General features: G+C 45.1%; 1 long non-coding RNA gene across 1 annotated transcript; it reads left to right on the top strand.

Moving 5' to 3' along the window:
* The first annotated feature begins 105,583 nt into the window (after positions 1–105,583).
* On the top strand, positions 105,584–107,513 carry LOC141049517 (uncharacterized). The gene is made up of 3 exons (XR_012220376.1): positions 105,584–105,826; positions 106,058–106,203; positions 107,185–107,513. It is a non-coding gene; the product is annotated as an uncharacterized lncRNA (long non-coding RNA).
* Positions 107,514–144,179: the final 36,666 nt, after the last annotated feature.

Here is a 144,179-nt window from a genome sequence, read left to right as displayed (position 1 = left end):
TCATTTGAATGGTACTGTACACCGCAGCTAAAACTGCTGCGGGTCCGCAGCGGCCAAAACCGCTGCGGAAACGCAGCGGAATCCGCAGCGTGTGCACACAGCCTTAGGCTTCCTGACATTCCTGCATTGCTGTTTACCCACTGATCCGCAAACTGCTTTTTTAAAAGCAATCCCAATTTTTTTTTTTTGTCCTGCTGAGAAGAAAAAAAAACTGCTTCTCCTGCTAGCGATTTGGCCTGTACAACACACCAGTCACTGTGTGTGCAGTGCAAGGGGAGGCTATATAGTGGTGTATCAGTGGTGTTGGTTGTTGGGCTGCCTTCTAAGGCTTCCTGACATTCCTGCATTGCTGTTTACCCACTGCTCCGCAAACTGCTTTTTTAAAAGCAATCCCAATTTTTTTTTTTTGTCCTGCTGAGAAGAAAAAAAAACTGCTTCTGCTGCTAGCGATTTGGCCTGTACAACACACCAGTCACTGTATGTGCATTGCAAGGGGAGGCTATATAGTGGTGTATCAGTGGTGTTGGTTGTTGGGCTGCCTTCTAAGGCTTCCTGACATTCCTGCATTGCTGTTTACCCACTGCTCCGCAAACTGCTTTTTTAAAAGCAATCCCATTTTTTTTTTTTTGTCCTGCTGAGAAGAAAAAAAAACTGCTTCTGCTGCTAGCGATTTGGCCTGCACAACACACCAGTCACTGTGTGTGCAGTGCAAGGGGAGGCTATATTGTGGTGTATCAGTGGTGTTGGTTGTTGGGCTGCCTTTTAAGGCTTCCTGACAGGCTGGCATTGCTGTTTACCCACTGCTCTGCAAACTGCTTTTTTAAAAGCAATCCAATCTCCCTTATCCTCTAGTCACTTTTGTCACAGCTGTGCCATCGAGCCTGTGACATAGCGCTCAGATATCAGTGGGCCTCACACAATCCAAAAGTGTCCAGTGTCCACAAGTGTGTGCAGAAATTCAAAATCTCCCTTATCCTCTAGTCACTTTGGTCACAGCTGTGCCATCGAGCCTGTGACATAGCGCTCAGATATTCATTGGGCCTCACACAATCCAAAAGTGTCCAGTGTCCACAAGTGTGTGCAGAAATTCAAAATCTCCCTTATCCTCTCGTCACTTTTGTCACAGCTGTGCCATCGAGCCTGTCACATAGCGCTCAGATATCAGTGGGCCTCACACAATCCAAAAGTGTCCAGTGTCCACAAGTGTGTGCAGAAATTCAAAATCTCCCTTATCCTCTCGTCACTTTTGTCACAGCTGTGCCATCGAGCCTGTGACATAGCGCTCAGATATCAGTGGGCCTCACACAATCCAAAAGTGTCCAGTGTCCACAAGTGTGTGCAGAAATTCAAAATCTCCTTTATCCTCTAGTCACTTTGGTCACAGCTGTGCCATCGAGCCTGTCACATAGCGCTCAGATATTCATTGGGCCTCACACAATCCAAAAGTGTCCAGTGTCCACAAGTGTCTGCAGAAATTCAAAATCTCCCTTATCCTCTAGTCACTTTGGTCACAGCTGTGCCATCGAGCCTGTCACATAGCGCTCAGATATTCATTGGGCCTCACACAATCCAAAAGTGTCCAGTGTCCACAAGTGTGTGCAGAAATTCAAAATCTCCCTTATCCTCTCGTCACTTTTGTCACAGCTGTGCCATCGAGCCTGTGACATAGCGCTCAGATATCAGTGGGCCTCACACAATCCAAAAGTGTCCAGTGTCCACAAGTGTCTGCAGAAATTCAAAATCTCCCTTATCCTCTAGTCACTTTGGTCACAGCTGTGCCATCGAGCCTGTCACATAGCGCTCAGATATTCATTGGGCCTCACACAATCCAAAAGTGTCCAGTGTCCACAAGTGTGTGTAGAAATTCAAAATCTCCCTTATCCTCTAGTCACTTTGGTCACAGCTGTGCCATCGAGCCTGTCACATAGCGCTCAGATATCAGTGGGCCTCACACAATCCAAAAGTGTCCAGTGTCCACAAGTGTCTGCAGAAATTCAAAATCTCCCTTATCCTCTAGTCACTTTGGTCACAGCTGTGCCATCGAGCCTGTCACATAGTGCTCAGATATTCATTGGGCCTCACACAATCCAAAAGTGTCCAGTGTCCACAAGTGTGTGCAGAAATTCAAAATCTCCCTTATCCTCTCGTCACTTTTGTCACAGCTGTGCCATCGAGCCTGTCACATAGCGCTCAGATATTCATTGGGCCTCACACAATCCAAAAGTGTCCAGTGTCCACAAGTGTGTGCAGAAATTCAAAATCTCCCTTATCCTCTAGTCACTTTTGTCACAGCTGTGCCATCGAGCCTGTCACATAGCGCTCAGATATCAGTGGGCCTCACACAATCCAAAAGTGTCCAGTGTCCACAAGTGTGTGCAGAAATTCAAAATCTCCCTTATCCTCTCGTCACTTTTGTCACAGCTGTGCCATCGAGCCTGTCACATAGCGCTCTGATATAAATTGGGCCTCACACAATCCAAAAGTGTCCAGTGTCCACAAGTGTGTGCAGAAATTCAAAATCTCCCTTATCCTCTCGTCACTTTTGTCACAGCTGTGCCATCGTGCCTGTGACATAGCGCTCAGATATCAGTGGGCCTCACACAATCCAAAAGTGTCCAGTGTCCACAAGTGTCTGCAGAAATTCAAAATCTCCCTTATCCTCTCATCACTTTTGTCACAGCTGTGCCATCGAGCCTGTCACATAGCGCTCAGATATCAGTGGGCCTCACACAACCCAAAAGTGTCCAGTGTCCACAAGTGTCTGCAGAAATTCAAAATCTCCCTTATCCTCTCGTCACTTTTGTCACAGCTGTGCCATCGAGCCTGTGACATAGCGCTCAGATATCAGTGGGCCTCACACAATCCAAAAGTGTCCAGTGTCCACACAAGTGTCTGCAGAAATTCAAAATCTCCCTTATCCTCTCATCACTTTTGTCACAGATGTGCCATCGAGCCTGTGACATAGTGCTCAGATATCAGTGGGCCTCACACAATCCAAAAGTGTCCAGTGTCCACAAGTGTCTGCAGAAATTCAAAATCTCCCCTGTCCTATAGACACCTTGTACCTTGTTTTACATTACTATTTAGTTTGTTGGATTTTGTCTACATTTCTACCAAAAATGAGGAAGGCTGGTGGAAGAGGCCGTGGAATTGGGCGGGGGTTGGCAGCTGGTAATGATGGTGTTGGTGGTGGATCTGATGGTAGTGGCAAGAGCAAAATAGGACCGAATGCAGGAGGTGTTGAGCCTGCGTCATCGTCTGGCTACATAAGGCCTCGAACGCTTAGTTTTCTAGGAGTTGGCAAACCGCTTTTAAAGCCAGAGCATCAGCAAAAAGTTTTGTCTTACATTGCTGACTCAGCCTCCAGCTCTATCGCCTCCTCTTCTTCAGTTGTAAAAAGTAAAAGCACTGAGTCGTCATTGGAGGCTCATGTTCATGAACCACACCTTTCCTTGTGTCCTTCACCCCAACCAAGATTGAAGGATGACGCAGGCCATACTACTGATTACTCCATGGAGCTGTTTTCACATACCATGCATGGAATATCAAGTCAAATGGTGAATTACCCAGGCCAAGATGAATCTGACATGGAGTGCACTGATGCACAGCCGCTGATGGATGATTCTGCTGGTACATTCACTCAGAGCACTACATTGTCCTCGCAGTGTACAGAGCCAGATTTTGACCCTGATGAGACTCAGGTGCCCCTTCCCGCACACTATACCACCATACACGGTGACACAGAGGAAGGTGCACATGACATAGAAGAGGAGGTGATGGATGACCCAGTTGTTGACCCAGATTGGCATCCATTGGGGGAAGAGGGTGCTGCTTCCAATAGCTCAGATGAGGAGCATCCACAGCAGACATCGACATCGCAACAGCTGTTATCTGGCAGGCCCGGAGCACTCCAAAGACAGGTTCCAAACATCAAAAGAGTTGCTGGACAGCTTGTCCAGAGGGTCAAAAGATCACAGCGTGCTCGGCCGCAAAATGTCTGCCAAAGTAGGAAGAGTGCAGTGTGGCACTTTTTTGACCAAAATCCTCATGATCAGGCCAAGGTTATCTGTAGGAAGTGCGCAAAGACCTTTAGCCGAGGGAAAAATCTGAAAAATTTGAATACCAGTTGCATGCTTAGACATTTAACCAGCATGCACTTGCAAGCGTGGACACAACACCAAACCTCAAGTGCCACATGTGCAACTGATCACAACGAAGGTAGTCAGCAACGCTACATTGTTTCCCCCACTGTAAGCCCACCGGTTAGCACAGCAGCAAATGTTGAGGTGTCGTTGCAAGGCCACAGCAGTCAGGGAATCCCACTGTTATATCAACAAAATACTGAATCTAGGCCATCAGAAAGAACACCAACTCCATCACCATCATCAACCCTCTCTCAGTCCGCCCTGTCCACCGCTACTTCCACCATATGCAGCTCTCAAGTCCAGCTCACCCTCCCAGACACTATGAGTAGGTCAAGAAAGTACTCAGTCTCTCATCCGCGTACACTGGGTTTGAACGCCCACATTGCCAAACTAATCTCGTTTGAGATGATGCCCTATCGGTTGGTGGAAAGCGCAGCTTTCCGCGAACTCATGGCCTATGCAGTACCACGCTATGACCTACCCAGTCGCCACTTCTTCTCTCGCAAAGCCATCCCAGCCCTCCACCATCATGTGAAAGACCGCACTGTCCATGCACTCAAGCAGTCAGTGAGCGGAAAGGTGCACCTCACAACTGATGCATGGTCCAGTCGGCATGGCCAGGGCCGTTACGTGTCCATCACTGCGCACTGGGTTAATGTGGTGGATGCAGGGTCCACAGGGGACAGCGGTGGTGGGACAGTGCTGCCTAGCCCACGGTATAGGAAACAGTTGGCTGTAGGCGTTCGACCCTCCTCCTCCTCCAGAAACGAAAGCTCGTCCACAGAGCGCAGTCGTACGAGCACTCCATCTGCAGCTGCCACTGTTGCACACGATGTGTCCCCCTATCGAGCAGCTAGTGGAAAGCGTCAGCAGGCTGTGTTGCAGATGATGTGTTTGGGCAACAGACACACCGCCGAGGTGCTGGCCGAGTACTTGAAGCGACAAACTGAGTCATGGCTGGGCAGTGTACATCTTGAGGCAGGCAAGGTAGTTAGTGATAACGGCCGTAATTTTGTGGCAGCCATAGCCCTTTCAAAACTCAGCCATATACCTTGCTTGGCTCACACCTTGAACCTGGTGGTGCAGTGCTTCCTCAAAAATTATCCGGAGTTAATAGCCCTGCTCCAGAAGGTGCGAAGACTGTGCGCGCACATCCGCCGGTCGCCTGTACACTCCGTTCGTATGCAGAAGCTGCAGCGATTGCTCCACCTTCCCAACCACCGCCTCATTATCGACATTGCAACAAGGTGGAACTGCACCCTGCACATGGTGGAGTGACTGTGCGAGCAGAGGAAGGCCATAATGCATTTGTGGGAGGATACACGGCCAGGCACTTTGAGAGCAGACATGGAGTTGACAGGTGTGCAGTGGTCGAAGCTGAAAGACCTCTGTAAAGTCCTTCAGTGTTTTGAGGAATGCACACGGCTGGTAAGCGCAGACGACGCCATCCTAAGCATGAGCATCCCACTTATGCGTCTGCTCATGCAAACTTTGACGCACCTTAAGGAGCAGGCGTCTGCAGCCAATGTTGATGAGGAGGAAGAGGAGGAGGGAATCCTTGATGACATTCAGCCATTGTCTGCTCAGGGACCTCTCCTGGACGAGGTGGAGGAAGAAGAGGAGGAGGATGATGGGGATGATTACTTAGGGGAGGAGGATGCATCTCGTGGGGCAAGTGAAAATGTTGGCGTGGCAAGGTCTGGTAAAGGGTTTGTGCGTGACTGGAGGGATGTGGATTTGCCAGAAAGTGCTCCTCCAACCAGCACTCGCAGTGCATCATTGACACCGGGAACATTGGCCCACATGTCAGATTATGCCTTGCAGATCCTAAAAAGGGACCCACGCATTGCCAAAATGATGAACGATGACGACTACTGGTTGGCCAGCATCCTGGATCCACGCTATAAAGGCAAATTACAAAACATCATGCCACAGGAGAACCTTGACCTAATATTGGCTAATAAACAAGCAACTCTGGTAAATTGGTTGCTTGAGGCATTCCCAGCACACAGCAGCGGTGATGGTTCTCACACGAGCCGTACGGGCCGGGGGCAGCTTGGCAGAGGTGTTCGTGGTGCACACAGCAGAAGTGGCGTTGGAGACAGGGGTTTCATGACAATGTTGTGGACTGATTTTTCAAATACCGCTCACACAACTGGTAATACTGCATCGATGGAAAGTGACAGGAGACAGCAGTTGTCAACTATGGTTACAAACTACTTTTCCTCCCATATCGATGTTCTCCCACACAGGTCATTCCCCTTTGACTATTGGGCCGCTAAACTGGACACCTGGCCTGAATTGGCCCAATATGCCTTACAGGAGCTCGCTTGCCCAGCTGCAAGTGTGCTATCGGAAAGAGTCTTCAGTGCAGCTGGATCAATCCTGACAGAAAAAAGGACCCGTCTGTCAACCCAAAATGTGGATGATCTAACCTTCATTAAAATGAACCATGCATGGGTTTCCAAGGATTTTGTCCCACCTTCCCCTGATGACACATAGGGTGACAGAAAAATGGCTTGCTTTGGTCCACCTCTTCCTGGGACTTCACCTATTTCGCCTTTTGCATCAGCTGAATGTCCAACATCAACATATGCCACTTTCTAAAACTCCCTAACTGTGCTGCCTCCCCCCCCATGGCCGGAGTCACCACCTAGCGCACGACACCGTGCGAGTGCCGTTGCCCTGGACAGGTGGGTAGGCCGACTCTTGGGTGCGGGCACTGGCACAGGGTCCCTCATAGTGCAATCAAGTGTCTCTGACGGTGGTGGTGCACACCCGCCGTCAGACACACCGCCGTACTATGAGGGGCCCAGTGCCAGTACTGACGCCCACGAGTCGGCCCCCCTTGCTTGGGCAGGGCCCCAGCATTTGCAATCTTTACCTCTCCCTGCTCCTCCGCTGTGTAATCTGGGCCGTCAAATCCATACTGTGCCTGACACTGTCTGAGCCTGCCTCCTGATGTACAGACAAATATTTTGAATGTGTACGCTATCCATACATGTTATCCGGGGATACGGTACCCTTTCTAACCTTTGTGCAATCACGTGCAATCCATACTGGGCCTAACACCGTCTGAGCCTGCTTCCTGATGTACAGACATATATTTTGAATGTGTACGCTATCCATACATGTTATCCGGGGATACGGTACCCTTTCTAACCTTTGTGCAATCACGTGCAATCCATACTGGGCCTAACACCGTCTGAGCCTGCCTCCTGATGTACAGACATATATTTTGAATGTGTACGCTATCCATACATGTTATCCGGGGATACGGTACCCTTTCTAACCTTTGTGCAATCACGTGCAATCCATACTGGGCCTAACACCATCTGAGCCTGCCTCCTGATGTACAGACATATATTTTGAATGTGTACGCTATCCATACATGTTATCCGGGGATACGGTACCCTTTCTAACCTTTGTGCAATCACGTGCAATCCATACTGGGCGTGAGAACGGCTGACAAGCTGTTAAGCAAGCTACAGCACCTGTGGCTTGCACACGTAAGTTTTTCATTTTTTCAGGAATGACGGTTAGGCCTAATTCCGGAACTGCGGTTGACCTGCACTTACTGGGAAATCATTGTTCGCGGGTAATAATTGTCATCAGTGATCCCCATCACTAACGTTGTTCAGCGGGTTATCTGCACCTGTAAGCGACAAACGCTGGCCTTTTCAGTGTAGCGCACATGCAGCCACGGACATGTAATGGCATGACACACCAGTTATTGGCCAATCTCATGTGCCAGAGCCTCACGTGTCCCTCTAGTAAGCCGGACTCGGACCGCGGGGCATGACGGAGTCTCGTTCGTTAACGGAATTAAGCTTGCAATGTGTGCATCTGTTCTGTAGCTGGCATGGTTGAGGTTTCCCAGGTGGAGTCGAATTTAACCGTAGGCTCCACTCCTGGTGGTGCCCTTCTGGACATTCCTTTAAGGTTCAGCTTTGCAACCATACTGCCCACGTAAAACAAACACTTTGCCTTCATGAACGCTGTTTGGAGGGTCATGACTCGTGGGAATAACGCCGCCCAATCAGTTAACCTGCTAGAGAGATCATTCGTTGCTCCCAAGCATGACATCACACTCCCTAGGAAGAAGGTTATGCCACTGTGGCGACCGTACTCCTGGGGGCGACACAAGTGCACTGATGCCCAGCCACTGCTCGATGAATCTGCTGGTACATTGACCCAGACCACTACATTCCCCTCGCACGCTACTCGGCCTGAATCTGACCCTGATGAAACTCAGTTTACCCTTCCCATCTACAGTTCCATCTTACACGGTGACAAAGAGGAAGCTGCAGATGAAAGTGCAGGTTCGGCCCACCCGCCATCAGACACACCACCGTACTATCAGGGGCCCTGTGCCAGTGCCGTCGCCAACGAGTGGGCCCCCCCGCTTGCTCAGGATCACAGCACTTGCAAAGTTGAAATACTGTGCAGTGAGATGGAAGATGGGGACGACGAGGAGTCCAGACAAGTACAGGGATTCCCTAGCGAGGAGACTTATTTGATTGTTTTCAATGTTGGGACAGCAATTTTTGGGGAGCACTATACTCTGGAGAATGATAGATGGGGCCCACCATACACTGGAACATTCCAAAGGTGGACATCAGACACTGGAGCAGCATTTACAGGGCCCATTATACACTAGAGCATTAGAAATGGGGCCCATTATGTTTGGAGCATTATTTGGGCCCATAAGACAGTGGAGCTTCATCCATGGGGACCAACATATACTGTAGCATTATGTGGAGCTCATCATATACTGTTTCAAACATTATATGGGACCAATGATTCTGTATGGAGAAATAGATGGGCCTCGTCATGAGATGTAAAAAGTGAAGTATTTTTCATTGTACTATACAGCTATTTCTCTGCCGTATCGGAGCATGATGAGTTGTGGTATGTGTTAAAGTGGCGCTCTTTCGCCCAGGGCACATGAAAACCTGGAGCCAGCCCTACCCCCCCACAACTTTAGCCAAATAACCCCCATTTTTCAGTGCGTAACTTGTATTATGAAGTTAATTAAAGTTGACAAGCTTAAGTAAGAAGAATTGATGCTTTTGGCATTCAAATGGGCACTGTAGGTGTGTTTCCTGTCCTCCTCTCACTGCCGACTTTTATTCCCCATTGACTTACATTGGGTTTCGTGTTTCGGGACGACCCCGACTTTTCCCTATAATCGGACGATCTTGCTCGACCCGACTTTTGGAAAAGTCGGGTTTCACGAAACGAAACGCGACCTTAAAAAACCAAAAGTCGCTCAACTCTAATAATTAGTTTACCAATTTTGAAATGGCCAACTTTTTGCTTCAAAAACAACTTACACTTGTTGGTACTATGAGGCCAAACCGCCGCGAAATTCCTCCAATCATGAAGCACAATGCACAGCGAACAATCTACAAGAGTGTATTCGGTTTCTGGTGCTTATAAAGCCAAGAAAGAAAAATCTGTGATATTACTGAGTACAATGCATCACGATGGAAGTATTGACACCAATGACAGGAAAAAAAACCCTGAAATCATACTGCATTATAATAAGGCAAAAGGAGGTGTCGACAAGATGGACGAAATGATTGGAGAGTATTCGTGCAAAAGGCAGACTAAACGTTGGCCTGTTGCCCTTTTTTCCAATATCCTTGATGTGTCAGCCCTCAATAGCCAGAATTCCATGCCAACAGGAAAGACAAGAGACGTCTATTTTTGACAGAACTTTGTTATGAACTTTTGATGCCTACTATGATGGAGAGAAGCAGCATGATATGCTTATCAAGGCAAACTACAGAGGCAATGATCCGATGTGGAATACGCTTTCTGGAACATCCAGAGCAAAGAGAAAAAAAAAGAAAGCGCTGCTATATTTGTCCAGCAAAGAAGGAAAGAAAATCGGAGCGTTTCTGTTCTACTTGCGGACAAAATGTATGCAAGAAATATTCAGCCGAAAAAATAATATGCGAGAATTGTCGGGGGAATATGTAAAGTTACAAATAAATATTCCTGCACCAAGTTTGCTGCAACCAAAAAATGTTTTCATAAAAAAATTGTATATAGAATGCCTATATTTGGCATGCCCGTTTACTTACTTTTTTGTTGTTTTATGCACATAATTCTGTTTTGAAATATACACATCTTAGGCTGTGTTCCCAGTAGCGCTGGGGTTCGCCAGAAGGGGATCCATAATGGATCTGACCTCCTGGTAACTCCAGCTAAGGCTGCCAGAATGGCGGGATTCCGCCAGCCTTAGCTGGGGTCACCAGGAGGTCAGATCCATTACGGATCACCTCCTGGCAGACCCCAGCGCTAGTGGGAATGCATCCTTACTTTGCAATTGTAAAATAAATTTTGAAAAGTATTTTTATGTTATTTGCACACAGGCTTAAAAGGCCCCAGGTGCGTGAATATGGGGTAGTCCCAAAAAAGGTTGTTATACCGAAATGCCTATAACATAAAAATATACGAACAACTGGAAATTACTAACAACTATATACCTGAGGAATACCTAGAGTTTCAAAATTCTAACTAAAGTAATTTTACAGAAAATAGAAAACAAGTAACCTTGCAGGCCTGCGAGGCCCCAGATATGCGTCCGCAAGCCTTAGCTGGTGTCACCAGGAGGTCAGATCCATTACGGAATCCCATCCTCGCGGACCCCAGTGCTAGTGGGAATGCATCCTTACTTTGCAATAAACTTTGAAAATTATTTTTATTTGAGTTATTCCATGATAATTGTAAACAGGCCTAAAAGGCCCCAGGTGCGTGAATATGTAGATTTCTATGGGTATGCGTTCTAGGGTTAAAGAATCTTGAAAACCATAACATAGCGATAAAACCTTCCATCAAGGGGGGCAACGTAGTCATTATGAGAACACCAGAATACAAATCCTTTTGTCTCTCACTGTTGGAAGACCCGACAGGATATGAGATATTACCCCAAAATCCCACAAAAGAGTTAAGGGGGTTTTACACATAGCGATATTGCTAAAGCGTCACCGATTTTGTGACGCAACAGCGATATTGCTAGCGATATCGCTATGTGTGATACTTACCTCCAACCGGCTCCCCTGCTGTCTGTCACTGATCGCACGAGATCGTGCAGCTCCATTTTTCATCGGGCGCTTCCTGTGGCGCCGACGAGCGACGCGTGGACGCGGGCTGGAGGACGTCATCATCGCTGCGTGTGAAAGATAAGTAACGGCCGCTGCTGCATCACTACGTCGCTGTGAGATCTGCCTGTTTGGCAGCTCACTAGCGACCATTTAGCGATGCACAAGTGATCCTGACCGGGTCGTATCGTGGTCGGATCGCTGGTGCATCGCTAAATGTAAGGGGGCCTTTACTTAGGGATCTACAGAATATTGTCAATGAAGGGTATGATTCTCGGGTGCTTCATAGCAGTGAAAAAGATTTCCTCACCCCCACGTTCCAAGTTATGGCTACGTTTTATTGCCTGCCGAAAATCAATAAGGGCCTAAACCCCCAGAAAGGGAGACCTATTGTGGCAGGAATAAACAGTCTAACACAGAATCTCGGTATATACATTGACCAGGTCCTGAGACCATTTGTTGTGGCCCTAAACTTGTTCGTGTGTGATACAACTGATCTCCTCAGGAGGCTGGACGGTATTTGTCTAGAAACAGACAACAGACATGATTTTAGGGAGTATAGACATTGAGGCATTATACTCTTCTATTCCCCATAAAGTAGGCCTAATGGCTGTGGACTATTGCCTACAAACAAGAGGCTGCCAATATAATAGTCATAACAACTTTTTTTTGAGGTCCCTTCAATACTGTCTTGTTAATAACATGTTCCTGTTCGACACCAAGTACTTCCACAAGCTCAGGGGCACAGCAGTGGGGAGCCCCTGTGCCTCCACTTTTGCTAATTTGCTCCTGGGCTAGTGGGAAGTAAAAATTGTGTTCAGTGTAACACATCACATGCCCCAGGAGATAGGGTGGCACTATGGCTACGCTACATAGATGACATATGTGTCATATGGAGGGGCACCGAGGCCGAGTTTGGGAATTTTGTGAAAGGACTCAATATCAGTGATGTGGGACTTCACTTCACGAATGAAGTTTACAGGTCAAATCTAGCGTTCCTTGACGTCCTTGGCCAAAGAAATGACGATGGCAAAGTGATCCCAAGCAATTATCATAAGCCAACAGCCACCGACTCCCTTCTGAGCTGGGAAAGTGGCCATCTAAGACCCTTTAAAAGGGGCATTCCAAAAGGGCAATACTTCAGAGTTCAGTGAAATTGTTCAGATCTAGCCAAATTTAAAGAGCAAGCAGATGACCCACAAAGGCATTTCGTAGAGAGAGGTTACTCCAAGAATATTCTGAGTGAAACTTATAAGGTATCCCTCTCAAGGGATCGTAAAGAGTTATTCCCCCTTGTGCCTTCAAAAGCAGAGAGCAATTTATCATGGTTTATTACAAAATACTCTAATGGAGCAGGGGAGATCAGAAACATACTCAAGCGTCATTGGTCGATCCTTCTTATAGACATGGACAATAAGGACATAGTGGGTCCTTCACCACAAATTACATTTCGGAAAGGCAAGTCACTCAAGGTCAGAGTAGACTAGTCCACATCCATTTCCAGAACATCAAGAATCCATCCTGGTTGGGCACCCAACTCGTGGGGTGTTGTAGGCGAGGCAGATGCAAGGCATATAGATCAATTTCACACAGGAAAATGTTCAAAAGTAATAACACAGGCAAGGTGTACTCCATTAGACAGTTTATTAACTGTCACACCACCGGTATTATCTATAAAGCAATGTGTGAGTATGGTATGGAGTATATCGGTAAAATGAGAATGGAGTTTTTGAAGGAGAGTAGGGAAACACATTTGAGATATTATTAATGAGAAGAACACAGCAGTGGCTAATCATATTAACAACTACCATCAGGGAGATGCAACGAATATCACATTTATGGGAATAGATAAATGCCCCGATGAGAGGTGGCTACTGGGACCAGATGATCTTTCAGAAACAATCCAAATGGATATTCTGGTTGCAAACCACACATCCTAAGGGTTTAAAATGATCAGCTCTCTTTCTCTTCCTTCCTATAAATTAGGTCGAGTAAAGGAGAGATAGTGAGGGCCAAGCGCTGACGAGTGGGGGCGCCACGGTGCAGGTCCTTAGGGTGCCTACCTCCGCGTTAGGTAGGGTTTGTTAGATCAGGTAATTCTAGGGATGGCCAGGACCCTCATTTATTCCTCCTAATACCCATCTCTCCTTCCTTCCTCCTTTTGGTATTCTGGAGACATTGGTTGTGGAAGCGCATGTATGAGTTATTTCTGGTCATTGGGTCTCTTTTGAGTCCCTTCCTCTTTGTTAAATAAATAGAAAGACTGGGCTAGGGGGTGTACCTTGCCTGCATGTTGATCCATTCAAATACTTCATATGGATTTTCTAACAGTCATGCTGTGAACCTGTATATATTTGGATGGCTCCCATGAATGTGACCAAAATTATGGTTGCAAAAATTTAGAATTGCCCGCCACGGAAATATATGATTTAATGTTCGAATGTAGGGCTAATCGCATGATGTCTGTTTTCATAGCCGGCGACGGAATTATTTTTCCGTGGCATAACTTGCATACAGATTACAGCATCTTACCTGTGCACATGTGTCGTTGGGAGCACTTGTGTTTCATTCAGGACCCTACAGCTCATATACCTGATATTCAATGGATTTTTGAGTTCCAAAAACTGGAAGTATTGTGGCTCATATACCGGATATCCGGTGGATGTTTGCGGTACAAAAACCGAAACTACTAATAAATGTGAATCGGAAGTACTATTCTGTTTGAAGGTAAGGCCCGATTATAAAGACGAACAGCATCAAATTGCCCACACATGATGGCAACTTATCTGGGGACATGGTTGCATTGGCCCCAAATTACTCCCCTGATAAGCACTGACGAAACGCGTCAGGAGAATGGGGGAAAGTGTCCACTACTGAACTTGGAAAGAGGTACACGGTAACACAGTAATTATGATTTAAAAATAGAAAATGCAATAGTTTGACAATAAATGGCTTCACCCATCCACTAACCATGAGTGGAGAAAAAGGTTTTGGTGTTATCATTCATATTCTCTGAAAAAAGGCCAAGAAAGCAAAAATTCTGCCGGGGTATGTAAACTTTTGAGCACAACTGTATGTATTTTTATTATTATACTTATTAAAAGTTATATTTTACTCCAAAATGATGATTTCAATTGAGACTAGTTGGACATAACCATCAGCTATATTTCATTACCTTAAGGTTGTGCATAATAACTTGCTTTTTGTACACGGCACATGTCCTGAACTTAATAGTTCAACGTTCCTTTTAGAAATATGCCTGCTTCAGGAAGTTGGTGGCTTTTGCCTGGAAATTGTCAACTGTTGTTAAGGGGCAAAGCACACTCTCCTGGGTTTGCAAATAAAACACTTTCCATTGTGTCGCCTGATCAAATCTGTTGTGAATCAAAAAAAAAAGGATAATTTTTTTCACTTCTAGTTGAGACGCTATTATTTCTTTACTGTTAATACAGCTCACCTTTCTTAAAAAAAAGGTTTATTCCCTGATGGCCTGTGAAAAGTTATCTTCATTCATCTCCAGTCAAAAACTATTGACGCTTCCCAAACAGAAATTTTTCTTCTACCATCGCAAGTAAAAAAAACCAGTAAACACCAGTAAGGCAGGTATCTGTCTTGGACCATTTTTACAATATATGTAGCTTAAAAAGTTTAATATTGAAGTGTTGTTAAATAGGTTGTCACAATTCATTTTTTGATTTGTGACAGCTCTGGCTCTGCTTTAATTTAACCCCTTAAGGACCAGGGGTATTTCCGTTTTTGCGCTTCCATTTTTTGCTCCCCTTTTTCCCACGGCCATAATTTTTTTATTTTTCCATCAATATAGCCATGTGAGAGCTTGTTTTTTGGGTGATGAGTAGTACTTTTGAACAGCTCCATTGATTTTACTGTATCATGTACTGGAAAACGGGAAAAAAATTCCAAATGCGGTGAAATTGCAAAAAAGTGCAATTGCACAATTGTTTTTTGGATTTTTTTTTACCACATTCACTAAATGCTAAACCTGCCTTTATGATGCTCCAGGTTATTACGAGTTCATAAACACCAAACAAGTCTAGGTTCTTTTTATTTAAGTGGTGAAAAAAAATTCCAAATTTTGTAAAAAAAAAAGAGGCACCATTTTCTGTGACGTGTAGCGTCTCCATTTTTCGAGATCTGGGTGAGGGCTTATTTTTTTAGTTCCAATCTGACATTTTTATTGATACCATTTTGGTGTGTATACAATCTTTTGATCACCCATTATTGCATTTTATTTCAATGTTGCAGCAACCATAAAAGCGTAATTCTGGAATTACAATTTTTTTTTCTCACTATGCCGTTTACCGACTGGATAAAAATTTTTCATATATTGATAGATCGGGAGATTCTGAATGAGGCGATACCAAATATGTATTTATTTCATTTTTCTTTATTGCTTTATTTTGAATTGGGCAAAAGGGGGGGTAATTTGAACTTTTATATTTTTATATTTTTTTAATATTTTTAAAAACATTTTCTTTTTACTTGCTTCAATAGTCCCCATGGGAGACTAGAAGCTACGATCATCCAATTGATTGTGCTACATAGAGCAGGGCTGCAAACAGGGGAAGGCGTCCAATGACGAACTCTGTCCATCATTAGGCATTAAGGGGTTAAACGTTGCTTTTTGCTTTCGTGCCAGCAAGGGTTAATGTCAGCTTCCTTGCTGGCAGCTTGCTGGCAGCTGCTGTGTTGTTGGTCAGCTGATTTGGGTCGTGACCACTCTCACCATCCTTTAAATAGCCACATGATGTATCAGCTGACTGTTGGTAATGGAATTTTCGATGGAGATCAGTTGTGGAGTTGCAGCTCTCTGGTGTCAACGCTGAATTGGCTATGTAAAGCTTGGCAGCGGTGTCTGGAGCTAAGTTACTTGTGTATTTTTTCTGTCTGTCTCATGCTTGTCACTATCCCCTGTGTTTGTACCATCTGCAGTGGTGATGCTAGAGTCCTTGCCGGCCAGTGCACTAGCCAGGGTTTAGTGAGGTTACAGCTGGGGACCTGGTTTGCGACGTTGGAGGAGGGAAAGACCCGCATAGGGCATTAGGGGAGCTTAGGGATAGGCACAGTCTGAGTTAGGAGGTGCCCCTTCCTTCGTTCCGTACAATTAGGGCCTTTCTTCCCCTTTTCCCATCCCATTGTTGGTGTTTGTGATGCCATCTGCTGGACCAACCCTTGTGGTCATGACATAATCTTTTAGTTATTCTCTGCTTTTCCCCTAGTCAAATTGGTTGAGGTTACTTGGATATTCATACGGTTGTGTTTTCATTTTGGGGCTCAAAAGGTCTTACAGCCCTAGGACACAACCGAGAGTTATACATCCTTTGAATTGTAAATTATCCAAAAATAAAAAGAGGAAAAAGATAAAAACAAAAAGCCTCCTCCATCCCTTTAGAGCCAGGCCATCTCTCACCATATTTTCCCAATCCCTATGACTTGAGTCGATGACATAGTAGAGGGGAAATGAAACTACACCCAAGGGTAGGCACAGGTAAATGCATTTTTAACACTTTCCTACCTTAACTGGGCATGTGGTGTTTGTGACATAGTTAGACACATACTGTTTATTTTATGAGGGAGGGAATCTAAAACTCACAAAGCCTATGTGGACAATGCATGAACTGTCAAAAATTGGAATAAAGAGGAACTCTGATATAGCCTGTATAAGACATAAATGAGGGCCTCATACACGTACTGTTAAAATTGTTGAGTAGTGGGACTCCTAAACTAAAAGAATTTATGCACTAAGTGCAAGAGCTACCAAAAATTAGAAGGAGGGACTTCAAAACACCCTGAAAGAGACATAGAGGAGGGCCTCAGAAAATATTTTTTCCCATTTTTAAGGAGAGGGACTTCTAGACCGGCAAAGCCTACGCACTAAGCACAAGGGCTGAAAAACATTTACCCCTGGGGAATATACATATATATATATATATAGATGTAGGAGAAATATAGAGGTAGACCTCATACACATTCTGTAAAAATTCTGAAGGAGTGCATCAGATACAACCTGGAAAAATGAAGAGCGATGGTCACATATTATAATTATAAGCGGGGGCCATCTGATGACCCTCTAAAAATTATAAGTGAGGAGTGCCTGTTTACCCTTTAAAATTATTAGCGAGGGCTGCATGATTACCCTCTCTAAAAATGAATGAGAAATGACTGTAAAAATTAAGAGCGCGGGCGCCATGATGACCCCTTAAAAATTATGAATGAAAGAATCACCTCTTTATCCTCTAAAAATGATGTGTGGGCTGCATGAAGACCTTCTAAAAATTTATGTGTAAGGGCAGCCTGATGACCCTCTAAAAACTATTTGTGAGGGCAGCATGATGGCCATCTTAAAAATATGAGTGAGAGCCGCATAATGACCATCTAAATATTTGGAGCAAGAGCACATGATGACCTTGTTGATAAGGTGGAGAAAGACAAGAAAAAGCAGAAACCATGAACCATAAACTGTTCTGTGGGTGAGAAGGTGTGCATGGGAATTCACCAGAAAAAAAATAAACATTTGAATTGGCTTAATGTTCCATTGCTGTCTTCTGGTGACGTTGAGAAGCCTGGGCTAAACCAGTCCTCATTCATTTTGATAAGAGTCAGCCTGTCAGCATTTTCAGTTGAGAGGCTGATGTGCCTATCAGTTATTATGTCCCTGGCGGCACTAAAAACCCACTCTAACAAAATGCCAGTGGCCGTCCAGATCCTCTAAGGCAAAGAGGGACAATTCATGCCACATGTCCAGCTTGTATATCCAACAGATGGCACAGAAGAATCATGGAGGTCGCTGGTACTGTTGGCTAGGTACTTCACCATCTTCCAAAACTTTTCCCTCTTTGTCAGACAACCTATCAGGGACTGGGCACTGGGAGGGTCTAATGAAACTGTTCAAAACCTTTGATAGTGTATCCCTGCCAATGTTGGACCTGGTGTGTGACTCCTTTGTCTCTCCTCTTTGGTTGCCCAAAGAACTATAACCGCTGCAGCCAGCATTGTCTGGTGAGAATTTTTGTACTAATTATTCTATTAGGGCTTTCTGGTATTGCACAAATTTACTAGCCCTCTCTGCTGCAGGAAGGATAGATAGAAAGTTCTCCTTGTAGCATGGGTCAACCAATAATCAGTGTTGGCCAAAATGCGTATAACACAAGGGTCTCAAGACTTCCCTGTACAAACCAGAAGGAAGACTCCATCTCCTCCTCCTCCTTCTTCTCCCTCACCTCTTCTTCAGTCCATCCATGCTGGAAAGATGGGATGAAGCTGGTGTGTGTAGTACCATCTGTAGTGCAGGCATAATCTCCTGTTCCACCTCCTCAGCCTCCTCCTCCTCTTTATCACCCAATCCACTCTGAGAAGATGGGATGAGGCAGGGCTTGGTAGTATCACCCTGCGTACTTTCTCCATCTCCACCTGGTCCACATGCAAACCTTCCTCTTTAATTGTGATCAGCAAGCATTTGAGTAGACACAGAAGTGGGATGGTTATGCTAAATTAAGGCGTCATCGGTGCTCACCATCTTATCTTATGTGCGGAGGCTGACCAGAATACCGACTAGCATGTTGTAGCTGGTATTCAACTACTGCCCTCTGCTTCTCACAAAGCCTTGTGAACATGTGTAATGTGTAAGTTCCAGCGCATGATCATGTTGCACACCAGTCCGTGAGCTGGCACTTGCAAGCGCAGCTGTAGCACTACTAGATCAGCGGCAGCTGTATCTGACTTGCAGAAACGAGTGAACACGCAAGGCACCTCGACAAGTAGCTCATGTAAATCTGGGTAAAACTGCTGACCAATTAGTTGAGTACATGGGTCATGCATGGTATATGAACGAGCTTGCCAAGCTTCAGAGTCACCACCAAGTTAGGTGCCTTATGATACACGATCATGCCTGGCTGTAGGTTCAGCGACGAGAGCTACAGATCTTTCTTGTCTATTACACCTTTCCACATGTTTGCAGCGGTGTGCTGTCTGTCACTAAACAAAATAGTTTTACAAGAGCTGTCGCCGCTTCACCGAGGCAGTGTTGCAGTCTTGCGACTGATACAGACGATGTGTTTTGAGATGACAAATTGGAGATAGAGGATGAGGAAGAGGAAGGGGTGCAGGATTTGGTGTAGGAGGTGGAGGAAACCCTAATGGAAGTAGGACCTGCAATCCTCTGAAGTACATCTGCTGTCCCAGGGTCCATCTTGGTGTTGGCCTCCACAAGGTTCACCCAGTGTGTCATCCGAATAATGTAGCGCCCCTTGTCACAAGTATCTGACAAGATATAGAATAAACGGGCACCAACCACAATATCAATTTAGGTGGGATCACCTAGTGCATATAAATGGATTGACATGAGAACACATGAAAAGAAGAAAGTATATGCACACAAATAGGGATCACCACAAAGATATGAAAAAAGTATCAATTTTATTAATGGACACAACAAACAGACACTTTGTGGTTAAAAACAATTAAAAAGTCTGAACAACCAGACATTAATAACAAAACAAAGACAATGGGTCATTCTGATAAATAGTTAAATGCTATGGGTCCTAAGACCAACCATACAGTATAATGCCAGGTATCTGCTAGTTACCATAACCTAGGGTCTATCAAATCAATTGTTATGACAATCATTACCTTAAATCAAAAAATACCATATTATCAATAACTACTATGGTTACATAGAAATTCTACATATACCATGGACAGAAAATTGAATGCTTATCATGTTGCCAACACAAATAAACATACATTAATAAGTCCCTTTCCCTAGCATGATATCACCTGGTTTCTGAGGATGAACAAGCTACCGGGTAGGTTACATGGGACCCCCAAACCCACGCATATCGACACAGTGATGTGTCTTTCTCAAGGTCCAAGAGAAAGACACATCACTGTGTCGATATGCGTGGGTTTGGGGGTCCCATGTAACCTACCCGGTAGCTTGTTCATCCTCAGAAACCAGGTGATATCATGCTAGGGAAAGGGACTTATTAATGTATGTTTATTTGTGTTGGAAACATGATAAGCATTCAATTTTCTGTCCATGGTATATGTAGAATTTCTATGTAACCATAGTAGTTATTGATAATATGGTATTTTTTGATTTAAGGTCATGATTGTCATAACAATTGATTTGATAGACCCTAGGTTATGGTAACTAGCAGATACCTGGCATTATACTGTATGGTTGGTCTTGGGACCCATAGCATTTAACTATTTATCAGAATGACCCATTGTCTTTGTTTTGTTATTAATGTCTGGTTGTTCAGACTTTTTAATTGTTTTTAACCACAAAGTGTCTGTTTGTTGTGTCCATTAATAAAATTGATACTTTTTTCATATCTTTGTGGTGATCCCTATTTGTGTGCATATACTTTCTTCTTTTCATGTGTTCCCTTGTCACAAGTAGAGATGAGCGACTTTGCCTTTTTAAGGGTCGAGTTGGGTTTCATGAAACCCAACTTTCGCAAAAGTCGGGTCGAACGAAATCGGCCGACTATAGGGAAAAGTCGGAGGCCGACTGAAACACGAAACCCAATGCAAGTCAATGGGGAAGCAAAGTCGGCAGGGAGTGGAGGATAGTAAACACACCTACAGTGCCCATTTCAATGCCAAAAACATCAATTCTTATTACTGAAGCTTGTCAACCTTAATTTACTTCATAATAATAGTTACGCATTGAAAACTGGGGGTTATTTGGCTAAAGTTGTGGGGGGGTTAGGGCTGGCTCCAGGTTTTCGTGTGCCCTGGTTCAAAGAGTGTCAGTGCGCCCCTTTAACACATACCACAACTAATGATGATCCGATACGGCACAGAAATATAGGTATAGTACAATGACAAATACTTCACCGTTTACATGACATGACTGATCTATTTTAAATTGTACAATAGCTCAAAAAAGGACAGTATATTACTCCATACAGTATTATGGCCACCACCTTGTGCGCCATACAAAATAATGAGCCCCATATTTTTCTCAATACAGAATAATTGGTCACATATAATGTTCCATACAGTATATGATGAGCTCCACATAATGCTACAGTATATGATGGTCCCTATGGATGATGCTCCAGTGTGTTATGGGCCCAAATAATGCTCCATATGTAATGGGCCCCATTTCTAATGCTCCAGTGTATAATGTGCCCCATAGATGCTGCTCCAGTGTCTGATCTGCCCCATTTAGAATGCTCCAGTATATGATGGGCCCAATAGATGATGCTCCAGTGTCTTATGGGCCCAAATAATGCTCCATATATAATGGGCTCCATTTCTAATGCTCCAGTGTATATTGTGCCCCGTAAATGCTGCTCCAGTGTCTGATGTCCCCCCTTTGGAATGCTCCAGTATATGATGGGCCTCATGGATGATGCTCCAGTGTATGTATGATGGGCCCTAATAATTCTCCATATATAATGTGATCCATTTCTAATGCTCCAGTGTATAATGGGCCCCGTAAATGCTGCTCCAGTGTCTGATGTCCCCCATTTGGAATGCTCCAGTATATGATGGGCCCCATTTTTAATGAAACCAGGCATGGTATGTGAAAAGAGCTCCATGGAGTAATCTGAAGTGTGTGCTGCCGCATCCTTCACTTTTGGTTTGGGTGAAGGACACAAGTAAAGGGGTTGCTCCTGACCAGAAGCCTGCACTGACAACTCAGTGCTTTCATTTTTTGAAACTTCAGAAGAGGAGGCTATAGAGCTGGAGGCTGCTTCAGCAATGTAAGCAAAAAACAGTTCCTGATGCTCCGGCTTTAAAAGCAGTCTACCTACTACTAGAAAAGGGAGCCTTACAGGCCTTCTGGAGCTACACCATGATGCAGGCTCAACAACTCCTGCCTTAGCTGCTATTGTGTTTTTGGCACTACCAGCAGATGCACCACCACTACCATCAGTACCAGGTGGCCCCCTACGCCCACGTCCGTGTCCTCTTCCACCATACTTCCTCATGTTTTGGAAACTGGACCCAAAATACCAACAGATATATGGTACTGTATCAGAAGCGTACAGCTCTATACAGTCGAGGGATAACAGTAAATCTCCGTATATATTTCATGAGTCATACACAGATGCTCACAGGCTCAGTATGGATTACACAATAAAATAAAAAGTTGAAAAAGGGTACAGTATTACCATATACAACATTCTGAATCTCCGTATATATTTCAGGAGACAGACACAAATGCTCTCAGGCCCAGTATGGATTACACAAGAATATGAAAACCTGTAAATGAGCAATGTAACACAAGCGTACAGCTGTATACAGTGTTGGGGTAATCTTAAATCTCCAAATATATTTCTGGAGTAACAGATAGACGTTCACAGGCTCATTATGGATTACACCTGAATCTAAATAGCAAAAAAAGTTACTGTATCAGAAGCGTACAGCTGTATACAGTGTTGGCCAAATTTGAAATCTCGGTATATATTTCCGGAGTCACGCTCAGACGCTCACTCAGTCTGGGTTTGACCATAATAAAAAATGTTGTAAAAAAGGTACTGGATAACAAGATAGCAAGTATATATATTATAGGGTACAACTGAAATCTCTGTATACTAGTCCCGTAGTCACTCTCAGACGCTTACTCACTATGGATTTGACCGTAATACTAAATGTCAAACAAAGGTACTGTATAACAAGATACAAGCTGTATCGAGTATAGGGTAAAAATTGGTATCTCCGATTCACCGTATATATAGAAGGTGTAAACCACACACGCTCACTCACTATGGATGATATCGTAATAAAAAATTTTGAACAAAGGTACTGTCAGGAACACCGCACTGAACTTGCTCACTGAGCCAGTGCGCGTGTCCTGAGTAAAGCGAACTGTGCTCAAAGATACCTGTGGAGTGGGCAGCAGCCGAGTAGGTGCGTACTTCAGAACAGCAGGACCTGAAGCACGTGACTGCAGGGGGCGTGGCCTAAACCTCAGAGAGCTAGGAGCTGCAAGAGAACTCCTAGCAGAGTAACTGCGAGACAAAGTTACCAAGGGGCATAGACAGGGAGGATAGTCAGGACGTGGCCAATGAGTCATACACAGAGATAGCTGCAATGTACAAGAGGGGCAAACAGAGAGTAGTGAGATCACAGGCAATGAGTCATACACAGAGAGGGAAGCGCAGTACAGAATCAACAGACAAACTCACAACGGGGAACAGAACCGGGTCAGAACCATATAAACAAGCTATAACAACGCACAGGCACACAGAGGTCACCACACTCGGCCAAAGGCAAAAGTATAACTGACAGGGATTGGAGCTTCCCAGGGGTTAAAGAAGCTGTCCTAGAAACAGAGAGACCACAATCATTAACCCCAGGTGTGCAGGTCAAAACCTGCACTGAGCTCCAGACATTAACCCCTGACGTGCAGCTCCAAAACCTGCACTGGGATCATGATAGGTTCTGTATCACCACATACCAGGTGTATCCAGTCTAGGGTAATTGTAAATTTCCGTCTATACTTCCGGAGTCAGACACAGACACTCACAGGCTCAATATGTATTACACCAGAATTTAAAAAGTAGAAAAAAGGAAAGGTATTCGAAGCTTACACCAGTATACAGTGTTGTGGTACTTATAAATCTTCGCATATATTTCAATCTCAGTAAGTCAGTCCAGACTCTCCGCTACTGGAGACTACATGGATACAAGTAAAGATGGAAAGTCGAGTGTGATGCAGACCCTCAATTACTGTGTCTGTGGAGACAGTGAAAATGGTTCTTTGTGAAGAAAGGTTTGCTTTATCACAGTAGCATGATCACATCACCGTTAGTCGTCTCCATCAAATTGTGATCAAAGGGAGAGATGTAGACATGGCCCTCACTGCCTATCATGATGTGTCTTGTCATTTTGGAGTGCAAAAGACAGAAACCACAGGCCGTAGGCGATTCTATTGGATTGGCATGAGAGGAGACATTGAAAAATGGAGGCAGGAATGTCACACGTCTGTGACTATCACAACTGTGAAAGGTGATCATAAAGCACCACTGCATCCGCTTGTAAGTTGACGTCCATTACAAATGGTAGTCATTGATCATCTGAAGGTAGAGAACAGCAGGACAGGCCATAGCTACATCTTAACCATCATCGATCAATACACCAAATTTCTAGTGGCCGTCCCTGTGAAGGATTTAACTGCCCAGACTACACAGCGGTGGAGCAGGGAGAGGTAAGTATTGCAACTTGCAAGTGCTGTGGCCATGATGAAGCAAGGGGGGCACACTCATGGGCGATGGTACTGGCAATGGGCCCCTCATAGTACGCTGGTGTGTCTGGCGGCGAGTGGGCCCCCCCACCATCAGAGAAACTGTATTGTACTATGAGGGGCCCTGTGCCAGTGCCGGCGGCCATCAGTGGGCCCATCCACCTGTTCAGAGCAACGGCACTTGCCCGGGTGCGCCAGGTGTTGACCCCAGCCCTTGGGGGGGGGGTGGGCAGCCCAGTTAGGGAGGTTTAAAAAAAGGCATATGTTGATGTGTAGGCTGGACATTCAGCAGCTGCAAATGGCAGAATTGGACAAGTCCGAGGAAGAGGAGGACAAAAGCGAGGCAGTTTTCTGGCAACCTATTGTCACGGGGGCTTAGTTCAACTAAGGCTGAAATACCCGGGGCCCCTGTGGTGTCCCTTTACTAGGGGAAACCCTGTCTGACCCTCAACCCAGGGTTTTTGCTGAAGGTGCAAATGCCTGAGCCTCCGACCTTTCCTTATCTCCTGCTCAGCCCTGCACTTAACCCTCCACCCTCCACCCAGTGAGAAGTCACCACCAAAGCTCCCACACAAATAATGACAGACAGGGAGAACTTAAACTGCACTGCGCCGCACACACACAGGAATAAACAGTAATGTGAACAGGGCACAACTAAACACAAATATGGGAAGGAGAAAGGATAACGACGGATCATACGACACCAGATATGAATCTCTCTCTCTTGAACACCTCCACTCCAGACCGGAACCACTTGGTATGAAACACAAGCTATAATCGGCGACGCCCATAGGCCAGCATGACTATTTAAAGACCGTGGGCGTGACTAACCATCCAACCTGGTCTCCAGCAGGATTAACCCCCGAGAGCCTGAAGATCAGGCCGGCGCCACTGAGGCTATAGTGGCTGGAGGTGGAACTACCTCTGCCTGCCGGATGCTGTGGTGTGAACAGCGTCCGACATGACAGTACCCCGTCTTCTACGAGGGACCCCAGGGCCCTCAAGACTCATAGGACCCGGCTTGTCCGGATGACGACGGTGAAAAGAACTGACCAGCCGATCCGCATGTATGTCTGAGGCTGGAACCCAAGACCTCTCCTCTGGACCATACCCCCGCCAGTGCACCAAATACTGAAGAGTACGGCGTACTACTCGAGAGTCCACTACCTTGGCGACCTCGAACTCTAACTCGCCATCCACCATGACTGGAGGTGGCATCGGCGTCGTGTCCACCAAGCCTACCACCTTTTTCAATAAAGCCCTGTGAAACACGTTGTGTATCTTGTACACTGCGGGAAGTTCCAACCGATAAGCTACTGGGTTAATGATGGCAGAAATCCTAAAAGGCCCAATAAACCTTGGACCCAGTTTTAAAGAAGGGATTTTGAGTTTTATGTTCTTCGTAGCTAACCACACCCATTCACCCACACACAGGTCCGGACCTGGCACGCGTTTACTGTCAGCCACCCGTTTGTACCTGGCACTCATGCTCAACAAACGCTGTTTCACCCGCCTCCAGACTGATGACAATTGGGCTCCTAGCTGATCCTCCTCCGGGACACCCCCGGAGTCACCCTGACGTAAGGTACAAAACTGAGGATGTTGACCGTACACACAAAAGAATGGAGACTCTCCTGATGACTCTTGGCGGTGATTATTTAATGCGAATTCGGCCAGAGGAAGGAAAGTAGACCACTCCTCCTGGTTGTCGGACACAAAGCATCGTAAATACTGTTCAAGATTTTGGTTCATGCGCTCAGTTTGTCCATTAGACTGTGGATGAAACGCCGATGAATGTGACAACTTGATCCCCAACCTTGAGCAAAAAGCTTTCCAAAACCTCGCCACAAATTGCGTACCCCTATCAGATACTATGTCAGACGGTACTCCGTGGAGTCTGACCACCTCCTTCACAAATACCTGAGCCAACGTCTTAGCATTGGGCAAAGAGGACAACGCCACAAAATGCGCCATCTTTGAAAAACGGTCAACCACCACCAGGATGACCGTGTTCCCTGCCGAGGCTGGCAAGTCAGTGATAAAATCCATGGAGATTTCTGTCCATGGCCTATTGGGTACCCCCAGAGGCTGTAGCGTGCCAGCAGGACGGGTTCGGGGTGACTTAGCCCTAGCGCACGTGATGCAAGCTGCCACGTACGAGACCACGTCCTGCCGGATTTTGGGCCACCAGAAACGACGCGATACCAGCTCTAAGGTGCCCTTCACCCCTGGGTGACCAGCCAGTACCGAATCGTGGTGTTCCTTCAACACCTTAGGCCGAAGATGCAGGGGTACAAATGATTTGTTGGCGGGAAGTCCTGGTGGTACCTCCTCTTGGGCCTCGGCAATCTCCGCCTCTACCTCAGTCGTGAGAGCCGAGACCACTACCCCTTTCTGGAGGATGGGTACCGGCTCTTCCCGAGGTTCTCCCCCCGGAAAACACCTAGACAAAGCATCCGCCTTGGTGTTTTTAGCCCCGGGACGGTACGTCACAAGAAAATTGAAACGAGTAAAAAACAATGCCCAGCGAGCCTGCCTAGGAGACAGACGCTTGGCCGACTCCAGGTAGAGCAGATTCTTATGGTCGGTGATAACTGTGACCTGGTGAGCCGCCCCCTCCAAGAAGTGTCGCCATTCCTCAAAAGCCAGTTTGATGGCCAACAACTCCCTGTTGCCGATATCATAATTCCGTTCGGCCGGCGACAACTTCTTGGAGAAGTAGGCGCATGGATGCATCTCGCTCAAGGACGAGCCTTGAGACAGTACTGCCCCCACTCCCACCTCCGACGCATCAACCTCTACCACAAAAGGTTTAGACACGTCTGGTTGCACCAGAATGGGGGCTGAAGCAAAACTATTCTTCAGACGCTCAAATGCACGTATAGCCACCTCAGGCCAGTTCGCCAGATCGGCACCCTTCTTTGTCATGTCCGTGAGCGGTTTGGCGACAGTCGAAAAGTGTTTTATAAATTTCCTATAATAATTCGCAAACCCAAGGAACCGCTGGAGTGCTTTCAGACTCTCCGGCCTCTCCCATTGCAACACCGCTTGCACCTTAGCGGTGTCCATTTTAAAACCAGCTGCGGACACAATATATCCCAAAAAGGGCAACTCCTGGACAAAAAATAAACATTTTTCCAGCTTAGCATAGAGCTGGTTCTCCCGGAGCAACTGTAACACCTGCCTAACATGCTCCAAATGAGTGTCCCGATCGCTAGAATAAATGAGGATATCATCCAGGTATACAATCACAAATCTCCCCAGGACATGAGCGAAGACATCATTAATAAAATGTTGGAAAACGGCAGGCGCGGTGGTCAACCCAAACGGCATAACCAGACTCTCAAAATGACCCTCAGGAGTGTTAAACGCCGTCTTCCACTCATCCCCCTGACGGACCCTTATGAGGTTATACGCCCCCCTGAGGTCCAGCTTGGAAAACCATTTTGCCCCCGCTACCTGGTTGAACAAATCCGGGATCAACGGCATTGGGTAGGGATCACGGATAGTAATCTGGTTTAACTCTCGGAAATCCAGACACGGGCGTAACCCCCCATCTTTCTTCTTAATGAAGAAAAACCCCGCGGCTACAGGCGAGGACGAAGGCCGGATGTGACCTTTGCTCAGACTCTCCGCGATGTAGTCTTTCAGAGCTTGTCTCTCAGGACCAGAAATATTAAACATCCTGGCCTTAGGTAATTTGGCCCCGGGTTTTAACCTAATAGCACAGTCATAGGCTCTATGTGGAGGCAGTTCTGAGCAACCCTTCTCAGAGAAAACATCCGCGAAATCCTGCAAAGCCTCCGGCAGGCTGGGCGTCACGGCGGACACACATGTGGCCAAGCAATTGTCTTGGCAGAAACCACTCCATTGTACTATGTCCTGAGTTTTCCAATCAATTACCGGGTTGTGCCTGGACAGCCATGGAAAACCCAGGACCATTTGAGCTGGGAGATTACGGAGGACCCTACATGTAACCGACTCAGAATGTAGGACCCCAATGTGGAGTTTCACCTCTGCCACAAACTCCGTAATCTCCCCTTGAGGGAGGGGAACAGCATTAATGGTCACCACCTGTATGGGGTGAGGAAGTTTTTCAATCTTAAACCCGGCGGTGTGTGCAAACTCCTCATCTATGAGATTGGTGGCAGAACCGCTATCCACAAACACTGATATAGGTAGCTCTCTGCCGGCGATAATAACCTTGGCAGGGAGCATACATTGAGATACCATCATGGAGGATATGCATACGCTCAGTTGGGTCTCCTCCATACCCTCTGAGCTTAACAGTTTTCCGCCGGTGTGACCCTCTTAGGTAGTACCGGGCAAACGTTAACATAATGACCTCCTTTACCACAGTAGAAACATGCTCCGGACTTCCAGACTCCCGGAGCGCGAGGCTGAACCTGTGCCACGCCAGCAATCTGCATAGGTTCAGGGGTCTCATCTACTTCAACCACACCTGCACCTCTGTTTTCCCCCAGAGGTAGCGTCTCCTGTGCCCCCTGACGAAAACGGCGATCAATACGTATCACCAAACTCATGGCAGACTCCAATGATGCCGGAGTCTCATACATCAGGAGGGCTTGTTTCACCCTCCCTGATACCCCATGAATAAACTGGCTCCGCAGTGCTGGGTCATTCCACTGTGTGTCTACAGCCCAGCGGCGAAATTCCGAACAATAGTCTTCTGCCAAGCGCTCCCCCTGGCGGAGGGCGCGGATTTTAGATTCCGCTAGAGCCAGTCGGTCAGGGTCATCGTAAATGAGCCCGAGGGCAGAAAAAACATTATCGACCGAATGAAATGTAGCAGAGTCAGGTGGTAAGGAAAATGCCCATGCTTGGGGGTCACCACTCAGTAATGACAACACCAGCCCTACTCGCTGGGCCTCATTACCTGAGGATATTGGCCGCATGCGGAAGTATAATTTGCAGGCCTCCCGAAATACGACAAATTTGCTGCGATCGCCTGAAAATCGTTCTGGCAGCGGAAACTTCGGCTCTGCACCGATACCTGCAGATGCCGTTTGCACCTTTGCTACTACCAGGCCCTGCTGCTGAACTGCCCCATTCAACTCGGAGACCTGTATGGACAGCGCCGCCAACTGGCGGGTTATGGAATCTAATGGATCCATGGACTCCTGAAAAAATGTGGGCCGATTATAATGTCACGGGGGCTTAGTTCAACTAAGGCTGAAATACCCGGGGCCCCTGTGGTGTCCCTTTACTAGGGGAAACCCTGTCTGACCCTCAACCCAGGGTTTTTGCTGAAGGTGCAAATGCCTGAGCCTCCGACCTTTCCTTATCTCCTGCTCAGCCCTGCACTTAACCCTCCACCCTCCACCCAGTGAGAAGTCACCACCAAAGCTCCCACACAAATAATGACAGACAGGGAGAACTTAAACTGCACTGCGCCGCACACACACAGGAATAAACAGTAATGTGAACAGGGCACAACTAAACACAAATATGGGAAGGAGAAAGGATAACGACGGATCATACGACACCAGATATGAATCTCTCTCTCTTGAACACCTCCACTCCAGACCGGAACCACTTGGTATGAAACACAAGCTATAATCGGCGACGCCCATAGGCCAGCATGACTATTTAAAGACCGTGGGCGTGACTAACCATCCAACCTGGTCTCCAGCAGGATTAACCCCCGAGAGCCTGAAGATCAGGCCGGCGCCACTGAGGCTATAGTGGCTGGAGGTGGAACTACCTCTGCCTGCCGGATGCTGTGGTGTGAACAGCGTCCGACATGACACCTATGTGTCATCAGGGGAAGGTGGGCCAAAATCCTTTGAAACCCATGTATGGTTCATTTTAACCCCTTCCTGACATGAGACGTACTATCCCGTCCACGGTACCCGGGCCCGTATGACCGGGGACGGGATAGTACGTCTACCGCGATCAGCGGCGCCCACGTGGTGAGCGCCGCTGATCGCGGCCGGGTGTCAGCTGATTATCACAGCTGACACCCGGCACAATGTGTCAGGGGCGGTCACGGACCGCCCCCGACACATTAACCCCTTGCACACCGCGATCAAACGCGATCGCGGTGTACCGGGAGTTAAAGGGAAGCATCGGCAGGGAGGGGGCTCCCTCCGTGCTTCCCTGAGCCCCCCACGGCAGCGCAATGTGCAGCGCTGCTGCGGGGGACTCCTATCCCCCAGGCCCCCGAATCCAAGATGGCGACGGGGGCCTTCGGGGGCCTGGGGAAGCTGGCTTCCTCAGTGCCTGCAAAGCGCAGGCATGAGGAAGCCTTGTGCACTGCCTGTGACAGATTGCTGATCTGTCACAGTGATCTGTGATGTGACAGATCAGCGATCTGTCACAGGACAGTGATGTCCCACCTGGGACTATGTAATAAAGTAAAAAAAAATTAAAAAAAAAGTGTAAAAATAAATTAAAAAAAATCGCCAAATAAATTAGTAAAAAAAAAAAAAAATATTCCCCAATAAATTCATTTTTTTAAAATAATAAAAAAAAAAAACAATAAATGTACACATATTAGGTATCGCCGCGTCCGTAACGACCTGCCCTATAAAACTGTCCCATTAGTTAACCCCTTTAGCGAACCCCTTAAAAAATAAAAATAAAAAACGAAGCAAAAAATAATGATTTATTATCATACCGCCAAACAAAAAGTGCAATAACGCGCGATCAAAAAGACGCATATAAATATCCATGGTACCGCTGAAAACGTCATCTTGTCCCGCAAAAAACAAGCCGCCACACAGCATCATCAGCAAAAAAATAAAAAAGTTATAACTCGCAGAATAAAGCGATGCAAAAATAATTATTTTTTATATAAAATAGTTTTCATTGCATAAAACCGACAAAAACATAAAAAAAGACCTAAATGAGGTATCGCTGTAACCGTACTGACCCGAAGAATAAAAGCGCTTTATCAATTTTACCGCACGCGGAACGGTGTAAACGCACCCCCCCCAAAAGAAATTCATGAAACGCTGGTTTTTGTTCATTCTGCGTCCCAAAAATCGGAATAAAAAGCGATCAAAAAATTTCACGTGCCCGAAAATGGTACCAATAAAAACGTCAACTCGTCCCGCAAAAAATAAGACCTCACATGACTCGGTGGGTCAAAATACGGAAAAATTATAGCTCTCAATATGTGGTGATGCAAAAACTATTTTTACAATAAAAAGCGTCTTTTAGCGTGCGACAGCCGCCAAACATAAAAACCGCCATAAATAGTAAATCAAACCCCCCGTTATCACCCCTTTAGTTAGGGAAAAATAATAAAATAAAAAAAATGTATTTATTTCCATTTTTCCATTAGGGTTAGGGCTAGGGTTAGGGCTAGGGGTGTGTTGGGGTAGGGTTAGGGTTAGGGCTAGGGTTAGGGTTAGGGCTAGGGTTAGGGTTAGGGCTAGGGTTAGGGTTAGGGCTAGGGTTAGGGCTAGGGTTAGGGCTAGGGTTAGGGCTAGGGTTAGGGGCGTGTTGGGGTTCGGGTTGGAGTTAGAATTGGGGGTTTCCACTGTTTGGGCACATCAGGGGCTCTCCAAATGCAACATGGCGTCTGATCTCAATTCCAGCCAATTCTGAGTTGAAAAAGTCAAATGGTGCTCCTTCCCTTCCAAGCTCTGCTATGCGCCCAAACAGTGTTTTACCCCCTCATGTAGGGTATCAGCCTACTCAGGACAAATTGCAAAACAATTTTTGGGGTCCAATTTCTCCTGTTACCCTTAGGAAAATAAAAAATTGGGGGCAAAAATATCATTTTTGTGGAAAAAAAATGATTTTTTTATTTTCACGTCCGAGTGTTATAAACTTCTGTGAAGCACTTGGGGGTTCAAAGTGCTCACCACACATCTAGATAAGTTCCGTGGGGGGTCTACTGTCCAAAATGGGGTCACTTGTGGGGAGTTTCAATAGTTTAGGTACATCAGGGGCTCTCCAAACGCACATGACAACCGCAGACCATTCCATCAAAGTCTGCGTTCCAAAACGTCACTGCTTCCCTTCCGAGCCCCGACGTGTGTCCATACAGTAGTTTTCTCCCACATATGGGGTGTCAGCGTACTCAGGACAAATTGGACAACAACTTTTGGGGTCCAATTTCTCCTGGTACCCTTGGGAAAATAAAAAAAATGGTGACTAAAAGATCATGTTTGTGGAAAAAATACGAATTTTTTATTTTCACGCCCGGGCGTTGTAAACTTCTGTGAAGCACTGGGGGGGTCAAAGTGCTCACCACACATCTAGATAAGTTCCTTGGGGGGTCTAGTTTACAAAATGGTGTCATTTGTGGGGGGTTTCCACTGTTTAGGTACATTAGGGGCTCTCCAAAGGCAACATGACACCCGCAGACCATTCCATCAAAGTCTGCATTCCAAAACGTCACTACTTCCCTTCCGAGCCCTGACGTGTGCCCATACAGTAGTTTTCTCCCACATATGGGGTAGCAGCGTACTCAGGACAAATTGGAAAACAACTTTTGGGGTCCAATTTCTCCTGGTACCCTTGGGAAAATAAAAAAAATGGTGACTAAAAGATCATGTTTGTGGAAAAAATACGAATTTTTTATTTTCACGCCCGGGCGTTGTAAACTTCTGTGAAGCACTGGGGGGGTCAAAGTGCTCACCACACATCTAGATAAGTTCCTTGGGGGGTCTAGTTTACAAAATGGTGTCATTTGTGGGGGGTTTCCACTGTTTAGGTACATTAGGGGCTCTCCAAAGGCAACATGACACCCGCAGACCATTCCATCAAAGTCTGCATTCCAAAACGTCACTACTTCCCTTCCGAGCCCTGACGTGTGCCCATACAGTAGTTTTCTCCCACATATGGGGTAGCAGCGTACTCAGGACAAATTGGAAAACAACTTTTGGGGTCCAATTTCTCCTGGTACCCTTGGGAAAATAAAAAAATGGTGACTAAAAGATCATGTTTGTGGAAAAAATACGAATTTTTTATTTTCACGCCCGGGCGTTGTAAACTTCTGTGAAGCACTGGGGGGGTCAAAGTGCTCACCACACATCTAGATAAGTTCCTTGGGGGGTCTAGTTTACAAAATGGTGTCATTTGTGGGGGGTTTCCACTGTTTAGGTACATTAGGGGCTCTCCAAAGGCAATATCACACCCGCAGACCATTCCATCAAAGTCTGCATTCCAAAACGTCACTACTTCCCTTCCGAGCCCCGACGTGTGCCCATACAGTAGTTTTCTCCCACATATGGGGTATCAGCATACTCAGGACAAATTGGACAACAACTTTTGGGGTCCAATTTCTCCTGGTACCCTTGGGAAAATAAAAAAATGGTGACTAAAAGATCATGTTTGTGGAAAAAATACGAATTTTTTATTTTCACGCCCGGGCGTTGTAAACTTCTGTGAAGCACTGGGGGGGTCAAAGTGCTCACCACACATCTAGATAAGTTCCTTAGGGGGTCTAGTTTCCAAAATGGTGTCATTTGTGGGGGGTTCCACTGTTTTGGTACATCAGGAGTTTTCCAAACGCGACATGGTGTCCGATCTCAATTCCAGCCAAAAACGTCAAATGGCGCTGCTTCCCTTCCGAGCTCTGCCATGCCCCCAAATAGTGGTTTACCCCCACATGTGGGGTATCAGCGTACTCAGGACAAATTGCACAATAACTTTTAGGGTCCTGTTACCCTTGGAAAAATAAGAATTGAGGGTGAAAAGATCATTTTTGTGGAAAAAATATTATTTTTTAATTGTATGGCTTTATGTTATAAACTTCTGTGAAGCCCATGGGGGTTCAAAGTTCTCACCACACATCTAGATAAGTTCCTTAGGGTGTCTAGTTTCCAAAATGGTGTCATTTGTGGGGGGTTTCCACTGTTTTGGTACATCAGGGGTTTTCCAAACGAGACATGGTGTCCGATCTCAATTCCAGCCAAAAACGTCAAATGGCGCTGCTTCCCTTCCGAGCTCTGCCATGCGCCCAAATAGTGGTTTACCCCCACATGTGGGGTATCAGCGTACTCAGGACAAATTGCACAATAACTTTTAGGGTCCTGTTACCCTTGGAAAAATAAGAATTGAGGGTGAAAAGATCATTTTTGTTTAAAAAATATGATTTTTTAATAGTATGGCTTTATGTTATAAACTTCTGTGAAGCCCATGGGGGTTCAAAGTTCTCACCACACATCTAGATAAGTTCCTTAGGGGGTCTAGTTTCCAAAATGGTGTCATTTGTGGGGGGTTTCCACTGTTTTGGTACATCAGGGGTTTTCCAAACGCGACATGGTGTCCGATCTCAATTCCAGCCAAAAACGTCAAATGGCGCTGCTTCCCTTCCGAGCTCTGCCATGCGCCCAAATAGTGGTTTACCCCCACATGTGGGGTATCAGCGTACTCAGGACAAATTGCACAATAACTTTTAGGGTCCTGTTACCCTTGGGAAAATAAAAATTGGGGTGAAAAGATCATTTTTGTGGAAAAAATATGATTTTTTAATTGTACCGCTGTACGTTATAAACTTCTGTAAAGCCCTTGTGGGTTCAAAGTTCTCACCACATATCTAGATAAGTTCCTTGGGGGGTCTAGTTTCCAAAATGGGGTCACTTGTAGGGGGTTTCCACTGTTTAGGTACATCAGGGACTCTCCAAACGTGACATGGCGTCCAATCTGAATTCCAGCCAATTTTGCATTGAAAAAGTCAAACGGCGCTCCTTCCATTCTGAGCTCTGCCATGCGCCGAAACAGTCGTTCCCCCCCACATATCAGGTATCTGCGTACTCAGGACAAATTGCACAATAACTTTTGCAGTTCAATTTCTCCTGTTACCCTTGGTAAAATAAAAAAAATTGAACCTGAAGTATTTTTTTTATGAAAAAAAGTTAGATGTTCATTTTTTTTTAAATATTCAAAAAAATTCCTGTGACGCACCTAAAGGGTTAATAAACTTCTTGAATGTGGTTTTGAGCACCTTAAGGGGTGCAGTTTTTAGAATGGTGTCACTTTTGTGTATTTTCTATCATATAGACCCCTCAAAGTGGCTTCAAATGTGATGTGGTCCTAAAAATAAAATGGTGTTGTAAAAATGAGAAATCGCTGGTCAACTTTTAACCCTTATAACTTCCTAACAAAAAAAAATTTTGGTTCCAAAATTGTGCTGATGTAAAGTAAACATGTGGGAAATGTTAGTTATCAAGTTTTTTGTGTGCCTTATCTCTGTGATTTAAGGGCATAAAAATTCAAAGTTGGAAAATTGCGAAATTTTCAAAATTTTTGCCAAATTTCCGTTTTTCTCACAAATAAACGCAAGTTATTTGAATGAAATTTTACCACTAACATGAAGTACAATATGTCACGAGAAAACAATGTCAGAATCACCGGGATCCATGGAAGCGTTCGAGAGTTATGACCTCATAAAGGTACAGTGGTCAGAATTGTAAAAATTGGCCCGGTCATGAACGTGCAAACCACCCTTGGGGGTGAAGGGGTTAATGAAGGTTAGATCATCAACATTTTGGGTCGACAACGGGTCCCTTTTTCTGTCAGGATTGATCCAGCAGCACTGAAGACTCTTTCAGATAACACACTAGTAGCAGGGCAAGCGAGCTGCTGTAAGGCATATTGTGCCAATTCAGGCCAGGTGTCCAGTTTAGAGGCCCAATAGTCAAAGAGGAATGACCTGTGAGGGGGAACATCGATATGGGAGAAGTAGTTTGTAACCATAGTTGACAACAGCTGTCTCCTGTCACTCGTGTGAGCGGTACTTGAGAAATCATTCCACAACATGGTCATGAAACCCATGTCTCCAACGCCACTTTGGCTGTGTGCACCATGAACACTTCTTCCATTGTGCCCACTACGGCTCGTGGGAGAAGCAGCACCGCTACTGTGTGCTGGGAAAGCCTCAAACAAACGGTTTACCAGAGTTGCTTGTTTGTTAGCCAATATTATCTCTAGGTTCTCCGGTGGCATGATGTTGTGTAAATTGCCTTTGTAGCGTGGAGTGAGGATGCTGGCCAGCCAGTAGTCATCATCCTTCATCATTTTGTCAATGCAGGGGTCCCTTTTGGGATCCGCAAGGCATAATCGCACATGTGGGCCAATGTTCCAGGTGTCAATAATGCACTGCCACTGCTAGGTGGAGGAGTTCTTTCTGACAAATCCACATCCCTACAGTCACGCACAAACCCTATACCTGACCTTGGAACACCAACATTTTCTTTTGCCCCCTGAGAAGCATCCTCCTGCCCAAAATAATCATCCCCCTCATCCTACTCCTCCTCTTCCTCTTCTTCCTCCACCTTGTCCAGGACAGTTCCCTGACCAGACAATGGTTGACTATCAGAAAGGCTTCCCTCCTCCTCCTCCTGTTCCTCCTCTGCTGCAGATGCCAGATCCTTAATGTGCGTCAAACTTTGCATGAGCAGACGCATAAGTGGGATGCTCATACTTATGATGGCGTCGTCTGCGCTTACCAGCCGTGTGCATTCCTCAAAACACTGAAGGACTTTACAGAGGTCTTTCAGCTTTCACCACTGCACACCCGACAATTCCATGTCTTCCCTCAAACTACCTGCCCGTATATCCTCCAAAAAATGCATTAGAGCCTGCCTCTGTTCGCACAGCCTCTCAACCATGTGCAGGGTGGAGTTACACCTTGTTGCAACGTCTATAATTAGGCGGTGCTTGGGGAGGTGGAGCAATCGCTGCAGCTTCTGCATACGACTGGAGTGTATGGCCGAGCGACAGATGTGCGAGCACAGTCTTCGCACCTTATGGAACAGGGATGTTAACTCTGGATAATTATTAAGGAAGCACTGCACCACCAGGTTCAAAGTGTGAGCCAGGCAAGGTATGTGTTTGAGTTTTGCAAGGGCTATGGTTGCCACAAAATGATGGCCGTTATCACTGACTAACTTGCCTGGCTCAAGATATAGACTGCCCAGCCATGACTCAGTTTGTCACTGCAAGTAGTCGGCCAGTACCTCCGCTGTGTGCCTGTTGTCGCCCAAAGACATCATCTTTAACACAACCGGCTGACGCTTACCTCTAGCTGTTCGATAGTGGGACACCTCGTGTGCAACACTGCCAGCTGCGGATGGAGTGCTCGTGTGACTGCGCTCTGTGGACAAGCTTTTGCTTATGGAGGAGGGTCAAAAGCCTACAGCCAACTGTTTCGTATACCGTGGGCTAGGCAGAAATATTCCACCGCCGCTGTCCCCTGTGGAGCCTGGATCCACCACATTAACCCAGTGCGCAGTGATGACACGTAACAGCCCTTGCCATGCATCTGTTGTGAGGTTCACTTTTACACTCACTGATTGCTTGAGTGCATGGACTGTTGTGAGTTCATTTTTCCCTTCACCATTGAGGTCTGATGAAATCCCTCCTCTGGTGAAGGAAGGTAGTGAGACTGATTACCAAACACCTGGGCAGCTAGATGATAACTGGGTGGCTGGAATTGAGGACTGGCTATAAGGCTGCCGACGCCCTTCTTCCTGGCTGGTGATTTTCCTGCTGGATTCTTGGAGACCAGTCTGATTCCTGCATCTCAAAGCCAAATTTTTCTGCTCTGCTTTGTACTCTTCAGTTTTGCTTTTGTTTTGCCTTGTTTTTCGGGAGTTCTGCCATCCCCGGCCGGGGGTGAGCTGAATTCCATTTTTGTCTCTGATCTGTTGATCTTTTGCTCTGTCTTCAGAATATACCTGAGTGCTGATATAGTCAGGGCCTGTTTTTCCTATCAGTCGGTTGGCTCATTTTGATAGGGTTTTTGCGGATGGCAGACAGCAGCTTTCCTATCCTGTCCTATGTAGTTAGCTTGGGCCCCATCATTTGCTCAACCTATCTTTCTATCTGTGTTAGTGTTTTCATCTTGCTTCACCGTCATTACATGTTGGGGGTTGCCTATTGCTTTGGGGTCTGCTCTGGGGCAGTTTAGTTTTTTCCCTTTCTGTCTTTAGGTTATGTAGCTCTCCGGCTGTGATCGAGGGGTCTAGGGCACCGTAGGAACCCCCCACGGCTACTGCTAGTTGTTGTGGATAGGTTCAGGGGTCTGCAATCCGATAGCTGTCAACCTCTCTGGTTTTTCTGGACTTAGCTGGTATTTTGCTTTTTCCTCCTTCGGTGACTCATCATAACAGAATCACCAGCCATACCGCAGATTTTAGGGTACTCAATAGCAGGAGAGAATTGTAAAAAAAAAAAAAAAGTGTCAGAATTTTTTTTTTGTGTGCATATTTTTTCCTCTATATCTCTGAGGCCGTAGGGGGATTTTTTCTCTCAATGGAGATGAAGCAATTGCCTGATCGTGTGGAGCAGCTCGCTGCTGAAGTGCGGGGAATTTCCACCTATCTTGCTCATTCACATGCTGCTGAACTAAAGATTCCTACTCCTGATGTGTTTTTTGGGGATCGGTTTAAATTCTTGAATTTCAAGAATAATTGTAAATTATTTTTTGCCTTGAAGCCTAACTCGTCGGGGAACTCCGCGCAGCAGGTTAAAATTGTCATCTCTTTGCTGCGCGGTGATCCCCAGGATTGGGCATTTATTTTGAAACCTGATGATCCTATTCTGAATAATGTGAACGCATTTTTTCAAGCCTTGGGGTTGTTGTATGATGAACCTAATGCTATTGATCAGGCAGAAAAGACCTTGTTGGCATTAAGGCAGGGTCGGGATTCGGCAGAGTTGTACTGTCAAAAAATCCGAAAGTGGGCGGTCCTTACTACCTGGAATGATGGTGCCTTGGCAGCCCTCTTTCGGAAGGGTTTGTCAGAAACTGTAAAAGATACTATGGTGGGATTTCCTGTTCCCTCTGGTCTTGACGATTCTATGTCATTAGCCATTCAGGTGGATCGGCGTTTACGTGAACGCAAAACTACACGAGAGATGTTGCCACCTGTTGAACAAATGTCTGAACCTATGCAATGTGATAGAGTTTTGTCTAGGGTGCAACGTCAGGAGTTCAGAAGGCGTAATAAGCTGTGTTTTTTTTGTGGAGATGCCTCGCATATTATTTCTGTCTGCCCTAAACGAGAGAAACGTTGTGCACACACGTTTTCTGTGGGTGGTGTTCAACCTAAGTTTCTTCTGGCAATTACTCTGATCTGCTCCCTGTCCACATTTTCCGCCAAGGCTTTTGTGGATTCAGGAGCAGCTCTGAACCTGATGGACTTGGATTTTGCTAAACGTTGTGGATTTCCTATGACACCTCTGCAGACGCCTATCCCTTTGAGGGGTATTGATGCTACTCCTTTGGCGAAGAATAAACCTCAGTTTTGTACCCAGGTGGTCGCCCCAGACCATCAAGAAAATTGCAGATTTTTGGTATTGCATAATTTGCATGATACCATTGTTCTGGGGTTTCCCTGGTTGCAAATCCATAATCCAGTTCTGGATTGGAAATCTTTGTCTGCGGTGAGTTGGGGTTGTCGGTGTGCCCTTAGTGATGCTCCTGTTTTCTCCACCTCTCCCCAGTCGCATGATGTTCCTGACTATTTGGCTGACTTTTATGATGTATTTAGTGAGAATGAGTCTGCGTCTTTGCCTCCTCATAGGAGTTATGACTGTGCAATTGAGCTGAACCCGGGGTATAAATTCCCCAAGGGTCGGCTTTTCAATTTATCTGTACCCGAGCACGAGGCTATGCGATCCTATATTAAGGAGGCATTGGAGAAGGGTCATATTAGACCATCCTCTTCACCCTTAGGTGCTGGGTTTTTTTTCGTGGTTAAAAAGGATGGTTCATTAAGGCCTTGTATTGACTATCGTGCCCTCAACAAAATTACTGTTAAATATCAGTATCCGTTACCCTTGATTTCTGATCTATTCTCCAGAGTTAAAGGTGCTTGCTGGTTTACCAAGCTTCACCTCGGGGGGGCCGTATAATCTTATTCGCATTAAGCATGGGGATGAATGGAAGACGGCGTTTAATACTCCGGAGGGACATTTTGAGTACCTGGTGATGCCTTTTGGGCTCACTAATGCCCCTTCTGTCTTCCAGTGCTTGATGAACGATATATTCCGAGACTTTGTGGATACATTTTTGATTATCTATCTGGATGATATTTTGATCTTCTCCAAGGATTGGGATTCTCATGTGGAACATATTCGGACTGTGTTCCGGATCTTGAGGGAGAATTCCCTATATGTCAAAGGATCGAAATGCCTTTTTAGAGTACAGAGGATTTCATTTTTGGGATTTATTTTGTCTCCGTCAACTATTGAAATGGACCCGGCCAAGGAACAGGCCATTTATGATTGGGTTCAGCCCACTTCTTTGAAGGCACTCCAGAAGTTTTTGGGTTTTGCTAATTTTTATCGGAAATTTATAGCTAATTTTTCTGGTATTGCCAAGCCATTGACTGATCTGACTAAGAAGGGTGCTGATGTGTTGAATTGGTGTCCGGAGGCTGTTGCTTCCTTTCACGAGCTGACCTCCTCTTCAAAGTCATCTGCACCTTCCTCTTTACTTTCCTCTGTGTCACGGTGTAAGGTGATATAGTATGCGGGAAGGGGGACCTGAGTTTCATTAGGGTCACATTCTGGCTCAGTAGACTGCGAGGGCAATGTAGTGCTCTTGGTCAATGTACCAGCAGAATCATCTAGCAGTAGCTGTGCATCAGTGCACTCCAGGTCAGATTCATCTTGGACTGAGGAGTTCAGGATTTGACTGGATAACCCAGGCATGGTATGTGAAAAGAGCTCCATAGAGTAATCTGAAGTGTGGGCTGCTGCATCCTTAACTTTTGGTGGGGTTGAAGGACACAAGGAAAGGTGTTTTTCCTGACCAGAACCCTGCACTGACGACTCCGTGCTTGCAGATTTCGAACGTTCAGAAGAGGAGGCAATAGAGCTGGTGGCTCTTTCGGCAATGTACGCCAAAACCTGTTCCTGATGCTCTGGCTTTAAAAGCGGTTTTCCGACTCCAAGAAAAGGGAACCTTACAGGCCTTCTTGGGCCAGACGATGATGCAGGCTCAACACCTCCTGCCTTAGCTGCTTGTTGTGAGTTCATTTTCCCCTTCGTCACTGAGGTCTGGTGAACTCCCTATTCTGGTAAAGGAGGGTAATGAGCCTGATTATCAGGCACCTGAGCCTGATGAGGATGACTGGCTGAGTGGAGTCACGGACTGGATATAAGGCTGCCGACGCCCTTCTGCCCTGCGGGTGATTTCTCTGTGGGCCTTGTTTTTCACACGTTTTGATTTTGTGGTCTCTTTTCTTCCGGGCACTAAGAATGTCAAGGCAGACGCCCTCTCTAGGAGTTTCTTTGCTGATTCTCCTGTGGTGACCAAGCCTGCTACCATCTTAGGCGAAGGGGTAGTTCTTTCTGCCATCTCGCCCGATTTGAGACTTGCTCTGCAAGAGTTCCAGGAGGACAAACCTGAGCATTGTCCCAGTGGAAAGTTGTATGTTCCTGATCAGTGGAAGTAGAGAGTGATGTCTGAAGTTCATTGCTCTGCATTGGCTGGTCATCCAGGTATTTTTGGTACTAGAGATCTGGTGAGTCGCTCTTTTTGGTGGCCCACCTTGTCTCATGATGTCAGGAATTTTGTGCAGTCCTGTGGGACTTGCTCCCGGTCTAAATCTTGATCTCGCTCTAGTGGGTTGTTGATGCCTTTGCCGGTCCCCAGGAGGCCATGGACCCATATTTCAATGGATTTCATCTCTGATATGCCGGTCTCTCAAAGAATGACTGTTATTTGGGTGATTTGTGATAGGTTCTCTAAGATGGTTCATCTTGTACCACTCCCTAAGTTGCCATCTTCCTCTGAGTTGGTGCCCCTGTTTTTGCAACAGGTGGTTCGCTTACACGGGATTCCTGAGAACATTGTATCTGACAGAGGAGTTCAGTTTGTGTCTAGATTTTGGAGGACTTTCTATTCCAAGCTGGGAATTCAGTTGTCCTTCTCCTCTGCTTTTCACCCTCAGACCAATGGGCAGACAGAGAGAACAAACCAGACTTTGGAGTCGTATTTGAGATGCTTTATTTCTGCCGATCAGGATGATTGGGTTTCATTTTTGCCCTTGGCCGAATTTGCTTTAAATAATAGAGCTAGTTCAGCCACTTTGATGTCACCTTTTTTTTTGTAACTTTGGTTTTCACCCTCGATTTTCTTCAGGGCAGGTGTAGCCTTCTGCCTTACCAGGTGTTGACACTGTGGTGGAGAGAATGCACCAGATCTGGGACCAAGTGGTGGATAAGTTATCTCTCTCCCAGCGGTTTTCCAATCGACATAGGACCATTGGTCCCCAGTTTAAGATTGGTGATAAGGTGTGGTTATCATCAAAAAATATTGCTATGAAGGTGGCTTCTCCTAAGTTTAAGCCTAGATTTATTGGACCTTACAAGATTTTGGAGATTATTAATCCGGTCCCTTTTCGTTTGGCTCTTCCTGTCACATTTAAAATCCATAATGTGTTGCATAAGTCCTTGTTGAAGAGGTTTGTTGAACCAGTTGCTCCTGGGGTGGCACCTCCAGACCCTGTATTGGTTGAAGGTAACATGGAATATGAGGTAGAGAAAATACTGGATTCCCATTTGGCTAGACGCAGACTCCAGTATTTGGTTAAGTGGAAGGGTTATGATCAGGAGGATAATTCCTGGGTCTCTGCCTCTGATATTCATGCCAAAAGATTGGTGCGTGCCTTTCATCGGGCTCACCCTGATCGCCCTGGTGGCGTGGTTGAGGGTTCGGTGACCCCTCCTCAAGGGGGAGGTACTGTTGTGAGTTCATTTTCCCCTTCGTCACTGAGGTCTGGTGAACTCCCTATTCTGGTAAAGGAAGGTAATGAGCCTGATTATCAGGCACCTGAGCCTGATGAGGATGACTGGCTGAGTGGAGTCACGGACTGGATATAAGGCTGCCGACGCCCTTCTGCCCTGCGGGTGATTTCTCTGTGGACTTCTAGGACACCAGTCTGATTCCTGCTCCTCTAAAGCTAAGTTTTCTGCTTTGCCTGTTAGCATTTGGGTTTTGTTTTTGTTTTCCTTGCTTTTCTGGATTCTGCCATTCCCTGCTGGGGTGAGCTGAATCTCCTTTTGCCTGTTGCTCTGTCTTCAGAATATTCCTGAGTACTGACATAGCTTTGTTGAAGCCTAGCGTCTTCAGGGCCTTTTTCACTGTCAGTCTGTTGGCTCTTATTTTCATAGGGTTTTTCACGGATTGCAGACAGCAGCCTTCCTGTCCTTTCCTACCTAGTTAGCTTTGGCCCCGTCTTTGCTCAGTCTATCTTTCTGTCTGTTTTTGTGTTTTCATCTTGCTTCACCGTCATTATATGTTGGGGGCTGCCTATTGCTTTGGGGTCTGCTCTGGGGCAGGTTAGATTTCCCCTTTCTTTCTTTGGGCCTATTTAATTCTCCGGCTGTGATCGAGGGGTCTAGGGCATCGTAGGAACCCCCCACGGCTACTGCTAGTTGTGTTGATAGGTTCAGGGGTCTGCAATCCGATAGCTGCCAACTTCTCTGGTTTTCTGGACTTAGCTAGCATTTCTGCTTTTTGCCTCCTACGGTGACTCAATCATAACAGCTGCTATTGTGCTTTTGCCAGAACCAGCCGATGCACCACCACCATCAGTACCAGCTGCGCCCCCCTGCCCATGTCCGCGGCCTCTTCCACCATACTTCGTCATGTTTGGGAAAATGTACCAAAAATACCAGCAGAGAGATGGTACTATATAAAGAGCGTCCAGCTGTGTAAGGTGTATTAAAAAAATTAAATCTGCGTATATATTTTTTTTGTCACAGACGCTCTCCCAGTATGTATTTGACCGTAATCCAACAAGCAGATATACGGTACTATATCAGAAGTGTACAGCTGTATGCATTTTTTGTGTAACAATCTCCATATAAGTATTTACGGAGTGTCACACACACACACGCTGACTCTATATAGATGTGACTGTAATGCGAACAGCAGATATACAATACTGTTTGAGAATCGGACAGCTCAATACGGTGTATGGAGAAATGGAAATGTCCATATATGTATTTACAGAGTGTCACACACACACGCTGACTCTGTATAGATGTGACTGTAATGCGAACAGCAGATATACAATACTGTTTGAGAATCGGACAGCTCAATACGGTGTATGGAGAAATGGAAATGTCTGTATATGTATTTACGGAGTGTCACACACACACGCTGACTCTGTATAGATGTGACTGTAATGAGAACAGCAGATATACAATACTGTTTGAGAATCGGACAGCTCAATATGGTGTATGGAGAAATGGAAATGTCCGTATATGTATTTATGGAGTGTCACACACACACGCTGACTCTGTATAGATGTGACCGTAATGCGAACGGCAGATATACAATACTGTTTGAGAATCGGACAGCTCTATACAATGTCTGTATGGAAAATTGTAAATCTCCGTCTATTTTTATACGGAGTGACACACGCTGTCTCTGTATAATTTTGACTGTAATCAAACATCAAATATACAAAACTGTTTGAAAAGCGGACAGCTCTATATGGTGTAGGTCTGGAAAATTGGAAAATCTCCTCGGTTTGTTTTTCCAGAGTCACACACAGATAGCTTGTATTTGTCCGTGATACCAGCCGGTACATGATAGTGTGTGAGGAGATTACACCGCTATACGGTGTATGTATGGAAAATTTTAAATCTCCGTCTATTTTTATACGGAGTGACACATGCTGTCTCTGTATAGTTTTGACCGTGATCAAACAGCAGATATACAAAACTGTTTGAAAAGCGGACAGCTCTATACGGTGTAGGTCTGGAAAAATGGAAAATCTCAGTTTTTTTTTCCAGAGTCACACACAGATAGCTTGTATTTGTCTGTGATACCAGCCCGTACATGGTAGTGTGTGAGGAGCGTACACCACTATACAGAGTGTGAAAAAATGAATGCTCGGTAACTGACCAGAACAAAGTAATAAAAGTTGGAGTGCTTTGAAAAAAGCAGTTTGAACAGCAGTGTGCACACAACAAAAATCCTCCCCTTTCACTGGACACTAACTGTACAATGAAAAGCGCTATCAGCAGAAGCTATTTTTTTTCTTCTTCCCTGACTAACGCTCTCCCTATTCAGAATCAGCAGCACCTCTCCCTATTCTAAGATCGGCAGAAGTAAGATGGCGGTCGGCGGTCACGACCTTTTATAGCCACTGTGACGCCACACAAAGCCAGCCAAGCACTTCAATATGCCATTCTCTAAGATGGTGGTGGCCGCTACCCATGTCATCGCGTTGCCCACAGCGTGCATCCTCCATCATTGGCTGAGAAAAGGCGCTGGAAGCATTATTTGAAACGCGACTTTGGCGCGCGGGTCGGCGACCTCATGACCGACCTCACACTATGGTCGGGTTTCGATCGGCGAAACCTGACTTTAGCTAAAGTCGTCGACTTTTGAATTTGACCTACCCGTTTCGCTCAACTCTAGTCACAGGCACTTATCCACATGTCGGTCGTTAAGTTGACCTTCCCAGTAACTGTGTTGGTCAGTGCACAGGTGATGTTATAGAACATGTGATGGTGAAATGCAGATCGGGAAAAATAGTGGTGGCTGGGGCCAAATGCCAAGGGATGGCCACCACCATAAGGCTGCGGAAAGCCTCAGTGTCCACAAGCCTGATCGGCAACATTTCCAGGGCAAGCAGTCTAAAATATGTGCCTATTTAGTGTTTGGGCCTGTGGGTAGGTGGCTAGGCATTAGTGTTTACATTTCAAAGCCTGGGGTAGAGACAGCTGAACGCTGTGCTGAGGCTAAAAAATTGGATGTGGTTGCTGAAGGTGCTTGCAAATGTGCAATGACAGGGAGACATCCGCTCCTGTGTCTGGACAGGGGAAGAGGCAGTGGCGTCACCCTCAGACACTGATTGTGGATCCAGGTGTTCGGCCTCACTAGTAAGGTGCTTTGATGACATGTGACTGAGCATGCTGGTGTTCGTCAGGCTGAAAGTGGTCGGGCCCCTGGTAATCTTTGTACAGCACAGGTTGCACAGAACCATTCTTCAATAGGCCGCACGCTCTTTAAAAAAGCATCAGATCGGAGAACACCTAATCCTTGGCCTGAGAACTTGCTGCTTGTGGGTGCTCTAAGAAAAAAATTGCCATGCCTTCCTTCTTCTTCTGGCCATCTTACTGTCTCTTCCTGCCTATTGAGGTGCTGCATATCTGTCCCCATCTGCACTGCTGGCCTCGCTCTGAATGGCATCTTCCCAGGATGAGTCAGTGAACTCATTGTCCACCACCTCATCTTCCACTTTTGCACTCTGTACCGCCTGACTTGTTAACTAAACATCACTTGTTGGCTACTGTGTCTCATTATCAGCTACCTCTCGAGACACTAATTGCCATTCACCAACATCATCTTTTTCTGTCTGTGGCTGCTCAAATATTTGGGCATCACTACACATGATCTCCTCATGTCCCTCTTGAAACGTGTAGGACGAGAGGCCAGAATCAATAAATGGATAAGTAAAGAGCTTCTCGGAGTTTCCGAGTGTGGGATCAGTTGTCTCCTGGGACTTGCCATAATGGGAAGACGGAGGATCAGGGTGAGGATTATGTGGCCCAGACTCTTGGCTAGACAGACTGGACCATGTGGTAGACAGGATGGTACGAGGAAACATACTGGGAGCATTATCCGCCGTCCAAATGACCACGTGTTCTCGCTTTTCTGGCTTCAAGAGCGGTGTCCTCCATGTAAACTGGTGCAGAAAGCTAGGTCTCATGCATGAGCATGTTTTTTGTGCTCCTGCAGCAGTTACAGTTTCACCTGGCTATAGCCTTGGCCTCTGCAAGCATCATCAGCAGCACATCCACTTGCCTGTCCCTAATCGCATGCACATTTTAAATTAGGCATATAATATATGCCTGCAAGCTTTCCAGTATTTATTGGGAAAATAAAAAATATGTAACCCTGAAAAGGACATTTGTTTTTAGGTTGCAGCAGCAGTACAGTATACCTATTGAAGGACTGCAATAAACCCTGCCTATATGCCTCTAATCCAAGACTATCTTTCCACCACCAGCTGTTCCTACACTGGATGCTGCAGGTAACTGTAGTTTACTAGAGAAAGGATAGTATGTAGCCCTGAAAAGGACTTTTGTTTTAAAGGTGCAGCAGTGGTATACAAGTACTACAAGAGCAATTAAACCCTGCTCTTCCTCCTAGATCAACTCTCCCTGAGCTGTTTCCAAAGGAGAGTCTGACGATCATCTTGTCATCGGGTCTTATATAATACCTGAAAGCACAAAGCGGCCGGTCAATCACAGTAATGCCAGCGGTAAACATTTTTACAGCTTTAACTTGCATGGCAGTCTGGAAATTCAAAGCTATCAGGCTCCAGAAGAGGTCTTTAGGCTTCTGTCACTCTATCAGTATTTGAGCAGTATTTTACATCACTATTTGTAAGCTAAAATCATGATTGGAACAATCAGAGGAAAAGTATAATAGAAACACGTCAGTGACCACTTCTGTATATTTCATCCACTCCTGTTTTTGGTTTACAGATAGTGATGTGAAATACTATCTAAATACTGAATGTGTGACCATAGCCTAAGGATAATTGTTGCCTAAAATGATCTGAAATCTTTACTGAAGTAATGATTGATTTTCTAAAAAACTTTCACCTGGTGAAACTAAAGTAATGCAGAAAATATCATATCTTCTCCTCGGTAATCTAATACCTTTAGGCAGCTGCTGCAAGGAATACTGTACATTCCATAACATTTTGCAACCCAGTTTACACAATTTTAAGACGGAAACAAAGTGTAAATGTGAAAATGGTACTATTCCATGACTTGAAATATAATATCAACAGGTCAACAGGGGACAATGCATTCAGTATAATTAATACAAGCCCTGGAGTGACGGTGTATGGACAGCAAACACTTTTGTCCTGATGTGTGCATTCATGAGAAAATTAGTGGCACACCTGTCCCAATAACTTGACCGCAAGCTGAAGAACATTCCATTGTCTTTGTGTAAAGGTGTGAATTTTATGTAATATTCTCTTTTTTTGACATGTTATAAATGTAATTGAGATATAATAGTTACTTTCCTTTCAATGAGTCTGAGCCCTGCTGTGTGTAGCAAAAATGCTCATCTGCAGTTGGCGCTCATAGCAGTTCGGTGATGACAACCACAGGGGTCTCCTGAAGACCCCGGGTTGTCATGCCAACCTATCGGCGGCCCACGGTCGTGTGACACGGGCGCCGATAGGTGGGGTTCATGACGAGATTCCGGGACCGGCATGTTAAATGCCGCTATTGGAACTTGACAGCAGCATTTCACATGTTAAGATGTTGATCGCGATTCCATCCGTGGCTGTTAGAGGCACATGTCAGCTGATGAAATCAGCTGACCTTTGCCGGAAAAGTTGCGGACTCATCGCCAGAGCCCACATCAAAGGGATGTAGGTGACCTTGGTTGTACCTATACGTTCAAGGTCGCAAAGGGGTTAATGAAAGAGGAACTTTCACCAGTTTTAGCACTCTGTAGAGGCAGCGGAGCCGAGTAAAACATGCCTTATATTTTTAAATTCCCGCCCCCTACATAACGCTTCCAGCTTAGGCTTGGTCAACTTCATGCAGAGCAAGAAGTACATGACCCATCAATAAAGCTCTCGTATCACCAAATTGACCTTTACATAAATGATAACCTAAACTTTATAAGATAATATCTTTGTAAAGGAGAAGAGAAATAAAAAAAATAAAAGCCGCTTTACTCTGCAGCCATTGTTCCAAGAAGTGGCCAGATGTACATGCACAAACATCCTCTTCAAATGTCTTACATCACTTTAGTGCTGGTTTCACAGCTACATTGCTGATTACTACCGTATGAAGCACTTCATGCTGTAGCTTCTGTCTGTGTGCTACATCGACAGGAGAGCAGAAGTCCCTTATGTCACTGTATACTTTGGATGTGAGATATAATAGCAATTCTTTTTTTTTGGTTCAAATTCAACTAGGTTATTTGCGTTTACTTAGGTTAGGCCTGTTTCACACTTGCTTTTTTTTGCAGCGCGTTTTTCCCGCAAAAAAAACGCATTGAAAAACGCATACAAAAGCATACAACTGCTGCGTTTTTTTCAAGCATTTTTATGAGCATGCATGAAAAAAACGCAGCGTTTTTATGCGTTTGTATGCGTTTTTAGTGCGTTTTTACCGCGTTTGCGTTTTTTTCCAACATTAGGTGGCCCCTCACACTAACCCAAACCATGACTTTACTAACCCTAACCCTGACCCTAACCCTAACCCTAACCCTAACCCTGACCCTAACCCTAACCCTAACCCTAACCCTTAACCAAACCATACTTAACCCTAACCCTGACCCTAACCCTTAACCAAACCATACTTAACCCTAACCCAAACCCTAACTAACCTTAACCCTAACCCTAACCCTGACCCTAACCCTAACCCTGACCCTAACCCTAACCCTAACCCTTAACCAAACCATACTTAACCCTAACCCTGACCCTAACCCTTAACAAAACCATACTTAACCCTAACCCAAACCCTAACTAACCTTAACCCTAACCCTAACCCTGACCCTAACCCTAACCCTAACCCTAACCCTGACCCTAACCCTTAACCAAACCATACTTAACCCTAACCCAAACCCTAACTAACCTTAACCCTAACCCTAACCCTGACCCTAACCCTAACCCTAACCCTAACCCTGACCCTAACCCTTAACCAAACCATACTTAACCCTAACCCTGACCCTAACCCTGACCCTAACCCTTAACCAAACCATACTTAACCCTAACCCTGACCCTAACCCTGACCCTAACCCTAACCCTAACCCTGACCCTAACTCTAACCCTAACCCTGACCCTAACCCTTACCCTAACCCTAACCCTTAACCAAACCATACTTAACCCTAACCCTGACCCTAACCCTTAACCAAACCATACTTAACCTTAACCCTAACCCTAACCCTGACCCTAACCCTAACCCTAACCCTGACCCTAACCCTTAACCAAACCATACTTAACCCTAACCCTGACCCTAACCCTGACCCTAACCCTAACCCTAACCCTAACCCTGACCCTAACCCTTAACCAAACCATACTTAACCCTAACCCTGACCCTAACCCTAACCCTAACCCTGACCCTAACCCTTAACCAAACCATACTTAACCCTAACCCTGACCCTAACCCTAACCCTAACCCTAACCCTGACCCTAACCCTAACCCTAAACCCCCTTAACTAACCCTAACTTTACCCAAACCCCTAAATTCCATTGTCTAAACTAATGGTAAAAAAAAACAACGCATGTGCAAAAAAACGCATACATAAGCATGCCAATGCGCACATATGCTCACCATAGACTTATAATGGGTGTCTTGCTGTAAAAAAACGCATTGCGCGCATGCGTTTTTTTGAGGCAAATCGGACGCACAAAAAATGCAACAAGTTGCATTTTGTGCGCCCGAGCGCATACCGCAAAAAAACGCATGCGCGGTAAAACGCGTACAAACGCATGTGTATGCGCACATAAGCGCATCCCATGCAAAGTATAGGAAAAAAAAACGCATGCGCTATTTAGCGCTAAATTACCGCGAAAAAAAACACAAATGTGAAACCAGCCTTACTTGCATTTTTCAGTGTATTTTTTGCATGAGTTTTTATCAGCTTTTTTGCTGCGTTTTTTTGTTTCCTGTATCATGTGTTAAAGAAAACTACTTTGTTTAGGACACTTCCTGTTACTTGGCTTTGATAAAGTCATGTGAGCATTACATACTTTTTTAGTGTTTTTCCACTGCAGAAATTAACTAAAAATGCATATGCATATTGTACTTGTGTGCATATTTTGCTAATCTCATTCAAAGATATGGGGTAAAGCTGCAAAAAAAAAACCACATATGTACAGCAAGAGAAATTGACATATAGAGCATTAAAAAAAATACAACAGGTCAGTTTATGATGTGCAAAAAAACATGAGCTTCCTATAAATACCATTAACTTTTCTGGATCTATACGACACTGGGGTTTTTGCGAAGCTAAAATATACAGCAGAAAAAAGGCACCAAATACTCCTCATGGGAACTTTGCCATTTACTTTCAACAGATGCCTGTGAACTATGCTACTTTATAGGCATACAGTGCCATATTTCAGTTTGCCTTTATGTGTCCGCCTGCACCGTCTAGGAAATCTCCTGTCCACTTGTGGCTTCCAGGGCCCGTTTAAGACTTTCTGTTTGCCGCCACGTGTCCACTTGCGACTTCCAGGAAGTCTCCTATCCGCTTACGGCTTCCAGGACTCCTTTAAGACTTTTAGTTTGCCTCCAATAACACTGCTATCTGTTTCCCATGTGCAACACCTACCTGGTGCACTGACACCCATGGCCCATGTGTAGCCCAGACCTTGGGCTTAGCGAATCCACCTCACCTATTGAGCCCATTTTTTGTAATAGAATACCAAGACCATGTATTCCAAAGGTGCAGCAGCACACCACCATTGCTGTGGGTTTTGGACTTTGTTTTTGGAGAAGCCTTTTGAGGGTCAAGCAGGCATAACTAAAAGGTCAAAGCGATACGATCAAAGTTTCAACCAAGACTGGGCATTTTGAAAGACGACAAGGGGAACTAACTAACTGAGCAAGAACAGATCAAGGAAATTTGGAAAGAGTACATGGAGCACATCTACAAGAACAGCTCATTGATATGGAAAGAAACTGAGACTTTTAATAATAGAGAGCCGAACATACTAAAAGACGAAGTCGTTGCTGCGATTAAGCTTCTGTCAAACAACAAAGCACCTGGTTGTGACATTATTCCAATAGAGTTAATAAAGTCATCTGAAGCAGCAGTTGATGTCATCACATGCCAATATCAACAGATATGGACAACTGGTAAATGACCCAAGGATTGTAAAAGATCAGTGTTTATTCCTATTCCAATGAAGATGAGTTGCTACAGACTGTGATAATTATCGGACTATAGAGCTCATACCTCACATCATCAAAATACTACTGAAGATTCTACAAATAAGGTTACAGCCTTACATTGACAAAAAGCTGTTGTGATTCTATGACAGGAACAAGAAGGATTCAGAAAAGACAGAGGAACAAGAGATGTGATTGATAACATTAGCTGGACAATGGAAAAGACCAAAGAATACAATAAGAAGATCTCTTTTGCTTCATCAACATCAAAGCCTTTGACGTTGTCGATCACTAAAAACTTTGAAATATCATGAAGGATATAGGTATGCCAAACAATCTAATCAGCCTCATTGGGAACCTTTACATCGACCAAGAAGCAACCATCTGAATAGAATACAGGAACGCAAGCATAGTTCAAAGTAGAGTGAGACAAAAGACAAGGTGGCATCCTGCCACCAGTTCTCTTCAATTTATATGCAGAAACTATTTTCAGGAAGGTTGGACTTGCTGAAAAAGAAGAAGGAATAAAAATTGCTGAACGAATCATCAACAATCTTCAATATGCAGATGATATAACACTAATAGCAACAAGTGTAGATGGAAAGAAGGACTTCTTACGGAGAGTCAAGATAGAAAACTCGAACATGGAACTGCTAATCAACATAAGACAAAGATATTGTCTACTGCTGGGACACATTTAAGATGGATGGTGATGAACTGAAAGTTATTAATGATTTCAATATACTCGTATCTATGTATCTATGATAACTCAAGTTGTAACTAGAGCTAAGCGAATACCTTCGGTTCCCCACTTATTCAGCAAGCTACAGCACTTGCCGAATAAGCTGCAGAGGAAACCTGGCTTCCTGGATTATGCTGGCTGAACACCTGATCGCCGCTGCAGCTGCATATGTTGCAGCTGTGTCACTGTTGTTAGAGGGTGAACTGTGATTACACCAGGAGAGCACTTGGACCCTGTGGTGTTTGCCTGCTGCAGCTCAGAGCAGGTGCTGCGAGTGCCCAGGAATCTGTGTGTGCTGGGGGGTGTGGCCTGGTGTCAGCTGTCTAGAGCTGTAAGGGAAGCTTTCAGAAGAGGAAGAGAGACTGCCCTCAGAGACACTATGTATGTGGAGCAGCTTGTGAGAAGCAAAGAGATTTAACGCTGTGAGAGACTATGTACTGCAACCCTTCATCTTGGGAGCCCGAGACCTTGCTGTGGAACAAAGACTGAGCATTCCTGAGAGCTGCGTGACTGTGGAGCTCATGGAGTCCCTGATGTGATGAGCTGAGAAGCAATATTGGACAGACATTTTATACAGAAACAGGCCTTTTGCTTCTAGGAGAATTTGTGAGGAGGAGAGACGGCATCTTGAGGCTACAGAACTATAAGTCCCCAGCATTTGGGCTCAGCTCGGCCGACAAGATGAGGAACCTTGTGTTGCTGCAACTGATTGGTGCCTGAAAATTTGGGACTGGCTGCAGCCTATGCAATCTATATGCCTGAGAGGAGACTCACCTCAGGCTAAAGGTACTGTACATAGTCATAGATACCCGGGTATCCCTAGTTGAAGTGCTTAAGGACCTTTGTATTATATTTACGGTATATGTGTTGTTATTGTAGATTTGTGTAGGTTATACTCAGTGTGCCATTCCAGGGGTCCCTTGATATCACTACATTCGATTTACACCTGCTCTCTGAGTATCTGAATTGACCTTTCTGATAGGTAAATTTATTTCAAATCCCTGTGTAATTCACTCTTCAGGGAACCTTGGATTGGCAAGTGATTTCAGCTCCGGCTGAGTGAGTGTACTGTAAAAGGGTATTCAATCTGTTTCTTCCATATACCGAGTTCTCCTTTATCTGCTGTTTGAGTAAAGACTATTTTGGGATTTCTGCCTTGGTCTCGGTTTGTGACCCACTGGATCTTATTCGGACCTTCGGTCATTACATTTTTGGCGTAGTCGGCAGGATCCAGTGTTTGTCATGGACGGAGGCGAGGAAAGAAATGACCCTGCTGCACCAGCATCCCCCTCGGTGGTTGAGGGTCCTCTGGCAGCTGCGGCAACTTCGGGAGGGTATGTGCCTGTAGGAGCTTTACTTCAGCACATGCCACAATATAATGGGCGTTACATGGCATTGCAGGATTGGGCCGAGAGGGTCCGGGGTATTCTGCGTATGTGTAATCTGGCCCCCGCGTTGCGCACCAAGCTGGCATTAAATGCACTTGAGGGCGATACTAGGCGGACGGTGATGGTGCACCCAGAATCAGAGAGTGATACGTTAGAGAAAATTTGGGAACTGTTAGAGGGGAGTTTGGGAGGCAGAGCTTGTGTGACCCAGCTTCAGTCCCTATTCTTTAATCGCCCCCAAAGGGAATGTGAGTCTCTGATGCTAATGCAGTAGTCTAATATCTTGCAAAAGATGTTGAATGAGGTGCAGCGACTAGAGCCAGGGGCCATGGAGGCATTCCGACTGCTTGCTCCAGGATCAATTCATCACTGGGTTAGCCAATAGACTTCTCCGAGACAAACTGATGGAGGTGGCCCGGACTGCATTGGAATTTTCTTTCTGGCAGATTTATCGAGCCGCAGTGGGAAGGGGAGGAGTCTGCCCTGGTGCCTGAGGGATCAGTGAATACTGCCCAGTTGGAGGGAAGCCGGTCGTCAGTGTCAGGAGGAGAAGTGCTGGTGAGCGTGGTACAAGCTCTGCGTGCCGAGTTGAAGGAGCTGAAACTGGAAGTGTCTAAACTTAGAGCTGGGCTGGCCTCTACCCCCACAGGGGGACCATCTGCCGTACCCTCTGGAACGTTGGCCCCGCAGATGGACAGGTCGTCCTCCCAGAATGAGTCAAGTCCTCATCCACGAGGGGCAGTCACCTGCACCTTAATGCTGCACAGAGATTGAATGGGCATGAAGTGCTACTCGAGCCAGCGCAAGAGAAGTCCTCATTTGCCAAGGTACATGTGGCCCGGTCTGTGGCAATTGTGAAGAATGGACAGGTGCCAGTCCAATGTATCAAAGTTTTAGATGAGGCTGCCACAATTTCCGCTGGGATTATTCTGGCTTAACTGTTTGTGCCGGCAGCGAAGGTGCCTGACTAGGCAAGATTTGAACTGCGCCCAAACCAACAGTCATCCTTGACATTGGCAGTCAAGGTATGCTGGACTGAACCCCCTACTGAGCAATGGAAAGGTCGTGTGATCATGGAACAGATGGGAGTGGATCAGGATAAACTGACCTCCGTGCAGTTGAAGCAGTTGGAGAGAGTTTTGTGGGAACATCAAGAGACCTTTTCACGACATGGGGAGTACTTCGGATATGCCCGGATGGTTGAGCATGAGATCCCCATGGAGGATACTCCTCCCATTAGGGAAATATATCGTCAAATCCCTCCAATGCTCTATCAAGAGGTGAAAAGCATGATGGACAGTATGCTGGGCAATCAAGTGATCTGAGAGAGCCAGAGTTCCTGGGCGGCTCCTGTAGTCTTGGTCCAGAAGAACTAAACCAAAAAAAAGGGTGAACAAGGCCAAGATAACATATAAAAAATACAATTTTATTAAAGCATCTAATAAAATCCAATCGACAGGTATATATGGGAACGATGTAGAAAAACGCACACATAGTGGTGGTACATAAGCACATGCAAAGGGACGTACACATCCAGATTGATATATATTAGCAATAAATATAATAATCACACAATTGTGATTTAACCCACATTGGTAGAAAAACCGCTATAATATATAATATCAAAGGGAAAATGATGGACATACAAGTGCACAGCTGGGATATATACCACAATCATTTCCCTTAGCCATATCCATAAAGATCCCACCCTGCTAGCAGCAAGTGACCTCCATATATTAATCACTACCCCGGAGTTACCATTCAAATGAGGGGTTAAATTACCAGCAGGTCACGGCAGCAGCAGGGACTGTGATGTATCCCGGATGAGCACGTGGGGCTGACGTTGTTGGCGTATGCCCAGTTTGACACCCCTTTTCTATTGTACACAGACGGTAGTCTTCATGGATTGGGGGCGGTACATTTGATCTATTATGTGGCAACATACTGATGCAAAATCTGAACGATAAACAATGCAGTAGAAGTATCAATGCCTCTGAAATGTTGTGCTTGAGAAGGATGTTAACAATACCATGGATGGCAAAAAGAACAAGCAAATCAATTTTGGAACAAATCAAGCCAGACATGTCACTGGAAGCAATGACCATCAAGCTACAACTTCCCTTCTTTGGACACGTCATACAAACAGAGCAATCACTGCAGAAGCACATTCTGATCAGAAGAATAGAAGGAACGAGGCAAAGGGGAAAACCGGCAACCTGATTGCTGAATACTATCAAGATAACAATGAAGAAGACCCTGACAGACCTATCTAGGCTTGCAGAAGATCGATCTTCCTATAGAGCATTCATTCATCAAGTCGCCATTAGAGTTGAGCTAAATGGGTAGGTCAAATTCAAAAATAGCCGACTTTAGCTAAAGACGGGTTTCGCCAATCGAAACCCGACCATAGCGTGAGGTCGGCCATGAGGTCGCCGATCAGAGCGCCAAAGTCAGGTTTCAAATAATGCTTCCAGTGCCTTTTCTCAGCCAATGATAGAGGACGCACACTGTGGGCAACGCAGTGACATGCGCAGCGGCCACCACCATCTTAGAGAAGGACATTGAAGTGATTGGCTGGCTTTGTGTGGCATCACAGTGGGTAAAAAAGGCCGTGACCACCGACCGCCATCTTACTTCTGCCGATCTTACAATAGGGAGAGGTGCTGCTGGTGCTGCTGATTCTGAATAGGGAGAGCGTTAGGCAGGGAAGAAGAAAAAAGAAATTGCTTCTGCTACTAGCGCTTTTCACTCTACAGTTAGTCTGCAGTGAAAGGGGAGGATTTTTGTTTTGTGCAGCAGCGCTGGTGGTGATTAGGCTGCCTTTTAAGGCTACCTGCTAGCTGCATTGCTGTGTGCACACTGCTGTTCAAACTGCTTTTTTCAAAGCACTCCAACTTTTATTATTTTGTTCTGGTGAGTTACTGAGCGTTCATTTTTTCACACACTGTATAGCGATGTACGCTTCTCACACACTACCGTGTACCGCCTTGTATCACGGACAAATAGAAGCTATCTGTGTGTGATTCTGGAAAAACAAATCGAGGAGATTTTCCATTTTTCCAGACCTACACCTAAGACAGCTTTTCAAACAGTTTCGTATATCTGCTGTTTGATTACGTTCAAAATTAGACAGAGACAGCATGTGTCAGTCCGTATAAAAACAGACGGAGATTGACAATTTTCCATACACACACCGTATAGAGCTGTCCGATTCTCAAACAGTATTGTATATCTGCCGTTCGCATTACAGTCACATCTATACAGAGTCAGCGTGTGTGTGTGACACCCCGTAAATACAGTACATATACGGAGATTGTTAGTAACACAAAAAACGTATACAGCTGTACACTTCTGATACAGTTCCATATATCTGCTTGTTGGATTATGGTCCAATACATACTGTGAGAGCGTCTGTGACTAACATAATATATACGTTGATTTAATTTGTTTAATACACCTTACACAGCTGGATGCTCCTCATACAGTACCATCTCTCTGCTAGTATTTTTGGCACATTTTCCCAAACATAAGGAAGTATGGTGGAAGAGGCCGCGGACGTGGGCAGGGGGGCGCAGCTGGTACTGAAGGTGGTGGTGCATAGGCTGGTTCTGGCAAAAGCACAATAGCAGCTAAGGCAGGAGGTGTTGAGCCTGCATCATCGTCTGGCCCAAGAAGGCCTGTAAGGTTGCCTTTTCTTGGATTAGGAAAACCACTTTTAAAGCTGGAGCATCAGGAGCAGGTTTTGGCGTACATTGCCGAAACTGCCACCAGCTCTATTGCCTCCTCTTCTGAACGTTCGAAACCTGCAAGCACGGAGTCGTCAGTGCAGGGTTCTGGTCAGGAAAAACACCTTTCCTTGTGTCCTTCACCTCCACCAAAAGTTAAGGATGCGGCAGCCCACACTTCAGATTACTCTATGGAGCTCTTTTCACATACCATGCCTGGGTTATCCAGTCAAATCCTGAATTCCCCAGTCCAAGATGAATCTGACATGGAGTGCACTGATGCACAGCCACTGCTAGATGATTCTGCTGGTACAATGACACAGAGCACTACATTGCCCTCGCAGTCTATTGAGCATGAATCTGACCCTGATGAAACTCAGGTGCCCCTTCCCGCATATTATACCACCTTACACGGCGACACAGAGGAAGGTAAAGAGGAAGGTGCAGATGATTTTGAAGAGGAGGTGATGGATGACCCAGTTCTTGGCCCGGATTGGCATCCATTGGGGGAGGAGGGTGGCGCTGGCAATAGTTCAGATAAGGAGACGGATCCGCAGCAGGCATTGACATCGCAGCAGCGGTTATCTCGCAGGCCCGTAGCTGTCCAAAAACGTGGACCAAAAACTAAAAGAGTTGCAGGATAGCTTGGCCAGACGGTCAACTTAGCACAGCGTGCAAGGCCAGAAAATGTATACCATAGTAGGAAGAGTGCAGTGTGGCACTTCTTTGTCCAAAATCCTACTGATGAGGCAAAGGTTACCTGTAAGAAGTGCGGAAGGACCTTTAGCCGAGGTAAACATCTCAGAAATTTGAATACCAGTTGCATGCTTAGACATTTAATCAACATGTACTTGCAAGCGTGGATGGACTACAAAATCTCAGGTAGCACATGTGCACCTGCTCCCACTGAAGGTAGCCAGCAACACTCCTTCGCTTCCCCCACTGTAAGACCACCGCCACCGTTAAGCACACCACCAGCGCTAAATGTGGAGGTGTCTTCGCAAGGCCAAAGCAGTCAGGGAATCACAATGGTTTTGCAACACAACACTGAATCTAGGCCATCACCACCAATACCATCACCAACCCCCTCTCACTCCGTCCGGTCCACCGCTACTTCCCCCATATGCAGCTCTCCAGTCCAGCTCACCCTACCAGACTCTCTGAGTAGTACAAGAAAGTACTCGTCCTCTCATCCGTGTACACTGTGTTGGAATGCCTACATTGTCAAACTAATCTCATTAGAGATGATGCCCTACCGTTTGGTTGAAAGCGAAGCTTTCCATGAGCTCATGGCCTACGGTATCCCATGCTATGACCTACCCAGTCGGCACTTCTTTTCTCGAAAAGTCATCCCTGCCCTCCACCGACATGTGAAAGACCACATTGTCCATGCACTAAAACAGTCAGTGAGTGGAAAGGTGCACCTCACAACAGATGAATGGACCAGTAGGCATGGCCAGGGTCGTTACGTGTCCATCACTGTGCACTGGGTTAATGTGGTGGATGCAGGCTCCACTGGGGATAGCAGCGGTGGAAGAGTGCTGCCTAGCCCACGGTATAGGAAACAGTTGGCTGGAGGCTTTTGACCCTCCTCCATCAGTGAAAGCTTGTCCACAGAGTACAGTCGCCTGAGCACTCCATCTGCAGCTGGCAGTGTTATACATGAGGTGTCCCACTATCGAACAGCTAGTGGTAAGCGTCAGCAGGCTGTGTTAAAAATGATGTCTTTTGGCGACAACAGACACATCGCAGAGTTACTGGCCGACTACTTGCAGCGAGAAACTGAGTCATGGCTGGGCAGTCTACATCTTGAGGCAGGCAAGGTAGTCAGTGATAACGGCCGTATTTTTGTGGCAGCCATAGCCCGTGCAAAACTCACACACATACCTTGCCTGGCTCACACTTTGCTCCTGGTGGTGCAGTGCTTCCTTAATAATTATCCGGCGTTAACATCCCTGCTACATAAGGTGCGAAGACTGTGCTCGCATATCTATCACTCAAGCTTCCACTCCACTTGTATGCAGAAGCTGCAGCGATTGCTCCACCTCCCCAAGCACCACCTAATCATAGACATTGCAACAAGATGTAACTCCACCCTGCACATGGCTGAAAGGTTGTGCGAACAGAGGCAGGCTGTAATGCATTTGTGGGAGGATACACGGGCAGACAGTTGAGGGAAGACATGGAATTGTCTGGTGTGCAGTGGTCAAAGCTGAAATACCTCTGTAAAGTCCTTCAGTGTTTTGAGGAATGCACACGGCTGGTAAGTGAAGACGACGCCATCATAAGTATGAGCATCCCACTTATGCGTCTGCTCATGCAAAGTTTGATGCACATTAAGGATCATGCGTCTGCAGCGGAGGAGGAGGAGCGAAGCTTTGATGACAGTCAGCCTTTGTCTGGTCAGGGAACTGTCCTGGACCAGGTGGAGGAAGAAGAGGAAGAGGAGGAGGAGGATGAGGGGGTTGATTATTTTGGGCAGGAAGATGCTTCTCAGGGGGCAAGAAAACATGTGGGCGTGCCAAGGTCAGGTACATTGTTTGTGCGTGACTGGAGGGATGTGGATTTGCCAGAAAGTGCTCCTCCACCCAGCAGTGGCAGTGCAGCATTGACACCTGGAATATTGGCCCACATGTGCGATTATGCCTTGTGGATCCTAAAAAGGGACCCCCACATTGCCAAAATGATGAGGGATGACGACTACTGGCTGGCCAGCATCCTCGATCCACGCTACAAAGGCAAATTACACAACATCATGCCACTGAAGAACCTAGAGATAATATTGGCTAACAAACAAGCAACTCTGGTAAACCGTATGTTTAGGCTTTCCCAGCACACAGCCGCGGTGCTGGTTCTCCCATGAGCCATAGTGGGGACAATGGAAGAGGTGTTCGTGGTGCACACAGCCGAAGTGGCGTTGGAGACAGGAGTTTAATGACCATGTTGTGGAATGATTTTTCAAGTACCGCTCACACGACTGCTAATACTGCATCGATTAAAAGTGACAGGAGACAGCAGTTGTCAACTATGGTTTCAAACTACTTCTCCCATATCGATGTTCTCCCTCACAGGTCCTTCCCCTTTGACTATTGGGCCTCTAAACTGGATACCTGGCCTGAATTGGCACAATATGCCTTACAGGAGCTCGCTTGCCCTGCTGCTAGAGTGTTATCTGAAAGAGTCTTCAGTGCTGCTGGATCAATCCTGACAGAAAAAAGGACCAGTCTGTCGACCCAAAATGTTGATGATCTAACCTTCATTAAAATGAACCATGCATGGGTTTCAAAGAATTTTGTCCCACCTACCTCTGATGACACATTGGTTGACAGAAAAGTGCCTCGCTTTTGTCCTCCTCTTCCTCGGACTTGCCCAATTCCGCCCTTTGCAGCAGCTGAATGTCCAGCCAGCATATCTACATATGCCATTTTTTAAACCTCCCTAACTGGGCTGCCCACGCCCCTAGGGCTGGGGTCAACACCTGGCACACCCGGGCAAGTGCCCTTCCTCTGAACAGGTGGATGGGCCCAATGATGGCCGACGGCACTGGCACAGGGCCCCGAATAGTGCAATACAGTGTCTCCGATGGGGGGGCCCACTCGCTGTCAGACACACCAGCGTACTATGAGGGGCCCTGTGCCAGTACTGTTGCCCATGAGTATGTCCCACCTGCTTGGTCATGGCCACAGCACTTGCAAGTTGCAATACTTACCTCTCCCTGCTCCACCGCTGTGTAGTCTGGGCAGTTAAATCCTTCACATTGACGGCCACTAGAAATTTTGGGTATTGATTGAGGATGGTTAAGATGTAGCTATGGCCTGTCCTGCTGGCCTCTACCTTCAGATGATCAATGGCTACCATTTGTAATGGACGTCAACTTACAAGTGGATGCAGTGGTGCTTTATGATCACCTTTCACAGTTGTGATAGTCACAGAGGTGTGACATTTCTGCCACCATTTTTCAATGTCTCCTCTCATGCCAATCGAATAGAATCACCTACGGCCTGTGGCTTCTGTCTTTTGCACTCCAAAATGACCAAACACATCATGATAGGCAGTGAGGACCATGTCTACATCTCTCCGTGTCACAATTTGATGGAGACGAGTAACGGTGATGTGATCCACACTACTGCGATAAAGCAATCCTTTCTTCACAAAGAACCGTTTTCGCTGTCTCCACAGACACAGTAATTGAGGGTCTGCATCGCCTCTGCAACATCTACTGGGAGGTTTTCCCGTGATGAGTAATTCCCAAATTTCTGCTAACACTCGACTTTCCATCTGTACTTGTATCCATGTAGTTTCCAGTAGCGGAGAGTCTGGACTGGCTTACTGAGACTGAAATATATATGAAGATTTAAAAGTACCACAACACTGTATACTGTTGTATGCTTCGACTACCTTTCCCTTTTTCTACTTTTTAAATTCTAGTATAATACATAGTGAGCCTGTGAGTGTCTGTGTCTGACTCCGGAAGTATAGATGGAAATTTACAATTACCCCTAGACTGGATACACCTGGTATGTGCTGATACAGTACCTTTGTTCCAAATTTTGTTTTACGGTATCATCCATAGTGAGTGAGCGAGTGTGGTTTACGCCTTCTATATATACGGTGAATCGGAGATACCAATTTTTACCCTATACTCGATACAGCTTGTATCTTGTTATACAGTACCTTTGTTCGACATTTAGTATTACGGTCAAATCCATACTGAGTAAGCGTCTGAAAGTGACTACGGGACTATGTACGTGGAGATTTCAATTGTACCCTATAATATATATACTTGCTATCTTGTTATCCAGTACCTTTTTTACATTTTTTATTATGGTCAAACCCAGACTGAGTGAGCGTCTGAGGGTGACTCCGGAAATATATACCGAGATTTCAAATTTGGCCAACACTGTATACAGCTGTATGCTTCTGATACAGTAACCTTTTAGCTATTTAGATTCTGGTGTAATCCATAAAGAGCCTGTGAACGTCTGTCTGTTACTCCGGCAATATATTAGGAGCTTTAAGATTACCCCAACACAGTATACAGCTGTACGCTTGTGTTACATTACCCATTTACAGCTTTTCTTATTCTTGTGTAATCCATTCTGGGCCTGAAAGCGTTTGTGTCTGCCTCCTGAAAAGTATATGGAGATTCAGAATGTTTACACTATACTATATATACCTTGTATCTGGTGATACTGTACCCTTTTTCAACTTTTTATTTTATTGGGTAATCCAAACTGAGCCTGTGAGCGTCTGTGTATGAATCATGAAATATATACGGAGATTTACTGTTATCCCTAGACTGTATAGAACTTTACTCTTCTGATACAGTACCATATATCTGCTGGTATTTTGGGTCCATTTTCCAAAACATGAGGAAGAATGGTGGAAGAGGATGCAGACGTGGGCGTGGGAGGCCACCTGGTACTGATGGTGGTGGTGGTGCATCTGTTGGTAGTGCCAAAAACACAATAGCAGCTAAGGCAGGAGGTGTTGAGCCTGTGTCGTGGTGTAGCTCTGGAAGGCCTGTAAGGCTCCGTTTTCTGGGAGTAGGTAGACTGCTTTTAAAGCCGGAGCATCAGGAACTGTTTTTGGCTTACATTGCTGAAACAGCCTCTAGCTCTATCGCCTCCTCTTCTGAAGTTTAACAAAATGCAAGCACTGAGTCATAAGTGCAGGCTTCTGGTCAGGTGCAACCCCTTTCCTTGTGTCCTTCATCCACACCAAAAGTGAAGGATGCAGCAGCACACACTTCAGATTACTCCATGGAGCTCTTTTCACATACCATGCCTGGGTTAATTAAAAATGAAGCCCATCATTTACTGGAGCATTGTAATGGGGCAGATCAGACACTGGAGCAGCATCTATGGGGCAGATGATACACTGGAGCATTAGAAATGGAGCCCATTATATATGGAGCATTATTAGGGCCCATCATACACTGGAGCATCATCCATGAGGCCCATCATATACTGGAGCATTATGTGGAGCTCATCATATACTGTATGGAACATTATATGTGACCAATTATTCTGTATGGAGAAATATATGGGGCTCATTATTCTGTATGGCGCACAATGTGGTGGCCATAATACTGTATGGAGTAATATACTGTCCTCTTTTTGAGCTATTGTACAATTTAAAATACATCAGTTATGTCATGTAAGCAGTGAAGTATTTGTCATTGTACTATACCTATATTTCTGTGGCGTATCGGAGCATCATGAGTTGTGGTATGTGTTAAAGGGGCGCACTGACACTCTTTGGCCCAAGGCACACGAAAACCTGGAGCCAGCCCTAGCCCCTCACAACTTCAGCCAAATAACCCCCAGTTTTCAATGCGTAACTATTATTAGGAAGTAAATTAAGGTTGACAAGCTTCAGTAATAAGAATTGATGTTTTTGGCATTGAAATGGGCACTGTAGGCGTGTTTACTGTCCTCCACTCCATGCCGACTTTGCTTCCCCATTGACTTTCATTGGGTTTTGTGTTTCAGTCGGCCTCCGTCTTTTACCTACACTCACTGGCCACTTTATTAGGTACACCATGCTAGTAAGGGGTTGGACCCCCTTTTGCCTTCAGAACTGCCTCAATTCTTCGTGGCAGAGATTCAACAAGGTGCTGGAAGCATTCCTCATAGATTTTGGACCATATTGACATGATGGCATCACACAGTTGGCGCAGATTTGTCGGCTGCACATCCCTGATGCGAATCTCCCGTTCCACCACATCCCAAAGATGCTCTATTGGATTGAGATCTGGTGACTGAGGAGGCCATTTGAGTACAGTAAACTCATTGTCATGTTCAAGAAACCAATCTGAGATGATTCGAGCTTTAGGACATGGCGCATTATCCTGCTGAAAGTAGCCATCAGATGTTGGGTACATTGTGGTCATAAAGGGATGGACATGGTCAGCAACAATACTCAGGTAGGCTGTGGCGTTGCAACGATGCTCAATTGGTACCAAGGGGCCCAAAGAGTGCCCAGAAAAAATTCCCCACACCATGACACCACCACCACCAGCCTGAACCGTTGATACAAGGCAGGATGGATCCATGCTTTCATGTTGTTTACGCCAAATTCTGACCCTACCATCCGAATGTCGCAGCAGAAATCGAGACTCATCAGACCAGGCAACGTTTTTCCAATCTTCTACTGTCCAATTTCGATGAGCTTGTGCAAATTGTAGCCTCAGTTTCCTGTTCTTAGCTGAGAGGAGTGGTACCCAGTGTGGTCTTCTGCTGCTGTAGCCCATCTGCCTCAAAGTTCGACGCACTGTGCGTTCAGAGATGCTCTTCTGCCTACCTTGGTTGTAACGGGTGGCAATTTGAGTCACTGTTGCCTTTCTATCAGCTCGAACCAGTCTGCCCATTCTCCTCTGACCTCTGGCATCAACATGGCATTTCCGGCCACAGAACTGCCGCTCACTGGATTTTTTTTCTTTTTCGGACCATTCTCTGTAAACCCTAGAGATGGTTGTGCATGAAAATCCCAGTAGATCAGCAGTTTCTGAAATTCTCAGACCAGCCCTTCTGGCACCAACAATCATGCCACGTTCAAAGGCACTCAAATCACCTTTCTTCCCCATACTGATGCTCGGTTTGAACTGCAGGAGATTGTCTTGACCATGTCTACATGCCTAAATGCACTGAGTTGCCGCCATGTGATTGGCTGATTAGAAATTAAGTCTTAACACACAGTTGGACAGGTGTACCTAATAAAGTGGCCAGTGAGTGTATAGTCGGCCAATTTCGTTCGACTCGATTTTTGCGAAAGTCGGGTTTCATGAAACCCGACTCGACCCTAAAAATGGCAAAGTCGCTCATCTCTAGTCGCCATGCCTTGATCTCTTAAGGCCGTTAAGTAAATAAATAATTAAATTAGAAATGTAGTATAGTTCATCTGTTTCGCTATATCACTTATCCCATGTGCAGGGCATTGCAGTAGCTTAGGTGTTCATGGTTACAACCGCTAGCAACTAACTGTCATTATATGAGTGATCGCAACCATCGATACCTAAGCTACTACAATATCCTGCATATGGGATAAACAACATAGCAAATCAAAAGAACTATACGACATTTCTGATTGGAGGTATTTGCTAATTTTATTATTATTACACCTACTACATATTGGGATATTATCCTGGAGAATTGAATGTACCTTTAAATTTTCTCTAAAAGTTACTATGATTCTGTAGTATCATATATGTATTTTTTATTGTGAACTGTTCAAAATCACAAAAGAAAAAGAAAACATTTTTTTTTGCAGGAAAAACTTGCAAACAGATAGGGAATTTAGATAATCCACAATGGTGAGAGTGATGATTAGAGTAAACCGTAAAGTTCTGCGTCCGTACCGAACACCTATGGTTCGGACACTGACACTGAACATGGATTTCACCAGGAAGTCCGTGTTACTGTTCGATCTTGACCCCCCCGAACACTGGGTGTTTGTCGCGCTGTCATGCACATGAGCGTGAGCCTGCAGCTATGATCAGAGGTATAAAATTTACCTCCGGTCACTGGTGTCAACTGATGGCACTACTGCTTCAATCAGCCAGCGCCTCCTGCCGCTAATAACAGTGACAGCAGGAGCGGTGGTTGGGAGCATTCATCAGCCGCTCCTGCGCTGTAAAATAAATAATAGCAGACCAAAAAAAAGTACATGCAACAACTATAGGGATCACCACCAATATTTATAATCCAAAAATATATTTTATTTAATTTCAGCAAACACTACAGTAGTGTTTGCCGAAATTAAATAAAATATATTTTTGTATTATAAATATTGGTGGTGATCCCTATAGTTGTTGCATATACTTTTTCTTAGTCTGCTTCTATATAGTCTTATATGCATTGGGAGATCCCACATACGATATTATTTGAGATGGTGCCCGTTTACCCCATTATTTTCTAGTAAAATAAATAATGGTAAAAAAAAATGGCGTGTGTTCCCCTGCATTTTACATAACCAGCCAAGCAAAACTCACAGCTGGGGGCTGCAACCCTCAGCTATCAGCTTCAACAAGGCTGGTTATCAAGAATAGAGGGGTCTCCATGCCGTATTTTTTAATTATTTAAAAATGTAAAAATTTTTATACAGGAAAGATGTATATCTTTGTACCATGTTAGCCAGTAGATAGAAAAATATTCAGAATTAAGAGACCTCAGTGGTTGATACCTTTTAATGGCTAACTGAAAAAATGGTAACACATTGCAAGCCTTCGAGACTACTCAGGTCTCTTCATCAGGCATAGACTAATACAAAATCTGAAGAGTCACATATTTTTGCACAATACAGCACAGAAAAAATGCAATAGATGAGACAAGTGACGTGAAGCAGAATTATGATTATGGGAGAGGGAGAAACATAAATATTGGACCAGTTCATAGATAAGGAGTCCGGATGTTTTATTGTCCTCTGATTGTCCCTGTCCTCTCCAACAGCTGGAGGAAGCTTTCCTTGCAATCAGAAAAAATGTAAAACCTGTCCATTTATAATGACCACGGACAAGATTAAGATCCCCAATTCACATCAGGACTACAAGATCCCAGGTACTTTCAGCTGCATCAAATCTAATGTGGTGTACTTAATTATTTGTACTAAATGTCCAACTGGGGGTCTGTATGTGGGGGAGACAGGGCAAAAGCTTAGAACAAGGATGAATGCTCATCGTCACACAATAAGAGAAGAAAGAATTGATCTACCTGTGGCAAAACATTTTTGTATGATGGACCACAACACCAGGGATATGAAATTACTGGTATTGAAAGGTAACTTCACATCTCAGAGAGAGAGAAGAGTCTGTGAGTATAAATTTATGACGACCTTTGACACTCTCAATGCTGGAATGAATGTGTCGCATGGATTTATGTCTTTTTACTTCAATTAAGGAATTTGCTCCTAAGACCTTGTGGGGGCATCACAACACATTAGGAGACCCCAATCAGAGGATAATAAAACATCCGGACTCCTTATCTATAAACTGGTCCAATATTTATGTTTCTCCCACTCCCATAATCATAATTCTGCTTCACATCACTTGTCTCATCTATTGCATTTTTTCTGTGCTGTATTGTGCATAAATATGTGACTCTTCAGATTTTGTATTAGTCTATGCCTGATGAAGAGACCTGAGTAGTCTCGAAAGCTTGCAATGTGTTACCATCTTTTCAGTTAGCCATTAAAAGGTATCAACCACTGAGGACTAGTGTTGAGCATTCCGATACCGCAAGTATCGGGTATCGGCCGATACTTGCTGTATCGGAATTCCGATACCGACTTCCGATATTTTTTCAATATCGGAATTCGGCATCGGAATCGGAAGTTCAAAATGATTGACAGCCTGACGTCATCATGATGCGCGGTGTGTGCGCATCATGATGCGCCGTCATTTCGGGCCTTCCGGGGGTCTCTGCAGGCCTGCCGGGGGGCTGTGTGGACTGCCCGGGGTCTGTACCGGCCTGCCGGGGGGCTGTGCCGGCCTGCCGGTGGTCTGTGCACCCTGTGGGGGTCTGTACCGGCCTGCCGGGGGGCTGTGCCGGCCTGCCGGTGGTCTGTGCACCCTGTGGGGGTCTGTACCGGCCTGCCGGGGGGCTGTGCCGGCCTGCCGGGGGGCTGTGCTGATGTCCGGGGGTCTGTGCAAGCATCGTCCGATGGGACTATAAGTCCCATCTGGCGATGCCTGCTACCATGACAGTGATTGACACATTAGCCAATGATGGGACAGTAGTAGTCCCATCATCCGGCTAATGTGTTAAATGTTAAAAAAAAAAAAAAAATACTACATACATACTACATACATACTCATACATACTACATACATACTACATGCTACATACATACTACATATATACTACATGCATGCTACATACATACTGCATGCTACATACATACTACATACATACTACATACATACTACATACATACTACATGCATGCTACATACATACTACATACATACTACATGCTACATACATACTACATGCTACATACATACTACATGCATGCTACATACATACTACATGCTACATACATACCACATACATACTACATACATACTACATACATACTACATGCTACATACATACTACATGCATGCTACATACATACTACATGCTACATACATACCACATACATACTACATACATGCTACATGCTACATACATACTACATATATACTACATGCATGCTACATACATACTGCATGCTACATGCATGCTACATACATACTACATACATACTACATGCTACATACATACCACATATATACTACATACATACAATACATTCATACAATACATACATAGACATACAGTACATATAACATAGAGTAACATACTTACCAATACTTGTCACATTGTTCCCCGAAGCCATTGTCTTTTCCGGAATAAATATTAACATAACAAACCACAAAAATACTCACCCACGATCCGAAGCAGTCCACGAGTGTGTCCCACGACGATCTTGGGTAGAGAACTGCAGCATCAGCTGTTGCTGCCGTTCTCTACGGGCTGCAGGAATCCAATGACGGAAGGTAGGTATCCTTCCGCACTGTATTCCTCCGCCACTTAAAAAAAAAAAGTCCCTAGTCTCACTTTATGCCATTGCTGTGTGGGAATTTCCCACGCAGCAATGGCATAAAGTGAGACTAGGGACTTTTTTTTTTTTAAGTGGCGGAGGAATACAGTGCGGAAGGATACCTACCTTCCGTCACTGGATTCCTGCAGCCCGTAGAGAACGGCAGCATCATCTGATGCTGCCGTTCTCTACCCAAGATCGTCGTGGGACACACTCGTGGACTGCTTCGGATCGTGGGTGAGTATTTTTGTGGTTTGTTATGTTAATATTTATTCCGGAAAAGACAATGGCTTCGGGGAACAATGTGACAAGTATTGGTAAGTATGTTACTCTATGTTATATGTACTGTATGTCTATGTATGTATTGTATGAATGTATTGTATGTATGTAGTATATATGTGGTATGTATGTAGCATGTAGTATGTATGTAGTATGTATGTAGTATGTATGTAGCATGCATGTAGCATGCAGTATGTATGTAGCATGCATGTAGTATATATGTAGTATGTATGTAGCATGTAGTATGTATGTAGCATGCATGTAGTATATATGTGGTATGTATGTGGTATGTATGTAGCATGTAGTATGTATGTAGCATGCATGTAGTATGTATGTAGTATGTATGTAGCATGCATGTAGTATGTATGTAGCATGTAGTATGTAGCATGCATGTAGTATATATGTAGTATGTATGTAGCATGTAGTATGTATGTAGCATGCATGTAGTATATATGTAGTATGTATGTAGCATGTAGTATGTATGTAGCATGCATGTAGTATATATGTAGTATGTATGTAGCATGTAGTATGTATGTAGCATGCATGTAGTATATATGTAGTATGTATGTAGCATGTAGTATGTATGTAGCATGCATGTAGTATATATGTAGTATGTATGTAGCATGTAGTATGTATGTAGCATGCATGTAGTATATATGTAGTATGTATGTAGCATGTAGTATGTATGTAGCATGCATGTAGTATATATGTAGTATGTATGTAGCATGTAGTATGTATGTAGCATGCATGTAGTATATATGTAGTATGTATGTAGCATGTAGTATGTATGTAGCATGCATGTAGTATATATGTAGTATGTATGTAGCATGTAGTATGTATGTAGCATGCATGTAGTATATATGTAGTATGTATGTAGCATGTAGTATGTATGTAGCATGCATGTAGTATATATGTAGTATGTATGTAGCATGTAGTATGTATGTAGCATGCATGTAGTATATATGTAGTATGTATGTAGCATGTAGTATGTATGTAGCATGCATGTAGTATATATGTAGTATGTAGCATGTAGTATGTATGTAGCATGCATGTAGTATGTATGTTGCATGCATGTAGTATGTATGTAGCATGCATGTAGTATGTATGTGGTATGTATGTAGCATGTAGTATGTATGTAGCATGCATGTAGTATATATGTGTTATGTATGTAGCATGTAGCATGCATGTAGTATGTATGTAGCATGTATGTAGTATATATGTGGTATGTATGTAGCATGTAGTATGTATGTATGTAGCATGCAGTATGTATGTAGCATGCATGTAGTATATATGTAGTATATATGTAGTATGTATGTTGCATGTAGTATTTACGTAGTATGAATGTAGCATGCATGTAGTATGTAGTATGAATGTAGCATGTATGTAGTATGCATGTTGTATGTATGTAGCATGTATGTAGCATGTAATTTTTTTTTTTTTTTTTTACATTCAACACATTAGCCGGATGATGGGACTACTACTGTCCCATCATTGGCTAATGTGTCAATCACTGTCATGGTAGCAGGCATCGCCCGATGGGACTTGTAGTCCCATCGGACGATGCCTGCACAGACCCCCAAAGCCTGCACAGACCACCGGCAGGCCGGCACAGCCCCCCGGCAGGCCGGCACAGCCCTCCGGAGCCTGCACAGACCACCGGCAGGCCGGCACAGCCCCCCGGCAGGCCGGCACAGCCCCCCGGAGCCTGCACAGACCACCGGCAGGCCGACTCAGCCCCCCGGCAGGCCGGCACAGACCACCGGAGCCTGCACAGACCCTCTGGCAGGCCGGCACAGCCCCCCGAAAGGCCCGTACAGACCCCAGAGAGGCTGTACAAGGCAAAAACAGGGTTTTTCTTATTCCGATACCGGAAGTCCCATAGACTTGAATGGGACTTCCGGTATCGGAATCGGCGATACGGATACTTTTTTTAAAGATCGGCCGATCCATTCCGATCCGATACTTTGAAGTATCGGACGGTATCGCTCAACTCTACTGAGGACTCTTAATTCTGAATATTTTTCAAAAATTTTTTAAAAATTTAAAAAACGATGTGGGATCCCCCTTCATTTTGACAACCAGCCTTGCTAATCCAGACAGCTGGAGGCTGTTATTGTCAGGCTGGTAATCGGCCCCCACGCTGTATTAAAAAAAATGGTGTGGGGATCCCTCTATTCTTGCTAAGCGGCCTTGCTAAAGCTGACTGATGAGGGTGTGTTTGATGCCCTTTAAAAAATTTTTTTTACACAGTATGTTGATGTGTCCCCCCAGGGGGAAATGTTTGTTAGCCCATACACTTAGTGTTTGGGCATTACAAGTATAGGAGACCCATTCCTTTAAATTGGGAAAAAACTTTTAGTGGGCGATCCTCCACGTCTCTTCCGACACAATTATTTTTGTTAGGAAGTTATAAGGGTTAAAAGTTAACCAGCGATTTCTCATTTTTACAACACCACATCACATTTGAAGTCACTTTGAGGGGTCTACATGATAGAAAATATCCAAAAGTGATACAATTCTAAAAACTGCACCCCTCAAGGTGCTCAAAACCACTTTCAAGAAGTTTATTAACCCTTCAGGTGCTTCACAGGAATTTTTTGAATGTTTTAAAAAAATGAACATTTAACTTTTTTTCACAAAAAAGTTATTTCAGGTACAATTTTTTTATTTACCCAAGGCTAACAGGAGAAATTGGACCCCAAAAGTTATTGTGCAATTTGTCCTGAGTACGTTGATACCCCATGCGTGGGGGGGGACCACTGTTTCGGCGCATGTCAGAGCACAGAAGGGAAGGAGCGCCGTTTGACTTTTTCAACAAAATATTGGCTGGAATAGAGATTGGACGCCATGTTGCGTTTGGAGAGTCCCTGATGTGCCTAAACAGTGGAAGCCCCCGACAAGTGACCCCATTTTGGAAACTATAACCCCCAAGGAATTTATCTAGATGTGTGGTGAGAATTTCGAACCCCCAAGTGCTTCACAGAAGTTTATAACATAGAGCCATTAAAATAAAAAAATCATATTTTTTCCCACAAAAAATGATATTTTTGCCCCCAATTTTTTATTTTCCAAAGGGTAACAGAAGAAATTGAACCCCAAGAGTTATTGTGCAATTTGTCCTGAGTACGCTGACACCTCATATGTGAGGGTAAACCACTGTTTTGGCGCATGGCAGAGCTTGGAAGCTGTTGTAAACACTTTTGACTTGTCTTCTGAGTTTGGGCTTCCTCTGGTGGTTGCTGCGGGTAATTGAGCTGGTCGGGTTGACAGAAGTGAAACACCTGAAGAAGATGAGTGGAGGTCAGGTGTTACAGACTGGGAAGATTTAAGTCAGCAAGCTTCCTTCAGTTGTTGCTGGTGATTTGGTTTTCTTCTGTGCATTTTGAAGTCCGCTTGCCCCCTGCTTGGTCCTGCATCACTCAGATAAGTTATTTGTTTGCTGGAATCTTTTTGCATTTGATCCAGTTTTTGTCTTTCTCTGTTTTCTGCTTTTCTGCTTTGCTGTGTGGGTTCAGCATTGTTCCCTGCTAGGACCAGTGCTGAACCACGTTCTATATGCCACAGCTTATGTCAGTCTGTTCAGTATTGCTAGTCCCCTGTTATATTAGTATCTTTTGCTTTGCTTCCAGTTCACACCAGAATGCTGACCTTGTGGGGGAGAGGTAGTGTGGCCTCAGTATTTTTGCATATCAGACGTGTTGGATTTTTCGTAGTGTTTTTTGCGTGATTACAGATAGTATCTTTCCTGCCCTGTTCTATCTAGACAGTTTGGGTCTCATCATGTGCTTACTCTATTTTCTGCCTGTGTTTGAGTCTCATCTTGTCTCACCTGCAATATATGTTTGGGGGCTATCTATTCCTTTGGGTTCTACTCCGGGGCAGTTTAGTTTTCCCCTTTCTTGCTTTAGGCTTAGTTAACTCTTTGGCTGTGCCGAGGCGTCTAGGGCATCGTAGGTACGTCCCACAGCTAATTCTAGTTGTGTTGTTAGTTTTAGGGGTCTGCAATTCGCTTAGTTACCAACCTTTCTGGTGTTCTGATTACCTTGCTTATTCCCCAGCTATCCTCCTCGGTGACCTAATCATAACAGAGCACCGTTTGACTTTCTCAATGCAGAATTGGATGGAATTGTGATCAGATGCCATGTAGCATTTGGAGAGCCCCTGATGTACCTGAACAGTGGAAACCCCCCAATTCTAACTCCAACCCTAACCCCAACACACCTCTAACCCTAATCCCATCCCTAATCCTAGTAGTAACCCTATCCCTAGCCCTAACACTAGCTCTAACCCTAAAGGGAAAATGGAAATAAATACATTTTTTTATTTTTATTATTTTTCCCTAACTAAGGAGGTGATAAAGAGGGGTTTGATTTACTATTCATAGCGGGTTTTATGTTTGGCAGCTGTCGCATGATAGTTTTTGCATCACCACATTTTGAGAGCTATAATTTTTCCATATTTTGGCCCACAGTCATGTGAGGTCTTATTTTATGCGGGACGAGTTGACGTTTTTATTGGTTCCATTTTCGGCCACATGACATTTTTTCGCTGATGATGCATTGTGGCAGCTCGTTTTTTGCGGGACAAGATGACGGTTTCAGCGGTGACATGTTTATTTATATCCGCCTTTTTGATCACGTGTTATTCCACTTTTTGTTCGGTGGTATGATGATAAAGCATTGTCTTTTTGCCTTTTTTTAAGGGGTTCACTAACGGGGTTAACTAGTGGGAAAGTTTTATAGGGTGGGTCTTTACGGATGCAGCGATACTAAATATGTTTACTTTTACTTTTATTGTTTTTTGTTTTTTTTACGTAGAGAAATTTATTCATTGGGGAATTTTTTTATTTTTTTTTCTTTATTTAGGAATTTTTTTAAAATTATTTTTACATATGTTAATTTTTTTTTAAACTTTTTTACATCGTCCCAGAGTGGGACATCACTATATAGTGTCAGAACGCTGCACAGCACTGTATCAGATCAGCGATCTGACAGGCAGTGCAGTAGGCTTCTCAGCGCATGCTCTCTGCAGGCACTGAGAAGCCACATTCCCTGCAGGACTGGGAAGGACCCCGCAGCCATCTTGGATCCAGGGACCTGCAGGGAGGAGGCCCTCGGAACAACTCGATCACATCGCGTTGTTCTGAGGGTCTCAGGGAAGCAGGCAGGGAGCCCCCTCCCTGCCCGATGCTTCCCTATGCCATCATAACACTGTGATCATGTTTGATCGCAGTGTGCTAGGGATTAATGTGCCGGAAGCAGTCCAGGACCACTCCTGGCACCTAGTGCCGGGTGTCAGCTGTGATAATCAGCTGACATCCGGCCGCGATCAGCTGCGCTCCCCCCGTGAGCGCGGCTGATCATGTATGATGTACTATCCCGTCCATGGGCATTAAGGCCCAAGGCACATGGATGGGATAGTATGTCATATGTCAGAAAGGGGTTAAATTTATGATTCATAGGAGGCCATCCTCCACGTCTCTTTAGACACGATAGTGAACATGTTCCGTGATGCAACAACCACTAGATTTTTTTGCAAGGGTGTTTATGATGGCCGTAAAAAAATATTTACACAGTAGGTTAAAATGTACCCCCTAGTGGGAAATGTTTGTCAGCCCATACACTTAGTGCATGGGCTTTACAAGTAGAGGAGACCCGCTCCTTAATAATGGGAACATTTTTTTATGATGCCCTCCCCCATATCACTTTCAAGGGGCATTGGAGTGCCTCCAAATTTTTTGCAGCTCTTGCATTCACTGCATAGGAAAACACTATGGGAAACCCACTTCCTAATAATGGGAACATTGTTTTCAGGAGGCCATCCTCTACGTCTCTTCAAAGCAGTATTGGAGTGCATCTAAATTTGATGCAGGGCAGACCTTGCATTCAATGAATAGGCTAACAGTATGGCAGTACCAAGTGAAAAAAATGGCAACTTTGGTTTCATGTTGCCATCTAGTACATCTGTTCCAAGTGTTATTGGGGTGCGTGTAACTTTGTGTCAAGGCAGGCCTTGCATTTAAAGCATAGGCTAACAGTGTAGCAGTCCCAAATGAAAAACAATGGGAACTTTGGTTTCATGTGGCTATCCAGTACGTAGGTTCAAAGTGTTATTAGGGTGCGTGTAAATTTGGGGCAAGGCAGGCTTTGCATTCAATGCATAGACAAACTGTATGGGAGTAAAAAAAAAAAAAGAATAATGGGAACTTTGGTTTCATGTGGCCATCCAGGATGTCTGGTACAAGTGTTATTGGGGTGCGTGTAACTTTGTGGTAGGGCAGGCCTTGCATTCAATGCATAGGCAAACACTATGGGAGAAACACCTTCTTCTAATGGGAATATTTTTGTCATGATGCCCTCAAGTACGTCTGTTGAAAGGGTTATTGGGGTGCGGGTAACTTAGTGGCAAGGCAGGCCTTGCATTCAATGCATAGGCTAACAGTATGGCAGTACCAAATGAAATAATAGGAACTTTGGTTTCATATGGCCATCCAAGACGTCTGTTCCAAGTGTTATTGGGCTGCGTGTAACTTTGGGGCAAGGCAGGCCTTACATTAAATGCATAGGCAAACACTATGGGAGACCCATTTTCTTATAATGGGAACATTTTTTTATGAGGCCCTCCAGTACGTCTCGTCTAAGGTGTATTGGGGTGCGTCCTAATTTTTGGGAGCCCAGCCACTCACTGCATAGGAAATAACTGTATAGGAGACCCTTGGAAACAACAAAGCATAGCAGTCTGATGACCCTTTAAGAATATTAATGACCCTATAACAATAGGCTTTGTGACTTGCAGAGTCCCTCCTTCATAATTGAACCAGGATGTGTCTGATGATGTGTCACACTCCACATGGCCAGCTAAGATTGTTAAATGTTAAAATGACATTTCCCAGTGAATGCATTTGTATTGGTTGAAAGCAATGCTACAGTTGAAAAACGCATCAAAAATGCCACGTGTCAACATAGTCCAAGTGGTGGAGGTACATTTTTTTTGGAGGGGCTATTTATTTTGCCTTACATACAAATCATTACCCTGGAAAGGATGTTCCTTAATATATTTCCCACGAAAATCCATTTTGGTTTTGTTTATGTATGTTTTAGTGTACGCCTGTAAAAGTGGCGTAACACTCTGACAACATTGTTCACAACTGTGACCTAGACGTCAGAAATGCGTCCAGGGCCTTCCCCATGATGTTCCCTTTTAGTGTAGGTGGTCAGGAGCCGGAATCTCCAGGAGTGAACCCTCTGGGCCATGGCACCGAGGGGCGCCGGGCGAGCTGCCAGGTGGAACCGACCCCTATACAGGTACCGTTAGGAGCAGGCCCAGGGGTTCGAGTACCACGGTAGCCGGTACTGAGAGGGGTGGCTCAGGATGGACTGGAGTAGGACAGTGGGACTGAAGTGTATATGACAGAACAGGGCTTGCACACAGGAGACAGGAATGGAGTAAGACTATAGACTGTAGACTGGAATGTGGAGGAACTGAAGTGTAGATGACAGGACAGAGTTGGAACACAGGAGACAGGAATAAAGGAGGATGGAAGGACTGAAACAGGATGGAACAGGAACACCAGAGGCAGGACTGGAGTAGGACGGCAGGACTGGAACAGGATGGAATAGGAACACCGGAGGCAGGACTGGAGTAGGACGGCAGGGCTGGAACAGGATGGAACAGGAACACCGGAGGCAGGAGACGGAGGAAACCAGAATACTGGAGGCGGACTGAGAATAACTGTTAGCGAACATGGAAGACAGGCCGCAAGGCTGCTGCAGGAAACACTGAGGACTGCACTGAGAGAATGTAGAGAGCACAGGAGGAAGCAGGGCCCAGTGTGCAAGGTAACACAACGATCAGGCGCATCCCTCAGGGGGAAGTGGCCTGATATAGCCCCATCTGGTCTACCATTGGTCCGAAGGTGCTTCCAGGTCAGGGCACAGCTGGAGCACAAGAAGCAGCAGGGAGGCGTGGCCTATGGCGCATGCGCATTGCATGCAGGGATGGCGTCGGCCGCGAGCCCGTCAGAGGTGACCGCCGTGGCCGTCGGGTGGAGAGAGGCTGCGGCGTGGGAGCGGACGGGTGAGTATGACGGAGCGGTGTAACATTCCCATGTCATTTGAGCACTGTTCCCATTGATTTCCGACGTTTTTAGATCCTAAAAAGACCGCCGGGGGGGGCGCGGCAAAAAAGCTCAGATTTCCCATAGACTTACATTTGGCTCGTTGCTCGGGTCGAGCACCCGAGCATTCCAATTTGCTCGACCCGAGCGATGAGCAACCGAGCATTTTACTGCTCGCTCATCACTAGTGGTGAATTGATGGCACAAATTGGAATAGATTTAGTCAAGGTAGACGAGACAAAACCGTGAGTTTTAGCAAACTCAGCATCCACCACACTGACTCCAGCTCCACTGTCCACAAACACGGAAATTTTTTCAGACCTGCCCTCTAGTACCACCTCTGCTGTCAGTACAAACTGATACTAGCAGGTTAAAGACAAACACACCCCTTGATTATCAAGCTCCAGGCTCCCAAGGGTTAATCGAGTCTCTTTTTGCTTTGGAATTACAGGACATGCCCCAATAAAATGTCCCTTCTTCCCACAATAAAATATACACCCTTTTTCTTGCAAATGTCGGGGGAAACATACGATGTGAACGCACCCCCCAACTGCATGGGTGCCTCTAATTCCGCATGTATTGGTTCACCCCCAGATCTTCCCTCCAACACCGGGGTATTGTCCCGGAAAGAAGGTTCAGAAGGAGGTGGTCTTACCCATCTGTCCGGCAGGCATTTATCCACTCGAATAGCCAAAGACATGGCAGCCTCCAACGACACAGGAGTCTCCAACACTGCTAATGCATCTTTTAACCTTTCAGTGAGACCCTGAAGGAATTGGATTCTGAGAGCCGGACCTTTCCATTTAGTATAGGTTGACCACCTTCTGAATTCATAACTATAAATCTCCACTGAACTATTCCCTTGCTGAATGCGATACAGCCTGGATTCAGCCAAAGAAATACTCTCAGGATCATCATAGATAAGAGCTAGGGCCCTGAAAAATTCTTCCAAAGACTAGAGACATATAGAATCCTGTGGCAGAGAAAAAGCCAAGGACTCAGATCTCCAGTGGAGTAAGGAGGAAGTTTAAAGTACAATTTGCATGCCTTCTTAAACACAAAAAGCCTGTTACTACCCACAGAAAACCTGTCCGGGAGAGCAATTTTGTGTTCAAGTTGGACCAGCCTACCCGCAGACTCCTCCAAAAAATAGGAGTCTGCATTCGCTGCCGTTGTTGCTGAACCTCAGAATGAAGGTCCGTCACCTCTAGTGACAACCCCTGCTTCTGCTCTGCCACCACAGAAACGGGATCCATGAACCCAGCAAAAGAATGAAAAACCCACACAGAAAAAACACACCAAAAAAAACAAGTGTCAGGTTTTTTTTCTTTTCTTTTGCAAATATGAACGCCTGGTGATAATGTCGCCCACAGTGTAGGAAAGACTAAGTCCAACATGAAGGGATAAGGGGAAGGAAACCCAACATTAGGAAAGGGGGGAGTGGAGATCCCTAGACAGATCTAACACCACCCTGTCTGCCCTAAGCATCTCTATATAGGTTCCACACCTATCGCCGAGCAAAACCCTGCCTGACCCTGGCGATAAGCTCTTCATATGGAAGAATAGGATTACACTGGTCAATCCCCACTGCCACTAAAGACAGATGGGATACACAAGCAAGGGGAACACTTAGCTTGAGTAGACTCAGAGAGAAACACAGACATTATCCAAACACCAAAGAGGAAGATAGCCGACTGCTATAGCTCCAAGCCTCAATAGGAAAATGGAAAAATCACCGGTAACTCCCAGCCAGTGATGTCAACTAGAGCTGTGGGAAGGTTGACACTGGGTCCTAGAGTCAGAAGAACCAAGAAGAAGTCTGCAAAGCAAACTGCTGAGATCTTTTGCAGTCAGATGCAGAGCGACGGTTTGCAGCCTTTGACACACTCGTGACTGTTCAGGCTGCCGAACTCGAACAGTAACACAGACTTACTGGAGAATCCATGTCTGGGGTCTGTGCACGTACACTCAGTGTTTGGTATAAACTATGGCCTTTAGTATTCTGGTTTGCCCATCACTACCTAAAATAAGTCTCAAGATTTTGGTTTACATGATCAGTTTGCCCATTAGACTGTGAATGAAAGGCTGAAGAAAATGAAAGAAGAATCACTAAATGAGTGCAAAATTCTTTCCAAAATTTGGAAATAAATTGTACCCCCCCAAGTCGGAAACAAGATCAGTAGAAGTCCAATGTAACGTCATGATTTATTTGATAAAAATTTGCGCCAAAGTCTTGGCGTTTACTAAAGCAGGTTACGCAATGAAATGAGACATCTTGATGAATCTGTCCACCACCACCAATATTACAATATTACCTGCAGATATGGGTAGATCAGTAATAAAATCTACCAACAAATGAGTCCAAGGTCTTCTGAGAAACACCAATGGTTGAAAAGTGATGAGTATGGGGGTCTTAGAGCGCGCACAAACACTGCAGGCAGCTACATACTCCTGCACACATTAACCCCTTTCTGACATCAGACGTACTATCCCATCCATGGGACCCGGGACCCTATGCCCATGGACGGGATAGTACATCTAGCGCGATCAGCTGCGCTCACGGGGGGAACGCAGCTGATCGCGGCCGGGTGTCAGCTGATTATCATAGCTGACACCTGGCTCAATATGTCAGGGGTGGTCACGGGCCGCCCCCGACACGTTAACCCCTTGCACACCGCGATCAAACACGTTCGCGGTGTACCGGGGGTTAAAGAGAAGCATCGGCAGGGAGGGGGCCTCCTTCCCTGCAGGTGGGGGTCTCCTTCCCTGCAGGTCCCTGGATCCAAGATGGCGACGGGGACCTTCGGGGGCCTGCAGGGAGCTGGCTTCCTCATGCCTGCAAAGCGCAGGCAAGGAGGAAGCCTTCTGCACTGCCTGTGACAGATTGCTGATCTGTCACAGTGATCTGTGATGTGACAGATCAGCGATCTGTCACATGACAGCTATGTCCCCCATGGGACAATGTAATAAAGTTAAAAAAAAAAGTGCAAAAATAATTTTAATAAAATCGCTAAATAAATTTAAAAAAAATATATATTCCCTAATAAATTCATTTTTGGAAATAAAAAAAAAACAATTAAAGTGCACATATTTGGTATCGCCGCATCCGTAACGACCCGCCCTATAAAACTGTCCCATTAGTTAACCCCTTTAGTGAACCCCCTAAAGTAAAAAACGAAGCAAAAACTAATGTTTTATTATCATACCGCCGAACAAAAAGTGCAATAACGCGCGATCAAAAAGACGTATATAAATATCCATGGTACCAATGAAAACGTCTTCTTGTTCCGCAAAAAACGAGCCACAATACAGCATCATCAGCGAAAAAATAAAAAAGTTATAGCCCGCAGAATAAAGCGATACAAAAATAATTATTTTTTATATAAAATTGTTTTCATTGCATAAAAGCGCCAAAACATTAAAAAAGACATAAATGAGGTATTGCTGTAACCATACTGACCCGAAGAATAAAACCGCCTTATCAATTTTACCGCACGCGGAATGGTGTAAACGCACCCACGAAAAGAAATTCTTGAAATGCTGGTTTTTGTTCATTCTGCATCCCAAAAATCGGAATAAAAAGCGATCAAAAAATGTCACGCGCCCGAAAATGGTACCAATAAAAACATCAACTCGTCCCACAAAAATTAAGACCTCACATGACTCTGTGGGTCAAAATACGGAAAAATTATAGGTCTCAAAATGTGGTGATGCAAAAACTATTTTTACAATAAACAGCGTCTTTTAGCGTGCGACAGCTGCCAAAAATAAAAACCCTCCATAAATAGTAAATCAACCCACCCGTTATCACCCCCTTAGTTAGGGAAAAGTAATAAAATTTAAAAAATGTATTTATCTCCATTTTCCCATTAGGGTTAGGGCTAGGGCTAGGGCTAGGGTTAGGGCTAGGGGTGTGTTGGGGTTAGGGTTGGAGTTAGAATTGGGGGGTTTCCACTGTTTGGGCACATCAGGTGCTCTCCAAATGCAACATGGCGTTTGATCTCAATTCCAGCCAATTCTGAGTTGAAATAGTCAAATGATGCTCCTTCCCTTCCAACCTCTATCATGCGCCCAAACAGTGGTTTACCCCCACATATGGGGTATCAGCCTACCCTGTTACCCTTAGGAAAATAAAAAATTGGGGGAAAAAATAACATTTTTGTGGAAAAAAATGATTTTCTTATTTTCACGCCCGGACGTTATAAACTTCTGTGAAGCACTTGGGGCTTCAAAGTGCTCACTACACATCTAGATAAGTTCTGTGGGGGGGTCTAGTTTCCAAAATGGGATCACTTGTGGGGAGTTTCAACAGTTTAGGCACATCAGAGGCTCTCCAAACGCGACATGACACCCGCAAGCCATTCCATCAAAGTCTGTATTCCAAAACGTCACTACTTCCCTTCCGAGCCGTGACGTGTGCCCATACAGTAGTTTTTTCCCACATATGGGGTATCAGTGTACTCAGGACAAATTGTACAACAACTGCTGGGGTCCAATTTCTCCTGCTACCCTTGGGAAAATAAAAAATTGGGGACTAAAAGATCATGTTTGTGGAAAAAATATGATTTTTTTTATTTTCATGCCTGGGCGTTATAAGCTTCTATGAAGCACAGGGGGGTTCAAAGTGCTCACCACACATCTAGATAAGTTCCTTAGGGGGTCTAGTTTCCAAAATGGTGTCATTTGTGGGGGGTTTCCACTGTTTTGGTACATAAGGAGCTTTCCAAACGCGACATGGTGTCCGATCTCAATTCCAGCCAAAATAGTCAAATGGCGCTGCTTCCCTTCCGAGCTCTGCCATGCACCCAAATAGTGGTTTACCCCCACATGTGGGGTATCAGCGTGCTCAGGACAAATTGCACAATAACTTTTGGGGTCCTGTTACCCTTAGAAAAATAAGAATTGAGGGTGAAAAGATCATTTTTGTGGAAAAAATATGATTTTTTAATTGTACGGCTGTACGTTATAAACTTCTGTGAAGCCCTTGGGGGTTCAAAGTTCTCACCACACATCTAGATAAGTTCCTTGGGGGGTCTACTTTCCAAAATGGTGTCATTTGTGGGGGGTTTCCACTGTTCGCGACATGGTGTCCGATCTCAATTCCAGCCAAAAAAGTCAAATGGCGCTGCTTCACTTCCGAGCTCTGCCATGCGCCCAAATAGTCGTTTACACCCACATATGGGGTATCAGCGTACTCAGGACAAATTGCACAATAACTTTTGGGGTCCTGTTACCCTTGGAAAAATAAAAATTGGGGGTGAAAAGATCATTTTTGTGGAAAAAATATGATTTTTTAATTGTACGGCTGTACGTTATAAACTTCTGTGAAGCCCTTGGGGGTTCAAAGTTCTCACCACACATCTAGATAAGTTCCTTGGGGGGTCTACTTTCCAAAATGGTGTCATTTGTGGGGGGCTTCCACTGTTCGCGACATGGTGTCCGATCTCAATTCCAGCCAAAAAAGTCAAATGGCGCTGCTTCACTTCCGAGCTCTGCCATGCGCCCAAATAGTCGTTTACATCCACATATGGGGTATCAGCGTACTCAGGACAAATTGCACAATAACTTTTAGGGCCCTGTTGCCCTTGGGAAAATAAAAATTGGGGGTGAAAAGATCATTTTTGTGGAAAAAATATGATTTTTTAATTGGACGGCTGTACGTTATAAACTTCTGTGAAGCCTTTGTGAGTTCAAAGTTCTCACCACATATCTAGATAAGTTCCTTGGGGAGTCTAGTTTCCAAAATGGGGTCATTTGTAGGGGGTTTCCACTGTTTAGGTACATCAGGGGCTCTCCAAACATGACATGGCGTCCGATCTGAATTCCAGCCAATTTTGCATTGAAAAAGTCAAACGGCGCTCCTTCCCTTCTTAGCTCTGCCATGCGCCGAAACAGTGGTTGCCCCCCACATATCAGGTATCAGCGTACTCAGGACAAATTGCACAATAACTTTTGCAGTCTAATTTCTCCTGTTACCCTTGGTAAAATAAAAAAATTGGACCTGAAGTAATTTTTTTTGTGAAAAAAAGTTAAATGTTCATTTTTTTAAACATTCAAAAAATTCCTGTGAAGCACCTGAAGGGTTAATATACTTCTTGAATGTGGTTTTGAGCACCTTGAGGGGTGCAGTTTTTAGAATTGTGTCACTTTTGGGGATTTTCTATCATATAGACCCCTCAAAGTGACTTCAAATGTGATGTGGTCCGTAAAAATAAAATGGTGTTGCAAAAATGAGAAATCGCTGGTTAACTTTTAACCCTTATAACTTCCTAACATGAAAAAAATTTTGGTACCAAAATTGTGCTGATGTAAAGTAAACATGTGGGAAATGTTACTTATTAAGTTTTTTGTGTGCTATATCTCTGTGATTTAAGGGCATAAAAATTCAAATTTGGAAAATTGTGAAATTTTCAATAGTTTCACCAAATTTCCGCTTTTTTCACAAATAAACGCAAGTTATTTGAATGAAATTTTACAACTAACATGAAGTACAATATGTCACAAGAAAATAATTTCAGAATCACCAGGATCTATGGAAGCGTTTCAGAGTTATTACCTCATAAAGGGACAATGGTCAGAATTGTAAAAATTGACCCGGTCATGAATGTGCAAACCACCCTTGGGGGTAAAGGGGTTGAAAAAGAGCATATAGAGTGCAAAATTATTTAAAATAGTAATGTTTAAGTTTCCAAAAAATTTTCAAACATTTGCATAAATAAGAATTTTTGTGTGAAAAAAACAAACATATATTAAAAAGTTTTTCAAGCAAATAATCCCCTTGAGAAAGCAATATGTAACCATGCAAAATGCGCTTCGGGGACTGTCATCCTTTTCTTATGACAGCCTGGTTTATCTATATAGGTAAGATGTGCCCCATCTAGTTGAATATTAATAATACTTGTCCATTTGGCTTGAGAAACTTTTTATTATGTTACTTTAGGCTGCATACACCTATGAATAAACAGGGTGGGCCATTTATATGGATACACCAAAATAAAATGGGAATGGTTTCTGATATCAACTTCATGTTTGTGACACTTTAGTATATGGGAGGGGGGAAACTTTCCAAGATGGGTGGTGTCCATGGTGGCCATTTTGAAGTTGGCCATTTTGGATCCAACGTTATTTTTTCCAATGGGAAGAGGGTCATGTGACACATCAAACTTATTGAGAATTTCATAAAAAAAACAATGGTGTGCTTGGCTTTAACATAACTTTATTAATTCATGAGTTATTTACAAGTTTATGACCACTTTTAAAATGTGTTCAAAGTGCTGCACATTGTATTGGATTGTCAATGCAACCCTCTTCTCCCACTCTTGATCCACTGATAGCAACGCTGCAGAAGAAATGCTAGTCTACAGTCGTGGCAAAAAGTTTTGATAATGACACAAATATTAATTTTTACAAAGTCTACTGCTTCATTTTTTCTAATGGCAATTTGCATATACTCCAGAATGTTATAAAGAGTGATCAGCTTAACAGCAATTACTTGCAAAGTCAATATTTGCCTAGAAAATTAACTTTATCCCCCAAAACACATTTCAACATCATTGCAGCCCTGCCTTAAAAGGACCAGCTAACATCGTTTCAGTGATTGCTCCATTAACACAGGTGTGGGTGCTGATGAGGACAGGGCTGGAGATCAATCTGTCATGATTAAGTAAGAATGACACCACTGGACACTTTAAAAGGAGGCTGGTGCTTGGCATCATTGTTTCTCTTCTGTTAACCATGGTTATCTCTAAAGAAACACGTGCAGTCATCATTGCACTGCACAAAAATAGCCTAACAGGGAAGAGTATCGCAGCTAGAAAGATTGCACCTCAGTCAACAATCTATCGCATCATCAAGAACTTCAAGGAGAGAGGTTCCCTTGTTGCCAAAAAGGCTCCAGGGCGCCCAAGACACACCAGCAAGCGCCAGGACCGTCTCTTAAAAGTGTTTCAGCTGCGGGATCGGGCTACCAGCAGTGCAGAGCTTGCTCAGGAATGGCAGCAGGCAGGTGTGAGTGCATCTGCATGCACTGTGAGGCGGAGACTCTTGGAGCAAGGCCTGGTCTCAAGGAGGGCAGCAAAGAAGCCACTTCTCTCCAGAAAAAACATCATGGACAGACTGATATTCTGCAAAAGGTACAGGGAGTGGACTGCTGAGGACTGGGGTAAAGTCATTTTCTCTGATGAATCCCCTTTTCGATTGTTTGGGACATCTGGAAAACGGCTTATTCGGAGAAGACCAGGTGAACGCTACCACCAGTCTTGTCTCATGCCAACTGTCAAGCATCCTGAAACCATTCATGTGTGGGGTTGCTTCTCAGCCAAGGGAATGGGCTCTCTCTCAGTCTTGCCTAAAAACACAGCCATGAATAAAGAATGGTACCAGAATGTCCTCCAAGAGCAACTTCTCCCAACCGTCCAAGAGCAGTTTGGCGATCAACAATGCCTTTTTCAACATGATGGAGCACCTTGCCATAAAGCAAAGGTGATAACTAAATGGCTCAGGGAACAAAACATAGAGATTTTGGGACCATGGCCTGGAAACTCCCCAGATCTTAATCCCATTGAGAACTTGTGGTCAATCATCAAGAGACGGGTGGACAAACAAAAAAACTTCAAATTCAGACAAAATAAAAGCATTGATTTTGCAAGAATGGACTGCTATCAGTCAGGATTTGATCCAGAAGTTGATTGAGAGCATGCCAGGGAGAATTGCTGAGGTCCTGAAGAAGAAGGGTCAACACTGCAAATATTGACTTGCTGCATTAACTCATTCTAACTGTCAATATAACCTTTTGCTTCTCATAATATGATTGCGATTATATTTCTGTATGTGATAATAACATCTGACAAACACACATAAAAACCAGAGGGCAGCAGATCATGTGAAAATATAATATTTGTGTCATTCTCAAAACTTTTGGCCATGACTGTAAGAGGGTCAGATTCCTGGTAGGAATGATCGGACCTGACACCCATAATGTGGTGGTGCACCATCTTGCTGGAGAAACTCAGGGAATGTGCCATCTTCAGTGCATAAAGAGGGCAACACATCATCATGTAGCAATTTCAGATCTCCAGTGGCATTGAGGTTTCCCTTGATGAAAAATAGCCCCACTATCTTTGTACCCCATGTACCACACCATACCATCAATTATGGGTGTCAGGTTCGAGCATTCCTACATGAAAAGTTTCCTGGAAAGTGGATTGGTCATTGTGGGCCAGTTGAATGGCCATGAAGGTCTCCTGATTTGACCCCTTTAGACTTTTATTTTTGGGGTCATCTGAAGGCAATTGTCTATGCTGTGAAGATACGAGATGTGCAGCATCTGAAACAACGGATACTGGAAGCTTGTGCTAGCATTTCTTCTGCGGTGTTGCTATCAGTGTGTCAAGAGAGGGTGAAGAGGGTTGCATTGACAATCCAAAACAATGGGCAGAACTTGAACACATTTTATAAGTGGTCATAAACTTGTAAATAACTCATGAAAGAATAAAGTTACATTAAAGTTACATTAAAACCAAGCACACCATTGTTTTTCTTGTGAAATTCTCCATAAGTTTGACGTGTCACATGACCCTCTTCCCATTGAAAAAAATAATGTTGGATCCAAAATGTCCGATTTCAGAATAGCCACCATGGTCACCACCCATCTTGAAAGGTTTCCCCCCTCCCATATACTAATGTGCCACAAACATGAAGTTGATATCACCAACCATTCCCATTTTATTTAGGTGTTTCCATATAAATGGCCCACCCTGTACAATATGTCATGACAAAACATTCTCAGAATAAATTGGTTCCGTTCAAGCGTTCTAGAGTTATGACCTCTTAGGCTACTTTCACACATCCGTCTTTTGTAATCCGGCACGATTCTCTCTCGTCCCCCGGTTCAGCATACCTTTCTGTGGCTGGCCCCTTTAAATCCGGCCAAAGCCGTATCAGGCGGCGCATGTAAATTCGGTGTCAGCGCTGCAGACCGGATATGACAGTACGGCTTTTCACCGCACGGCGCCAGAGACAAAACATCAGATGTGAGAAAGTAGCCTTTAAGGCTAAGTGCCCATGTAGCAGAAATTTTCTGCTGAAAAACAGGACTCCCTTCCCAGAAACCGTTTTTTTCTTTGCATTTTCCGTGTGTTTTTTGCTCGTTTTTACTGTGATTTTTGCGCTTTTTTTTTATTTTTTTCCGCGCGGTTTCTAGACACATGGAAAAAGCCAGAAACGCAGAAAAAAACGCGAAATTAATGAGCATGCTGCGTTTTTTTCGCTTTAATAAACGCATCAATGTGTACAAAAAGTGCTAAATGCATAGAAATTAATAGGAAGCTTCTTTTTCGCGTTTTTCCCGCAGATTTTTTGGCAAATCCGTGGGAAAAACCACGAAAAAAAAAGCTGTGTGTGAACACAGCCTAAGTGACAGTGGTCAGAATTGTAAAAATTGGCCTGGTCAGAAAGATGAAAACTGGCTTCGGGGTGAAGGGATTAATGTGACCCATAATTTGTAGAAATCCACTGAAAAATAAACTGAAATAGCTTTTTGGGGGAATAATAAAGATAAAACTAAAATAATGTAGTTGCATAAGTGGGGATGTGATTGTGATCAGAATTAGCCAATCACATTTAGAATCATATTAAATAGCAATCAGTAAACAGCTGCCTTCATTTACAGTGATTCTGATTTGATCCCAGGTACAATTTTGCTGTTTTAGTAGGATTTTTCTGACATTTTCTTAGCTGCGCTTTACAGCAGAAGCCATGTTTCATAAACAACTTACAACACAGTAAGGCTGAGTTCACACGTCGCGATTTTTTCGCGGCGGTTTTAAACGTGCAATTTTGCCACGAAAACGTGAAAAATAAGCATCTCATGCAATCCTATGGGATTCCGCAATGCTGTGCTAATGCTGCATTTTTTTCCGCAGCGGAATCGCTTCGGAAGGTGAGAACAACAATATTTTTTATTTTTTTTAATTATTTTTACATTTTATCTTTTACTACTTTTGCTGCATAGGCAGCATCAGTAGTAAAAAGTTGGTCACACTTGTCAAACACTATGTTTGACGAATGTGACCAACCTGTCAATCAGTTCTCCAAGCAATGCTACAGATCGCTTGGAAAACGCTAGCATTCTGCAAGCTAATTACACTTGCAAACCCCTAGTTTTTTCCATGGGAAAATCGCAGGAATTTAAAATGCGATTTTCCCACGGAATAGAATTCCGGAATTCTCGCGGTAACTTCCGCAAGAGTTCCGCTACGTGTGAACGTAGCCTAAAGAGATCTCATTATTGAAAGTAATTAGTCAGAAGAACGATACAAAAAAATTTCCAAGGCATTAGATACAATATGGCATAAATAAGCACTCCCATCAAAGTTTTTAGTCTCTTAATTTATTGCAATCATCATTTTATATAGCGCAGTGTACTTTCAATTGCTTATTTTGCCTTTCTACCCAGTATACTCTTTTCCCCGCACTATGTAGAGCTGCAGGAATTTCTGGCAAGTTATGGTTATGTTCTGGCTGTGACAGCAATCTACCTATTTCTTAATATATTTGGCCTCTGAGGTAGGGTGGCAAGACAGAAACCTTTTGTTACAAAAAAAATCCAAGCCCTGCTATGTTTATCCAAAACCTTCATTAAGTTCACCAAAAACATATGGGAAACCGTGTTCTGTGTGATGAGACCAAGGCCGATTTTTTTGACCAATCAATGCAAAAGGTATACTTTATTTGGCACAAAGCCACCACTGTGCAGTGACAAAAGAACACCATGCATACAGTGAAGCTTGGTGGAGGCAGAATTATGTTTTGGGACTATTTTTCAGCAGCTGGGACCAGGACTTTCATCAAGGTAGAGGGAATTATGAACAATTCTAAGTATCAGCCAATTCTGCAGCAAACTTTTCAGGCCTGAACAAAAACTTGAATCTCATTAAAACTCTGTGTGTGTTGTCCTGAACAATATTGTACTGAAAAGCTGTGCTCGCAGTCAGGCCGGAGAGATGCTGTACGGAAGAGTATGCAAACATTGCCAATTCTAGATGATAATACTGTCATAAAATCAAAGCTTACTTCAATCAAGTATTAGTTTAAGGGTGTGCATATTTATGCAACCACATTATTTAGTTTTTTTTCCCCCTTGAAAAAAATTCAGCTTATTTTTCAATTGAATTGTACAGATTATAAGTGACATCAAAGGAGTAAAATGGTCTGAAATTATTTTTTTGGGAAATTTTTTTTAAAAGAAAAAAACATTTAACACGGGTAGACTTTTTATAGCCACTGTATTTTCACACAATAGATAGAGACTAGGTTAAAGGGAATCTGTCACCGGAAGATGGCGGCCTATGTAAATGGCCTGTGTCCAGTCCGATGGGCTGCATTTCTTTTTTTCTCCACCTATCCGTGGCCGCCCCGTCCAGAATTCTAGTAGTTCTACTCCATAGCTTGTGCATGCGCAAAGCAATCTTGCTTCACGCACACGCAGTATACTTTGCCCAACTGCTGGCAAAGCCAAAAATCATTACTGCGCATGCGCCAGTACACTATGTCCCGGAACACAGCAAAATACTTCCGGGACATAGTTTACTGGCGCATGCGTAGTAATGATTTTTGGCTTTGCCCACTGTTGGGCAAAGCATACTGCGCGTGCGTGAACAAAGATTGCTTTGTGCACAAGCGAACAATGGAGTAGAATTACTAGAATTCTGGAAAAGATCGCGGAAGGGGGTCACGAATGGGGTGGAGAAAAAAAGAAGAAACACCGCCCATCGGACCGGACACAGGCCATTTACATAGGCCTCCAACTTCCGGTGACAGATTCCCTTTAAATCTGGAAATAAGCATGTTTTCAAAAACTAATATATGCAATTATTCAGCAGCTGATATGGGGGCTGCTACGTGTTGGCACAGTGAAAGGATTTACTTTCCTCTTTTTTATGTTTTCAGTCCTAATATACTAAGGGTATGTGATCACTATCAGGAACTACTGCGGGTTTTATGCTGCGTATTTATGAAGTGTCAAACCCACAGCGCCCAGATATTAGAGATAGTGGATGGGATTTCTAGAAATCCCATGTCTGTTATGCGTGCATAGTCGCCTGTGGCTCACCCGTGGACACTAAGATGTGACACGTCTATCATGCATCATGTCGATTTCTCCTGCTGAAACTGTAGTCTCCGCAACAGAAATTGGATGCAGTGAATCCGCATGGTTCAGGGAGCACATGCGAGTTTACCTGCGTTCAATAGAAGGCACCGCTTTGGACGCAGCAATCATACGCTGCTTCCAAAGCGCTGCTCGTTCAGGATCGTTGGGTCGCCCGGCCTAAGATTGATATGAAATAATGTTTAGTGGAAACCTATCTGGAAATCCTCTGCCTTGGTTGTTTACTGTATTTAAGCAAATCAGCTTAGTCAGGGAGTGGTATGTTTTTATCATTTACTCACTGAACATTGGGAATGCTTGAAATTACTAACGAGATGCTTTTCTTATACCTAATATCCTACAATTTATTACATACCAATGTCATTAATTGTTCCTAGTCTTCAGAGACATCTGACATTAGCATTGCCAGGAAGAAGTTCTTGAGATTAATCATTGGTCCGGTGATCTTCGTGAAAAAGATAAACATTATGAACGGAACCTGTAATCCATGCTATTAGACCAGTTTGTTGACTGTTTGACATGTTATGAAGGATCAATCATGCATGCCCCATGTTATTTAGACAAATTATTCCATGTCCTTCCAGAAAGGATTTACAGCTAAGTGTCTGCTGCCAAAGATCCGGGTTCCTAATCCGCCCTATCCATCAATTATTGGCAACCATAGTTGAAGCTAGAAGGTGCTACCTGGCACTTTGTGGATCAAGATAGATGAAACTTTTCATGATCTAAAAATTATATTTCTTTTTTAGGAAAAAGGGGAATTGCAAATCACCTGTGTTTCCTTAAATGTAGTACCCTGAGAGTCGGAGATTTCTCACATGCTGGTCTGAAATGGACAGTGTGTTTTTATTCCTATATTGCTGTTGCTATGCTTGCTATGCTTACAACAGACATTATAGGAGGCCTGTAAACTACATTTCCCAGAAGCACAGTGGGCTCTGAATCAGAAAAATGACTGGAGAGCTAATCATATACTACTTCTAATTCTGAAAGAAAGGGAAAAAAACAAGAACATGACCAGAAAATGCAAAAATATATTTTCCTTGACGGACAATTTAATATTTTATAATGAAGTTGCAGCTAACAAAAAAGGGGATGTACGCATAATAAGTACATACAAATGTGTGTCATATATATATATATATATATATATATATACATACAGTATATATATATGGTATATTAGTCGCACATGAATAATTGCATTATAAATAAATACAATAATATAATTGCAAACAAAATCTTGAAGGACCTGCTGTAAGTATAATAATACCCCTGTATATTGTTCTAATAATAAATAAGGTTCTTGTCACAACTCTGTTGACGGGTGTCTCAGGACCTGTTGTTGGGTATCCTGAGACCAGGGGCTCCTTCCCTGTCTCTAACGCTAGGGGTGCCCTAGCTCACCCTGTTGCCTGGATTACTTCTAATGGTGAAGACGCCAGGGTCACGAACCTTGCCTTAGCTCCTGAATCCGCAATCAGTCTGTACCCTTCGCCCACCCAGGGAAGAGGGAAGTAGTAGTGTACCGTAATACACCTACCAGACTAACAAGATAATACAAACAGGGGTAAAAAAAAATATCAAACTTGCATTTATACACACACAAATGACAGAGGAATACATCGGGGAGTGTAGGATAGGGTTAAACCAAAGAAGGAAAATAAAGGGAATAATTATACTCTCAAAACCTAGCAAGAGTCACAGACAAATCCACCAATCACCTACTCTAATAACCACCAACAACCTCTAGCCATGCAGCAAAAACTATCGATCTGGCTGTCATTCCAAGGATGTCTTCTAAGGATAATATCTGAAATAATGCCTGAAATGAGCCTGAAGTGATCAGAAGGTATGACTATCCACTGCGCTTAGATGTACTAAATTTCTTTTGCCCTCTAAATTACTCTCACCATGCTGACATATGCTCTAACAGTTTTGGCTCCATTAATTCTCACTCTCCTTCGCTATCCGCAAACCCCAGAACCGCTAACCAACTAGTAATCTCTCCTTCCCTCTTGTCACCCCACCTGACCTCCTCTGCTGAACTGCTCCTCAACCTCAGAGCTCTCCTAATAAAATACAAAACAAGCCACCCGCCCTCCTTCTCCCACATGCTCTCCCTCTCTCTTCTTCTCCTCACTGCTGGTGACATATCTCCCAACCCTGGACCCCCACAGCTCATACCTCCCATTATTAGCCCCTTCTATCATTCCAAAAAAACACAAACATTCCCACCTCAAATCCGTGCCCATCACAACCACCACCCTGCTCCCACTCTCTGGATCACTCTGGAATGCCCGCTCCGTCTGCAATAAACTCCATGTGATTCACGACCTCTTTACCGCTCATAATTTTTCCTTCCTTGGCCTCACCGAAACATGACTGACACCCTCTGACACCGCCTCCCCTGCTGCGCTTAGTTACGGCAGCCACCACTTCACCCAGACTCCTCGCTCTGGCAACATACATGGCGGAGGAGTGGGCCTTCTCCTTTCTTCCAACTGCACCTTCAACCCAATCCCACCTCTTCCCTCCCTTGTCCTCCCCTCTTTTGAAGTCCACTCTGTCCCCATCTATTCTCCCTCCAACCTCCAAGTGGCCATCATATACCGACCTCCGGGCCCGACCACTGCCTTCATTGACCAATTCTCTACCTGGCTCCTTCACTTCCTCTCTGCTGACATTCCCACCATCATCATGGGTGACTTCAAAATCCCCATTGACGCCCACCAGTCAGCTGCCTCCAAACTCCTGTCCCTTACTTCATCTTTTGGACTTACTTAGTGGTCTTTGTCAGCCACCCACACAGACGGACACACATTAGACCTGGTCTTCACCCGCCTCTGCTCTTTTTCTAACTTCACCACCTCCCCTCTTCCTCTATCTGACCACCATCTACTCACTTTCTCATCCATGTCCTCCTCACCTGTCACCCATGTCCGGCAACATGCACACCCCCGCAGAAACCTCGCACATCTAGACACTCGCACACTCTCTGACTCTAGCCTACCACTGTCCTCCATAGCTTCACTCCACGACACAGACACTGCCACTACTTTCTACAATGCCACTCTTGCATCTGCCATCGACTCGGTCGCTCCTGGCATGCATAACAGAGTGCGACAAATCAATAGACAACCCTTGCACAATAACATCACTAAAAAGCTTTGGCAAGCATCCAGAATTGCAGAACAGCTCTGGAAGAAAATGCATTTGCAAGACGACTTCACTGCACTCAAACAAGCAACACATGCGTTCAAATCTGCCCTCACCTATGCTAAACAGGCCTACTTTACATCCCTTGTATCTTCCTTATCCCACAACCCCAAACAGTTGTTAAATACTTTTAACTCCCTCCTCTGCCCACCACTGCCCCCTCCGACTTCCCTAATCTCTGCCGAGGACTTTGCCGCACACTTCAAAAACAAGATAGACCAAACACCGCAAGTCTTTATTGCTCAACCACCACAACCCCTTTGCATACCAGACCAATGCCCACACCCCATAACCTCTTTATCTATCATCACTGAAGGGGAGCTTGCTCATCTTCTCTCCAAATCACACCTCACCACTTGTGCATTTGACCCGATCCCATCCCACCTCCTCCCCAACATCACCACCAGTCTTATCCCATCCCTAACCCACCTCTTCAACCTATCACTAACTTCTGGTACTTTCCCTTCTGCTTTCAAACATGCCACAATCACACCTATCCTTAAAAAGCCAACCCTCGATCCAGCAGCCACGTCCAGCTATCGCCCAATATCACTGCTCACATTCGCTTCTAAACTCCTGGAGCAGCATGTCCATGCTGAACTTTCCTCCCACCTCTCATCTAACTTGCTCTTTGACAATCTACAATCTGGCTTCCGCCCCATCATTCCACTGAGACAGCCCTGACCAAAATTACCAACGACCTACTAACAGCCAAAGCTAATGGACAATAGTCTATACTCCTCCTTCTAGACCTGTCCTCTGCTTTCGACACAGTTGACCACTGCCTCCTACTACAGATCCTCTCCTCTTTTGGTATCAAAGACCTCACCCTATCCTGGATCTCCTCATACCTTACCAACCGCACCTTCAGCGTCTCCCACTCCCACACTACCTCCTCATCCCACTCTCTCTCTGTTGGAGTCCCCCAAGGCTCTGTTCTAGGACCCCTGCTCTTCTCAATCTATACACTTGGCCTGGGGCAACTCATAAAGTCCCTTGGATTCCAGTACCATCTTTATGCCGATGATACTCAGATCTACCTCTCTGGCCCAGACATCACCTCTTTGCTCTCCAGAATCCTAGAGTGTCTATCAGTCATATCATCCTTCTCCTCTCGCTTCCTCAAACTCAATGTGGACAAATCTGAACTAATCATCTTTCCCCCATCCCACAGATCTTCCTTACCCGACCTTTCTATAGCAATTGACGACATCACGCTTTCCCCCATAACGGATCTCCGCTGCCTCGGAGTAACCCTTGACTCTTCCCTGTCCTTCAGACCGCACATCCAAGCTCTCTCCACCTCCTGTCACCTCCAGCTCAAAAATATCTCCAGAATCAGTCCCTTCCTCAACCCTCAATCTACTAAACTACTTGTGCATGCCCTCATCATCTCCCGCCTCGACTACTGCAACATCCTTTTCTGTGGCCTCCCTGCTATAAACCTTGCACCTCTCCAGTCCATCCTCAACTCTGCCGCTCGACTAATTCATCTCTCTCCTCGCTACTCCTCCACTTCTCCCCTCTGCAAATCTCTTCACTGGCTCCCATTCCCTCAGCGTATCCAATTCAAATTACTAATACTGACCTACAAGGCCATCTACAACCTGTCTCCTCCATACATCTCTGAACTAATCTCCCGATACTTCCCCTCACGTAATCTCCGGTCCTCCCAAGACCTCCTTCTCTCCTCCACACTTATTTGCTCCTCACCCAACCGCCTCCAAGACTTCTCCCGGATAGCCCCCATCCTCTGGAATTCCCTGCCCCAACACATCCGGCTATCATCCACACTCGGATTCTTCAGATGGAACCTGAAAACCCACCTCTTCAGGATAGCCTACAGCCTGCAATGACCCCTGCTGCCTCCTCACCACTTCTGGAGCTACCGCCTCATAATCACTGGAGCTGCTGCAACCCCCCAACCTACTGTCTCTTTCCCCACATGTAAGCCCAAAAGGGCAGGGTCCTCTCTCCCCTCTATATCAGTCTGTAATTGTTAGTTTATTTACTGTAAGTGATATCTGTAATTTGTATGTAACCCCTTCTTATGTACAGCACCATGGAATCAATGGTGCTATATAAATAAATAATAATAATAATAATCTCCCTAACAATGAGAGCTATCCAGAACACAATTTATATAGGAGATAGATTAAATGTTCCAGGAGCGCTCAACAGAATAGATAAACTCCTACACCACCAAGAGAAATTTAAACTGTTTAATACAAAGATGAAGTGCTTCTAACCAGTGCAGGAGTAGGAAAAATCAGACGCTGCATTCTTCTGACTCCTCTGTCATGGTGGGCCCCAGACAATAAACCCGCCTCTATGAGGGACCTCTGGAACCTCAAATCTGGATTTATCATGGTGTGCCACATGAAAAAAACGGATCAGCCTGGCCACATAAATGTCAGCTTCTGGTACCCACATCCTCTCTTCAGGTCCGTATCCATTCCAGTGTACCAGATACTGCGGTGACCAATGAACTAAGCAAGAATCAGCGATCTTTGCTATCTGAAATTCTAAATTTCTATCCACAATGACAGGAGATGGTGGTAGCGGTGATCGTACACAAGATGCAACATATTTTTTTAGTAGAGATTGATGAAACACATTATGTATCCTATAGGTGGGTGGCAAAGCAAGGTGAAATGCTACGGGATTGACGACGGCCACAATCTTATAAAAACCGATGAACCTGGGACCCAGTTTCCAAGATGGAACCTTTGACTTAATGTTCCTTGAGGATAATCACACCAAGTCACCAACACACAGGTCATTACCCACCAAATGTCTCCAATCAGCCACACTCTTTTATTTGGACCCCATCGTCCTCAAATTATCAATAACTTCTTGCCATGCAGACGCAATTTATCAGGATATCCGTTCCTCTTCAGGTATTCCAGAAGCACAACTCCTATTAAATGAGCTGAACTGAGGATGAAACCCGTATGCCCTCCAAAACGGGGTCTTACCAGTAGACTCATGACAATGATTATTTACCGCAAATTCAGCTAGAAGTAAGTAGTTAACCCAATCCTCCAGAATTTCAGACACAAAACACCTAAGATAAGTCTCAAGATTCTGATAAACTCTTTCAGTTTGCCCATTAGACTGCAGGTGAAAGGCTGAAGAGAATGACAGATGGATCCCCAACTGAGCTCAAAATGCCCTCCAAAATTTGGAAATAAACTGCACCCCTCCTGTCAGAAACAATATCGGTAGGGATCCATTGTAATTTTACAATATCTCTGGTGAAAATTTGCACCAAGGTCTTGGCATTAAGTAAAGCGGGGTAGCACAATAAAATGTTAAATTTTACTGAATCTGTCCACCACCACCAAAATTAAAGCATTACATGCCAACATGGATAGATCAGTGATAAAATCGACCGATAAATGAGTCCAAGATCTACTGGGAATCGCCAAAGGTTAGAGAGATCCAGATGGACGAGTATGAGAGGTTTTAGAATACGCAGACACGGCAGGCGGACATACTAATGTACCCCTGACCACCAAAAATGACAAGTAAGAAGATCTGTCGTGGCTTTATTACCGGGCTGTCCTGCTAAGACCGAATTATGATGTTTAAGAACTTTCAGGCAGAGATTCCCAGGCACAGTTTACCTAACAGACAGGTAGCAGGGGCATCACCCTGAGCCTCAACAATCTCTTTTTCAAGACCAAAAAATATAGACACAATAAGCACCCCTTTTTGAAGTATAGGAATCGGTTGACAATTATTTCCACCCCCAGGAAAACAACGAATTAAGGCATCCGCCTTAATGTGTTTGTTCCCCAGTCTATATGTAACAAAAAAGTTAAACCTGTTGAAGAACAATACCATTTTGCTTGTTGAGGCGTTAGATGTTTTGCAGACTCTAGATATAGGAGATTCGTGACTACCATAACCGGATGAACTCCTTCCTCCATAAAATGACGCCACTATTCAAAGGCCCACTTGATTGCCAAGAGTTCCCTGTTACCAATGTCATTATTTCTCTCTGCAGATGACAGTTTTTTAGAAAACAACTTACATATCAAAATAAGAAAATGGTTGCACTCAATCGCATTAAATCATGTCAATGTGAAATACATGATGTGTTAATAGCAAAATGGCTTTTAAAATTAAGGAAAAATACAAATGAGATGCTTTGCACAAAATTTGGCCAAATAATGTGAGCCCATCCACCATCGTCAAGCTAATCTCATGAATCGGATGGGTCTCTGACCTAATTGTCCAATGTGAACACTTACATATGGCTAATCTCTGAATGTATGGGTGAATATAATCACCTCTCTTTGTAAAGCCTACATTTATGTGTTGGTCGGAAGCTAATGTGATTGGATGTAATTAAAATCACAGCATGGTGAAGGGTGGAGTGCTCAGTCAGAAAGCTTAGCATGTAAGTAAGGGCCCCGTCACACATAGCGACGCACCAGCGATCCCAACAACGATATGACCTTGTCAGGATCGCTGGTGTGTCGCTACATGATCGCTGGTGAGCTGCCAAACAGGCAGCTTCACCAGCGATAAACACCAGAGACACGTGGGTAACAAGCGACGCACGTCGCTTAGTTACCCACTGTGTACCTTAGTTACCAGCGCACTGGTGCAGGGAGCTAGTAACCAAGGTACACATCGGGTTTCTAAGCTGCACGCAGCACTTAGAAACCCGATGTGTACCATGGTTACCAGCTCCCTGCACCAGCGCGCTGGTAACTAAGGTACACATCGGGTTTCTAAGCGCTGTGCGCCGCTTTGAAACCTGATGTTTACCTTAGTTACCAGCGGCAGCTCGATGATCGCTGGTCTCCCGCCTGTCACACGCAGCGCTGAGAAGTGTCACACAGCGATCTCGCTGGTGAGATGGCTGTTTCGTCACAAAACTTGTGACTCAGCAGCGATCTCGCTAGTGAGATCGCTATGTGTGACGGGGGCTTAACAGAAAACTGACTGTACAATGAGAGCTAGTCTGAACAGGTGCATACCAAAAAATGACTTGTATATCAAAATAACTTTTCAGAGAAAAGTATGCATATGAACGCCATTTACCAGGAGAGGCTCCCTGCAACAATACAGCCCCCATCCCCACTTAAGACGTGTCAACTTCTACAATAAAAGGCTGATTGACGTCAGGCTGTATGAGAAAACCGGTGAACGATAAAACATATCCTAGAAAAAGGATCTCCTCAACCAAGAACATACATTTCCCTGATTTTACAAATAATTTATTGTCTCTAAGTATCTTGAAAAGCTGCCTGACATGTACCTGACGTCAGTGTGGAAAGTGCGGGTGACCTGGGCGGGATGGCAGTTCTTGACAGAGAATAATAGAAGGTTGTGCTCAGAGAGTGGGAGAGGGAAGTTTGTGAAATCATCCACTGAGCAAAGCAGGGAGAAGACCAAGTCGAGGGAGTTTCCATCTTCATGCTTGAGGGAGTTAGTATGCTGTGAGAGGCCGAAATAGGAGGTTAGAGATAAAAGGTGAGAAGAAGATGGTGAGAGGGGAAGAGCAATGGGGATGTTGAAGTCTCCAATGATGAGGGTGGGGATGTCACAGGAGAGATAGTGTGGAAGCCAGGTGGCAAAGTGATCTAGAATCTGATGGGATGGGCCAGGAGGATGATACACCACTGCCACTCGCATGGAGAAGGGGATGTAGAGTCTGACAGCATGGACCTCGAAAGAAGGGATGACAAGTGAGGGTACTTGAGGGATAACCTGAAAGGTACATTTGGGTGAAAGGTGCACACCATCGCCTCCACCTGTTCTGTTGTCAGATCTTGGGGTATGAGAGAAGTGTAGACCACCATACGAAAGAGCAGCAGCAGTGGTGTCTGACTGCTGGATCCAGGTTTCAGTAAGGTCAAAAGAATCAGAAAGGAAGAAGTCATGGATGAAGGAGAGTTTATTACACACAGAGAGAATTCCAAAGAGCACAATTAAAAGAGATAGAAGGCATGCAGGGAATATTAATAAGATTAGAGAATTTTATGAGTGTAGCAGTTGAGGGGTTCGACTTACTATGACATAGGGGGGCCGGGGTTGGGAGAGATGTCTCCTGCAACTAGCAGAAGGAAGATAGAAAGAGTGAGTAGATGGTTAAGTGATTTGTGAAAGCGTCTCGTGTGTTAGATCGTGGGACTAAATGGATCTGTGCTATTTAGCAATGTAAAAAAGAGCATCATTGCTATACATGGGAGAGGAAAGGACAAAGGGGTCGATATGGATGGAGTGTAAAGAGTTAATGCAAGGGCGGTGGATGTGAGTGAATGCAGCAGCCAGGATATAAATTATACAAATGCATATGGTATATATAATTGTGGTAATGCAAATGTACAGGGAATAGATTTATTAATTTGTCTTACCTTTCTCCTGCCCTGTCTAACTGCCATGTTATAACTGCCAGTACTTTCATAAATGTACTTCGATTAAATGTACATAAATATCCCCCTGCATAAATTCTTCTCCAGGCACTTTCCACGATAAAGTTCTTCATGGCCTGCCTTTCTATACCAGAGATATTACATAGTCTGCTTTTAGGCAGTTTGGCCCCATGGACAAGATTAATGGTGCAGCCTTAAGGATGATGAGGAAGAAGTTCTTGGCACCCCTGCTATGAGAACACATCCTCAAAGTCAGACAAGTATTTAAGCACAGACTGGGTATATACCCTTGCAAGCCAGGTGCCCAAGCAGTGCCCTGACAATATTCACTCTACTTTCCCAAGTCTGCCAATCCACCATAGAGTTGTACAGAGTGAGCCAAGGAAGTCTAAGAACCACAGGAGAAGACAGACCTTCTAGGACCTAACAGTCAATACTTTCTGTGTGCATGGCCCCTACCTGTAGATGTAACCCTCGACGGCTTGAGTAAAATACCCTGTCTCAAGGGAGCTGAGGCAATGGCGATTATGGTTATAGATCTGGATAGTTGTATGTGATTTGAGGCCCTGGACCTGGACAAACTTAGCATCGATCAAGTTAAACCCCACCCCACTGTCCAGAAATGCAGAAATAACCAGCTTATTTTTGCCCAGACAGATTTCAGCTGGCAGATAAAATTGTGCCCTACCCAAGGAGGAGATATGTACACCCAGGTTGATAACCTCTCCGCAACCCGGGCTCCTTAGTTTTCCAGTGGCTATTTACCATGAGATATGGAAGGACACGTGTCCACAAAATTGCCCTTTCTACCACACTAAAATAGCCCTTTCTACCACACTGAAAACATACTCCCCCTTTGCGCCAAACAACAGACTACTTTCCAGAATTAGTTGTCCCTCCCAACTGCATGTGTTCCTCAGATCAGATTACAGACCAGGTTTCCCTTGACTCCGAAAATCCCACACATAGGGGTGGCTCTTTATGTCTATTGTGAAGACGGCGATCCACTCGAATAGCCAGAGACATGACCTCCTCAAGGGAAATTAGAGTCTCAGACAGGGCTAAGGCATCCTTTACCCTTACTGATAGCCCTTCACAGAACTGGCTACAGTGCGCGGAGTCATTTCACTTTGTGACCACCTCCGAAACTTGGAGCAATTCTCCTCTGCCGGCTATTTTTTGAATGTAGCATGTATTTAAATCCTGCAAGCCTATGATCTCTTCATATTGTATGTGGTATTTCCTGACGAAGGGGGTCACAGGAACCCGAAACGCGTTGAATAAACCACTTTGAACCTTTCAACAACTCCTGGAATTATCTATTGCGGCAGCACGGGGTTATCCACATTTCCAATTAAACATTTCACTGTGCATTTAAAAGCATAATCCACAGATTCTATTTAGCATACATCAAAATTGACAACCGACACATACTTAGTAGAGCAGAGATTAGACCAGCCCCTGAAATGGATGTCACAGATGACGCTTCACTTCAGGGTAGTTAATGACTGTGGCCTCTGCCCCCTGACATCTCATTTGGGAACCCTAGCATGCACTGTGGATTCTCAAATTAATTGTGATCAAACAGGTACTTAGTAAAAATAATTAAGCAGTTTGAATAGAGAGGGAACGAGAAGGACCTTTTAATTAAAGTATATATAGAAAAGCAATTAGATTATTACACTAAATAGATAGGCATTTAGGATTCAATTAATGTAAGCTTCAAACCACACCTATAATAGCAGCTTCTATACTGGGTACCCCAATTGCCAATGGTCATTTATAGTGACAGTACATCATCAATTATTTTGCAACTATGTGCACTAAGGTAAAGACTACAAATTCTTGATGCATTGCTGGGTTCTTTAGTAATGCTGTATGGCATCTAAATGTGATGAGACATATATCAGATATTATCCAGGGATTTTAAAAGCTTGTGATAATTTATTGAGATTTCTTATTTGCTGTTAATGTTCGTTAAAGTATACTTTGTTGTTATAATTTACATCTGTGAATTGTAAGCTGTCCATTGGTGTCACCTGGATATAATACAGGAACGAAACCCATTACTATCAACCACAAAAATTGGTTAGGCTACATCTGGGGGCTCGTGTAGGATTTTCAATCCTCCCGCAGCTAGTAACTGCTCATACTCCATGCTAAAGAAACAGATATGGACCCTCAAGCTATTCTAGAATGTTGCCATGCTCTAAACACCAACCCAGCTCACTGTCTGACCTCATGCTTCATACAACATACCTCATTACAAAGCAAATTTATCAGTAACTGGATGAAGGAATTTGTCATGGTTAATGTTTTAAAGGAGACATAACAATTGAATCAACAATGTACTACTAAGTGCAACTGGGCACTTCACACAATATCATAACAAATATTTCCCATGTACAACTGCATGGAAAAAATGAAGAGATCCCAAAATATAAAATCACAACTTTTATTCAATTATACAATAAAATCCATTTAATAAAAAAGCAAAATGCCGTATAAAGGACGCTGGAGCACAAAATATAATAACAATGGCTTAAGAATAAACAATCAGATCACAATATCGGCAAATTGAAAATGGCATTCCTCCTAGTACAGAGAATATATATATATATGTACCAATTATAAATATATTAGTGCTTCAAAAAATATTATTTCAAAAAATGTCAAGGATTAAGCCAAAAGCAGCCTAAATAAAGCCAGGATAGTATATGAAGTCAAAAAATATTTCTCAAAACACGGTTGATGTTACACTAATATGATAATATTATTATGATGCGGCCCCAAGAGATGTAACACAATAGCTACAATAGCTCCTGTGCATAATAACACTAAAAGGTTTCAGATGGAATAACTCCCATTATAATTCCACAATAAGGCCCACAATAACAAATGTATAATAAAGTGTATGCTACCGCTGAATGGAGACTTGTGCTCACGGCGTCCTCTCACCTGGACGCGCGTTTCGCCACCTGCTTCTTCCGGGGGCGTGTCCAGGGTGAGAGGCGGCCCGCTTTTTTATACAAATCAAAAAGGGGGCGATCTCCGTGGGAGCCAATTGGCAAACATCGGCGCGTGACGCTTTGCACCCGCCCCTTATGACGTGCTTCCTCACAACCCTCAATGGCACGCAAGCTAAGCCCTGCATGTCAGTGTGTGAGGGCTATCGGAAGCGATGGGAGTCAGGGAGAACAGCGCACGCGCACTTGCCAAACAGCTATAACCACAGGGTCCGGTAGAAAAAAGTAAATAAAGGATCCAGTTCATATCTGCATTAATGTATAAATAAAATGAATAAGTAACCATATCTTAACTAATATGCCTCACATAAATGCCTCAATGAAAGGTTTGATGCAATACACCATAATTGTGCACATTATTATAAAAATAATAATAATTTTATAATGCAAATTTTATTACAGTGACAATATATAAAATAGTGAAGTGACCATATATCAACAATTAATAATCACCTTATACTATACATAAATGAATAATATTATAATATTATATCAAAGTGTAAACTCTTAGTGATATTATAATAAATAAAGTGACAGTGCTTAATTACAACCGTGCCTAAACACGAATCCATTTATTTCACTAATTCTATTAAAGTGACAGTGCATTGACAATATATACAAAAAACAAAAAATAAAAAATAAGAAAAAAAGAAAAAAAAGTGTCTCGGGTAGTGAGAGCGGTTTATCCTCTAATGAGTCTAGATATGGGAGAGATTTTCATTTGAGGAGTGGAGGAAGACGTAGATATCCTGATATGTTTCAGAGATCTTATAAACAGAGGAAATCCAAGGATCAATTAAAGATGATCAATCTCTCCACTCATGCTCTGTCTATACCACAAATTAAATTACTTGAAAAAGGTTTGAATTTTTATCCATTTTCTCGCCTAGATTCCTTTACTGCGGTAAAGGACCTCAATCTATTTGCCAGGAAAATTGTCCTTAAAAAATTGCACTTTAAAGTTGAAGATCCTATTTTTGACACTTCAACTACAGTAATGGAGAGAGAGGCATTTGAAGTGTTGGACTCTTTAGCTAGAGAAAGTGGGCCGGAAAGGGTGAGTACTATTCCGTCTAATTTGTTTAAGAAATCAAAAAATTTTCCCCCGTTGAGTTTGTGTCCGACTGTTGAAGTCTTTACCCGTTTGGTCACTAAGGACATTGAAATGTTATCACAGATTCAACGAAATAGAGATAATTTATCTAAAGAGGAAAGAGATGCTCTACAAGAGCTTAAAAGCTGGGATGATGTCTTGTTTAAGCCAGCGGACAAAGGGGGGAATTTGGTGATTTGGCCAAAGAAGATGTACGAACACCAGGCTTATAAGCTTTTGAATAATGTAAAATGTTATAAAAGATTAACGCATAACCCAATTTCCTCTTTCCAAAAGAGCCTGATTTTGATTTTGGAAAAAGCATTGTCTGATGGCTTAATTTCTAAAGCTTTTTTGGATAGAATCCGTGATCTTCAACCTAGATTATCCACATTTTACCTCATTCCCAAGGTACACAAACATGCTATGGATCCACCGGGGAGGCCTATTGTGGCTGGGAATGGGGTTTGTGTGAAATTATTTCTGATGTTGTAGACTATTTTTTAAAACCTATTGTGTCCACTTTACCTTCCTTTATCAGGGACACCAATCAGGCCTTGCAACACATTGACCAGATGCAATTGGAAGATAATCAGATTTTGGTGACCGCAGATGTTGAGGCGCTTTATACCTCCATAAAACATAAAGATGGTTTGGCCGCCACTGCCTTGTTCCTTAAAGCCAGCAATATTGAAAGTTCTATGGCAGATCTCATCCTAATTTTATTGGAATTCATCTTGAATCATAATGTGTTCACCTTTGATAAAAGAACTTACCTCCAGTTTCAAGGTACAGCAATGGGGGCTTCCTGTGCCCCTTCCTATGCTAATTTATTTTTGGGTGCGTGGGAGAGATTTTCCTTGGGGACAGGATTGTTGACATCAATAAGGTGAATAATTGGATGAGATATACAGATGACGTGCTATTCGTCTGGGAAGGTGATGAAATGGAGTTGGGAAACCTGATGAGGGAACTCAATAACAATGATATTAACGTAAAGCTAATCTTTAAATCTGGCAGGTGTTTGGAGTTTCTGGACATCTTAATAGATGTGACAATTGACGGGACCATTCATGCGGATGTTTTTAGGAAGCCCACCGCCACAAATTCCTATCTTCGGGCGGACTCCTCGCATCCTGCCAGCACAATTCGTGGAATCCCTATAGGTCAGTTCTTAAGGATTAAGAAGATTTGTTCTGAAACTTCTAGTTTTGAGAAACAATGCCTTGAACTGACTAGAAGATTTGAAGACAGGGGATATAGCCGTAAGATGATAAGAAGAGGCTATAGGAGAGCAATACGTACATCACAAAATGAGTTATTGTATAACAACAAAAGAATTGAAAGGGTTGAAACCAATCAATTAAGATTTATTTCCACCTTTAATAGTCAGTGGTCAAATTTGAGGAAGATTGTCCATAAACATTGGGCAGTTTTATTGACGGATCCGGTACTGAAAAAGGCTTTGCCCTCAGCTCCTCAATGTGTAGCCAGACGATCGGCCAACTTTAAGGACTTACTGGTACATAGCCACTATGAACATGAGGGAGGCTTAAAGTTGGGACCTTTGGTTCCCGGCTTTTTTCCATGTGGCTTGTGCAAGGCTTGTCTTAATTTGGTAAAATCTAAAAAATTTGGAAATCATGACGGATCACGACAATATGATATCCGAAAACATCTTACATGTTCCTCAACAGGGGTAATTTACCACGTGGAGTGCCCTTGCCAAAAAATATATGTTGGCTTGACAACAAGGGAGTTAAAAGTACGCGTTAGGGAACATGTTTTGGATATAGAGAAAGCCTTGAACACTGAGGATTGCACCTCTTTGAAAACCCTACCTAGGCATTTCAAGAAATACCACGGGTGCAATCCTCGGGGTTTAAGGGTCAAGGCCATTGACCAAATTGATTTGGGTACTAGAGGTGGCGATTTATTTCGGTCACTTTCACAGTTGGAATGCCGTTGGATCTATCATCTAGAGACACTTAATCCTTATGGATTAAATGAAAACATGGGTTATTCTGCTCTTTTGTGAATAGGCATCTTTCTTATGGGTTGGGGCTGGTGGTTTTTATATGTTATCATAATATATTATTCTGATAATTTTTATGTGTTTGATTTTAATTATTCTTTTTTCATTTTAGTATATTAGGGTCAATTATTCCGGGTTTTGAGGTCCATTGATTTGGAATCCTTCATCTGAATTGAGGAGCCAGGAGAGATTATGTCTTCATTTATGATTTTTTTCTTTTTCATTATTTTTTATTTTTATTTTTTGTTTTTTTTGTATATATTGTCAATGCACTGTCACTTTAATAGAATTAGTGAAATAAATGGATTCGTGTTTAGGCACGGTTGTAATTAAGCACTGTCACTTTATTTATTATAATATCACTAAGAGTTTACACTTTGATATAATATTATAATATTATTCATTTATGTATAGTATAAGGTGATTATTAATTGTTGATATATGGTCACTTCACTATTTTATATATTGTCACTGTAATAAAATTTGTATTATAAAATTATTATTATTATTTTTATAATAATGTGCACAATTATGGTGTATTGCATCAAACCTTTCATTGAGGCATTTATGTGAGGCATAATAGTTAGGATATGGTTACTTATTCATTTTATTTATACATTAATGCAGATATGAACTGGATCCTTTATTTATTTTTTTCTACCAGACCCTGTGGTAATAGCTGTTTGGCAAGTGCACATGCGCTGTTCTCCCTGACTCCCGTCGCTTCCGATAGCCCTCACACACACGACATGCAGGGCTTAGTTTGCGTGCCATTGAGGGTTGTGAGGAAGTACGACATAGGGGGCGGGTGCAAAGCGTCACGCGCCGATGTTTGCCAATTAGCTCCCACGGAGATCGCCCCCTTTTTGATTTGTATAAAAAGCGGGCCGCCTCTCACCCTGGACACGACCCCCGGAAGAAGCAGGTGGCGAAACGCGCGTCCAGGTGAGAGGACGCCGTGAGCACAAGTCTCCATTCAGCGGTAGCATACACTTTATTATACATTTGTTATTGTGGGCCTTATTGTGGAATTATAATGGGAGTTATTCCATCTGAAACCTTTTAGTGTTATTATGCACAGGAGCTATTGTAGCTATTGTGTTACATCTCTTGGGACCGCATCATGATAATATTATCATATTAGTGTAACATCAACCGTGTTTTGAGAAATATTTTTTGACTTCATATACTATCCTGGCTTTATTTAGGCTTCTTTTGGCTTAATCCTTGACATTTTTTGAAATAATATTTTTTGAAGCACTAATATATTTATAATTGGTACATATATATATATTCTCTGTACTAGGAGGAATGCCATTTTCAATTTGCCGATATTGTGATCTGATTGTTTATTCTTAAGCCATTGTTATTATATTTTGTGCTCCAGCGTCCTTTATACGGCATTTTGCTTTTTTATTAAATGGATTTTATTGTATAATTGAATAAAAGTTGTGATTTTATATTTTGGGATCTCTTCATTTTTTCCATGCAGTTGTACATGGGAAATCTTTGTTATGATAACAATTGATGAGTCCACTGCCACTACTAGAGTGTTGCTGGAGTGGGACTGTTCTGTTTCAAGTCATGGTGTGCCATCTGCTATAGAGTTTTGTAGAAAAAGTAATAAAGACTGTCACCCTCAATTATAAACTGCAAATTAGGGCCATGGAAGAAGATCTAACACTCAATTCCATTGTTTTGCTATATGACCCCCCATGTGTTTCACCCACCATTTGTGGAGTGGCTATATGAATAGTAGACAACTAGAGTTGAGTGATACCAGCCGATACTTGAAAATATCGGATCGGAATGGATCGGCCGATCTTAAAAAAAAATATCGGTATCGCCGATTCCGATACCGGGAACCAATGCAAGTCAATGGGGCCAAAATATCGTAATTAAAAAAAACCCTTTCTTTCCTTGTAGGTTAATTCTACATGAAGAAAAACAACTAAGAATAATGTAGAATGTATTGTGGGAGGTGGAGGAGACATTAAAGCCATAGAGTTTTAGCCCAATCAAAAGGAATAGCAGGAATTAAACTTTTTTTTTAAAGACGTTAGGAGTTACAAAGATATTGACTATGTTAGCCTCATTTATATTTTGCCAGACATGTATGTCTTCTTCTTCTTTCTTCTTCTTTCTTATTCTTCTTCCCTTTTTTACCTTCTTCTTCTTCTTCTTCTTCTTATTCCTTTTTTTACATTCTTCTTCTTCTTCTTCCTTTTTTTACATTCTTCTACTTCCTTTTTTTACATTCTTCTTCTTCTTCCTTTTTTTACATTCTTCTTATTCCTTTTTTTACATTCTTCTTCTTCTTCCTTTTTTAAATTCTTCTACTTCCTTTTTTTACATTCTTCATATTCTTCTTATTCAACAATTATTATTCTACATATTCAACTTCTTCATCTTCTTCCTATTCTTCTTCATCATATTCTTGTTTGTGTCAGGCATTCCTGTAGTTGTTATCTAGAAAAGTTAGAAGTTTACACCTTCCGTTCTGCCTGTCACAAAAGATTTACAACAGGATTTGTCCGCGTTCAGTTTGGCCTGCAGCAGCAGGCCTTTTCCAGGGGCACCACGAGGAGGAACGGACTCACCCCCATTCACTGCTTAGTCTTCTTCTGCTTATAAATAAGATAATATCATTTGCTCAGAGTATTAGTCTTATGCTTAATGTTCTTCTGCTTTGTTTTTTTTATGCTTCTTTGTCTTCTCTCTCTTGTTGTTCTGCATCTTGGTGGTTGTCTTCCTGTTCTTTGTCCTCTTGAACCAGCTGACGGTACTGGCACCCGGAGGGGCAGCAGAAGGAACAAGAGCCAATGGCACTACCGAGGACCAGCTGACGGTGCTGGAACCCGGTTACTAAGCAGGAGGTACCTGTGCTACAAAGCACTACCAAGGACCAGCAGACGTTGCCGGAACTCGGATACCGAGATGGAGGCACCTAGGCCAAAGGCTCTGACGAGAACCAGCTGACGGTGCTGGAACCCGGAGGGGTAGCATAAGCTGTAAGAGCAAATGTAAATAGCGAGGACCAGCTGACAGTGCTGGCACCCGGAGGGGCAGCAGAAGGAATAAGAGCCAATGGCACAACCGAGGACCAGCTGACGGTGCTGGAACCCGGTTACTAAGCAGGAGGTACCTGTGCTACAAAGCACTACCAAGGACCAGCAGACGTTGCCGGAACTCGGATACCGAGATGGAGGCACCTAGGCCAAAGGCTCTGACGAGAACCAGCTGACGGTGCTGGAACCCGGAGGGGTAGCATAAGCTGCAAGAGCAAATGGAAATAGCGAGGACCAGCTGACAGTGCTGGCACCCGGAGGGGCAGCAGAAGGAATAAGAGCCAATGGCACAACCGAGGACCAGCTGACGGTGCTGGAACCCGGTTACTAAGCAGGAGGTACCTGTGCTACAAAGCACTACCAAGGACCAGCAGACGTTGCCGGAACTCGGATACCGAGATGGAGGCACCTAGGCCAAAGGCTCTGACGAGAACCAGCTGACGGTGCTGGAACCCGGAGGGGTATCAGAAGTTACCCCTGAAAAGCAAAGTTGGCATGCCGCAAGCTGGCCGCAGTTACCGAATCACACAGTCCTACAGGGGGTGCTTGTCCTACTGGCACTATGGAACAAGCCTTTCTTACAAGAACCCGCAGTCCACATAGGAAGCACCTAAACTGCTGGCACCCTAGCCTCGGCTAACCCAACCGCAACACGACATGGCAACTTGGGGTGGCAAACTGACATTGACACTTCCCGGAAACAGCAGGCAGGGCTGGAACCAAGCTGGGCAGGAGGGAGTACCCGTGCCAAAGTCAGTTATGAGCAGCAACTGGCGATGTTGGAGCCCAGGACAAGCACTTAGCAGGCTGAGGCCTGATGTGCTGTCAATTGGGAGGCAGCAGGACAGATTGCCATCAAAACAGCAGGGGAACAGCTGACGTTACTGAACCCCATAAACACAGGAGCTAGTGTTTTACTCTGTGAAGACGGCACTTCCGAGCAACAACTGGCTGTGTTGAAGCCCAGGGACAAGCACGGAGCAGGCTGAGGCTGCATTGAAGAAATTTTAAGATCGGTTGTAGACTACTAATTTTAACCAAACTCCACTTAGGCCTGTGGCTTCACTGATTTTTGTATTTCCCCTGTCCTCCAACCCCGCCAGTTACAGCTCCGAAGTGGCGTCTGCACAATCCACACTTGTTCCTGTGTTACAGGTGTTCAGTCCGGTCAGTTAATCCCCTGATGTGTGTCCGGCAATGTCGCCTGCTCTGTCCACATTCCCATAATGGGACTGAACACCTGTAACACAGGAACTAGTGTGGATTGTGCAGACGCCACTTCGGAGCTGTAACTGGCAGGGTTGGAGGACAGGGGAAATACGAGAGACAGTGGAGCCACAGGCCTAATTGGAGCACGGTTAAAAATCAGTAGTGGTACGACTGTGTAGGCAGCAGGAGACTTTGCCATCTACACAGCAGGGGATCAGCTGACGTTACTGAACCCCACTGAGACACGGGAGCAAGTGTCTCTTTCCGTGTGGACGGCACTTCCGAACTACAACTGGCTGTGTTGAAGCCCAGGAAATTGGAGGGTGTAGGCAGAGGCCTACTGTATTTTGAATGAGGTGACAGCAGGAGAGACTGCCATCCACACAGCAGGGGATCAGCTGACGTTACTGAACCCCACTGAGACACGGGAGCAAGTATCTCTTTCCGTGTGGACGGCACTTCCGAACTACAACTGGCTGTGTTGAAGCCCAGGAAATAGGAGGGTGTAGGCAGAGGCCTACTGTATTTTGAATGAGGTGACAGCAGGAGAGACTGCCATCCACACAGCAGGGGATCAGCTGACGTTACTGAACCCCACTGAGACACGGGAGCAAGTGTCTCTTTCCGTGTGGACGGCACTTCCGAACTACAACTGGCTGTGTTGAAGCCCAGGAAATAGGAGGGTGTAGGCAGAGGCCTACTGTATTTTGAATGAGGTGACAGCAGGAGAGACTGCCATCCACACAGCAGGGGATCAGCTGACGTTACTGAACCCCACTGAGACACGGGAGCAAGTGTCTCTTTCCGTGTGGACGGCACTTCCGAACTACAACTGGCTGTGTTGAAGCCCAGGAAATTGGAGGGTGTAGGCAGAGGCCTACTGTATTTTGAATGAGGTGACAGCAGGAGAGACTGCCATCCACACAGCAGGGGATCAGCTGACGTTACTGAACCCCACTGAGACACGGGAGCAAGTGTCTCTTTCCGTGTGGACGGCACTTCCGAACTACAACTGGCTGTGTTGAAGCCCAGGAAATAGGAGGGTGTAGGCAGAGGCCTACTGTATTTTGAATGAGGTGACAGCAGGAGAGACTGCCATCCACACAGCAGGGGATCAGCTGACGTTACTGAACCCCACTGAGACACGGGAGCAAGTGTCTCTTTCCGTGTGGACGGCACTTCCGAACTACAACTGGCTGTGTTGAAGCCCAGGAAATTGGAGGGTGTAGGCAGAGGCCTACTGTATTTTGAATGAGGTGACAGCAGGAGAGACTGCCATCCACACAGCAGGGGATCAGCTGACGTTACTGAACCCCACTGAGACACGGGAGCAAGTGTCTCTTTCCGTGTGGACGGCACTTCCGAACTACAACTGGCTGTGTTGAAGCCCAGGAAATAGGAGGGTGTAGGCAGAGGCCTACTGTATTTTGAATGAGGTGACAGCAGGAGAGACTGCCATCCACACAGCAGGGGATCAGCTGACGTTACTGAACCCCACTGAGACACGGGAGCAAGTGTCTCTTTCCGTGTGGACGGCACTTCCGAACTACAACTGGCTGTGTTGAAGCCCAGGAAATTGGAGGGTGTAGGCAGAGGCCTACTGTATTTTGAATGAGGTGACAGCAGGAGAGACTGCCATCCACACAGCAGGGGATCAGCTGACGTTACTGAACCCCACTGAGACACGGGAGCAAGTGTCTCTTTCCGTGTGGATGGCACTTCCGAACTACAACTGGCTGTGTTGAAGCCCAGGAAATAGGAGGGTGTAGGCAGAGGCCTACTGTATTTTGAATGAGGTGACAGCAGGAGAGACTGCCATCCACACAGCAGGGGATCAGCTGACGTTACTGAACCCCACTGAGACACGGGAGCAAGTGTCTCTTTCCGTGTGGACGGCACTTCCGAACTACAACTGGCTGTGTTGAAGCCCAGGAAATTGGAGGGTGTAGGCAGAGGCCTACTGTATTTTGAATGAGGTGACAGCAGGAGAGACTGCCATCCACACAGCAGGGGATCAGCTGACGTTACTGAACCCCACTGAGACACGGGAGCAAGTGTCTCTTTCGTGTGGACGGCACTTCCGAACTACAACTGGCTGTGTTGAAGCCCAGGAAATAGGAGGGTGTAGGCAGAGGCCTACTGTATTTTGAATGAGGTGACAGCAGGAGAGACTGCCATCCACACAGCAGGGGATCAGCTGACGTTACTGAACCCCACTGAGACACGGGAGCAAGTATCTCTTTCCGTGTGGACGGCACTTCCGAACTACAACTGGCTGTGTTGAAGCCCAGGAAATAGGAGGGTGTAGGCAGAGGCCTACTGTATTTTGAATGAGGTGACAGCAGGAGAGACTGCCATCCACACAGCAGGGGATCAGCTGACGTTACTGAACCCCACTGAGACACGGGAGCAAGTATCTCTTTCCGTGTGGACGGCACTTCCGAACTACAACTGGCTGTGTTGAAGCCCAGGAAATAGGAGGGTGTAGGCAGAGGCCTACTGTATTTTGAATGAGGTGACAGCAGGAGAGACTGCCATCCACACAGCAGGGGATCAGCTGACGTTACTGAACCCCACTGAGACACGGGAGCAAGTATCTCTTTCCGTGTGGACGGCACTTCCGAACTACAACTGGCTGTGTTGAAGCCCAGGAAATAGGAGGGTGTAGGCAGAGGCCTACTGTATTTTGAATGAGGTGACAGCAGGAGAGACTGCCATCCACACAGCAGGGGATCAGCTGACGTTACTGAACCCCACTGAGACACGGGAGCAAGTATCTCTTTCCATGTGGACGGCACTTCCGAGCTACAACTGGCTGAGTTGAAGCCCAGGAAATAGGAGGGTGTAGGCAGAGGCCTACTGTCTTTGGAATGCGGAGACAGCAGGAGAGACTGCCATCTCCACAGCAGGGGAACAGCTGGCAGTGCTGAACCCCACTAACACTTGAACGAATGTGTTTGGCTCTGTGGTGACGACACTTCTGAACACCAACTGACGCTGTTGGAGCCCAGGATTAGGCGTGGAGCAGGCTGGGGCCTACTGGATTTTGGCAGGTGAAGGCAGCAGGAGACTTGCCATCTCCACAGCAGGGGAACAGCTGGCAGTGCTGAACCCCACTAACACTTGAACGAATGTGTTTGGCTCTGTGGAGACGACACTTCTGAACACCAACTGACGCTGTTGGAGCCCAGGATTAGGCAAGGAGCAGGCTGGGGCCTACTGGATTTTGGCAGGTGAAGGCAGCAGGAGACTTGCCATCTCCACAGCAGGGAAACAGCTGGCAGTGCTGAACCCCACTAACACTTGAACGAATGTGTTTGGCTCTGTGGAGACGACACTTCTGAACACCAACTGACGCTGTTGGAGCCCAGGATTAGGCGTGGAGCAGGCTGGGGCCTACTGGATTTTGGCAGGTGAAGGCAGCAGGAGACTTGCCATCTCCACAGCAGGGGAACAGCTGGCAGTGCTGATACCCACTAACACTCGAACGAATGTGTTTGGCTCTGTGGAGACGACACTTCTGAACACCAACTGACGCTGTTGGAGCCCAGGATTAGGCGAGGAGCAGGCTGGGGCCTACTGGATTTTGGCAGGTGAAGGCAGCAGGAGACTTGCCATCTCCACAGCAGGGGAACAGCTGGCAGTGCTGAACCCCACTAACACTTGAACGAATGTGTTTGGCTCTGTGGAGACGACACTTCTGAACACCAACTGACGCTGTTGGAGCCCAGGATTAGGCGTGGAGCAGGCTGGGGCCTACTGGATTTTGGCAGGTGAAGGCAGCAGGAGACTTGCCATCTCCACAGCAGGGGAACAGCTGGCAGTGCTGAACCCCACTAACACTTGAACGAATGTGTTTGGCTCTGTGGAGACGACACTTCTGAACACCAACTGACGCTGTTGGAGCCCAGGATTAGGCGTGGAGCAGGCTGGGGCCTACTGGATTTTGGCAGGTGAAGGCAGCAGGAGACTTGCCATCTCCACAGCAGGGGAACAGCTGGCAGTGCTGAACCCCACTAACACTTGAACGAATGTGTTTGGCTCTGTGGAGACGACACTTCTGAACACCAACTGACGCTGTTGGAGCCCAGGATTAGGCGTGGAGCAGGCTGGGGCCTACTGGATTTTGGCAGGTGAAGGCAGCAGGAGACTTGCCATCTCCACAGCAGGGGAACAGCTGGCAGTGCTGAACCCCACTAACACTTGAACGAATGTGTTTGGCTCTGTGGAGACGACACTTCTGAACACCAACTGACGCTGTTGGAGCCCAGGATTAGGCGTGGAGCAGGCTGGGGCCTACTGGATTTTGGCAGGTGAAGGCAGCAGGAGACTTGCCATCTCCACAGCAGGGAAACAGCTGGCAGTGCTGAACCCCACTAACACTTGAACGAATGTGTTTGGCTCTGTGGAGACGACACTTCTGAACACCAACTGACGCTGTTGGAGCCCAGGATTAGGCGTGGAGCAGGCTGGGGCCTACTGGATTTTGGCAGGTGAAGGCAGCAGGAGACTTGCCATCTCCACAGCAGGGGAACAGCTGGCAGTGCTGATACCCACTAACACTCGAACGAATGTGTTTGGCTCTGTGGAGACGACACTTCTGAACACCAACTGACGCTGTTGGAGCCCAGGATTAGGCGAGGAGCAGGCTGGGGCCTACTGGATTTTGGCAGGTGAAGGCAGCAGGAGACTTGCCATCTCCACAGCAGGGGAACAGCTGGCAGTGCTGAACCCCACTAACACTTGAACGAATGTGTTTGGCTCTGTGGAGACGACACTTCTGAACACCAACTGATGCTGTTGGAGCCCAGGATTAGGCGTGGAGCAGGCTGGGGCCTACTGGATTTTGGCAGGTGAAGGCAGCAGGAGACTTGCCATCTCCACAGCAGGGGAACAGCTGGCAGTGCTGAACCCCACTAACACTTGAACGAATGTGTTTGGCTCTGTGGAGACGACACTTCTGAACACCAACTGACGCTGTTGGAGCCCAGGATTAGGCGTGGAGCAGGCTGGGGCCTACTGGATTTTGGCAGGTGAAGGCAGCAGGAGACTTGCCATCTCCACAGCAGGGGAACAGCTGGCAGTGCTGAACCCCACTAACACTTGAACGAATGTGTTTGGCTCTGTGGAGACGACACTTCTGAACACCAACTGACGCTGTTGGAGCCCAGGATTAGGCGTGGAGCAGGCTGGGGCCTACTGGATTTTGGCAGGTGAAGGCAGCAGGAGACTTGCCATCTCCACAGCAGGGGAACAGCTGGCAGTGCTGAACCCCACTAACACTTGAACGAATGTGTTTGGCTCTGTGGAGACGACACTTCTGAACACCAACTGACGCTGTTGGAGCCCAGGATTAGGCGTGGAGCAGGCTGGGGCCTACTGGATTTTGGCAGGTGAAGGCAGCAGGAGACTTGCCATCTCCACAGCAGGGGAACAGCTGGCAGTGCTGAAACCCACTAACACTCGAACAAATGTGTTTGGCTCTGTGGAGACGACACTTCTGAACACCAACTGACGCTGTTGGAGCCCAGGATTAGGCGAGGAGCAGGCTGGGGCCTACTGGATTTTGGCAGGTGAAGGCAGCAGGAGACTTGCCATCTCCACAGCAGGGGAACAGCTGGCAGTGCTGAACCCCACTAACACTTGAACGAATGTGTTTGGCTCTGTGGAGACGACACTTCTGAACACCAACTGACGCTGTTGGAGCCCAGGATTAGGCGTGGAGCAGGCTGGGGCCTACTGGATTTTGGCAGGTGAAGGCAGCAGGAGACTTGCCATCTCCACAGCAGGGGAACAGCTGGCAGTGCTGAACCCCACTAACACTTGAACGAATGTGTTTGGCTCTGTGGAGACGACACTTCTGAACACCAACTGACGCTGTTGGAGCCCAGGATTAGGCGTGGAGCAGGCTGGGGCCTACTGGATTTTGGCAGGTGAAGGCAGCAGGAGACTTGCCATCTCCACAGCAGGGGAACAGCTGGCAGTGCTGAACCCCACTAACACTTGAACGAATGTGTTTGGCTCTGTGGAGACGACACTTCTGAACACCAACTGACGCTGTTGGAGCCCAGGATTAGGCGAGGAGCAGGCTGGGGCCTACTGGATTTTGGCAGGTGAAGGCAGCAGGAGACTTGCCATCTCCACAGCAGGGGAACAGCTGGCAGTGCTGAAACCCACTAACACTCGAACGAATGTGTTTGGCTCTGTGGAGACGACACTTCTGAACACCAACTGACACTGTTGGAGCCCAGGATTACGCATGCCGCATGCAGAGGCCAATGGGCAGCGGTTTTTATGGAGGTTGTGGACTACTACTGATTCTAACCATGCTCCACTTAGGCCTCTGGCTCCACTGTCTCTACTATTTACCCTGGCCTCCAACCCCGCCAGCTACATCTCTGAAGTGGCGTCAGCACAATCTACACTTGTTCCTGTGTTACTGGTGCTCAGTCCCGTCAGTTGATCCCCTGATGTTTGTCCGGCAAGTTCGCCAGCTCTGTCCTCATTCCCACTACTGGTTATGGGAATGTGGACAGAGCAGGAGACCTTGCCGGACACACATCAGGGGATAAACTGATGGGACTGAGCCACAGGAACACAGGAACAAGTGTAGATTGTGCTGACGCCACTTCAGAGATGTAGATGGCGGGGTTGGAGGTCAGGGGAAATAGTAGAGACAGTGGAGCCAGAGACCTAAGTTGGGCACGGTTAAAAATCAGTAGTGGTTTGAATGTTGATGGAGCTGGTGACTTTGCCGTCCACACAGCAGGGGATCAGCTGGCATTACTGAACCCCACTAACACAGGAGCTAGTGTGTTTCTCTGTGCAGACGACACATCTGAGCGACAACTGGCTGTGTTGAAGCACAGGGATTATAGTTCAGGTGGTAGAAAAATGAACACACCAGCAGACCTGGATACAGTTGCCAACCACTAATTTAGTCTGTAAGAGGAATGGCAAAGTCTTTTGAGATCCAGGCCTTGTTCATTTTCAGAAAAGTCAGCCGGTCAACATTATCGGAAGATAGTCGCGTGCGACGGTCTGTTAGTACACCACCTGCGGCACTAAAGACACGTTCCGATAATACACTGGCAGCAGGGCAAGCCAGCACCTCCAATGCATACTGGCTAAGCTCTGGCCATGTATCCAGCTTAGAGACCCAAAACTTGAAGGGGGAAGAGCCATCTGGGAGTACAGCGACAGGGCAAGACATGTAGTCTGACACCATCTGACGGAAGCGTTGCCTCCTGCTGACTCGAGGCGTCGCTGATGGTGTAGACAATTGTGGTGGACACACAAAACTTTGCCACATTTGGGCCATAGTGGTCTTGCCTTGTGCTGCGGCGCTGCCTCTGCTCCCTCTTTGTGCAGAGTTTCCTCCACTGCCTCGACGCACAGAGCTGCTTTTTAAAGCAATAGCAACAATGCTGTCGGGTGGAATGGAAAACATTATGGACTGCACCAGTGACTCTTCGTACTCCCGCATTTTACGCTCCCGGTTCAACGTTGGTATGAGCCTTTGTACGCTGTCCTGGTAGCGAGGATCTAGGAGGGTGTACACCCAATAATCAGCCGAGACGAGAATGTGGGCGATGCGGCGGTCGTTTCTCAGGCACTGCAGCATGAAATCAACCATGTGCTGCAGACTCCCAACTGCCAAAGAACCGCTGTCCCCTGTTTGAGGCGTGACCTCGGCCTGCTCTGCATCACCCCACCCTCGCTGTACATACTGAGTAGAGGTTTGTGTACCTCCCTCCTCTGGAGAGATGTCTTCCTCCTCCATCGACTCCTCCTCATCCTCCTCACAAAGTGTCCCCTGCCTAGGCCTTTGTGAGGAAACACGTAGCGCAGACTGTCCAGAAGCAGATGGCATTTGGGACTCCTCATCCTCCACCTCTTCCGAAACCTCATCCCTTAGTGCTTGCAGTGTTTGTTGAAGCAGGCAGATAAGGGGGACAGTCATGCTGACTAGTGCATCATCTGCACTCGCCATCCGCGTGGATTCATCGAAGGCACGCAAAACGAGGCAGATGTCCTTCATAGAGGCCCACTCAATGGTGCTGAAGTGTGAACGGCGCACAGTGCGACTTGTTTGCGCCTGATGCAGCTGGTACTCCATGACTGCTGCCTGCTGCTGACACAACCGCTCCAACATATGTAACGTTGAATTCCACCGGGTGGGTAGGTCACATATGATGCGATGTTCCGGAAGGCCAAATCGTCGCTGCAGAGCAGCGAGGCGCGATCTTGCCGTGCTGGAACGTCGCAAGTGAGCGCACTCTATGCGGACCTTGTGCAACAGTGCATCAAGATCCGGATAGTCCCTCAGAAAGCTCTGCACGACCAAGTTAAGAACATGTGCCAGACATGTGATGTGTGTGAGGTTGCCTAGGCCAAGAGCTGCCACCTGATTTCGGCCATTGTCACACACTACCAAGCCCGGCTGGAGATTCGCTGGCCCAAACCACACATCGCTCTCCAGCTTGATAGCATTCCAGAGCTCCTGCGCTGTGTGGCTTCGATTCCCCAAAGAAATTAATTTGAGTACAGCCTGTTGACGTTTGGCCACGGCTGTGCTCATATCGGTCGTAACAGGCTCCTGCTCTGCTGTTTCTGAGGAACTTGAGTAGGAGGAGGAGTCTATGTGTACAGACTGGAGTCCTGCAATCCGTGGCGTTGGAAGAACACGTACAGCGCCACTCTCCAGATCCGTACCCGGCTCCACAACATTGACCCAGTGGGCAGTGAGGGAAAGGTATCGTCCCTGTCCATGGTTACTGGTCCATGCATCGGTGGTCAGGTGGACCTTGCTACTAACGGCGTTTAGTAGCGCATGTTTTATTTTGCCCTCAACATGTTTCTGCAGGGCAGGGACGGCTCGCCTGCTGAAATAAAAGCGGCTGGGCACGTTGTATTGGGGGACTGCCAATGCCATTAAGTCCCGGAAGGTGTCAGTGTCCACCAGCCTGAATGACAGCATTTCAACTGCCAGAAGTTTGGCAATGCCAGCATTCAGAGACTGTGCTCGGGGATGGTTTGCCGAGTAAGGGCGCCTTTTATCCCATGCCTGTGCTACCGATGGCTGTGATGGATGGGAACGTGCTGCTATGGGTGTAATCTGACAGGGTCTCCGGACAACAGTGGCAGAGGTTCTTCCTTGGCGATCCTGTGAGGAAGCCGAACCAGCAGTGTGTGAGCTGGAGGAAGAGGCCCCAACACGAACTGAAGAGGTGGTAGGTGGTGCTGTACGTTGGCCTACGTCTTCAGGGTGTCTGCAACTCCAACTCGTGCTTGGTGCGCACATGTTTCCACATATTTGTGGTATTGAGGTTGCTGACATTTCTCCCTCTTTTGACTATCTGATGACACAGCTTGCATTTGACAAAGCAAATGTCATCTGCAACTGTGTCAAAAAAGGACCACGCACTGCAACTCTTGGGAGTGCCCGTTTTGCCTTTGGAATGAGGAATGCTTCTAACGGGTGCCGAAGTGGAGGGTACAGGCAACCAAGTCTTCCCCCTCCCTCTGCCTCCTGTTTTGGCCGGTAGGGGAATCTCTTCCTCCGAGCTGCTCCCACCACCTTCCTGTTCCTCACGCCATGATGGGTCAAGGACCTCATCATCTTCCCTCCCCTCTTCAAACAGCTGCTTCTCCGGGGTTGTCTCGCCAGCACCGTACGCACCAGAAAGTGGCAACTGAGTCTCGTCATCATCTGATGCGTACTGAGGTGTGCTGACCATAGGCACTGGCCCACTCGCCTCTTCAGATTCAGAGGGACAAAGAAGTTGCGCATCACTGCATACTCCCTCTTCTTCACATTCAGGAATGCTGCTTGGCTGGCCCCCTCTTTCCAAGCCAACAGATTCCGAGAACAGAAGTAGAGACTGTGATGGCTCCTGTCCATGTCTCTCTGACTGCCTGGGCACTTTGGCAGGTGGTGAAGAGACAGATGGTTGCTCTTCGGTGCTCTGACCCTGAGAGGATGCGGAAGTAATTGAAGTCGATGCGTTAGCTGCCATCCATCCGACAACGGCTTCAATTTGTTCCTCCCGCAGCAGTGGGGTACGTTGAGGTCCTACAAAGCTGCGCATAAAGGACTGTTGCCTGCTAAAACTGGGGGATGCTGATCCACTGGTGCCCGCAGCAGGCCCAGAATCCCCACGTCCTCTACCTGTAGAATCCCCACGTCCTCTCCCTGCAGAATCCCCACGTCCTCTCCCTGCTGAAACTCCACGCCCACGCCCACGCCCACGCGCCTTACTCCCTGCCTTCTTCATCTTGCAAGACTGCTTAAGATAGGCAGAAAAGTACAAAGGGGGGCCTTAGTGTGCTTATTCCTGAACAGCTGGTTACAGGTACAAGAAACACTAATTTTATGAAGTGTGTGTGTGTGGACTACACTTTAATAGGAGCTGATGTGGCCTACACAAGTTCCAAATGTTGTGTTTGGTGAACTTTTTTTGTGGTTTCTTTGTTGGAAACAAACTCAAAGTATGTGAACAAAGAATTGAAACTGATAGTATCACCAACTTTTTGGAGCTATTACAATGCAGGCAGGTAACCTACAATGCAAAAGATGAGGCTCCAAAAAAATTGGGTAATACTAATATGGCTGCGCCGGCAGGGCACAAGCCAGAAAAAAAGGCTCCTCTATCTACTCCTATATAGTGTTTGCAACCAACCAATGTTGATGGATACGGATGGATGCACACTAATAGGAGAAGAAAAAATGAGCTGCACTCAAAGACAAATATGTGTGAGGCAGTGACGCACGTTGAGCGTCCTACAACCAGACGTAGCTGCAGGACACTCTACTCAGCGTGAGCTGCACTCACACACAGTCAGAGACCTCTCAGACAGCCGTCAACAGTGCAGCTAAGTGGGCACTGGCACTGACAGGCTGCAGAAAGGCTCCGCTGTGTACTCCTATATAGTGTTTGCAACCACCGTAGATGGAGACGGATGGATGCACACTAATAGAAGAAAAAATGAGCTGCACTCAAATAAAAATATGTGTGAGGCACTGACGCACGCTGAGCGTCCTACAGCCAGACGTAGCTGCAGGACACACTACTCAGCGTAAGCTGCACTCGCACACAGTCAGAGACCTCTCAGACAGCCGTGAACAGTGCAGCAAAGTGGACACTAGCACTGAAAGGCTGCAGAAAGGCTCCGCTGTCTACTACTAGTGTTTGCAACCAACGTATATGGATACGGATGGAAGCACACTAGATTGAAATTATGTAAAAAATGCAGCTCAAAAAATAAAAGATGTATGAGGCAGCAGTGATCACACTGGGTGGCCTACAGCCTGACGTGGCTGCAGGACCCACTCCACAGCGTGAGCTGCACTCACACAGCCCTTGCAGACAGCTGTGAACACTGCTGCTAGGGCAAAGAAGGCTACAGTGGTGGTTTATGTAGCCTGGGTAAAGCACTAGATGTTTGGTGGAATCGCTATTTCTAACTGTCCCTCACAGTCTTCTACAGCAGCCTGTCCCTAACTGAATTCACAGCAGAGTGACCAGAAATGGCGGCTGCGGTGGCTTTTATAGTGCATCATGACATCATTTCGGCAGCCAATCACAGCCATGCCAATAGTTAACATGCCTACATGCCTAACAGGATGTGCCCACACTTCGGAGGATTCCCATTGGCTTAATCAAAGCAAGCAGGCTCATAGCATGATGGGAACTTCCGATTCCGATTCCGGAATCCGATATGACAAAAGTATCGGAAGTCCGTATCGGAATTCCGATACCGCTAATATCGGCCGATACCCGATACTTGCGGTATCGGAATGCTCAACACTATAGACAACACTTTTCTGTCTCTGAAAACAGGTCGTTCCTGACTTCAAAGAACCATACAGACCACTGGCTCTGATGGGACGGAGCCATGAACCAGATATGAATATTGTTATTTTTGTGACAGGTATAGGTTCTATAGATATGGTAGCTATATTTTCAACATCGTAGACCAGTAGTGAACGGAGGTCCTTCACTTTCATTGCTGTGTAGCCTGAGCATTAGTCACAATTATTATCGGCCAGGAGGATAAAGTTGTAAATGCCATGTCTCATATGTATAGAAAGCTAAAATCATGGTAGGAAATATGGCATTAATATATACTACCTTTGACTTCCAGTCAGGAAGATATCCTTAAGATCGGCAAACTCATAATTTTTTCCATCTGAGCCCACATTTCATGTGGCTGGTACCTGGTAAAAGCAGGTTGTGACCAACAACCCATGTTCACTACTGGGACTGTGCCATTTTCTAAACAACAAGTCTAGTAACTTTCTTCTTTTTATCTATTTTATTTTTATATAACTGTATACACTGCATTGTCTTGTTTCTTTGCAACAACTTTTGCATATTTGTATAAACACTGACCAATTTTTGGATTAAATATATATAATTTAATAGCTTCATTCAACTTGTTCTATGAACCACATCCCTGAAGCCTTGTGAGGCTCCACGTCACCGGCAATGGGTACCCATTAGTCTGTAATAATCGATTGAAGGTGGCAGCTAGTTTTTTCTTTGCTATTGCGGAGCATTATGTTGACTGTATTGAAGAATATATCTATACACCCATGTAGAATCATAGAATCATAGAATGGTAGAGTTTGACGGGACCTCCTGGGCCATCTGGTCCAACCCCCTGCTCAAAGCAGGATTCGCTAAATCCTCCCAGACAGATGTCTGTCCAGCCTCTGTTTGAAGACTTCCATTGAAGGAGAACTCACCACCTCTCATGGCAGCCTGCTCCACTCATTGATCACGCTAACTGTCAAAAAGTTTTTTCTAATATCTAATCTGTGTCTCCTCCCATTCAGCTTCATCCCATTGCTTCGAGTCTTTCCTTGTGCAAATGAGAATAAAGTTGATCCTTCTACAATGTGACAGCCCTTGAGATATTTGTAGACAGCTATTAAGTCTCCTCTCAGTCTTCTCTTTTGCAAACTAAACAATCCCAAATCCTGCAACCTTTCCTCATAAGACAGGGTTTGCAGACCGGTCACCATTCTGGTCGCTCTTTTCTGAACTTGCTCCAGTTTGTTGATGTCTTTTTTAAAATGTGGTGCCCAAAACTGGACACAATATTCCAGATGAGGTCTGGAATCAGATATTTATATACTATATGTTCACTGGGAAGCACCCGCTAACCTACCTAATAGCAATAGTAGTCGATGCGTCATCCATTAATCGTCAGTGAATTGTGTGATTGTCCTGATATAATTGATGACAAGCAGAGTGTTGTTTCTGACAAAGGACAATAACATATTCTTCTAAGCTGAGAGGAATATGTTATTACTCAACTAGCAGTAAAAAAGCATATGCCACCTGCATCAATGCAACTCATAGGTCTTGAGATCTTTAATGGTTTGAGTGATTTTGTAGAAACTTACATTAAGTATGACCCTTCTTACCATGAATTTGGCTATCGCAAGCTGAAGTTATTTGCAGGGATTCAGTCTTAGGGTACTGAAAAAGTTACCAGCAAATGCAATAATCAAAAAGCATGCTCTATATGTAGAGACTGAGAGCATGATAGAGTTAGGCTATGTGCCGACGTAGTGATTCTGAAGCATAATATTCCTGAGCAAAATCGCACACCCTGCTCCCAGGAAAACGCATGCGTTTTTTGACGCGCTTTTGTAAGCGTTTGTCAAGCGTTTTTGCATGCGTTTTCCTAAGCGTTTTTGCCCATACATTTGATGGTATGCGTAATCGCGTGCGATTCCGCAAAATTAATGAACATATTGCATTTTTAATTGCTAAGCGTTTCTGCAGCCGTTAAAAACGCATCATTGGCACAACATGAGCATTTTTCATTAAAAATCAATTGGATACTTTTCTTAAGCATTTCTGCAGCAGAATCGCTTGTCAAAAAGCGCTGCAGAAATGCTTAAAAAACGCTACGTGGGCACACAGCCTTAAGCTCTCCCAAAATAATAGTAAAAAAAATGCAAAAGTAAAGTACTCCAACAATACCATAAACAACTACAAAAAGTAGTGACAAATGACTACTATGTAATAAAATACAAAAATAATCTTTATTAATAGAATAAACAGCATCAGATTCAAACAAAATCAGAGAAGACATAATGCAGAAATCAGTAGGGGAAAGGAGGAAACATGCAGGTAAACTAAAGAGAGGCTCCTGGTCCAACGTAAGACTTGGGCAAGCAGAAAAAATGTGCAGTCACACTAGAGTGCTTGAGAAAACTGCTCAAGTGGCATCACTAAATAGATGTCATATAAGATCATATTACGCACCTATGTGCTGCCCAAACATGTACTGCTGTAATATATTGATCGCTTACTAGTGATGGGTGAGTTGCATTGTTGCTCGGGTCTCCCCGAGCATGCTCGGGTGATCTCTGAGTATTATGGCATGCTTGGAGATTTATTTTTCGTTGTCTCAGCTGCATGACTTGCGACTTGTAGACAGGCTGAATACATGTGGAAATTCCCTAACAAACAGGCATTCCCACATTTATTCAAGCTGTCTAGCAGTCGCAAATCATGCAGCTGAGACGAGGAAAACTAAATCTCCGAGCACACCAAAATACTCGGAGACCACCCGAGCATGCTCAGGGAAACCCGAGCAACGAGTATACTCGCTCATCGCTAGTGCTTACCCATCGTAAGTCTGGACTTGAAACAGCCTCCCCACAGCCCCTGACACGTGCTTCGCATGCTTCCTATATAAAAGGGGAAGTGGTGAAAGTATCCTGTCTCTGATTAACTATTTATAAGACTCAGACAACGGCGATAATCAAGGCGCATACGCACTGGACCCCACACACCTGATATCGCTTACTCTGCTGCTGTGAGTTGTCCATATCATCTATTAGGGACTTCAGCCCCCTGGCTGCCGTTTTTTTTTAAACCGGGATATGTTATCAGTGGCCATATGGACCTATTTTACATATGAATGAACTTGCTTTCATATATGCCGATTTGGTGTTATTTTGGATATTAGTTTTAATGTCATAGAATCATAGAATCTTAGAGTTGGAAGGGACCTCCTGGGCCATCTGGTCCAACCCCCTGCTCAAAGCAGGATTCGCTAAATCATCCCAGACAGATATCTGTCCAGCCTCTGTTTGAAGACTTCCATTAAAGGAGAACTCAACACTTCTCGTGGCAGCCTGTTCCACTCATTGATCACTCTAACTGTCAAAAAGTTTTCTCTAATATCTAATCTGTGTCTCCTCCCATTCAGTTTCATCCCATTGCTTCTAGTCTTTCCTTGTGCAAATGAGAATAAAGATGATCCTTCTACAATGTGACAGCCCTTGCGATATTTGTAGACAGCTATTAAGTCTCCTCTCAGTATTCTCTTTTGCAAGCTAAACATTCCCAAATCATGCAACCTTTCCTCATAAGACAGGGTTTGCAGACCGGTCACCATTCTGGTCGCTCTTTTCTGAACTTGTTCCAGTTTGTTGATGTCTTTTTTAAAATGTGGTGCCCAAAATTGAACACAGAATTCCAGATGAGGTCTGACCAAAGAGGAGTAGAGGGCAATAATGACTTCACGTGATCTAGACTGTATGCTTCTGTTAATACATCTTAGAATTGCATTTGCCTTTTTTGCTGCTGCATCACACTGTTGACTCATATTCTGTCTGTGATCTATTAGTATACTCAAGTCTTTTTCACATGTGCTGTTGCTTAGCCATATTCCTCCCATTCTGTTTATGCTTTTTTCATTTTTATTGCCCAGATGTAGTACTTTGCATTTTTCCCTGTTAAAAACCATTCTGTTAGTTGCTGCCCACTGCTCCAGTTTATTTATATCTTTTTGAATCCTCTTCTCTAGTATTAGCTATCCCTCCTAGCTTTGTGTCATCAGCAAATTTAATGAGTCTACCCTCAATTCCTTCATCAAAATCATTGATAAAGATGTTGAACAATACAGGGCCCAGGACAGAGCCCTGTGGTACCCCGCATGAGACATTCTTCCAACTGGATGTGCAGCCATTTACGAACACTCTTTGGGTCCGATCACTAAGCCAGTTATGAATCCACCTAACAGTTGTCTTGTCCATTCCATACTTAATAATTTTTCAATAAGGATTGCGTAAGATATTTTGTCAAATGCTTTGCTGAAGTCAAGATATACTATATATCTACAGCATTTCCCTGATCCACCCAATCAGTGATTCTGTCATAGAAGGAAATTAAGTTAGTCTGACATGACCTATTAGTTACAAACCCATGCTAACTCTGTTTAATCACTTCATTCTTATCCAGGTACTGACATACGTGTTATTTAATAATTTGTTCAAAGATCTTTCCTGGTATAGAAGTCAGAATCACTGGCCTATAGTTGCCTGGGTCCACCTTCTTCCCCTTTTTGAAGATAGGAACAACATTTGCTCTTCTCCAGTCTTCTGGGACTTCTCCTGTTCTCCAACAATTTTCAAAGATTATGGACAGGGTTTCAAAAATTTCTTCTGCTATCTCCTTCAGTACTCTGGGGTGTAATTCATCTGGACCTGGAGACTTGAATTCATTTAGGTTAGCTAAGTGTTTCCTCACTATCTTTCTGTTTATAGATATCCTGGTTTCTTCTATTCCCTTAATAAGACAGTGAAGAACTGTTGATGTTACATTTCCTTTCTGAGAGAAAACAGATGCAAAATAGGAATTTAAAAGTTTGGCCTTCTCAACATCCTGTCTTACCATTTCATCATTTTCATCCTGTAAAAATCCTATAGCATCTTTGACTTTTCTTTTACTTTTGACATATCTCCAAAATCCTTTATTATTGCTTTTGACGTCTCTAGCAAGCCTCAATTCATTGTCAGCTTTAGATAATCTAATTTGTGCCCTGCAGGTCCTGCAGACAGCATTATATTCTTCTTTAGATATGCCTCCCTCTTTCCATTTTATAAATATTTCTTTGTTCCTTTTTAACATGTGCTTAAGTTCTGTGTTCATCCATCCTGGTTTCCTTAAATGCTTCCTATTCTTCCCTCTTTTCGGAATTGTTAACAATTGTGCTTTGAGAATTTCATTTTTCAAGATTTCCCATCCTTCCTGGACATTTTTGTCCTTAAGGATCACCAGCCATTGGATCCCTCCAATTCTCTTTCTGAATCCCTTAAAATCTGCCTTTCTGAAATCTAACCTTGATGTCTGAGTCTTCACAGGTCTTCCTCCTCTAGTTATCCAAAATTTTAAAATAGCATGGTCGCTAACTCCTAGGGTCCAAGCCACTTTTACTTCCTCAACCATTTCCTCCCTGTTTATAAGGATTAGATCCAAGGTAGCAGATCCCCTTGTTTTCTCCCCTACCTTTTGGAAGATAAAGTTGTCAGCAAGAGAGGAGAAGAATTTCCTTGACCTGTTAGTTTTGCCTGAGAGAGATTCCCAACAAATGTAAGGATAGTTGAAATCTCCCATGACAACTATGTCATATTTTTTGGAGAACTTTGCCATTTGATGCATAAAGAGTTCATCCATATTTTCAGCTTGCACAGGCGGCCTGTAGTAAATGCCTACAATGGTGTCCTTTCCATTGTTCTGTCCTTGTATTCTTACCCAAACAGTTTCCACAGAACTCCCAGTCTCTGAAGCTTCAATCTCTGTGCAGATATGTGCATTTCTAACATACAATGCGACACCTCCTCCTCGTTTATCAAGTCTGTTTCTAGCAAATAAGTTGTACCCTTCTAGCCTTGTATTCCAATCATGTGAATCGTCCCACCAAGTTTCAGTGATTCCAATGACATCATATGTCTTTTCCCGTGTTAGTAGTTCCAGTTCTCCTTGTTTGTTGCCCATGCTTTGTGCATTAGTATAGAAACATTTTAGTTTGTGATTGGCTTCTCTTTCTCCAATATTTTTATTATTTAGATTCTTTTGTCTTTGTTCTTCATTTCCACTTCTAATACCAGAGTTCTCAATACCATTTGCCAGGTGTATGGCTTTTTCTGGCCTTTTGCTTCCCTTCCCACATTGTTCTACTTTAAAGCTCTCCTGATGAGTGTAGCAAGGTGACTTCCAAATACATGTTTTCCAGTCTTCATAATTTGCACCCCATCTCCAGCAAGTAGTCCATCGTATAGGTAATTCACTCCGTGATCCTGAAATCCAAATCCTTGCTGACTGCACCATCGACGTAGCCAGTTGTTCACCTGCAGAATCTTATTCCACCTCCTTGTTCCATGGCCATCCACTGGGAGGATGGAAGAGAAGACCACCTGCGCTCCCAGTTCTTTCACTTTCTTGCCTAAGTTTTCAAAGTCACTGCAGATGGTTTCCAGGTCGTTTCTTGCTGTGTCATTTGTCCCCACATGTATTAGCAGGAATGGGTAGCCATCTATAGGTCTAAAGAGTCCTGATATCCTGTCAGACACATCTTTAATTTTTGCACCTCGAAGACAGCACATTTCTCTTGAAGTTATATCCGGTCTGCAGATAGCGGCCTCTGTTCCTCTCAACAGGGAATCCCCCATGACCACCACTCTTCGTTTCTTCTTCACAACATTTTTCTTTCTCCATCCAGGAGGATTTTGAAGGCCTACAAGGATGTTGTCTGTGGCCAAAGTCTTATCCTGATGTATTTCTTCATCGTTTTCCTGCGTGAGAGCCTGGTACTCGTTCCTGAGCAGTATGGGTGCTGACTGCCTCCTGATCCTCCTGCTTCTCTGGGTCACATGCTTCCATTCCTCTGGTTCTTCAGGTGCACCTCGAATTTCTTGTCTTTCTGTAACATGAAGAGATAATTCTGCTCTGTCTGCTGGAGGGAAGGAAAAAGGCAAGGAGAAATAAATCTTTTTAACATAATGTACACTTGGGTAATATTTATTTCCTATGTTTGGTTGTCTTATGCTGACACCTGTCCAGCAATCTATTCATATATTTTATATTGCTGCTTATTTACACTATTGTCACTTTAATAACATTCATGTTTTCATGATTTGTTGATCCTCTTCTGTAGGGTCACAAACACTTCCACGATACCTCCATATCCATGAGTGCCACAGTAATGGAACTAGGTGGGTGTCCATCTAGAAAATGCTCCAAGAGAAATGGATAAAAGATAAAACATGATTCTTCTTTCCTGTTTAAGTGTAAGGCAGACCAGTCTGGGAATGTTCATTCAGCTCACACAAATAACAAAATCACAGATGCCATTAAATTACACGTGAGAAAACCAAAAACAAAAAACAAATATCCTCAAATAAAAAAGTAAAAAATAAATTGCAAAAATTGCATGAAGGTAGTAGTAATAATAATAATAAGGGTATTTAGTAAGCAAAATTTTGATCAAAAGAATGTACAAGCCATCCTGCCACCTCAAGGCAACCCTTGTGGGTACCCTTATTATTATTACTACCTTCATGCAATTTTTGCAATTTATTTTTTACTTTTTTATTTTAGGATATTTGTTTTTTGTTTTTGGTTTTCTCTGTGTAAAGGTCATGTGTTTATATGCATTTACATTTTGCATACACATTAATTTACTTTTTCAGCTCAGACCCAGTTTCTCATTTTCTTCTAAATTACACTTGAGTAGTATCAAAGGAAAATTCCTAATGTTTGCTTTAGACAACTTAAACCAGATTCAAGTAGTTTGTTGTCAAACGTAAAGCTGCTCAATGGCTTACTGGGATGAGTTAAAATCAAGGAGTCAGAAATTTTGAGCTCAAATGGAGTTTTCCTTCCTGCGCCCTTATAATTTATTGGGAAGAGTTTTTTCAACAAACACATTGCATGCATTCTGTTTGCTTGTAGAGAAAGCAAGAGTGACAGATGAACTCAGCTGTCACATAGAACCTAAGTTGAGACCTCTCTTGCACTTTCAAAGTAGGAAAGCCAATTAGAGAAGCACCGAAGCGCTTTATTCTCCAAAAGTGATGTGAATGTTGTGTGCTCTATTAGCACTCAACATAGAATCTGTCAAAAGGATGAAAAGCCATTTAGAGGGAGATCAAGGTGAATTTACACCAGTGACCTAGAAGGTCATTGAACACACCTTGCAGAGTTAAAGTCTATTGAAAAATCAATGAGTCAAGTAGTTTTTATGCTTCTTCAATAGTGGTACTTCTTCCAAAAAATGGCTCAATTACAATGTCTATGGATTGTCGCACTTTGAATCAGTTCACTGTTTCTGATTTGTATCGAGGATGTTGGAAGCAAATGGTCCAGTATATTAGACCTTAACACGAGACACCATCAGATTACCATGCACCCATATGACCTGGAGAAGAGTGCTTTTATTTGCCTTTTGGTTTTCTATGACTTTGAAAGGATGCTTCCAGAACTGTGTGAAGCACCTGCCATATTTCAGTGATTCATAGATTGCAATCAGTGTCATGCATTTGGCTGAAAGTTCTTGAATACCTAGATGAATTGATAGTCCTTGGCAGGACATTGGAGGAACACAAGGAAAGACTTAAAGGTTCTAGACAGATTGCATAAAGAAGGCCTGAAACTGTCCAAAAAACGTGTCAATCCTATGAGTTTTCAATAGCTTATGTAGGTCAGGTCTTATATACAGATAGTATGGGAAGTGACACCAGCAAGACTGAATCTGTATCCTCTTGACCCAAAACCAGAACTATCACTGAGATTCAGTCTTTTCTGGGTTTCTGTGGATGTAATAGAAGATTAGTGAAAGGATTCTCTAAAGTGGCACGCTTTTAAACCAGCTTTTGCAAAAATATGCTGATGGAGGAGAGTCAGAGGAAATCAATGTAATCAAGCCTGGATGACAGAGGTGGGCAACAGAGACCAAAGAAGTTATAAGAAGAAAAGAATGTGATCAGGATTTTCATCAGCTGACGTATTGCCTTACCCATGCTCTTGTGTTAGCTTATGACAACAGCAGAGATGGCAAGGATGATGGCATTGGCCAGCACCAGGAGCATAACCACAAGTTAAGGCTAGTTGCTTTTATAAATAGAAGCTTGTCTCCATCAGAGAAAAACTATCCGTGGATTGGGCAGCATTTATCAGCTGTGCAGGTTCACTTTAAACTATACAAGTCTTGAGCAATGGAAACCTCAAGAGGTATCAGTTAGGACTTTTTTGTCATGTTACTATTGAAGCTTTTGACTCGCCCCCAGAGGCTGTGGGGTACTCAGTGCCGAGCCCATTGATTACAATGGTAGATGTCACAATGGCAATGACCCGGTCCGAGGCCTCAGGCGGTCAATGTAAAAGGGGGTAGAGTGATGGTGATAAAGTTGTTGAGATGATTCGTGACGCCACCTGTGGTTTCTGGTCAGTTTGACCAGTGCTGCAGGGTTGCTTCTCTGGGATGGATGGTGTGGTGCAGCAATGATGTGGAAGCTCCCCACAGGTGGAGCTGTAGTCCCAGGGCAGTGTAGATGAGGTTGGCAAGTGGGGAGATGGTGTAAAAAATCAGATGTAGTGGAGCCGGGTGTAAGGCGCAAGAATAAGTGGAGGACACAAGGGCATGTAGTTCCAAAGCTTTACTCACAGTCTGTTGCGCATACAGGTGCCCACTACGGTGCCGTGTCCTCCAGGTCAGGGGCTCAGCCAACTCCCAGGCAAGGTAAAGTACACCTTTCCAGCACTCCTCCAACATGTGCCTTCTCTGAACGTCTCCACACTAGCGCCCAATTCTGAAGTACGTGTAGTTGCGTATTAATCTCAAGTTCCTCCTTCTTGATGTTACCTAGAACTCTACTTCTACGGCAGACAGTTGTAGCCTGCTTCGGGGACTCCTTGCTATCAAGTCTCGGCTCACTCACGTTGCTGTTGTGCCCCCAAGTCTTTGGTGGGAATAAAGTGGTGACAACTTCTATTCCTCCGGTGTCTGCTGCAGGAACATCAGTATCCATACAACCTCGGGACCGGACCCCGGCCATGCACTTAGAACTTGAGGAAGGACTCTGCTCTGACCCTAGTCCTTAGTTCTCTTCTTCCCCTTACGTTCCGTACTAAACTATCTTCCTTCTGAAGAATCAGGCTTTCTATGGCTCTTTCCTGTGCCAGCAGCTCCAGGTCACAGGAGTCTGCTTCAGCACTTCCTTCACTCCATCCCTCTCTCGGGATCTTCTCTCACAGACTGACCATTTCCTTATATTCTCCCGCTCTCTTGTGCAGTCTAAGCTCCACCCACCTCCCAGCACTCTTCATGTTCCAAGCAGGGAGCCATGAAGGTTGCTCTGCTACACTACTGTGTTTGTGTGGGATCCAGGTGTTGGAGAGTGGTCAGGTGTCTCCACCTTACCTGGATAGTGGGGTACCACACTTCAGGAGGAGGTGCAGTACCTCTGTGGCGACTGAACCCTCAGGGGCGTCACACTTTGAGTAAGAGAAAAGTTGATATACTTAACTGAGTCACATCCTCTGTCAGGGTTGCTTACAAATGAGTTGAATAGATTGCATTTACTTGAAGGCTTAGTGTATAGACAAGCAATAAATCCTGCAGACACAGAGAAGTGGCAGCTCATGCTCACAAAAAAACAAAGGCAATATTTATAGCTTTACAAGATGAATATGGTAATTTGGGCTATCAGAATATTTTAAGCCTGGTAACTAAGAGATTGTTTCTACTGGCCAGTATGAGGAAGATGGGGAGGACTATTGCTATTTCTATAACAGAAAAAAAACTTTGTTACTAGGAGCTGTTCCTTTGGAACACATAAAGCCAAGGTCCCACAGACTTGGTTTGTATTGACGTTCAATCTATTAAACCTGAAGACGGTGGAATCATCAATGTTTGTTACAGACCATTATGCCTGTTATGCTCTAGCATTTCCTACCAAGGATAAACAAGCTATCACACTTCCTAAAGTCCTAGTGGAACATTTCTTCATTTACTATGTTTTACACAGAAGAATTCATTCTGCGAACGACTGAAATTTGAAAGCAGGCTAGTATAACCAACTTTTGACATTATTATAAGTGTAGAAATCTTCGTCCACTCCCTATCACCCTCAGGGTTAGGCCAGGGTCACACTGGCGAGGAATACGGCCGAGTGAGAGGCGCTAAAAGCACGCATTAGACACGGACCAATGATTCTCTATGGGGTCCCTCGCACCAGCCATATATTTCTCATCCGTATTCTACGCTCCGTGCCAATCGCAGCGTGCTGCGATTGTCAGCGTACTACGGCAGTAGTACGCCAATGCAAGTCTATGGGTGCGCAAAAAATACGGATTACACACAGACCACACATGTGACTTGCGAGAAATACGCACCAGGTGTCTTTTAGCAAAGCCGGCAATTCAGTGCGCTATACAGTAAACTCACACTGACAGGTTTAATAAAGAAACGAAAGAATAGATATATACATATAGAATACACATATATATATATATATATATATATATATATATATGCATTCTATGTGTCTATATCTATTCTTTGGTTTCTGTTAGAAACCCTGTCATAGGGCTCCATTATATGTCCATTTTGCAAGCCTGCGAGAAAATCTCGCCATACGGATGCCATACGGATTACATACGGATGCTTACATGAGCAAAATACGCGACCACACCTTGATTACGGATGACATACGGAGCACTGTTTAGGGGCCATTCATCCGTATTACGCATGTAAAATACTGACCGTATTTTGCGTCGGTTAGTGTGACCCCGGCCTTACCCTCAATGTGAAAGGTTTAACAGGACTCTCTTAGATATGCTAGGCACTTTAAATATAAAGAAGAATGTTCATTGGTGTCACTACTAGAGTTGAGCGAAACGGGTCGAAAAATTTCAAAAGTCGCCGACTTTTGGCAAAGTCGGGTTTCATGAAACGAAACCCAGCCCTAGGATGAGGTCGGCCACGAGGTCGGCGACTTACGCGCCAAAGTCGCGTTTCAAAAGTTTGTTTTGCGCTCTTTTTCAGCCAATCAGGATCCACGGACACTGTGGGCAACGTGATGACATAGGCAGGGGTCACCACCATCTTTCAGAAGGGCATGCAAGTGATTGGCTTGCTTTGGTGGGCGTCACAGGGGGTATAAAAGGGCGTGCACGCCGACCACCATCTTACTTCTGCCGATCTCAGTATAGGGAGAGGTTGCTGCTGATTCTGTAGGGAGAGAGTTAGGCAGGGAAGAAGACAAAAAAACTGCTTCTGCTGCTAGCGATTTGGCCTGCACAACACACCAGTCACTGTGTGTGCAGTGCAAGGGGAGGCTATATAGTGGTGTATCAGTGGTGTTGGTTGTTGGGCTGCCTTCTAAGGCTTCCTGACATTCCTGCATTGCTGTTTAACCACTGCTCCGCAAACTGCTTTTTTAAAAGCAATCCCAATTTTTTTTTTTTGTCCTGCTGAGAAGAAAAAAAAACTGCTTCTGCTGCTAGCGATTTGGCCTGTACAACACACCAGTCACTGTGTGTTCAGTGCAATGGGAGGCTATATAGTGGTGTATCAGTGGTGTTGGTTGTTGGGCTGCCTTCTAAGGCTTCCTGACATTCCTGCATTGCTGTTTACCCACTGCTCCGCAAACTGCTTTTTTAAAAGCAATCCCAATTTTTTTTTTTTGTCCTGCTGAGAAGAAAAAAAAACTGCTTCTGCTGCTAGCGATTTGGCCTGCACAACACACCAGTCACTGTGTGTGCAGTGCAAGGGGAGGCTATATTGTGGTGTATCAGTGGTGTTGGTTGTTGGGCTGCCTTTTAAGGCTTCCTGACAGGCTGGCATTGTTGTTTACCCACTGCTCTGCAAACTGCTTTTTTAAAAGCAATCCAATCTCCCTTATCCTCTAGTCACTTTTGTCACAGCTGTGCCATCGAGCCTGTGACATAGCGCTCAGATATCAGTGGGCGTCACACAATCCAAAAGTGTCCAGTGTCCACAAGTGTCTGCAGAAATTCAAAATCTCACCTTATCCTCTCGTCACTTTTGTCACAGCTGTGCCATCGAGCCTGTGACATAGCGCTCAGATATCAGTGGCCCTCACACAATCCAAAAGTGTCCAGTGTCCACAAGTGTCTGCAGAAATTCAAAATCTCCCTTATCCTCTAGTCACTTTGGTCACAGCTGTGCCATCGAGCCTGTCACATAGCGCTCAGATATTCATTGGGCCTCACACAATCCAAAAGTGTCCAGTGTCCACAAGTGTGTGCAGAAATTCAAAATCTCCCTTATCCTCTAGTCACTTTGGTCACAGCTGTGCCATCGAGCCTGTCACATAGCGCTCAGATATTCATTGGGCCTCACACTATCCAAAAGTGTCCAGTGTCCACAAGTGTGTGCAGAAATTCAAAATCTCCCTTATCCTCTAGTCACTTTGGTCACAGCTGTGCCATCGAGCCTGTCACATAGCGCTCAGATATTCATTGGGCCTCACACAATCCAAAAGTGTCCAGTGTCCACAAGTGTGTGCAGAAATTCAAAATCTCCCTTATCCTCTCGTCACTTTGGTCACAGCTGTGCCATCGAGCCTGTGACATAGCGCTCAGATATCAGTGGGCCTCACACAATCCAAAAGTGTCCAGTGTCCACAAGTGTGTGCAGAAATTCAAAATCTCCCTTATCCTCTAGTCACTTTGGTCACAGCTGTGCCATCGAGCCTGTCACATAGTGCTCAGATATTCATTGGGTCTCACACAATCCAAAAGTGTCCAGTGTCCACAAGTGTGTGCAGAAATTCAAAATCTCCCTTATCCTCTCGTCACTTTTGTCACAGCTGTGCCATCGAGCCTGTCACATAGCGCTCAGATATCAGTGGGCCTCACACAATCCAAAAGTGTCCAGTGTCCACAAGTGTCTGCAGAAATTCAAAATCTCCCTTATCCTCTAGTCACTTTGGTCACAGCTGTGCCATCGAGCCTGTCACATAGCGCTCAGATATTCATTGGGACTCACACAATCCAAAAGTGTCCAGTGTCCACAAGTGTGTGCAGAAATTCAAAATCTCCCTTATCCTCTAGTCACTTTGGTCACAGCTGTGCCATCGAGCCTGTCACATAGCGCTCAGATATTCATTGGGTCTCACACAATCCAAAAGTGTCCAGTGTCCACAAGTGTGTGCAGAAATTCAAAATCTCCCTTATCCTCTCGTCACTTTTGTCACAGCTGTGCCAACGAGCCTGTGACAAAGCGCTCAGATATCAGTGGCCCTCACACATTCCAAAAGTGTCCAGTGTCCACAAGTGTCTGCAGAAATTCAAAATCTCCCTTATCCTCTCGTCACTTTTGTCACAGCTGTGCCATCGAGCCTGTGACATAGCGCTCAGATATCAGTGGGCCTCACACAATCCAAAAGTGTCCAGTGTCCACAAGTATCTGCAGAAATTCAAAATCTCCCTTATACTCTCATCACTTTTGTCACAGCTGTGCCATCGAGCCTGTGACATAGCGCTCAGATATCAGTAGCCCTCACACAATCCAAAAGTGTCCAGTGTCCACAAGTGTGTGCAGAAATTCAAAATCTCCCTTATCCTCTCGTCACTTTTGTCACAGCTGTGCCATCGAGCCTGTGACATAGCGCTCAGATATCAGTGGGCCTCACACAATCCAAAAGTGTCCAGTGTCCACAAGTGTGTGCAGAAATTCAAAATCTCCCTTATCCTCTAGTCACTTTGGTCACAGCTGTGCCATCGAGCCTGTCACATAGGGCTCAGATATTCATTGGGTCTCACACAATCCAAAAGTGTCCAGTGTCCACAAGTGTGTGCAGAAATTCAAAATCTCCCTTATCCTCTCGTCACTTTTGTCACAGGTGTGCCATCGAGCCTGTGACATAGCGCTCAGATATCAGTGGGCCTCACACAATCCAAAAGTGTCCAGTGTCCACAAGTGTCTGCAGAAATTCAAAATCTCCCTTATCCTCTAGTCACATTGGTCACAGCTGTGCCATCGAGCCTGTCACATAGCGCTCAGATATTCATTGGGCCTCACACAATCCAAAAGTGTCCAGTGTCCACAAGTGTGTGCAGAAATTCAAAATCTCCCTTATCCTCTAGTCACTTTGGTCACAGCTGTGCCATCGAGCCTGTCACATAGCGCTCAGATATTCATTGGGTCTCACACAATCCAAAAGTGTCCAGTGTCCACAAGTGTGTGCAGAAATTCAAAATCTCCCTTATCCTCTCGTCACTTTTGTCACAGCTGTGCCAACGAGCCTGTGACATAGCGCTCAGATATCAGTGGCCCTCACACAATCCAAAAGTGTCCAGTGTCCACAAGTGTCTGCAGAAATTCAAAATCTCCCTTATCCTCTCGTCACTTTTGTCACAGCTGTGCCATCGAGCCTGTGACATAGCGCTCAGATATCAGTGGGCCTCACACAATCCAAAAGTGTCCAGTGTCCACAAGTGTCTGCAGAAATTCAAAATCTCCCTTATCCTCTCGTCACTTTTGTCACAGCTGTGCCATCGAGCCTGTGACATAGCGCTCAGATATCAGTAGCCCTCACACAATCCAAAAGTGTCCAGTGTCCACAAGTGTCTGCAGAAATTCAAAATCTCCCTTATCCTCTCGTCACTTTTGTCACAGATGTGCCATCGAGCCTGTGACATAGCGCTCAGATATCAGTGGGCCTCACACAATCCAAAAGTGTCCAGTGTCCACAAGTGTCTGCAGAAATTCAAAATCTCCCCTGTCCTATAGACACCTTGTACATTGTTTTACATTACTATATAGTTTGTTGGATTTTGTCTACATTTCTACCAAAAATGAGGAAGGCTGGTGGAAGAGGCCGTGGAATTGGGCGGGGGTTGGCAGCTGGTAATGATGGTGTTGGTGGTGGATCTGATGGTAGTGGCAAGAGCAAAATAGGACCGAATGCAGGAGGTGTTGAGCCTGCGTCATCATCTGGCTACATAAGGCCTCGAACGCTTAGTTTTGTAGGAGTTGGCAAACCGCTTTTAAAGCCAGAGCATCAGGAAAAAGTTTTGTCTTACATTGCTGACTCAGCCTCCAGCTCTATCGCCTCCTCTTCTTCAGTTGTAAAAAGTAAAAGCACTGAGTCATCATTGGAGGCTCATGTTCATGAACCACACCTTTCCTTGTATCCTTCACCCCAACCAAGATTGAAGGATGACGCAGGCCATACTACTGATTACTCCATGGAGCTGTTTTCACATACCATGCCTGGATTATCAAGTCAAATGGTGAAATACCCAGGCCAAGATGAATCTGACATGGAGTGCACTGATGCACAGCCGCTGATGGATGATTCTGCTGGTACATTCACTCAGAGCACTACATTGTCCTCGCAGTGTACAGAGCCAGATTCTGACCCTGATGAGACTCAGGTGCCCCTTCCCGCACACTATACCACCATACACGGTGACACAGAGGAAGGTGCACATGACATAGAAGAGGAGGTGATGGATGACCCAGTTGTTGACCCAGATTGGCATCCATTGGGGGAAGAGGGTGCTGCTTCCAATAGCTCAGATGAGGAGCATCCACAGCAGACATCGACATCGCAACAGCTGTTATCTGGCAGGCCCGGAGCACTCCAAAAACAGGTTCCAAACATCAAAAGAGTTGCTGGACAGCTTGTCCAGAGGGTCAAAAGATCACAGCGTGCTAGGCCGCAAAATGTCTGCCAAAGTAGGAAGAGTGCAGTGTGGCACTTTTTTGACCAAAATCCTCATGATCAGGCCAAGGTTATCTGTAAGAAGTGCGCAAAGACCTTTAGCCGAGGGAAAAATCTGAAAAATTTGAATACCAGTTGCATGCTTAGACATTTAACCAGCATGCACTTGCAAGCGTGGACACAACACCAAACCTCAAGTGCCACATGTGCAACTGATCACAACGAAGGTAGTCAGCAACGCTACATTGTTTCCCCCACTGTAAGCCCACCGGTTAGCACAGCAGCAAATGTTGAGGTGTCGTTGCAAGGCCACAGCAGTCAGGGAATCCCACTGTTATATCAACGAAAGACTGATTCTAGGCCATCAGAAAGAACACCAACTCCATCACCCTCATCAACCCTCTCTCAGTCCACCCTGTCCACCACTACTTCCACCATATGCAGCTCTCAAGTCCAGCTCACCCTCCCAGACACTATGAGTAGGTCAAGAAAGTACTCAGTCTCTCATCTGCGTACACTGGGTTTGAACGCCCACATTGCCAAACTAATCTCGTTTGAGATGATGCCCTTTCGGTTGGTGGAAAGCACAGCTTTCCGCGAACTCATGGCCTATGCAGTACCACGCTATGACCTACCCAGTCGCCACTTCTTCTCTCGCAAAGCCATCCCAGCCCTCCACCATCATGTGAAAGACCGCATTGTCCATGCACTCAAGCAGTCAGTGAGCGGAAAGGTGCACCTCACAACTGATGCATGGTCCAGTCGGCATGGCCAGGGCCGTTACGTGTCCATCACTGCGCACTGGGTTAATGTGGTGGATGCAGGGTCCACAGGGGACAGCGGTGGTGGGACAGTGCTGCCTAGCCCACGGTATAGGAAACAGTTGGCTGTAGGTGTTCGACCCTCCTCCTCCTCCAGAAGCGAAAGCTCGTCCAGAGAGCGCAGTCGTACGAGCACTCCATCTGCAGCTGCCACTGTTGCACACGATGTGTCCCCCTATCGAGCAGCTAGTGGAAAGCGTCAGCAGGCTGTGTTGCAGATGATGTGTTTGGGCAACAGACACACCGCCGAGGTGCTGGCCGAGTACTTGAAGCGACAAACTGAGTCATGGCTGGGCAGTGTACATCTTGAGGCAGGCAAGGTAGTTAGTGATCACGGCCGTAATTTTTTGGCAGCCATAGCCCTTTCAAAACTCAGCCATATACCTTGCTTGGCTCACACCTTGATCCTGGTGGTGCAGTGCTTCCTCAAAAATTATCCGGAGTTAACAGCCCTGCTCCAGAAGGTGCGAAGACTGTGCGCGCACATCCGCCGGTCGCCTGTACACTCCGTTCCTATGCAGAAGCTGCAGCGATTGCTCCACCTTCCCAACCACCGCCTCATTATCGACATTGCAACAAGGTGGAACTCCACCCTGCACATGGTGGAGCGGCTGTGCGAGCAGAGGCAGGCCATAATGCATTTTTGGGAGATTACACGGCCAGGCACTTTGAGAGCAGACATGGAGTTGACAGGTGTGCAGTGGTCGAAGCTGAAAGACCTCTGTAAAGTCCTTCAGTGTTTTGAGGAATGCACACGGCTGGTAAGCGCAGACGACGCCATCCTAGGCATGAGCATCCCACTTATGCGTCTGCTCATGCAAACTTTGACGCACCTTAAGGAGCAGGCGTCTGCAGCCAATGTTGATGAGGAGGAAGAGGAGGAGGGAATCCTTGATGACATTCAGCCATTGTCTGCTCAGGGACCTCTCCTGGACGAGGTGGAGGAAGAAGAGGAGGAGGAGGAGGATGATGGGGATGATTACTTAGGGGAGGAGGATGCATCTCGTGGGGCAAGTGAAAATGTTGGCGTGGCAAGGTCTGGTACAGGGTTTGTGCGTGACTGGAGGGATGTGGATTTGCCAGAAAGTGCTCCTCCACCCAGCACTCGCAGTGCATCATTGACACCGGGAACATTGGCCCACATGTCAGATTATGCCTTGCAGATCCTAAAAAGGGACCCACGCATTGCCAAAATGATGAACGATGACGACTACTGGTTGGCCAGCATCCTGGATCCACGCTATAAAGGCAAATTAAAAAACATCATGCCACAGGAGAACCTTGACCTAATATTGGCTAATAAACAAGCAACTCTGGTAAATCGGTTGCTTGAGGCATTCCCAGCACACAGCAGCGGTGATGGTTCTCACACGAGCCGTACGGGCCGGGGGCAGCTTGGCAGAGGTGTTCGTGGTGCACACAGCAGAAGTGGCGTTGGAGACAGGGGTTTCATGACAATGTTGTGGACTGATTTTTCAAATACCGCTCACACAACTGGTAATACTGCATCGATGGAAAGTGACAGGAGACAGCAGTTGTCAACTATGGTTACAAACTACTTTTCCTCCCATATCGATGTTCTCCCACACAGGTCATTCCCCTTTGACTATTGGGCCGCTAAACTGGACACCTGGCCTGAATTGGCACACTATGCCTTACAGGAGCTCGCTTGTCCAGCTGCAAGTGTGCTATCGGAAAGAGTCTTCAGTGCAGCTGGATCAATCCTGACAGAAAAAAGGACCCATCTGTCAACCCAAAATGTGGATGATCTAACCTTCATTAAAATGAACCACGCATGGGTTTCCAAGGATTTTGTCCCACCTTCCCCTGATGACACATAGGGTGACAGAAAAATGGCTTGCTTTGGTCCACCTCTTCCTGGGACTTGACCTATTTCACCTTTTGCATCAGCTGAATGTCCAACATCAACATATGCCAATTTCTAAAACTCCCTAACTGTGCTGCCTCCCCCCCATGGCCGGGGTCACCACCTAGCGCACGACACGGTGCGAGTGCCGTTGCCCTGGACAGGTGGGTAGGCCGACTCTTGGGCGCGGGCACTGGCACAGGGTCCTTCATAGTGCAATCAAGTGTCTCTGACGGTGGTGGTGAACACCCGCCGTCAGACACACCGCCGTACTATGAGGGGCCCAGTGCCAGTACCGACGCCCACGAGTGGGCCCCCCTTGCTTGGGCAGGGCCCCAGCATTTGCAATCTTTACCTCTCCCTGCTCCTCCGCTGTGTAGTCTGGGCCGTCAAATCCATACTGTGCCTGACATCGTCTGAGCCTGTCTCCTGATGTATAGACATATATTTTGAATGTGTACGCTATCCATACATGTTATCTGGCGATACGGTACCCTTTCTAACCTTTGTGCAATCACGTGCAATCCATACTGGGCCTAACACCATCTGATCCTGCCTCCTGATGTATAGACATATATTTTGAATGTGTACGCTATCCATACATGTTATCCGGGGAAACGGTACCCTTTCTAACCTTTGTGCAATCACGTGCAATCCATACTGGGCCTAACACCGTCTTCCTGCCTCCTGATGTATAGACATATATTTTGAATGTGTACGCTATCCATACATGTTATCTGGGGATAAGGTACCCTTTCTAACCTTTGTGCAATCACGTGCAATCCATACTGGGCCTAACACCGTCTGAGCCTGCCTCCTGATGTATAGACATATATTTTGAATGTGTACGCTATCCATACATGTTATCCGGGGAAACGGTACCCTTTCTAACCTTTGTGCAATCACGTGCAATCCATACTGGGCCTAACACCGTCTGAGCCTGCCTCCTGATGTATAGACATATATTTTGAATGTGTACGCTATCCATACATGTTATCCGGGGAAATTGTACCCTTTCTAACCTTTGTGCAATCACGTGCAATCCATTCTGGGCCTAACTCCGTCTTCCTGCCTCCTGATGTATAGACATATATTTTGAATGTGTACGCTATCCATACATGTTATCTGGGGATACGGTACCCTTTCTAACCTTTGTGCAATCACGTGCAATCCATACTGGGCCTAACACTGTCTGAGCCTGCCTAATGATGTATAGACATATATTTTGAATGTGTACGCTATCCATACATGTTATCCGGGGAAACGGTACCCTTTCTTACCTTTGTGCAATCACGTGCAATCCATACTGGGCCTAACACCGTCTGAGCCTGCCTCCTGATGTATAGACATATATTTTGAATGTGTACGCTATCCATACATGTTATCCGGGGAAACGGTACCCTTTCTAACCTTTGTGCAATCACGTGCAATCCATACTGGGCCTAACACCATCTGAGCCTGCCTCCTGATGTATAGACATATATTTTGAATGTGTACGCTATCCATACATGTTATCCGGGGAAACGGTACCCTTTCTAACCTTTGTGCAATCACGTGCAATCCATACTGGGCCTAACACCGTCTGAGCCTGCCTCCTGATGTATAGACATATATTTTGAATGTGTACGCTATCCA

This window comes from Dendrobates tinctorius, unplaced genomic scaffold, assembly GCF_039654945.1.
Source record: "Dendrobates tinctorius isolate UK_male_01 unplaced genomic scaffold, ASM3965494v1 ptg000145l, whole genome shotgun sequence".
Lineage (NCBI taxonomy): Eukaryota > Metazoa > Chordata > Amphibia > Anura > Dendrobatidae > Dendrobates > Dendrobates tinctorius.
The sequence above is the reverse complement of the archived record's forward strand: the minus strand, read 5'-3'. Positions and strand labels throughout refer to the sequence as shown.